Consider the following 144,179-nt stretch of genomic DNA (forward strand, 5'->3'; position numbering starts at 1 on the left):
ATTTAGACTAAATGATACCTGTAATCAAGACAATAACTTATATATCCAATCTACAGCTTTGCAAGAGTGCAAAAATGGCCATCGCATTATGTCAGTTAGAACACTTTTACAGCATATACAAGGTTCCAAAGTGGACTCCATAATAAAAATTTACATTTAGTTTGTTGGGAACATAATGGGCTGATCACAAGTCTCGCTATACTACAGCTCGTTCGTATGTTCGTCCATCCACCTCCTTCGCACAGCTATGCTGTCATCATCTTTCATGATTGGTAGCAGCGTATCTATAGTATAGGTGACGCGAACCTCGACCCCAAGCCATGTATCAAGCCAGCCTCTGAGGATTGTCATAAGATAATCCTGCATTTCCCCAGGGTCTTGATCTTCCATTTTCTTTACTATACATGCCATTCCTTGAGGATTCCATAAAGTTTTGTACTCGCTATCATCCACCATGATAGTGTTTGTTGGTGAATACTGAGGATAAGCCTCCCAAAACATGGTCAACTTCTTATAAAACATTGGTTTCTTGGTAATTCTCTGGAACTTAGTCTCCTTTGTGCAAAACTCTTGCGTAAGCACGCCTTTGAACCAGTGGACGCGAAAAGGCATAAAGCACCTCAAAATTCTATTTGCATTGACCTTGTTAGCACAAGTCCATATAAAGACATCAAAGCGTTCCAAGCACCAATGCACAAACCTCTCAGCATCATGCTTTTGCCCTAACAGTTTCCTGCCACCCATATCTGTCATCTCAAGCATATTCCAATAGGGGGGGTTTGTGCATATCTGCAGTCAACTGTTGTGAGTAGCACTCCATTGAGATCCAGAATTAAAGCTGGCCGTAATTGAAATGAAGGGCTGGTTGGATCCTCCCAGGCGCGATACATCTTTGCATTAGGATGTCTCACACTACCTGCTGCAATCGATTCGATATCATCTCTCAGTTCAGTTCTCTGATTACTCTCATGCTTTTCAAGTAATTCTGATGCTTTCTGATCAATAGCAATATGGGCACTTACATCACCCTCCACTGAAGCTGTGTCTTGTGCCTCATAATGCTCCTTGAACACAGTTCTTTGTTGCTGGGTCATTTCCTGAGCTCTGAGAGCTGTCCTTTTCAGTCCCACATTCACCTTTTACCTCACATTTCTCCTGAAATGCATCATAAAAACTAACAGCCTGTGCTTTAATCTGTCTTAGCATGTCAGCAGCATTGTTCACAGGAACACCACAATCTCGTGTTTTCCTTGCATTCTATACTATGGCTGCAAGGCATGATGTTTGGACAAAACACTAAAAACTGGCCTTTTCCCAGACATCATTATCCTCCTCTGTGACTTTATTACCATCCTACACTGTATCAACATCCTGCACTTTTTCACCATCCTGCACTTTATCACCACCATCCTGCACTTTTTCACCATCATCCTGCACACCATCCTGCTTTTTATCACCATCCTGCACTTTATCACCACCATCCTGCACTTTTTCACCATCATCCTGCACTTTATCACCACCATCCTGCTTTTTATCACCATCCTGCACTTTATCACCACCATGCTGCACTTTATCACCACCATCCTGCTTTTTATCACCATCTTGCACTTTATTTACACCATCATGCACTTTATCACTATCTTGTAGTGTATCACCATTTTGGCTCTTGTGAGGACATTACCAGATATTTCAGCTACTAGTCCATCCACACTGATAGTGTCTGCAATGATAAATTTCATACATTGGAAAAGAACTTAATGAAATACATAACAATGAGAGATATATAAGAAACAAAATAGTCGGACTCTTTTCATTCATTAAATAGAAAATGTCAACAATTTGGTTACAGAGCGAGAATGGCTATTGATGGGACAAACCCAAAAAAGGGGGTTGACACATGCATTCATGGGGAGAACTAGCAGAATTTAGGGTTGCAATCTTTTTCTGACTTTGGCAGTAGCACCTTTTCGTCCCGATCCTTCAGAGATATTGGCAGGTTCCTCCTTGTCCGGTTGATCATCTGCTATATTGGAAGCTTTATCTAGGTCCTTATTGCTTGAAGTTGAAGGATGCTGGCTAGAAGATCCTCCTGCGCATGGAAAACAATCATTAGCAAGTGAAAACATATTAGTCTACATTCAATTATAAAAGTGAACACAACCTTTCGTTTTCCTCTTTCTTCCCCTTTTCAACATTTTAAAGGCTTGTAGCAGTGAAGGACTCTCTTCTTGATGATTCTCCTTGTCCATGTCACTATCTACAGGACTTTCTACACCCAAGTCCACAAGTTCTCTCTCCTTGATAGTGTCATCCTTTGGATCAGGTTCCTTGTTTTTTCCACGAAAATCTGCCACGGTCTCAAGTTCCGTATCCAACTGTATATTTTCTACATTACAACCTGCTGTTGAAAAAACTTCATCCATTGGCTGAATATTTTTGGCATCCTCATTATCTGCAATAAATTCAATCATTAGAAAATATTTTCCCACCTTAGTAGACAGTAAACCATACCAAATTGAAAGTAAACCCTCACAACTTAACACAAGCTCTACCGATTCCAGCTACAAACGTTACATACTAGAAGCTATCATACTTACCTTCAAACCTTCCAGGAGGCCTTGGTAGCTTTCAACATGCCTTAACATCTTGGTATCCCTTGGTAGCTTTTAGCATGGAAAACTCAAGCATATCTTGGTAGCTTTTAGGCATCCCTTGGTAGCTACCAAGCTTCCAACGGTAGCTGTTAGGCTTCCTAAGGTAGCTACCAGGCTTCAAAGGGTAGCTATCAGGCTTTTAAGGATGAGAGGCTTCAAGGATAGTTACCAGGTACCTACCAGGCTTCCATGGGGAAGCTCTCAGGCTTCCATGGGGAAGCTCTGAGGCTTTTAAGGGTAGCTGAAAAGCTGGAAGGTAGCTACCAGGTAACTACCACGATTCCAAATGTAACTTTTAGGATATTAAGGGTAGTTAACAGGCTTTGAAGGTAGCTACCAAGCTTTCAAGGATTAACACCAGTCTTCAAAGAGTAGCTATCAAGCTTGAAAGGGTAGCTATCAGGCTTTTAAGGGTAGCTGACAGCCTTTCCACGTAGCTGACAGCCTTTCTAGGTAGCTCATAGCCTTTCCAGGTAGCTACCAGGAATCTAAGTAGCTCCCAAGCAGCATAAGATAGCTACCTTGCTACCAGAATCAGCCATCATGCTACAAATGACAACTCTAGGTGGTACCATTTATCCACATGCATCTTACCCTCACCCACCTTACAAAAAGGCACACAAAAAAAAAATCAGTAATGAAGATAAGGGTTAGAGAGCATAACGGTATGCTACGTACCGTGGGAAAAGCACGATTTGGCAGCAGTGTTTGGAAGCATGGAGGGTACTGTGCTTCGTGACTCCCTTGCATAACCGGGGCATCAATGTGGCCAAGCATCAGCAAAGACGTTGTAGCAGGCGAGATCATTTGCGTGCATCCTATAGCCATGCAAATCTCTTTGCTTGTAGCAAGGTGAGCAAAACAATAAATATGACAAGCATGACCACAAGGAAGTATAAACATGCAAAGACCATCTGCATCATACATGACCAATCCACAAGCAGAACAAATATTGTGCACATCCGATAAGCCCAGATCTGCATGTGGTAATTTAGGTGTTGGCAAGGATAGGAACACTTTGTTCCTTCTTGCCTGCATGTCTTTCACAAAATCCACCTGAGCACGCACATGCATCTCTATTTGTTTTGCATTTTCTAGAAACTCTTGACTTTCACAGCCCGTACTAGTAGGAGCATTACCCATAACAACTCCATCCACAGTTTGGATGGTCAGCGACAATCTGTCCACTTTCATCCTCAGCTCCTATAACTTCCCAGCATCTGCTGGGTTTTCAACCTTTTGCAACTCAGATTGTGCATCTTCCAAACTGTCTTTTCAAACTACTAACCAGGAGCTATGCCCCTTCATCTTGATGCATATCCGCTTTGTACTTCTCAACTTTTCTCGTAGCTTCGTTGAGCTCTGACAGGGCATGAGCATATTTCCTTTCAAGCACCTCAATTATTCCATCCAACACAGCAATTGCCTCTGAGTCCACATGCATATTTTGTACTGTTTTCGATTGCTCAAGAGGCTTCACCTGTTCAAACCTGGAGGTATGCGGTGCAGAGGAAGCATGGAAAATAGACTGTCGGTGCTTCTTTGCTTGTATCTTCTTTGCATCCATAGCCGCTATTATGCTCTCAGAAAATAAAGCCCAATCGACTGGCCCTTTTGTACACTCATGCAAAAAACCTCTTGCAAATGCCTTGGTCACCTCCATCCCATAGTTGCTGGGAGGTTCCTGATATACCGAAGTAAAAAGGGTGTAGAACCTGGGCCACAACTCTAGCTTCAAAGTCCTGCATTTTACTTTACTGCCCCTTCTTGGCACCTCATCAAAACATGATAGCCAATCTGCATCTGTAAAATTAGCCTCACCCAATGTTCACGCATCCACTCCAGAATCTGAAAGACCATAGACTTCATGTGCTTGGGCTTTGGTCATACAGAAAACTGACTTTCTTTCAAACTGGACATATGGAGGGTACCAACGCGATTTGCCCTGCAACATTCCATAGCACAACTAGAATCAGTCCAACACATTTTGCTAACATATTTTCATGTATGACCTGCTTGCTTTGGACATGCACCTTCCATATATATGCATGAGGCTACAAGTATGCTTATGTTAACAATGCTTGTGCGCATGTATAGAAAGTGTGGGAGTATCAAAGGTGTAGAAAATGTATTCTCCAGTGTGTTGTCAGCATGCAATATGCAATGTAGTGTTACTAAAACTCAATAAAGCACTATTGCCCACAACTTGAATTTTTCTAGGGATGTTTTGGTATGCAACACACTTATTACAATGCATGACAAGTGAGGAGTCATCATTGAAGCAAAAAAATTGTTTTGTAAGGTATTCAATAGGGACATTGTTTCATGGATGACATTGTGAGCACAATCACTCCATTACCCCCTGGAACAGCATGGTAATACCCTAGCATGTATGTGCAACATACCTCTAGAAAATTTCACACAAGCCAGGCACCTGAACAAAAATTGGCTGCACATGTGTAAAGATGCTCACCTCTGTGCTTGGAGTGGCATCTGAGCCCAGCTGCATGTTGAACTTCTTGCTTGGTGTAGTAGGTGATTTGGGTGAAAGAGGATAATGCCCCTTTCTTATAGCTCCTTTGGCCTTTGCTGCAGAGCTGAGGAAGGAGAGGAGGAAGCTAGCACCCTGTGAGATTTCCTGGTTGTCTGAGGATGGCTGTGGAGAAGATTCAAAGCCTGAAGAAGCAGGAGAAGAAGTGGGAGAGGAAGTTTTGCCTACAGCATTTCCCCTGTGTGTCCTACTATTGTCTGACCTCCCTCTCGACTGCTTTGTTGTTGCTCTCAAGCTTCTAGCATTTCCACGCTGGCATACTTCCCCCCCAGACGAGGGCCCCTGCTACTGCAACCAACGGGAACTCCTCAAATTTCCCACGCTGGCAGGCTTCCCCCCCAGACGAGGGCCCCTGCTGCTGCAACCGACGGACACTCCTCATGATGGTTGCGAGACATGTAAAGGTAGTGCCCCCACTCCTTTGAATAAAATAAAAAACTTATTAAAGTATTTTAAAATTCCCAACACTCCTATGGCTACCAACTGAGCTACCTCCCAGCTCCCAACCCTGAAATCTGGTAGGTAGTGTACCACCTATTAATGCATATACCCACATCACATCTTATCACATCCTATTTTCATCTTATCACATCCTATCACATCCCATACACATTTTATCACATCCATTCACATTCTATCACATCCCATACACATCTTATCACATCCATTCACATTCTATCACATCCCATACACATCTTATCTCATCCATTCACATGCTATTCCCATTTAATAGCTTTTTCTAGGTTGATCCCGATAATGGGACTTTTTCTAAATTTCTGCCAATTGCTTGGCCTAATTAAAGGTTCTTTTTCTCGCTGACTAGTTCCATATTCATTCTCAATTTCTCAAATAAATATATTCAATATTCCTCTTTTGGAATAGAAGAATTTATGGGATTTACATAAATCAATTCTACCCATATTTCCACTTTTGATAAATAATCATAAATTGAATTATACTAAAATTTCCTCTTCTTTCCATTTAATTTTTTTAGATCTCAAATACCATGGGAATTTATATGTTTGCATTTGATTAATTGCATTCCAATGTCATGGGTATTCCTCTTTTATCATCAATTATTTCTCATAAAATAATTTCATCTAAAATACTCATTAATTCCAATATGCTAGGAATTTCTCTTTTCCCATCTCAATGATGGAATTCCAAATGTCATAGGAATTCCTCTTTTAAAATTTAAATATTTCTCCTAGATAAAATAAATTTATCTAAATTTTATCTTTAAATTTAATTAAAATACTAAATAATTCCAATATGCTAGGAATTTCTCTTTTCCCATCTCAATGATGGAATTCCAAATGTCATAGGAATTCCTCTTTTAACATTTAAATATTTCTCATAGATAAAATAAATTTATCTAAATTTTATCTTTGAATTTAATTAAAATACTCATTAATTTCAATATGCTAGGAATTTCTCTTTTTCCATCTCAATGATGGAATACCAAATGTCATAGGAATTCCTCTTTTAACATTTAGAATGAATTACTAGAAATTTCTCTTTTGCTAATTACTATTTATGCATAAAAATCAAAATCAAAATTTCCATGGTTATAATGAGAATCATTCAATTCATCTAGGATGATTAATCCTAGAATATTATGAATGAAAATAATTTATTTATTAATTTTTTCAAAAATTTTACCATAGCTCCGCTGTTATTACTGATAATTCTCAAGTAATTTGAAAGCATAAAGTTAAGTAATATCCCTATGATTAAAATAACCATTAATTGGATCAATATCCATTTATGGGCTTGATTCTTAATCTTTTCATAAATTAAATAGCATAAAAGCATTAAAAAGCCACTTAATTGGCCTCAATTTGACAAGCATAGAAATTACTTTTAGATTAGAGAATTGCTTCATGAGAAGCTTCATTTGAATATAGAATAGGTCATAGGAATGAACATTCTTTGGGGGGGAGAGAGAGAGAGAGAGAGAGACATGCTTAAAAAAAACATTTAATTTAAGCATAAATGAAAATTTATGTGTTTTATCACTACAATTCATTAAAGACTTCAATTGTATTAAAAAGCCATTGAATTGAATGCTTCTCAAGCTTGAGAGGGGTTGAGAAGAGAGAAACATTTGGAGATTAAAGAAAAAAGACCATAAACCACATTTTACCTCCTAGATTGCTTGATTCTTTGATCAAAGTAGAGGCCCCCAACAAATCAATTGGTTTGGTATGTTGATGAAGACTCCAAGAAAGATTGAAGAGAGAGAGAAGCTCCAATCTCTTCAATTTGTAGAGGATAATAGAAAATGTCATTATTTCGGTATAATACTGGCATGGTATAGTTTTCATATTTTTTTACAAAGGTCTAAGGATCTATTTATAGGTGACGGAGGCCTCTAACCAAGTCTAACTAGTTTCTAGAATTTTATAGGTTCAGTTTGGCTGAATTTGGACAAGATTTGGACCTAGTTTGGCTCCCTTCTTTTGATTTGGTTTGATCCAGGAGAGAGGAGAGATAAAAATATCACAATATTTTTGAGTTTAAAACTCCACCACACATGTGAAATAGGTGCTTCCTTGAAGATCCCCCTTCTCCTTACCAAGGTGTCAAAATTGAATCATTATACCCAAAATATCTCATTTTTTAGTAATATTCATAGTTTTTTTTACTAATAAACGTTGTCCTTAGTTAACTCTTCATCTTATGTGAGTATTTACTCATTTTTGGGGGTTTTTCTTTTAATTCTTCAATTTATCTCCTCCCTACATTTGGATTAATCTTATTGGTCCATAGGAACCTTAACTGGACCATAATCTAATTTTTTTTAAAAATCTGGACCCTTAGGCTAAGGTCCTTTTTATCTATTTTCAATTAATTCCAATTGCACATTGGAAAGTTCTTTTTGAATTTTTGTTTCAGGAGAGGTGGTGAATACTTGAGGAGAAGATCAAATGCCTGGTGATATTCTTTGATGGTTTTGCTCCCCTGATTTAGCTCTAAGATTTCATTCATTTAGGTTTCTAAAAACCCGAGGGGACAAAATTTCTTCCTCAAATAGGTTTTAAGATCATTCCAAGATTGGGTATTTCTATCCAGATGGTTGGTGTCACAATGGTTTCACCACGCCACCTTGGCTGTTTCCACAATTTTCAGCCTGGCAAGAGCCATTTTGCTCCTCTCATTGTAGCCGGTGACATCAAAATTGTAAGATTCCTCTCTCCAGCTTTTGAGGTGTGCAGGTGTAAGAACCTCCCCTTCTGATCTTGTAATTATTCCCCTCTTTGAAATAAAAGAAAGATTTTGTTTTACCCTATTTTTACCTGGAGAGAGAAAATATCTAGAGAGAGATAATCTAAAATTGAGATTTTTTTGGATATAAAAATCCTCCTAGTGTCTAAAATGGTTGAGCAACTTATGTGGCCAGGTTCATTTGGGGAATGAACAAACCCTTAGACACACTGGTCAAGAAGTCCAAGCCAGTGTCCATGGTCGAAGCTATCAGGGTGGCGAAGGACTTCGCCAAAGCCTTCATCAGGAAAGTCCCGCCAAAGCCAGCTCCCTCATCCTTTAAGAGATTCCAGACACCGGGAAGTTCTTCCAACCTGCCACCTCCAAAGAGACACCAAGGTCCTAACTAAAATATGGTTCGGGAAATTTCAGGAATGAAGGAAGACCTTTCCGTCGAAGTACTTTCTCAAGAAATCCGGCTCTCTCAAGAATGCAAAGGGAAGAGCTTCGAAGTGAGAACAGGTGCTTCGAATGTCAGGGGTTTGGGCACTAGCTCAAGTATTACCCATCTCCTTCTGTGGGCCAAGGAAGCGAGGGTCCTAGAATTCAAAGGTAGACTCCTTCGTATCAGTCCACCAATTAGGGTCCCCCACGCCAAAATCAGGGCAACCCGAGAAGAGTGCCAGCTCAACCTACAGCCTCCATGCAAAGCAATCTCCGAACTCCCTCCCAAAATTGGGGGAACCAAAGAGAGAGTTCCACCTCATACTGCAGCAACTAGAGCTGTCACTATAGCTGATGAAGTGGAGGAAGAAAAAGGATAGATCTATGAGGCAATAGAGCATCAGGGTAATAACCATTTTTAGTCCTCCAGACTCCAGCAGAGTACCGGGGTAAGCAATTCAAGCTTTTGATTGATTCAGGTAGGCAGCACCACTCATTATTTTATTTCCCAAGGATGTCTGCGTAAATTAGTCCTCAATCAAAAATCAGGGAAACCTATGCAAGTGGAATCGGCTAGTGGAAACATTCTTTTCACACACCTTGAGACAGACCTTATTCAGTTTAGTCTAGTTGGGAACGTAACAGAGTGCCAGTTCAGAGTCCTAACCTTAGCAGTCTATGATGGAATCCTTGGATTGGATTGGCTCCATAAGAATCAAGCTGATATTCATTCTCACAAAGGAACCATCTCTTTCCTTGACCTTCACGGGAATAAAGTTCAAGTAACGGGAATTTTTGGATCACCAGTGCTGCAATTAGTCAAGGCTTCTAAAAGGGCTCAGAAAGAGGCAAGCTATTTATGTCATTAAGATGAATCTAGTAGACATAAAATGCAAGGCTAAAGAACTAGAGTGGTTAAGTGAGTATGCAGATGTGTTCCCTGAACGACTGAGATGCCTCCGTCTCACAAAGTAGATCATGAGATTGAGTTAACCCCTGGAGCTCAGCCAGTAGCCTAGTGTGCATACAAAATGCCATCCCTTGAAGCCATACAACTTAAGGAACAGTTAAGACAACTGTTAGAGTAGGGATTCGGTCAGACCCAGTGTCTCACCTTGGGGTGCGCCCATTCTCTTTCAAAAGAAGAAAGATGGAACGTTAGACTCTGTATTGACTACAGAGGATTGAATCAATTAACAATTAAAAGTAAGTATCATATCCCTAGGATTGATGAACTTCTGGATCGGTTAAGTGGGACCCAAATGTTCACAAAGATAGATCTCAAATCCAGGTACTACTAGATCAGAATCAAGGAACAAGACATCCCCAAGACAGCATTCAATACTCACTATGGGCATTATGAGTTCATAGTCACATGCCATTTGGATTGATTAATGCCCCAGCAACATTTAATCGTCTTATGCAAGATATTCTGAGAGAATACTTGGATGATTTTATTCTTGTCTTCTTTGATGATATCTTGGTATACTCAAAGAATGTTGCAGATCATGAAGATCATGTGCACAAGGTCCTGGAAATCTTAAGGAAACACCAACTCTTTGCAAAAAAGAGTAAGTGTTCTTTCTCTGTTGACTTGGTGGAATACTTGGGATTCATAGTGTCAAAAGATGGGATTTCTCCTGACCCTGCAAAGATCAAAGCAGTCATAGAATGGCCAGAACGCAAGACGATAAAAGACGTCAAAGGATTCCTAGGATTAACTGGATGGTATAGGATCTTTATACCTAGGTATGCTAAGATAGCATCCTTTTTAACTAACCTTCTCAAGAAGAGTACACTTTTTCACTGGACCACAATGTGTTAGAGTGCCTTTGATAAACTAAAGACAGCCTTAGTAACCAACCCTACCCTTAAGTTACGAGATTTTACCAAACCCTTTGAGGTAGTTACTAATGCCAGTGGGTTTACCTTAGGCGGTGCTCTTATGCAGGAAGGTCATGTAGTGACCCATGAATCCAGAAAACTTAGAACACATGAGAGAAATTATGTTGTCCAATGACTTGGAGTTACTCTCAGTAGTTTATGCTCTGAAGTTGTGGAGACATTATCTTTTGGGACAAAGGTTCACCTTGATGACAGATCATCAAAGTCTGAAAGTGGATCTTCACCCAAAGGGATCTCAAAATTCTGAGAGAAGCCCATGATAGCATGATAGCTTGACATCCAGGGTTTATAAAAACCTATATGTCTATGAAAAAAACTTCTTCTAGCGAGGACTCAAAAAGGATGTACTTGATCATGTGCAAAAATGTTTAATGTGTCAGAGAGTCAAGGCAGAGAGAGTCAAGATGCCAGGGAGACTGTAGCCTCTAGACATTCCTCAGATGAAGTGGGAGTGTATCAGTCAAGAATGCTGGGAAAATATTTTGACCATCTTGTGATTAAGGTCGTGGAGACCTACCTGATAAAGTTGTAACTGCTAACGGAGAGTCAATGGAGGACGTCTCGCGTAGCAAGGTCGGCCGAGGTCTTGACCAGTCTCAGTTCGATTTAAATGGTGAGCTTCCGGTACGGTGGATGAGGCCTATGAGTGAAGCGCTAGGTGACCTGCGAAGGATCCTAGAGGGTGCTAACCATATGGTGCTCGGGCTCTGGGTCGCTGAAGATACCCACACGTGCGTCGTGAAAGATATTGAAATAAGGAGTAAGAGATGTTTTCTAAAACCGAGCATGGATCTGGTTGATTGAACTTGCTGGTCCTCAACGGATGAGTCCATGGCTCTTTTATATGGATCTATTGGTTGATCTTGCTGATCTTCCATGGAGATTCCATTTTGTTATGTGAATATATTGCCGGTTACCCTGAGCTAGGAACTATCAAAAAGGCCCCCGGAGTGAACAGGTGGTGAGCGTTCTGGTTGCCAATGATGCCATAAGTACACCGATGAATGAATGATTGGAAATATGGATTCAAGTAGAGATTTTGAGGATTATGATCAATGACTTAATGATTTCATTAAAGGATTGTTTTAAAGTTAGCTGATGCGGAGAAAAAGGCAATTTCATATTGGGTGTGTAAGTGGTGTGACTAGTTTTATGTTTGCATGAACTTCCGGCTAGGGGGCTTGGGAACTCTTTTCCCTAGTACCCGGGACAAAACCTAAACAAATTCTAAATTGATGGATCCGTAAATTGAGGTTTCTGTTTAGTTCGATAGATGAAGTAAATCTCGGACAAAAATTGTTCTATGGAAAAAAGGATCAACGGCTGTGCCTCTTGATGAGGAAAAAAGCGTTGGTCTCTATGATCCAAGTGCAATCTGTCCCTTGAATCTGACTTTGGAACTTACGAGTTTGGTCAGATCAGTTCAGTTAAGTAAGGCTTTTGACTACGTTAGGGAAAAGTTATCCTGCTGGAATCGCCCGTGCTTTCTGGGCAAGAGAAGTTTTTCCGAGTTCGGTTTGGAAGAATCGAGGAATTTGTCACCTGTCCGGATATCCGTGGTGGGCGAGGCCCCGAGTGTGGGACCCTGCCCTGCGCAAGATGTGCTACTTCTGCTGCTAGCACCCCGAATCCGTTGCGCGGTGGGGACAGGGATCTCACAGTTGGTATCAGAGCTATTTGGCTAATGAGGATCAACCGACAAGCCAAATATGTCAAAAATTTATCAAGAGGCACTAAAAGGTTGTAATTATATGATAAAATTCATACAATTTGATATTCAAACTGAAATTCGTAAATTGGTAATTGGGACTTCAGACGGAAGACCGCAATTGGATGGAATCCTTGACTTGCTTGAGGCCTAGACATGATGGTATTTACCTTATAGTTCCAAGAACCATGACTACCCGTATATACCGAGGGTATAACTGCAGCTCTTTACTGGCTGTATATATGAGTAAATCTAAGACTTGAAATTATAAGCATTAATGCTATCCAGTTGATGAATTCGAATGTGGTTGATATGATTTTTAAATTCTGGTTGAGAACTGATGAGTTGATTTGGATTCTGATTGAAAAATGATGATCCCTGAAAATTGGTTGAAATGTAATAAGCTGAGCGAAACCACAATGAGGATGAATGGGACGAGTCCCTATGATAATGTTCGTAGCTGGAATGATGTTAATGACTTCAGCCAATCACTATGAGATTAGTGGATTGTGCTGGCAGATTGCTACTGTTAACTTTTGATCAGTGGATCAAGTTACGGGATGATAAATTAAAAATCTGAAAATTTGAAATCCCCATGGAGGACTGTTCAGATGGAAAAATTTAGTCTAATGGACCATTATTGCTATCTGATAATGCGTTCTATATGAGTATCTTTATCCCTTGATTCTGTGGGGAGCCGACCTATTTAGAGAACCCCGGAATCGGTTGAATCAAAAATCGGATTGAATCTTAAATAAAGAGACTTAACAAGAGTTTTCGTATTGATAGGAACATGGACCAAGGTCGTTGTGGTAGAAATGTTAACCCCCAACTCGATGAAGAAGAGATCAACTTGGATGTTCGTAAAACTCTTCATAGTTCGCAGCCTGGACCTTTCAAAGGTGAAGGGGAAAACTTGGGCGTGAGACTGTGGTGGAGAAGTGGATCAAATCAATGGAAGAATACTTCGATGTCACCGGGTATAATGAGACGAGCAAAATGGCTCTTGCAAGGCTAAAGATAGTGGAGACAGCTAGAGTGGCATGGAGAAACCACTGCGAGACAAACCGTCTCGACCGAAATACCCAAACTTGGACCGATCTCAAGGCTTACCTCAGAAAGAGGTTTTGTCCCCCAGGTTTTCTTGAAATTAAGATGAATGAGTTCTTGGAACTAAAGCAGGAAAGCCGGGTAATTGAAGAGTACCATCAGGCTTTTGCCCTTCTCCTTAAATATTCCCCACAATTGGATGAAGAGCAACTGATGGATTCATTCGGGGAATGAACGAGCCATTGGATACTTTAGTCAAGAATGCCAAACCTATTTCCATGGCCAAAGCAGTTCGGATGGCGAAGGATTTCGCCAAAGCCTTTGATGTCAAAGTATCGCCAAAGCCAGCACTATCACCTTTCAAAAGGTTTTTATTCCCCGAAGATGATTCCAACCTTCCTCTGCCTAAGAGATATCAGGGACAAAACCCGGATATGGGAAGTTCCAAAATGGAAGAAATGTCCTTTTCTCGAAACTCAATCCCCTGGATTTCAACTTCAGAAGTTCCACCCTTGAACAAGAGAGTGAAATGCTATAACTGTCAAGGATTTGGACATCACAGCATGGATTGCCCAACTCCTTTTGGATCGAGGTTTTCAGGGCAAGAATATCAGGGATCAAGATTCCAGACTCCAGCCCCTTCCGTCCAGAGTAATCACGGTTCTATCCGCCAAAATCAGGGAAGTCCCAGAGGTAGACCCTCTATCCAACCTGCAGTTTCAACCCAAAGTAATGCAAGACCTCCACCTCAGAATAGGGGAAGTCAAAGAGAGTTGTTCCCAAATCGGCTGTCCACTTCCAAAGAAGATGTGATGAGATGTAATGCGAATCAGATAGATGGGAATGGATGGATGGATGGATGTGATGAGAATGAGAGGTAAATAGATGAGATGAGATGTGATGTGAATCAGATAAATGTGAATGAATAGATGAGATGCAATGTCATGTGGATCAGGATGTAAATGAATGATATAGGATGTGAATGAATGTGATAGCATGTGAATCGGGATGTGAATGAATGATAAAGGATGTATGGATAATGTGGATTGACGTGTGGATTGATGTGGATGGATGTATGGAAGATGTGGATGGATGTGTGAATAATGTGGATTGATGTGAATGGATGTATGGTTGATGTGTGGGTAATGTGGATTGACGTGAATGGATGTATGGATGATGTGGATTGCTGTGTGGGTAATGTGGATTGACGTGAATGGATGTATGGATGATGTGGATTGATGTGTGGATGATGCAATTGGATGTGATTTGATGTGGGAAATGATGTGATGTGATAGGGATCGATGAAGAAAAAAAAATTATGGGAAGATGAGAAAAGATGGGGACTAATGTGAAAGGATATGGAGTGATGAGAAAAGATGGAAATATTGTTGGAACTGTATTTGTATGTGAAATTTGTTTTTAAATGACTGTTTTATGTCAAGAATGCTGGGGAAGCATTTTGACCGTCTTGTGGATGAGGTCGTGGAGACCTATCTGTTAAAGTTGCAACTACTGAGACGGAGAGTCAACGGAGGACGTCTCACTTAGCAAGGTCGACCGCAGTCTTGACCAGCCTCGGTTTGATTTAAATGGTGAGCTTCGAGTACAGTGGATGAGGGACCAAGGAAGCGGCCTATGAGTGAAGCGCTAGTAGGTGACCTGCGAAGGATCCTAGAGGGTGCTGACCATACGGTGCTTGGGCTCTGGGTCACCGAAGATACCCACACGTACGTCGGGGAGGATATTGGAACAAGGAGTAAGAGTTGTGTTCTGAATTCGGGCATGGATCTGGTTGATTGACCTTGCTGGTCCTCAACGGATGAGTCCATTTCTTTTTTTTTTTGGATCTGTTGGTTGATCTTGCTGATCTTCAACGAATACTCCATTTTTGTTAAAGTGAATACTTGCCGGTTACTATGAGCTAGGAACTATGAAAAGGCCCCTGAGTGGACAGGTGGTGAGCATTCTGGTTGCCCTTATAATAAGGCTTATAAGCCTCATATATTAATGCTTTACAGCCGTTGTTGCCGTGTAGAGGACGACCACTGGAACCCAGTGTAGTTGCGTTTAGATTCTCAATCAACTATTAGAGGCACAGTCCATTGAAGACAGCAAGAGAAACAATATGCAACAAGCAAGCAAGCGAACCTACTAAAGCACTTGGAGGAGGAGAGCTGCAAGAAACCAAAAGGCTACCATGTTTGATGCGAGCTGGCTCTGATACCAAGTTGAAAGGATGAGCAGAATGAAAAAAATAACAAGATAAGGTTACGTGGAGAGTGGGAGAGCCATGTAGCAAAAATTTTATGGATTGCTTAAGCTAAAAAAAGACTTACAAAAGTGCCTTTCTCCTCTCACACTATATGAGAGAGAGTCGATCCCTTTATAGATTCTAGGCTAGGGTTTGATGCACACAAACCTTATCTTAACATGAGATGGTTTGCTACACACACACACACACACCTTATCTCAATATGAGCATACAATAATTTCAACAACCTATGCATAGGCTTTATGCAATCCTAAACTAACCTAAACTCGGCACCCAAGGGTACAATAAACGTAGAGAAAAGCATAAATGATTAAAAGAAAAAGAGGGCTTACCTCTTTTTTTTGTCAAGTCAAAGGAAAGGATTAGTGAAAGACCTACAAAACATCTATGCATGCATTGGGAGCATTGATAGATCTATGCTAACCCTAAGGGCATAAAACCCTTTTTTAAAAACGTTAAAAGCTCTATGCATGCATTGGGAGCTCTATGCATCCATTGAGAGCTCTCAACATGCATAGAGACCCAAAAAAAAATCACAAAACTCTAAAAGAATAAAACCCTAAAAAGCTCTAAAAACATAATAGAAAAGCAGGAGCTCTTACCTCAAGAAGCTAGAGTTGTGGTTATTGACTTAAATAAGCCTACAAAATAGCAACAAAATAAAACGAAACATTAGAAAGTATACTTCATTTTAACATATGAGAAAGCAAGAGGAGAAGGAGAAGAGGAGAAAAACAAGGTCAATTTCTTTAACCTACCATAATGCATAAATGATTGAAAGTTTGTAGTTTATGCTGCCCTAACCCTAGCTTCTACATAAAAAAAATAATAGAGAGCTTTTATGGAGAGATCTCGATCAAAGCCCTCTATTAGCACTTCTCTGTAAAAAGAGAGGAGAAAGAGAAAGGAAAGAGAAGGCAAGGAAAAGAAAAGCTCACATAGAGAGCATGGTTGAAGCTTTTATTAGAAAATAGGAAAGGAATGAAGCTTTCCATGAAAGCTTGAGAGAAAAGAAGAAAGGAATGAAGAATAGGAGAGGGGGAGAGCTTTGATGGAGGGATAGATGAAAGGACTTGGGTGGGAGAAAGAGCTGTTGTGCAAACCCCATCATCCTAGCCATGTGCAACAAAGAAGGAGATAGATAGAAAGGAATCGCACAGTGGCAATTCAGGAAGGAGTACTAGTTTGTAGGTCGCTACTAAGCAACAAAATTTTGCTCCTAATTTCACTGCTGTAAATGCTGCATAGCAGCGAAACCCTGGGCATTTTTTCACCTGACAATTCTGGATAGCTCATGTATTTTAATACAAATACGCAATCACTTTTGGACTAATTTCATATGTCTAACAATGATCAAGGGCTAGATGTTGGGTGATTTCAAAGCATGGTTGAGAGAAAAAATATGTTGTATGTGTGATCGACGCAAGAGCCAATATATATAACAATGTCGTTTGAAAATCGCTTGTTTGAGCTGTGTGGACTTTTGGGGTAGCGTATAATGGGTCTACACTCTCACTCCCAATAGGTCAAGCCATTTGGATTGGTCCATAAGTGGTAGGTAGTCCCGTGCTAGCTGCAAAGGTAGGGGAAAATGTAAACTCACCATATGAGAAAGGATGTACTGTTGTGTGTACATAAGAGTATGGGACAGGTCCCTTCTCTCCCTCAATGTGAATTTCTTCTTCTCTTATTATTTTGCTAACTAGCGGTACAGATGCATACTCAGGGTTGATACATCCTGGAGTATACGTAAACTCTGAAAATCCACTGGTTGCACCAATACCCTAGGTGCCTTTGGATTGTGCCTCTTGCACAACTTCTTTACCTTTACTAGTTCCCAGTAATGATTCACCAAATCTTGTTTTCATTAGCATGGAGTCAAGTACAACTAAGAATTCACGAGCTTTAACTATAAGCTCAAACGTGACTTGCTCAATTTCAGGGTCTTCATCACAAGGAAGATACCTGTTTTCCCAGACATCTTTGTAAAAATAAAATCCCAAATTTGGATTTTCAATTATGAAAACTACAAGATTCAAGGGGTTTATATTGCAAGATTCTTCACTAGGTACTATATTAAAGACCCTATGGGCTTCATCCATATACACATGCTTGCTTAAGGAAGCCATGTAGTGTCTTTTCAACACTATCGTGTCCTCTAGGACTCTTGCCCATTCTTGTGGCATTGGTTCGCTCAGAGTTTCCCAAAAAAGAGCTCACTAGGGATGTCAAGGAAAGGATTCAAGCGTTCTTGCAACATTCCTTTTTTAGAAGTTTTGATTTCTTGGTTAGGAATGAGTTCCTAAAACCCAGAATCGTCGTCTCGCTCTGGAAAAGGAAAAGCTATCCGACTCACTAAAATCTCCCAAGGTTAATCTTGGTCCCAAGTTTCTTTTAATTGATCCTTTCTTACTCTGCTACCTGTCGTAGGAGCATGTGAAACTTTGTCCAATGCGCTTCTCAAAGAGTCAGAACACCCTACCACTTCTCAGGTGCATAGGTTAGTGCCTACTATGAGTCACAACTTAAATGGGCCTTTCATTAACAAATGATAATTTTCTTTCCTACCGATACAGGCAAAAATCAATCCTCATTGATTCCGTTTTTAGCTATTTCTTTGGTGTTTCTTGTCTCTCTTTTTTTGTGATTTAAATGATTCCTTCGTTATTTGAGTTGATTATTTTACCCTTAAGTAAGCTTAGATATGATGAGTTGGATAAAATCATGCATGGATTAAAGTCTAGAGCTTACTTGGAAAGCTCAATATCTCTTTACGTCTCGTAGAAGTGTCCCAAATGTCGGATGTACTTTGTCTCTCAAAGCTACTTCTCCACCGGCTCTTTTGTGTACGTGGTTTTTTGAGACTCTTGTTGAAGAAGCCTTCGCAACTTTGATTGTGTTGCATAGCACTTTGGAGATGATCCTTGTTAGTCCACAATAGATCCACCTTGCTCACCAAAAGATGAGACTTGCCTTGAATCTAATATCTTTACGAAGGAGAAGCGGAGTTTGAGGGGGTTTGTATGCCCTCAAACTAAATTCTTCCCTTGCAAAGATAATAGATTAGGGCACTTACCAACACTTATTATCGTCGTAGTGGTGGTAATTGAGTGTGCTTGCCAAGAATGTGAGAAGCTCTTCCACAAGCCCGAGATCGAACACTCGGTTGGAGAGATTTGAGCTCCTACAGAGGCAGCTTTTCTTCTCTCCGTAAAGCCTACAAAGTGATTAAAACCTCAAAAATTCAAGAGTGATAAAAAGTGGGTTTAAGGCTTGGAATGACTCAACTTAGGTATCCTAATCCCGAATCCAAGCTCAAATTTTGGATTAGAGTCCAATTACTTTAGCTATTCTTAGATTAAGTTTACTAATTGCTCTTTACAAGGTGATTAGTAAATATTTAACCTAATGCAAAAATGCTTGAAATGCATGCAATTCGAAATGCTTCTATTGTACTTAAATTGTAAAATAATTAACTAGTATTAGATTAATTAGTTAGTTTTTAAGCTAAACATCAAATTTTGGGTTAATAAGACTCTCTGTAAATGGGATTAAGTCCAAAAACGAAAATCAAATTTTTACCCAAATTTAATGCAAATACGAGATTAAAAGTTATTGTATTGATGAAATTGCTAAGCTAATCATTAATATAATAGTTAGGAAGTAATATTGCAGCCTAAAGCTTACTTTTGAAAAAATAAAGCCCTCTAGAATGGACCGGCAAGCCAAAAGGCATTTCTTTTCTTCTCTCTCTCTCTCTCTCTTTTATAACGATTCGTTCATCAAAAATATATTCCAATCAACATCACAAGTTCCTTCTCATCATGGCTTGAAATAGCTATGGTCAAGAGTGTGCCATTAATTAATCTCTAAATCTTCATTTAAAGCTATAAAATGGCCTCTACAACCATAGTGTTCACATCAATGAGATACAAAGGGGCTTGTCATTTGGATTATTTAGAGGCAAAAATGCTAAAGGCCAAGCTAGCCGCGATTCCTATGATATATATGTATATATATATATATATATATATATATATATATATATCTTAAAATATATCTTACAGCATATGAAAGTACAAACATGCAAGGCTCTAATTTTGAGTGTGCTCTCAAAATATTTAAAGGCCCATGACTACATGCGTAGAAAAGGCCAGCTCAACAAGAGCCGTGGTGGCTACCACCTCCGCCGGTTTGGACACGCTAAGCACCTCCTTCACCTTCTGCCCAACCGCCCACGCCTAATTGAGACTGCCCTGTGAGCCACACCTCCGCTCGGTTGGACACGCTAAGAACCTCCTCTTCCAAACGGCCAACCCCTTGCAACATCGCTACATTGTTGTTCACACAATGTAAAATAAATAGAAAATACCCGCAATTGAAGATTAAAGCAAGAGAGAAATGGAGGAAAAAAGGCGTCGAGACCTGGCTTGCTTCCCGAGCAGTGGCGCCAATGTTAAGGTTGCCTTAACTCACTCTCCAGAGAACACGACACTTTTGAAGGCTCAACAAAAGAGAGAGAGCGTAGGGCTCGCTTTCACAGGTCGAGGGGGATGATGCAACACCAGTCCATCTTGAGCTTCCCACGGGAGACTCTCCAACCCCTTAAGCAGAGGCCAATGCTTCCCTTCCTCCCAACGTTCGTCACCAACGCAGTTTATGTAACACCTCTTGGGACAACCCCTCTCATAGCTTGGTAGCTATGGTAATGCAAATCGATAACCTACAAGCGCACCCCTCCACAATCTCGCTCTCACACACTAGCAAAAGATAAGATAGCAAAGGCGCACAAGAGCTCTTGTTTTCGCACAAGGAAAATGTCCATTTTTCTTCATACATTTGTTATATATACAAAACCCTTTAAAAATGGCTAGGCACCCAAACTTAAAAGGCCGGGCAGCACCTAAACTTGAATGGCTAGGCACCCAAACTTGAGAGAGATTATGGACTAACCCTGCTAGCGCACATCAGCAGCGCTACCAGCCCAAAGTGGAGTGACCTTGCCTACTAGCACACAACTCTTGTTGCCATCTCTGGGCTACACATGCGGCTGTTTTGTACAATAAAGGCTAAGGCTTCTATACCTAATAATGTATATGTGAATTTGGGCCGACCTTACACTTGGCCGGACACCCCTTGTTTGTGCTGTGGGAAAAATATATAAAATGTTCATGAAAAGCTAAAAAAAACTGCGCATGTGATAATAAGTGGCCCCCTTGTAAAATAAAGACCTGATGATGACTGGTGACCACTTACTTTGATCTGCCCATCAACTTACTGCTTTAGACACCCCAATTTCCTTCAGTCAAACTCATTTGATACCTGTAATTGTCCACCCCAATCAACACAGACTTTTGACACCTCTGAACAACCACCTAGATAGCTGTGTGATGACCTCGGCTAACCAAAACATCACTCAACTGATGCTCAGCTAACTGCATGCTGACCTACTAATAGAACCCAAAATTTAATGTTGACCCTAGTCAGAAACACGTCCACTTAGCTCCCAGAATGCTTCCCCACGTCAGCAATCCTCAAATACATTCCTTGGATCTTCCCAGAACATGTCAACTACCCTTAGCTGACTCATTTCTAACATAGCTGCTGACAGTGCTGCTTCCGACTCAGTTGACTGTGCTGATTCAATTGGATCTGCACCTCCAAAAGCTCAGTCGTTCCTCCAAAAAGCCTTTCCTAACCCCACTTGACAGCCATAGGCCTTCAGGCACCTTTAAAATCAAGGGATTTCACATTACAAGCACTCTGCTCTGACAAAAGCTAACCCCACAGCTGACCTCGATTGACTGTGCTGACTACTCTGCTGACTCAGCTGACTACTCGATTGAGTGTGCTGACTACTCTGATTCAGACTCAGCTGACTACTAAGGCGACTGCTGACTCATGTCTATGAGCAGAATGTTAGACTTGACTTTAGATCTCTACCCTTCTATTCAAAAAGATTATATCTACCCCTCAGGCAAAGAGATGCTAGGTAGGGAGAGATCCTATCTCTTCCATTGGAAGGAAAATCTTTGAATCCACACACAAAAGTATATTTATGCCCAATATAGGGAGAAACATGTCCAAATGTGTGAGAAGTGGAGAACTTCATCGACCAAAGAAGATGCCCTAGTGAAATTCCGCAAGATAAGTGCATGGTGAACAACATGCAAGGCAACAGATAGGAACATCCCAAAGCTTATTAGCTGGCTTAGTTGGTGACACTATAAAGCTAGTCATTGGGGTCATTTTATTCTTCATGTATAGCAATGGTTTTTTTACCTCATGGTAGATAGAATTCCAAATGTTCATAGATGTTGCATGACATACCTTAATGTCGATGAACATGGTGGTGAACTTGTTGTTAATGCTCTTGTTATGAGGACCAATTTATCTGGCAAAGCATGCAAGCTGGAGCAGGAGAAGGGTATAAGTAAAAAATAGCTTCTACAATGCATGTTTGCTTGATCTTATCAATGCATACTTCCAGTGTGCTCCTCAACTCACTTTCATGGAGGGAAAATATGTGGGTAGTGGGCCAGATAGACATCAAGCCCTTCCCCACTGCTACATCAAGGGCAATAGATGCAGTCATGGGAACCCCAATGTTTACCGACATGATAAATTTCAAGGGTGAGAAGAGGACTATTCGAGCTAAACGTCCACTACACCAACTAGAGGAGGCTAATATTGGAAGCTCTAGCCCGTCGGCTATAATTTGTTTATGTGACCAATGCAGGTACTGTTGTGAGCATAAACTATCTTTTCTTGTTTAGAGTGTCAAAACTCTTATGCTCAAAGTAAAGAAAGTTATAAATGAAATGAGAGTCCCAAGCTTTCCCTCCTTGGATTCTCTGTCAGTAAATCATCTTCTTATTAGTATGTACAAGGGATCAATCTTGAGGTATCGTGGTGAGGACCTGTACATGTCAGTATATTGCTAGATGGCGAAGATGGGCACCCTCCAGGCTAGCTAGATATACCAGATTTGTCTACCGGTATAGTTGGCCATTAGCATCAGTCTGGATGTCCTTGTGCCGCATAACTCCCTTGGATTTTGTTGCTTCCATCTTTTGTAAGAATGGGTAATCATAAATGTTACAATGTGGAATTTTAGCAAGTCGACAAGCCATGGGTTTGCGGGTCGAGAGCTTCTCGCTAGATTTTCCCATAATGCCTCTGGTTATTGCAGTGGCCCGAATTCCACTAGCTCTAGCTTGTCCCCTACCAATGGATATGGAAAATATGTTCATTATAGGGTAGTTGCGTAGGCTTTGACTTCTAGTGGTGTTGTGGGATCAAAGGGTGTGATCTGTAAGGGCACATGAGATGTGGTTTAAGCAATATAATGATTAGCTATGAGCCACATTAGGACATCCAAGATTGGACCTTTGCTGTAGTCTATTGACTCTTCTTGACGATGCTGAGTAAAAGGTTCAGCTTTGAGCTAGTTGTTGAGTGGTTCCTTGGGGGTTGGTGGGTTAATCGGGAAATCAAAAGAGGTTGAAGGGAAGTCACTCTCTATTAGTGGTGGGTTAGTTTCCCTTTTATCATTATTATTATAGATTCTAGACAAGCATGATTTTATGGGGCTAACCATAAGGTAGGTGGGGTCCTCATCGTCTCTCCCTGCTTATTTTTATCCTCGCTCAGAATATGGTGGAGGATTTTTAGAGATGAAGAAATCATGAAGTCTGCATAAATCCTCTCCTTAGAAAATGTAGGGTATTCTATGTGCATTTGATCAAAAAATCATAAACATGAGTATTTATGAGTGTATTTATACAAATTATCTCAAAAAGTTTTAGAATACCATATGGATGATATGTATATGTACACAAATGATATCAAAAAGTTTTAGAATACCACATGGATGATAAATATGGCTATTATGCAAAAGTTATTCTTGATGAGTATCCCAAGCTTCCACCCACTCATGTGTTAGCATATTCTAGGTTTTTTTGTAATTTGGGGAGGGGGCTATACAAGAATCAATGTTAGTGGGTGCGTCCAAAGAGAGAGCCGAGGGCAGTGAGCAGATTCTAGAAATTACAAATTGAGCACATTGTGCATTATGGTCTTTGAGTAGAAAATGAGTGTAGGAAGACTCTTTGAGTGAGAAATTGAGAGAATCAAGACTAAGTGGCACCAAAAATATAGAATCAAATAATCGAATCCCGCAAACGTACAAGACTAAGTGGCAACCAATAAACACCAAAAAAATATATAATTAAATTTTGCAAAATACATAATCACATCTTACAAAGGTTCAAGAGTAAGTTGCAACCTAATGGCTATTAATCAGACGGTGCCGTGTGCTGTGTGCTACACTTCCTGTGGGTGACTTCTCACAGACTTGGTGAGCATGTCTTGGAGAATGTAATTAGGGATCTTTGCTTGAAGGATATGCATGTTATTGTTCACATCTTGCCCAAGCACCATCAGACGGTGCCGTATGCTACACTTCTTGTGGGTGACTTCTCTCATAGACTTGGTGAGCATGTCCTGGAGAATGTAATTAGGGATCTTTGCTTGAAGGATATGCATGTTATTGTTCACATCTTGCCCAAGCACCATCAAGAACACAAAGTATATATGCTTGTAAGCTAGGGATGGCTTCTTCTTTGCCACTCTTGTATTAATGTCTGCACATGAACATGATGGATGCTTCTGAATGGTGACCTCAAACTATGTAACCTCCTCATTTGTTGAATCCAAAGGTTGAAGATTAAACATCTCCTTCACCCCTTCCTTATACACACAACCCCTGACAATTTCTGCATTTATGTCCAATGCAGCAGTAATGTTATCATACACTGCCTTAGAAACACTAATGTGATAAGGGTACTTTTGCTTGACTACTATGCTTTCATCCCCCCCCCCCCCCCCCGCCGTGGGTCACATTCTTTCTACACAAGATTCTCTAGCGGGATATCAATTTCAAAACCTACCTTTATTAGATTGGATGCTTCCATGAGCTATAGTTTTGTGCCTTTTGCAATGGGTCAAACACCTCGAACATTGGCAAGAGGGTGCAAGACAGTCCTAGTTATTTTCCATGTATTCCTGACATCGATATTGCAAAAGTAACAATACTTTTCCTTCTTCCATGACAAAAATTGACAGTCACTCCAGAAGAAGCAAGGTGCAACATCTCCACCACACAGCTGTGGTTTGTATTTCTTACCTAATGCCTAGTGGTTACATTCAACCATGTTGCTACCCACATCTGGTATCTTGCGTAATGCCCAATGCGTAACGTGAACATCCTTCTCCACTGCCTCTAGTGCTTGATTACCCTCTTCATCCACTATCCTTGATGATCCAACCATTGCCCAATTGTATAAATACCAATTTCTCATAATGCAAAGACACAATCCCCCTTTGTGCCAATTGAGTCTTGTGCTTATCTCCTTGCTCTCTTGTGTGTCTATGGTGTGAGGGAGAGTAGATAGGGAGGAGGGAAATGCATTTCCCTCCTCTTTCACATTAATTAGAGAAATAAGAGGGAAATAAATTTCCTTTGTATCATGGGTTTGAAGAGATAATTACAAGATAAGAGGTTATTTAGCTCTCATAAGCCTAGAAAAAACATAAACATTGAGGATTTTTACTATTATAACATTTGAACTAAAAGTATTGAGAATGTGCCAAATGGAGGGAGAAAGGGAAGGACCCCCCCATTATAACATTTGAACTAAAAGTATTGAGAGTGTGCCAACTGGAGGGAGAGAGGGAAGGACCCCCCCTTGTTAATTTGAAAGGGACATGAAATCTCCCTTGTCATGGATTTCTAGATTTTCCTTACACCTTCTTATGACGATGACAAGAATCTCTAATAAGTCCACCATTTCTTGAATGCAAAGGATCATTTATTAAGTACCTTTTTCCACCTCATGGTACAATTTCAGCATAAAGGTATTTTTAAATGACAAGTCTCATTGTCCCTCATGTTACTTCTTACACCTCATGACATTTTTTTTAATGTGAGTCTTTTTAAGTACCAAGAACTCATTTCCTCTCGTGCTACTTCATGAGAAGTTTTTAAGTGCTAACAACTTATTACCTCTCGTGCTACTTCATGAGAAGTTTTTTTGCATAAGAAATTTCTAAAGTTGCATAGTACGCTACTTCTTACACCTTATGTGAAGACTTTTTCATAAGTCATTATTAAGTGCCAAGCACTCATTTCCCCTTATACTGCTTCTTACATCTTATGAAAAAACTTTTGCATAAGTTATTTTTAAGTGCCAAGACTCACCACTTCTCATGCTAAGTCTTACACCTTATCTCACAAGGTAAGGAATTTTTAAAAGAGGGACCATCCATTTTTTAGTGCCAAGATTCACTACTTCTCATGCTAAGTCTTACGCCACAAGGTTTTAAATGGTAAGAAATTTCTAAAAGAGAGAACATCCATTCTCGTTTGTACCAAGGATCCACTTTAAAAGTGGAGGAATCCTCCTTAGCCATGTAAAACTTATAGAAGGATGCTTCTTCAATAATGTATATGTTTAAGGCTAATGTGCGTGCTCATTGAACCTCATCACCAAGGTCCTCTTCTTAATCTTTAGCCTCTTCTTACTCATTGTAGTTATTCTTAGCCTCAAGTCATTGTTGAGGTGCCTTAAGGTTCTGTAGGGCCTGTAACCAGTTCTCACCACCCCAAGCTTCTAAGTACACCGGCCAATTGAGTACATGCCTCTTGTTAATTATCCCTTTATGGAAAGGATGTGTAGAGACTTTATATTTCCTATTCAATATGCAAGATTGTCTCCACACCATAAACACCAACTAAAAAGGTGTAAGACCAATGGCCACCTTATGGATGATTAGTCTTATAAGCTCACAATCTTTACGAGATGCTTCTTTACATCCACTAGCTTGGTCAAAGAGCTGCTTAACAAATCATTGATCTTCTCTCAACCAAACCATTACATTAAGGAGTACATGTACTAAGTTTAATTCTCAACCTACCTTGAGGGGATTCAAAGGAGAAGAATCTACAAAAAAACATACATACAACTTTGTTAGGTTTCTTGATAAGCTATTAGGATTTACTAAAAACCCACATAATGTCAAGTTTCTTAAAAACAGTAATACCGTTAAGAAATCTAAGAATGGCATTAAAAATATAAAAAAAGGTTTAACAAAAGATTAAAAATATGAAAGAAAAAGACAAAGACACTTATATTTTTTTAAAGAATAAGAAGTTGGATCTTTATCTATCGCCCTATTGCCTTACATGGCCACATAATTTAAGCTACATACTAGAGGGCAAGTTTGCCTAGGAAACAATAATTCAATTGAGCAGTGAAGGGAAGGTGTATGTATGTATGTATGTGTGTGTGTATGTATGTATGTATATATGTATGTATGTATGTATATATGCATGTATGCATGCGTGTGTGTGTTGTTCAAAAACTATAGGTGGCAAGCATCTCTATAAGTGTTGATTTGTAATGGTTTATGTGTGGCATTGGTACATGTGTTGTTAATTGATGCTACAACTAGCTTTTATCATTAGTAGTGCAAGCACATCCTGCTTAAAACAAAAATCTCATAGAAAACTTAATTCTCCTTGTTTTAGGAATATAGACAATGTTTGGGAAACATTTTTGTAAGAAGCATACCCATTTTTCATTCACTCTTAAGGTCTTTACAAATGGGCCAAGATGGATGGGTAGAATCCCCCACCCATGATGTGCCATTCCTGGCCCATTGTAGGATTTTGTTAGATAATGGAATCTTTTTGATAAGTGGGGATTGTTTGTTAAGGCACATAAGCAAGATGATAAAGGGGACATAAAAGGCGTATTTTCACCAAACTTTACCACGATTTTTTTGAATGGCAAGATTCTTAAAGAGAAATTTTTAATTGGTCATTTTCAATTTTCAACCAAACTAACACAAAGATTAGGTGAGCATTCAAGTATCCCTTCGTGGGACATTGAAGATGGATATCAAAATAAACCTCTCTTTAAATTAAAAGATAATCAGATTATTATTGTTCCAATATGTACCATTTTCCTAAACATTAAAGATAGATATTAAAATGAATAACTCTTTAAAATGAAAGGTAATTTATTGATCTTGCCTTATGCAAGATATTTTGAGGAAACGGGAAAAATTGCTCAAGCAAAGCTATTGCGGTTAAACAATGAAGCGATCCAAGGCTGGAGATTTATTTTGCAATTTTTGTTTTTGTTTTTCGTTTTTGGATTTGGTTTAGGTATACTTTATTGTTTGAGTAAGTACAAATATCGTTTACAATAAAAATGTCAATCATCAAGGCCCAAGGGATCCAAGAAAGGAGGTTTGTTTTCCTAGTTTGTTTTCCTAATAATTGGTTTTAAATTTTTTTAAGAGGCGGTGTAGAGATGTTTTAATTAGCATTTATTATTTGTGCAAGTACATTTATTGCTTATAATGAATAAACTAGGCACTCTTTTTTGCAAAGTTTTACAACATTGACAAGACCCATTGCCAAGTTACTATTGAAGTGACCACTTTGGGAGTAAGGCTTGGACTAAAGTGAGAGTGATAGCCTAGTAAGAAGCAAACAATCATTCTCTTTCTCTTTTTTACAACAAAAGGGAGAAAACAAACTCATTTATGGTACTGATACAAAGCTCACTTTTTGCCAACCAACATGGACAACAACCCACTTTCTCTTTTTTTACAACAAAAGGGGGAAAGAAAACTCATTTATGGTACTGATACAAAGCTCACTTTTTGCCAACCAACATGGACAACCCAATGACCCATCGCCAGCCCATTTACTCCACCTGCATTCTAACAGTGTAATTATTTCAATGCAGGTTACAAGACCATAGTGCTTTTGTCATGTCAGTACTTAAGTTGCACCACAGGAAAAAACGCCAGGTTTTCTCAGGTTTTTATTTTCTAGTATCTACAATAGGATTTCTGGGTGCTGTCTCAATCTTTGGGACCAGCTCTAAAAAAAAAATGCCCTAAAAAAAAAAAGGGGATGGTGGGCTGCTTCTTGGTGTGGGTTCTTCAAATGCTAGCTTTTATATCAAATCTTTTACTTGCCCTGTCCTTTTGGGGAACAACAAATAATGGGTTCAATGCATGTAGGACAGTCTTGGATTGTCATTCTGAGCATGCTGTGTGACATTAAGTACGATTTTCCTATTGCATTAGTAGTAAGCTTCTCTTAACCATTGCTCTGTCCACATGCTTTAGATGAAACAGATTTGTCTGAACTGTGGAGCAATGGGCTGATATGGAAATTATGGATTTAAGGGATGATTATATGCTAGGCAATCGGTGATTACACATTTGGCGACTGTCTAAATTTTGCATCAAGGGACTCGTATGGTTCTCAAGAAGCTTCCCAATCTCACATACAGGAAAAACATTTGGCATGGCTACCACACCCCCTAGCCCTGCTGGTGATATACTCCCCTTGAGAAGCTTCAACATGCTGTTTCAGCCTTCTCCCAGCATGTCCCCCAAATCCACCGCAAGCCCACTTCCTGATGTGGCTGATGCCCTTGCACAGTACCATAGTGAGATCCTGGGAGGGCCTCCTGTTTCCCTCACTTGGAAGGACTTGAAGGTGCTGGCTCCACACCCCAATGCCAATGCTGAGGTGCTGCTGGACAACATATCAGGATTTGCAGAGCCCTTCAGCTTGGTTGCAATTTTGGGTTCTTCCAAGTCAGGCAAATCAACTTTGCTGAAAGCACTTTCAGGTGCACTCCGCTGTGAGCAGTACATAATATGCAATACACACGCCCCATACACATACACATACATAGATACATGCTTGCATGAGTACAAACATAGGCACGCGCGCGCGTGCACACACACACACATGAATATACTTTGGTGGTAGCACTTCATAATATGCATGCATACATCTATAATGCGAAGGTACACACATACATACATACATACATACATACATGCATGCGTGCGTGCACACATACAAACATACGTACATACATACATACAAAACATGTATGCATGCATGCATACATACATACATACATACATACATGCATTCATATATAAATTTATACATGCATGCATATGGACATATACATAAATATGTATGCGCACAAATACATACATACAAATGTGCTTACACATATACACACATACATACATACATGCGTATGTAACTGCATGTATAAACACATACATACATTCAAATATGCATGCACTTGCATCTACACACATACGTATGGTAGATTTTGCATATATATATATATATATATATATATATATATATATATGTATGTATGTATGTATGTATGTATGTATGTGTGTGTGTGGGAGAGTTTCACAAAAAAAAAAGAGTGTGTAGGGGAGAGAGAGAGAGATCTAAACAAGGCTTTGCAGTGGCTTGTAGGAAGGCTTTCTCAAGATAAAATCCTAGAAGGAGAAATTTTATTGAATGGCAGAAGACAACAGCTTACATATGGCACTGCTGTAAGTTACTTGGGACCGCATCACCTCCCTCTTTTGGTAGTAAGGTGTTAAAGTCTTCTTTAAAAAACAAACAGCTGATTTATGGTATGTGTAATCTAATGCAAATGAAAGCTTTCCCAGCAGTGTCTTGGTTTTTGTTCTAAATCATAGCTGTGTATCTCTATAAAAGGTAACTCGATATAAGTACGGAGATGGACAAGGGATCGAGAATTGAGACTAGGGCTGCCCTTTTCATGCACATGACCATGGGCCCCATACAATCAAATCATTGATTTTATCACTCACCTTGTGCGATGGGGGTGGCCCAGGGGGGAGCTTATGCCCTGGGATCCATCAAGCTCACATGCATTTTAGAGCTTTCCTTCTTTAGTGATTCAGTTAACCCTGTTTCTCACACAATCAAAAGGAATGCTTTCTTTGGCTTATAAAATCGACTTTAAATCTTTATGTTTTCAGTGCTCTCAATACCCTAATTCCTGACACTAAAGAGGTCCAATATAGTCTTCTCTTTTTGTTGAGGTACTTTATGTGTAGTTTAAACTTCTGGTTGGTCAATCAAATGCAGGGAAAAATCTGAAGGACTGGTTCTCTTAATCTTTTAATATTTTTAAATCTTTGTTCTTATGTTTCTATTTGATACCAGGCATATTTGACTGCGGAGGACGTATTTCCTGAGATGCTGACAGTCCAGGAGAACATGTACGTTTCTGCGGTTTTAAAGCTTCCCCCCACAATGACTATGAAGCAAAAGATGGATCTTGTTCACCAAACCATTCTAGATTTGGGTCTTAACGATTGCGCATCCAGACAAGTTGGGCAGCGCTGCAACTCCAAAGGCTTGACCCAAGGGGAAAGAAGGCGCTTGATTCTTGCTATGGAGCTAGTAATGAGGCCCCGTCTGCTGTATTTGGATGAGGCAACTGATGGACTTGATGGGTACACCTGTTACTCTGCTGGATTTTCTCTGGCTTTAAAGCATTGTATCCTGAAGTTTTTTTACAGTAATATAGTGTATCTTAGTCAAAACTTAAAAAGACCTTTCTGCTTGTGTGACTATCAAAGGCTTTCATTGTCCAGTTCAGTCCACTCCTCCAACACTTGTATCAGAGCACTGAAGTCTTCAGCTAGACACCTGGTAAGGTGGTTCAAAGGTACAAATAGGGGTATGGCAAATATGGGACTACTGCTTATAGGTTGGCCTCGTTAGATTATATCACTTATTTAAACAGATCACGTAACAAATCAAAGCTTATCAACACTCTTGATCGAGTAAAAATAGATAGTTCTGCATAAACCTTGCTATGCACATTGCGTATGTACTCGGAGAGAGAGAAAGAAAGAAAGTTATATTGACGTCTACAAAAGGCCAAAATGACATATGAGACCAAAAGGTTACATCACGTCCATGAAATACAGCATCATGGGGGAGAGAGAGAGAGAGAGAGAGAGAGAGAGAGAGAGATTAAACGTCTTCAAAAGACCCAGCGAGTCTATGAGACCAAAAGTGATACAATAGTGCCCATGTAATCTCATTATGCAAAAGAAAAGACTAGAGCTATGAACTGGGAATGTCAAATCCGAGCCATATGATACAAAGTGGGACCATCATCATCATACAACCTACCGAGCTAACCAATCTAGAGTCACACCAGTGTGGGATCTAGCGGGGTGAGGCTGTGGGTATGTCATCCATGGCTGGTGGGGTGTCCTCTCGTGGTTGGAAGAACTGATTGATGTCTCCCATGGGGACTCGACTCCCTAACCATTGAGTCTCTGTGGTGATGAAGCTCTAGTAGGAAGAGGCCCAGACACTATCGATCTGGGTAATCCATGATCCTGGATAAGGGTCCAAACCCCTCTCTCAAGAGACAATGGAACCTCCCTCGAATCTCATAATATACGGTGCACCTGCATATAAAGTGCTCCTTTGACTCGACCTTGTGCTGGCACATAGTGCATATCCTCTCCTCACGAGGTATCTGCATGGTTCTTCCTGTCTCTATCCTTAAGTAGTGCGATGACACCTGCAATTGGCCCATTGCAATCCGCATGGCATGTGACATGTATATGTCAAGATATTTGGCCCTCAGTATGAAACCATCTTCTGTTAGCCTTATGAAAGTATCCATGTAGTAATGCCATTTGTGTGAGTGGCTCATGTGGTGATCTAGGTATCCTGTATGTATAGTCCTGATAAATCATATCTGATCACCCGGTTCTTGTCATCCTGAGAGAGCTTGATGAATTGGGAGTCCGGGTGATACTAGAGTGGGGGGAGGTGATCCATCTTGAGTCCCTGCCTCGTGAACTAGGTGCATACTCGGCTATACCATGACTTGTGTCCATCTGTTGTTAGCTGCTGGGAGTCCGGGTCATATTGGAGTGGGGGGAGGCGATCCATCCTGAGTCCTTCCCTTGTGAACCAGGTGCATACTCGGCTATACCATGACTTGTGTCCATCTGCTGCTAGCGGCTGGGAGGAGTGTAGGGTGAGCTTTGGGAGTCTCCATGGGGCCATGGCACTGGTCCTATGAATGTACATGGCTGTTTGGAAGAGTGCCTCTACTTACCATGGGTGTTGCAACAAACTTTGCCAGGATAATATCATGTGGGACCGATGGTTTGTTGCGTACATATGGGAGAGCATCATGACCTAAGACCTCTCTATCTTCGGCCATTTGGTCGCTGTAAGATTAGGTGCCCAAAACGGTGCTCCATACATCAATGCCGGAGTGACCAAGGTGTCAAATAGCCACATTTGGTCCTCGGCTCTTGGAAATGTGCTTGGAAGCATTGCCTCTCCATGAGAGCAAGAGAAGCATACCCTCGCATCAGTCTAGCCTCTGCAGCATGGCTCATCGAGAAGATCGGTCTTGTAAAAGTGACTCCCAGGTACACATATGAGTGTGCAATCTCCACTGGGCTGCCCATGTAGGTGAAACTCAATTGACATGTGAAAAGAGGGGATGTGTTGAAGGCCATTACGAGAGCTAAAAGAAAAAACAGCCACGTAAGTGCCAGTGGTTCATTGTTACAATGATACAATGTGGAGATTAGAGTGGGTCCTTGACATCTATGACTGTGGGGAGGCTCTCCGCGTCCATTGTGGTGGACCCCTGAAGTTGGCCGACTGCATCTGACATGCTGGTGCTGGCTGTTTGTGTTGCTTCAGGTCCACGACCCCCCTAGATGCTGGCCGACCCCACCTGCTGCTGGCCGACTGTGCATTTTAGCAAGTCGTGGGGATTATTCTTTTGTGTATATAGAGCACAGTTACACGCCTCTATCTCTCTCTCTCTTGTGCTGTTATTTTCTGCATTGCGTTTTGCTCGTGTTCCCAGATCTGGTCATCATCTCCGCTGCGTATTCTGACAACCACCCCCCATCACAAGCTTCCTTCATCCAAACCACAATGGAGGCCGCAGCCGACGACCACGAGAGAGCTCTACCCAAATGCAAGGACCAGACAACGCACACTAAGAGCTCATGTACCACCCCACCTCTTGGCATCTCCCTAGACAAAGTGATCCAGGTGCAGGGAGCTAGACACGGGTGTCCAGGGAGATGCTCCACTTGGCAGCTTCAAATCCGAGAGATCCTTCATATTCAGTATGATAATGTGAAGTACAATAGCCACATAATGAAGTTACCTAAAAGATGCGTTCACATGTCCGGCCATAAATTGTGCCGGGTGGACCAAAACACTTATAAACTGTTATAAGTGAAACTAAGCTAAACTGGGGGGAAAAAACCTCCACTAACTGAAGTAAAAAGTGCCCCAGTAATCTACTGGTGATCACTAGCACTCCTCTGGGTGCATACACAGCATAAAACCCAACACTCCCACCTTCACTGGAGGCACACTTGCCCTCATTGGTCTTCCGGGACCGTGCATCAACAGGCACGTCCGCACTAATGCCTGGTAAAGATTTCGATTCAGATCTCAGGAGAGAGGATCATCCCCTTTTAATGTACTCCTAATTAGTGCAAGCAGTAGGTACAAACAGGTACAGGTGGTACTGCAGGTACCACAGGTACAACAGGTACAGCATGTATTGCTGGTACAGATGTTGGTACAGCAGCAGGTACAGTAAGTACAACAGGACTGTTGGTTCAGATGCAGGTACAAGTACATTAAGTACAACAGGTTCTGCTGGTACAAATGCAAGTACAACAGGCGGATACAATTCTGCAGCAGGTACAACACTTGCAACAGGTAGGTACAATGCTGGTACAGTAAAACAGCAGGCGGGTACACTTCTGCAACAGGTATGGTACAACAGCAGCCGGATGCAAGGATAGCAAGCGGGTACAATTTTTGCAGCAAGTACAGTACTTGCAGGCGGGTGCAGCTACAGGTGTAGGCGGGTACAAACAGTATAAATGTAGACGAGTACAGCTGATAATAACAAGGTGGGTACTTTCCTTCAATTACACTCCCATTAACCCTCCACGTATGGGGGAAAAGAATTACCTCATGCAATAATAACTATAATGCTATTAATAATGTTGGGCACCCACATGAGAGCAAATGTCCAGCTAATATTAAAATGTGTGTGAACACACAACCTTATAATTATTAAGGTTGATAATACTTAAAGGATTTTACATTCATAGTTTCTTCTCTTATTGCTCCCTACCTAGCTTAAGGAAAGCTCGACTTGGGTGACACAAGCGGTGGTAGAGTGAGCCCCTAGTGGCTTCACATCAAGGAGTTAACCCTCATTAGGATTGGCCAAGTGCATGTTCTCGAACCGACCCTTGCATTGTCTCCTTTCTCTTCTCTTCTTCCTCTCTCGTGCAAGGAGTATGCTCATTTAGGTGAACATCCTTCTTTAGTGCTTGTATCGTTTTTCCATCCTGCTTTCCGTTGTTCCTTGAATTCTAGTATTAGTCCTTCCAACTTCTCTACCTACACCTAGAAAGTGGATTCATCATTTACTTTATCTTCAAGCTCCTTGGTGGTAGCCAACACATGCTCCTTTAGCCCATTCAGGGGTATGTTGTCCATGGCCATGCTGGTCCATGGCACTCTTTCTTTGCCGGTCCTTGCCAGTTCTTGCTGTGTCATTGCCTTCTTCCTTTCCGCTTTTGGATTCGCAAACTTCTTCTTCTTTTAGACCTCCAGCTCTTGCATCAGTTTTGTGTTTTTCCTTTGAAGTTCCTCCACCTCTTTGTTCCCACTTCCACTGCCACCTTCCGGTCCAATCTTGCTCCTATCCTGCCCTCTTGTCAAGTGTCGGGATTCGAGTCCTGTTCCGGAAATCCTAGCTTGTTGCTCTTCCCCACCATTTAGATTCCGGTCCTCCTTTCCAAGGGGGACTATTTGGCTGCAAATGGTGTGGGAGCCTCCATGAGAGCCTTGAATTTTTGCAAATACTCCTCCCACACCCCCTTAAGCTCGTTGATGGCATGCTCCTCCCATTCCTCCATCTTTTGAGCATCAAGCTTGAAGACTTCCGCACACTCGTCTGCAACCAGTACTGCCAGTCGTGCTTCGGCTTTTACTAATTCCATCTTGTCTCTATCTGCTCTTTTGAAGGCAAATGCATACTTATGTTAGTGCTACGTATGAATAGGATCACAAGGAGGATACAAAACCATGAACATATCATCATTTCCTAAGTCTTCAATACATACCATAGACATATGCTATATTTGTACAAGGATGAGATTTATGCAACTCTTCAATACATCAAAAACATACACATTTTTGCCAAAGATCGAACTTCTACTATCAAATACACAAAACAAAACCAACGAAGTGTTCTAAAGCCAAAAGCACATGCCTCGGCCTCTCCTGTACATGATTCTGGGGTTTGCCGATTTCTCCAAGCAACGTCCGTTCCTCTGTCTATCCCCAACCATACTTTCCTGACGTAAGAACACCCGTTCCTCCACAGGGGAACGGCCGTTCCCGTTCTAACCCACGATCGTATGTACGGTGAATATGGCCATACATACGATTGTAAAAACGCCTGTTCTTGTTCTCAACCCATGATCGTATGAACGACGACATACGGCCGTAACTCTCACTAAGCCACGCCGGTACCAACATCACGCGAACGCCCGTTCCTTTTTGAACGAGCAGTCTTTCCCAAGCTTCTAGAGGGCAAAAATTTTCTTGTCCAGAGTGTGACTCTACACTGTCACTCGACACATTTATGCACGTATGCTCAAGGAAATTGGTGTGAAACAATCTCTTGTTTGACGACGCTAAACTATCCTACGCGCAATCACTTGCTAGATCTGACCCTTCAGCCAACATAGCGTGGAGTCAAACGGTATTGATCTTTGATAGCGCCAGTGAAAGCGAAGAACATCCAAACATGAGACGAACCACTCCCGACTTAGCGATAGGAGGATTGGCTGCTCAGTGCATGGGTAGACGATTGACGAGCAACCCCCAAGATCCCTTGCACATTCACAAAGGAGTCTTGCCTCAAGACTGAAAAACTTTATCATGGGAAACACAATCAGAAGAGCCTCATCCTAGGGACACGGGCATGGATCATCAACCTGAAGGAATTGTCACAACTCCGCTAGATCCGAGACCTGAGGTAGGGCAAGGCCCAGACAGCCCCATCCAAATTGATCCAACGGTCTGGGGAGTCATGCTGATTGCTGTGGTGGCAAATTCATACCAGGATCGTAGGCCAACACCAAGCCTAGGTCAAGAACCTGTTCACCAAGGTCCAGAGACCTCTTACCGAAGAGAAAGAGCCCACACAAAACACTCCAACCAGCACACGGCTCACATGTACAGCCATTACCTGCCTCGCGGAGTGTATCTTGGATACTATACGGATCATTAGGAAGTGTACACTAGCCCACCATTAAGGCACGGTCCATATATGTGATACCATCCTCTAGGCCTAGCTCCCCCACCTATCAGACCCCAACTTGCACCAGCCCCGGCTATGGTAGGATTGACACTAGAAATGTTGAGGATAGCCATGGAAATAGGGAGGGGGATAGCTTCAGGGATCGTACCACCAGCACTCGTGCAGTCGGTGCAAGGGCCAAGACTAGAAAGGAATAAACCAGCCCACATCACTAACAGGTTCGGAGACTCCATACCTCATATGGAGATATTTAACTAGATTTGTGAGGCATTTGGCCACGTGGAAGATCAGGTTGGTTAAGGTGAGTGCCTTTGGCTTCCAAAGTAGAAGACAAGGCTACCTTTGATGCCTTGAAAGAGGCTTTCAAAGTAGAATATTCAAGACAAGGAACTCGATGGAGTCTGATTAAACAGTTGCATAATGTAAAACAGAGAGAGGGAGAATCTATCCGGGACTATATCAACCGGATGAGATATCTTCACTCTCGTTGTAACGATAGGGTCGAGTTCTTTGTCGAAAGACTAATCGGTCTATTCCTAGAGGGACTTGAAGATATAGCCATGCATAACTCCCTATTATGGTGCATACTCCTTTGAGCAATGCTGTAGAAGCGCTATGAATTTTGAAGACAATTTCAAGGGAACTCGTTCCCAAGAATTGCACAAGGGAACTTCTGAAGCTTCCTTCAAAACCACAAGTACGAAATCAGAAGGAAAGGGAAAAGAATCCTCTTCAAGACAATAGGTGGAGTAGCTAGCATTTGCATTAATGCAGCAAATGACCCAACAATGGAGAGTAGGCCAAAGCTGGGCAACCTCATCTTTACCCCAAGAGAGAACTAGTGTGGTGCCCAATTTGTCAAGCAAACCACATTGGTACTGAATGTCCACATTTGAGACCCAGATCCACTCTCTACTGCGCTTACTGCCAATGGTGGGGCAGTCATGAAACCTCAGATTGCTACCACCAAAGAGCCGCTCAAGTGGGGCCTCTACCACAGGCCTTGCCACCTAACCAAGGCAACCGTTGGCCTTGCCAGCCCTAGCACAACACAATGCACCTCAACTGTTGGCCTTGCGAGGAATCCTTAGGGTACCCGAAGCAAGTGGCTAATATGTGGTTATGATTGGGACATGGTAAGCCTTAGTGATATGGTATGGCAGTGATGGCACAGCCACGTCGACAGTTTCCAAAATGGAATCTGAGCATGGTGCAGCTGACTGAGATCAATATGGGAGGTAGATGCATGGGCTTCGGGCTGAGACTTGGCAAGTAAACGGCATGGTGGCTACGTGGCTAGACAAGCAGGAGCCGGCTGATGAGTTTGGGCTGTGCGTTGGCGGATATGGCAAGATCTGGTGGGTCTTTTCTTCGCAAGTATGGCGCTTTCCTGAAGCAGATCGAGGACAATAACAGCAGAGGCTGAGTGGTGCATGATGGCCAATTGGGCTTCATACCAAATGGGGCGCAGGTAATCGAATGAGGGGAGGCCACTATAAAATAGGCTGCTCATAGAAAATATGCTGCAGGAATGAAGTGAGAACTTCACATTGAGGCAAGCTCACATTGAGAGAGAGGCTTGAGTGCCTTGAGGAAGCTATTGAAGCTGCTGGAGCACCAAGACAGGGGTTTGTTGCAGTCATCCAGAGTTAGAGTCCACAAGAAGAGACCCAAACTGAGGAGTGGGGACTCCAGGCATTGAACAAAAGACTGTTGCTGCTGCTGCCCATATACCAAGCTTGTGAATTGATGGGAAGCCTTTGGAGCCTTGAGAAGATCAAGCTGTGAGAAGGAAGGTAGATGCCCTGCAGAGAAGAGGTGTTAATGAGCTGATGTATGGCCGTTTTGAAGACCCAAAACTAAGCATTGTGAGAGAAGAAGCAAAGAACTGTTGTGTTTCCTAATTACCCCAGGCATAACCATTGAACTGGCAACAAAAACAAGGATCACGGAGGATAATGGAAGCTCTAGATGTTCTACTTACACCTTTGGGAGTGAAAAAACCATGATTGTCTGATCCTAAGTCTTGCATGCATTTTCATGTGTTGTTACGTGATGTTGATGATGTTGATGTGTGAGATATTCACCTGCCTTTGAATCTCTGAGCATGGTTTTGATGCGGAGCTTGTAAATGACGAAGACATGGATTGAGAACTCTTTTTGTACCTGCCTAAAATAATACCCCTTATCATATCCAGTTGTACTCTCTTAAAGCACTACTTATTAGTTGTGAAAGAAAGGCTTGAGTTGCATATCTGGTGTTCTTGTATAGCTTCTCTTGTCACTTCTTATCTCATTGTATTCCAGTGTGGTTTGAAGACTGAAGGATCCTGTTCAATAAGTGTTCTTTTGAGATTCGTCTTTGGGTTGGTGTGGTGATTACGGTGCTGGGTTGGGTTGCTATAGAGGCTGGTGTTGTTTCTTGCTCTACCCAACACTGTTTTGGTGCCCCCACTGAGGAGAATGCTTCAGTTTTTGTGTGAAAAGGGGAGATGAGAAGCCTTGGTATGTGTTCGTAAGGTTTGGTGTAGTGTGTAGTTGTGTAATGGAAGCTTAAACTTGGTTGTAAGTTTCCAAGGTGGTAAGCCCAGGCTCGTGTCTTGTGCTGGTTGTAATCCCTTGGCAGTAATTGGTTGCAGAGTTGTTGAATTGTCAAAGATTGCTGATATGACTCAGGATTTCCCTGAGTTTAATGGGCTACCTAAAGAAGATGTGAATCGGTTCCTGGAAAAAATAGAGTTTTTAGCATTCTGGAAAGGTAAAGACGATCCTGGCATGCTCCTGAAGATCCTTCCTTTCTGTTTGCAAGGAGAGGCAAAGAGAGGTTTGAAGGTTATGTTGTGTCCTTGAAGATGGATGTTCCTCCAATGCAGTTGGAATATCATGGTACTAAGCTTGCCCTTGTGACTCAGTTCAGCAGGGTGAAAGCTCCTGAATTGGTATGGTAGGAGATTTTAGCTCTTCATCAAGGGGAGGACCAAGCTGTCAATGGCTATGTTGCAGATTTTCCAAAACTTTTGGAAGTCTCTAGGCAATGAGGCTCCCCCCACAATGTTGAAGAAGGAAAGATTTATTTCCGGTTTGAAGGCACCAGTGCAAGTCAAAGTGGAGCTAAAATGGCCCTGCACTTTTGAAGATGCTGTGAAGACTGCTAGAGAAAAGGAATGGAAGATGTTCAGGTTAGGCTTAATCGATGTGGCTTCCTTGAAGGAGAAACCCAGATCTCTAATGCCTGTTTATGCTATGATGTCATCAAATATGTATGGTATGCCATGTGAAGTCAATACTGTTCACGCTGATGAAGCCAAAAGTAGGGAGCAAGCTTATCCTTTGATGGAGCCCAAACAGGATGTTTTGGATGTTCTTGATGAAGGTGGACCAAGGAATGTCTCACCCAATGATGTACTGGCTGATGGTGCTTGTGTGTTTAATGATGTTCTTACATGTACTCCTTTGAAGTCTATTGCGCCTGTCACTGTAAATGATCACACAAGCCTTGAGAACGAAGAACCTTTTCTACTTCAGGAGGTATGTTTTGAAGAGCCTTTCCAAAAAGACCTTGAGGGAAGCCTTGGGGAAGAACCTGAATTTCAAGCCATTTACGAAGAAATTACCTTCCAAGAAGACAATGAAGAGGATTCCAATGTGTATAGCTCCGAGGAGGAGAAGCATATAGTCTCTTTCATCAAGAAAGAGGAGCAGGAGTCATGGATAGATGCAGTGCAAGGTGAGGTTTTAGGCAATTCATGGGATGAGTTTATGGAGTTGGCGTATGAGGCTGAAGAGGAGTTGTTGGGCGAGTATGATGAAGCTTCGATGAAGACCTCAGAAGACCTTAAAAGGAATGTGATTCCACAAGGACTGACGGAAGATGAAAAATTTTGATGACAATGTTTTTTCAATGCTTGCAAATGATGTTGATGAAGGATCCAATGTTTTGCCTATGGACCCTGATGCTTGTATAGACAATGAAGATGCCTTGTGTCATGGGAAATCTCAGGAACTGCGTGGTGCAATAGTGCCTAATCCAGAAGTGCAAAAATATGTGTTCAATATCCTTCATGAAGATGTGCCTTTGGACACTATGTGCCAAGATGTCAGCATAGATCTGATGGGGATGGAAGATGGTTATACATGGAGCTCTTTTGCAGAAGAAGGGAAAAATGATGTCAGGTTTTCCTGGCAATGGTATTATGTGCAAGTAAATACAGGTACTGAATTATATGGGGCCTTTGGTGGAACTCCGCAAGTAAATACAGGTACTGAAGTATATGGGGCCTTTGGTGAAACTCCAAATGCCACTACAGGTAACAGAACTTGGAAGGTTGTACACGTGGCCTTATGACTGAGGGAAGGAGATGAAGTTTGGAGCTTTGCAAAGACCCATGGTGTTTGATCCAGGGGATAGATCCATTCAGATGCAGGCGATAAGTTGGGGAACTACAAAGCAGAGGATGTATATGATGAATAAGACAAGGTCATGAAGACTGCTATACATAAATGTCTTAGCAGCCTAGGGGTGGGCAAAACATGTTAGGAGTTTTTGGTGAACCAAAAACCACATACAGGAGTGGCCAAGGCTATGTGTGTCAGGCCTTAGTATGCTCAGATGCTTGCGGTTTTTGTTTTTTGCTTGTGCATATTAGGTTTGCATCCCTGCCCATGATTGGTGAGGGTGCACTGGCATTATGGTTTCGCTGTGGTTGCATGAACTCATTATTGTATATTTATAGCATGGTGTTGGACGCATTGTGTGTGTGAGTAGCACAGCTCAGGAAATGATGATGTGCTTTGCCAAGAGCTCTCCATGATTGCTGTGCTTTGAGCTCAGTGGTAGTGGCACCTTGGTAACACTACTTGGAGATAGCAAACTCTGGCAATGGTTGCCCATGAAGACTGGGTGCAGGGGCTCAATGCCTTGGAAACTTGTCAATGAGGAGGCTATTTTGATCTTGACTGATGTGATGTGGAGTTGGAGATGGCCGAGCATAGGTAGCATGAAGGTATGGTCAGATTCTTTTAGGCTAGTGGTGGCATAGAAACAAGTGGCTAGTAGTGGTAGTGGGGAGGCCCTCTTAGCATGCGAATAGGCGCATGATATGAAACTTCAAAAATTTTAAAACTAAGGTTTTAAAACCTTAGTAGCCCATGGAATAAGGAAAGGCAGCGACAGCCCACATAGCCTCGTGTGAAGGAAATCGGCGGCGCCCATACTGATTGCAAATCTGGAAATTTCAAACAGAAATAGGATAGCATGTGGTAGTGCTGCATGGAGGTACTGCTGTAGCAGCCGATGGCGTGAAGGACGGCGGCTGTACTGAAGCCATACTTGGAAAAAACATGGGCAGATTATGGGTGGCATTTCTGCAGCTCATCGTTGAAAAATATGGCATGCTAACCACATGGCGTACTTGCTTCTTTTGCCTTGTACTTCTGATCATAACGTGAGCTTGCATTATAAAATGATGGGTCCGATTGAAGGAAAGAGAGGGTGGTGAAAAAAGGCCGTCACCTGTCGAAGTGAAGAGTGGAAGAGAGGAGGAGGTGGAGGCCCTTATGCCGCTGTACTGGAGCTAAAGAAGGAGTGAAGATCATCATCGAGTTGGCATCCGGTGTGAAAGCTGAAGCACTGCTGAATTTTCAGCTTCTCGGGCGATCATGGCAAGATATTTGAGAAGAGAACCCCTCATACTCTTGGCTCCCTCTTATAGCCATTCAACTCTGGAGTACTTGAGGCTCTTGGTGGAGGAGCAGTTGTTCTATTAGAAAAAGTATGGCCGTATCTTGAGTGGGGGTTTACTTGTAAATGTACGGCCGTTTACTTGTGAATGTTTACTTGTGAAGGAACGGACGTAGTCTGTGAAGGCACAGACGGATGCTCATCACACGCTGACTGGCAGGTGTCTTAACTGTGCGGAAATGGCATATCTTCTGACAGCCGCCTTCAAATATTCCCCTGATAGTTCAATTGTACCATTTTTATGCCCTTTTTAATGCACATTACTCACATTTATGAGCAGATTTGGAAAGATTCTCCCACAGGAAGTGAACGGGCATGGCTCAAGAAGGTACGGCCGTACCTTTGTGAAGTGAACGAGGTCGTTCACTTCTCAGAGATGCAACCCGAGACTGAACTATGCCTAGTTTTTTCTTGGTCTTTCCCTAATTTCTCCCCCTTAATGATGATTTTTTAGCGTTTTATTTTTATGGATGGCTTAGGCATAGTCCCAAGCTACCCAATGATGCATGGAATGCCTAATTAATCCTAATATCCTAAGATTAATGGTGGGATTAATCTAATATGCAATTTTTAACTGCTTGAAGAAAAAACCAAAATTAATGGAATTAAGAGAAAGGTTAGGGCACACACTTGTAGCTTCTCAAGACAAATTTTCGGATATACAAATGAGTACAGTAGAAGTTCCAATGTAATCCAACTCCCACTCGTGTGTGGATGGTAGCCAACTTAACGGCAGGCTACCACGGACATGTCCAATTGTAAGTGTTTCTGTTAGAAATATTGGCAATTCCAACTCGTTAAAACTTTTAAATAAGGAATATTTAATGAGCTTATTTTCAAGGTCTGTTAAGAAAATGTTCAATGCCTGGGAGGCTTTGCGCTTTTGTTGTAGCCTCCGGACCTCCCCATGCTCCCAATGCTCCATTGCATTTCATTGTATGAAGAAAAGCAAAATGACACAAATCAAACAAACATCCATAAGTAACTCCTACCGGTGGATTTGCATTCTATCTTGGCAAATCAAGACTAGCTCAGGAATAGAATGTGGAGGACCCTAAGCTAAGTACCCCGAGCATTTTTCTTTTTCTCTCTTCTTTTTTTTTTCTTTCTCTTTTCTTTTTCTTTTTGCGTTCTCCGTCCCTTCCTTTCCTCTCTTCTCCGCCATCTCTAGCCTGTCCTCGTCTCTTCGACAGCACCCTCAGGTTGTGGTTATTTCTTCATTGTCTCGGCAAGTTTCGACCTCTTCTTGTCTTCGTTCCCAGGAGGACTCCATGGCAGCCGCTCCCCATCCCGGTTGCCGGCCGAGCACCAAAGCTGAGCGTCGCCACCGTGTGCGCCAGGCTGGCAACATGCAGGAGGATTCGGTTCTGTCAGAGAACCGTTTCGAGCACTTATCATAGCACCCACCCGCAGACGGCAGGCCCCCTCCAGTCACAGAGAGGGTCCCCCCAGCCCCCCCCCGAGGTGGCGGCCGATTCCTCGTCTCGCGACTTCTCCTCTGGCCTTCAGTGCCCAGTGGGGTAGGTTGACACCACCCTCGCTTCGTCGAGCCTTCCCCCCAGCAACCTTCCTCTCCGATGGATACCTCTTAGCAGCATCCCTCTCCAGCCTCTCCGCCTTCCAACTCCCCCTCCCCCTCCCCCTCCCCCACCCTCTCCTCTGACTCTGCCCGCAGTCACTCCATTTTCCCCTTCCTCTTTCTCCGTGGCTACGATCCCTCCCCCCTCCACCTCTCCAGAGCATTCCCGTCGGCCCCCTGCAGCCCCTGACCTGGAGAGGAGACAGACGGCGAGTACCTTTTGCCGCCTGATTCATTGTTTCTCAGAGCCGGTGGAGATGACCATTGCGGCCTCACCAATGAGGGTTCTCCCACCAGAGTCCCGAGGCGGGCCCCCCCCAGGATCTTGGGGCAGCCTGTGGATTATAGTTTCTTTCGGTGTCTTCCGACGGAAGGGACAGACAGGTTCGAGGAGACCATAGCCCCTATTCGGGTATGTGTGGTCTTCCACCACTCTAGACCCTCTACGCCAGAGAATGGCACGATGATCTTCTCTTTCCCCTTGAGCGCAGCCCCCGAGACAGAGTGGGATCCAGAGTTGGTGGCCGCTACCATATAGGATCAGGCAGTTGAGCTATCGCATCATCTGCAAGATCTTTGGATCATCGATGACTTACTCATCTATGGCCTTTGGCCAGGATGGAGCTTGGTGGATCTGCCCATAGAGACCAGGGAGGGGAGATGGTGACCTCCAGCTTGGAGGTGCTGCTTTTTGTGTTCATGCATACCTTCCGCAGTACCTCTCCACCCTTCTTACAGATACCTCCATTGTGATCGATGGAGCACGGAGTATGCATACTCTCGCGCGCTCGGGCAGAGTGGCAGTACATGGAGGGTAGGATCCACGTCCACTTGACACAACTCCGCACTAGGACAGATTGTGACTATTCCCTTGCTAAGCCTACGCCCAAGACTCTTCGAGTGGAGGGCGGTTCCGGTAGTTCCGCCTCACACAGAGATTGATATGAGGATTGTCTCATGGAACGTTCAGGGCTTAGGGGGGGCCTCAGTGCTTTCAGAGACGAGGCCTCCTTAGAGGAGAGCTACATTGTGCTATGGTGGGGGGATGTATCGACATTCTTTTCCTTCAGGAGCACCATCTTACCGAGGGGCGTACCCGCCGCTGTGGGAAGATTCTACCAGGCAAGAGTCATACGTTTTGGTCTCCATCCTACGGCCCTTCAGGTAGGAGTGTGTCTCTTTGTTAGTGAGCAGCTTCTGACAGGGTCAGGAGTCATAGTTCGAGGACGTGCTCAGTGGGTTACCATTATGATTGGAGAGGATAGCATTGGCTTCCTCAACATTTATGCCCCGAATGCGGCTGTAGGTAGAGCTATCTTTTGGAGCAGTGTCCGACAGGCCCTTCCCCAGGTTGATTTTTGGTGCATGGGCGGTGACTTCAACATGATAGAGGCAGCAAAGGACAAACTTGGAGGTGGCACGGTCACTATCTCCGGGGTGGAGTACTTTGCATGGGAGGAGGAGATATTGATTCTTAGGGGACAAGACCCTTGGCATATTCCAGAGTTTGGGTGCAGCCGTGAGAGTCTTAGCTTTTCTCGATCGGATAGGCGGATCACTGGCCCCAACCTCTCTCTGTTGGACAGGTTTTATGTTGACGAGTGGGCTTGCAGCTGCTGTGGAGGCATGGTTGGTATTCTGGCAGGCACTACATTTTCAGATTATGCCCCAGTTATTCTATCCCTTGAGGACCCATGGAGGCATGACATACATGCGAGCTCCAGAATTCCAGACAGCCTCATTTAGAACCCTGAGATTTGTAGCTGGATTGAGCAGATATGGGCGGGTCTGGACTTTTCCTCAGGATCTACAGCGTGCACTTTTGATGAGGGCCTTGGGGAGGTCAGTATTTTTTTGCAAGAGGCGGCCCAGAGTAGATTGGAGGGATTTCGAGAGCAGGAGAGGAGTCCGAGGAGGGGCCTAGCCTCTTTACAGCGTCTTTAGGAGAGTTCCTCGGACAACCCGTGGATTGAGAGTCAGATCGCTGTTGCCTCCACGGAGATTCGGTCCATTAAGGAGAGGAGGGTGGAGTATAGATACCATGCCAAGGCCTCATTCTAGACTCAAGCCGGTGACAAAGTTACTGGAGACTTTTTTGAGATAGCCGGCCCTCACAGAAGGAGAGACGGTATTCGTAGGCTACGTGGCCAGGATGGAGTTATTGTTTCTGATTCCCCGTAGGTGAGAGCCATTGCCACGGATTTCTTCCGGTTTCTTCTCACTGGTACCCCATTATCCCCCCAGGTGATGGATGTGCGCGAGAGAGTCTGGAGGCACACGAGAGAGGTGGTTCCCCCCTCCCTTCGGTCTTTCTTATTGGCTCCTTTCACTGCAGAGGAGCTAGCGGAGGTGGTGAAGGCATTACCCAAGGGCAAATGCCCGGGGGTGGATGGGCTTCCTGCTTCTCTCTTTCTTCACCATTGGGACCTCATGGAAGGTGGCCTTCCCGTCGCCTTCAATGAGATTATGCTCACAGGTGCCATGCTAGAGAGGCTCACAAAGGGCTTGATACATTTGATTCCCAAGGAGGGTGGTGATAGATTGGAGATTTGGCAGTGGAGACCCATCACTCTTCTAGGGACGGCCTACAAAATTCTGGCCAAGGCCATCAACAGGCGACTTTAGCCTTCCCTTCCAGACTTGATCCATGACACTCAAATTGGTTTTCTTCAGGATCGAAGTATTGTGGACAACATCTTTACCTTTTGGGAGGTGAAAGCTTCGGCGAGGATGCGACAACAAGACCTCATTGTGCTACTCCTTGACTTTGAGAAAGCTTATGATAGGGTGGATTGGAGCTTTCTAGAGGGCACTATGAGCCGGATGGGATTCCCCATGGAGTGGATTCACGGAGTCTCAGGACTTTATTCAGCATCTCACAGCTAGGTTCTCATTCATGGAGCCCGAGGCGATAGATTCCCCCTTTCCCACTCGGTTCGATAGGGCTATCCTTTGGCACTGTACCTCTTTCTATTTTTGGCCGAGGCCATGAGTAGTTTTCTTTCCGCGCAAGAGACTGGACTTCAGGGATTGCGCCTTCCCCTCTGCACGCAGGAGGAGCTGCTAGACTCAGAGTTTGTAGACGACACAACAGCCTACCTTGCTGGAGATGTTGGGAATCTCCAGAGATTCGTGGAGGCGTTAGAGATTTTCTGTTGTGCATCAGGAGCAGAGGTCAACTGGCAGAAGTCGTGTGGTTTTTGGGAGGGCTCATCACCCACCTCGACTTGGCGACTAGTTGAGGCTTTCCAGTGGATCTTGAGGGGCACTCCAGTCCAATACCTCGGCTGCCAGGTTGGCATTGATATCTCTGCTGAGCAGCAGCTCACTCCGCTTCTTTAGAGTATTCGGAAGAAGCTTCTCTACTGGATCTCGGCGAGGCTATCCCTAGCAGGTTGAGTGGTGGTGGCGAACCAGGTACTGCTTGCCACCATGTGGTACATCACCTCGTGTTGGGCCTTTTATCGGGATTGTATTGGCTAGGTACAACGTTTGATCCGGAACTTCTTTTGGGCCGGAAGTGATGGGAGGCCAGCCAGGGCCAAGGTGGCATGGAGAGTGATCATTCAGCCACATAGCAGAGGGGGGCTAGGTCTCATTGATCCAGCTATACAGAGCCGTGTCCTGTTGGGTAAGTTGATTGTGAGAGGACTCCAACCCGGTGGTGAGCCTTGGAAGGATTTCCTCTTGGCCCGGATTTCAACTTGCACTCCGAGCCTTGGAGGTCCGTGGCCGCAGAGTACTAGATGGATCTTCACAAAGATGCGAGCCGTGGTTTTAGTCCTGCCTTTGAGAACAGATTCGCAGCCAGTCTACTTCGTGCTTGGGATCATCTTAGGCCAGCCCTCAAACAGATTGTTCCAGTGGCCTCAGAGGAGAAGCTTTGGCAGCCTTTGGTTTGGAACCCCCTGATCCGTTTACGTAGTGGCCACATGATAGGGGCCTGATCGCACATATCCTGGGGTGCCTTGAGCATGGGACCAGCCAGGTCTCTTGGAGATTGGGTTGCACATACGCAGTTACCTCAGGAGGAGCAGGAGAGAGGCCTGACAGGGATCCGAGGTAGAGATAGGCTCAGCATCGACATTGACTCAGCTATTCCTCCGGAGTGGCTGACTCCTATTCCAGACTCGACCCCCCCCCCCCCCCCCCCCCCCCCGATACGGCTAGGTGTGTTCACCAGACACGATATTCTTGTGGCGGTCTATGGAGCAGATGAGGACAGTTGTCTGCTCACTTTTTCTATTGCATTACATGGCAGATTAGAGAGATCAGAGCACCCCTTGGAGGATTTCAGAGGTTGCACCTTCAGAGGGTGAGGGTGGTTTTTGGGCACGTGCATGGCACATAGATCCAGCACTGGCCAAGGTGGCCAGGGAGAGATTTTGGCGGTTATGGATTTGGGAGTGCCAACCACTCACACGGTTGCAGTGGGACCTTGGAGAGTGGACATGGCATGATCCCACAGATCGGGTGGAGACTCTGGATGCCCCTTTCTTTGCATATATAGCGAGGCCGGCCGCAGGATCCAGATGTCGAAGATAGATGGCACACCGGCAATAGCAGCACATTGGCAGCCTCATGGCCTATCATAGTGCTTCCTTTCAGATTTCTGGAAGATGCTTTGGGACAGCTTTCGGCCGAGGAAGATCACTCTCTTCCTCTAGTTGATGGCACATAGGAGTCTGGCAGTGGGTACTTGGTTGGTAGTTGGAGGGCGGTCACCAGCTTGCCCGAGGTGTGGCCACCCCCAGGAGTCTCAGCGACATTGCCTTTGGGATTGCCCGAAGGCTCAGCAGATTTGGTAGCGGATTCTCCGCAGCTTTGCTATGGACAGGGCATCGACCCGGATTATCACTTGGGGTACTGTTGCTTGGGCCACCAAGGCTAGAGTAGTCAGGACTTATGAGGAGGATGGGGGAGGCCATGCCCTTCAGGTCTCCCACCATCGTATTGCAGTAGTACCAGTCACAGCCCCACCTGCAGGTGTTTGGCGTCCAGGCTCATGCTAGCGTTGGGAGATTTGCAATAGCATAGTAGCCTGGCACATCTGGTGTGCTAGATGTAGCGAGGCCATCGAGGGTACCCACATTCCGCCAGCTGAGACCATCAGGAGCATATGGCTTGATATCATTCACACCCTCCGTGGTCAGTGGGGGAAGTTGCAAGGAGGTTCTGACTGCATGCGGAAGCGACGGGAAGCCTTCTTCTTGAAACTTTGGAGGCCTAGCCCTTTCCTCACAGATAGAGGCGGTGACCCCATTTGGCACTATAGACCACCTGTGTGGTTGTTTCTATCAAAATATGCAGCGGAAATGATAACCAAATCTGAGACCACAAGAGCAAGTAGAGTGCAGAAAATAGACAGCACAAGAGAAGGAGAGAGATAGGCGTATAACTCTTCTCTATACACAAGATCTCGAGGAAAAACTGAATGAGTACAATGTGGGGCAATGGGGCCTATTTATATGGGCCCATCATGCAGTCGGCCAGCACTAGTGGCCCTCACGATTGGGCACATCTAGTCGGCCAGCAGAGAAAAATACCACGACCCCTCTTGATGAAGTCGGCCAACTCCTGGTACACATGAGTGCAGTTGGCCAGCATCAGAGGCTCCTGCCAGCCTGTGTGGCAGCTACCCACATCATGGAAAAAATGGAAAAAAATGGGAAAAAAATACGGGGAGTGAGGAAAAATGATAAAACACCTATACAGGGCGGGCACACCCACAACAGAGGCCCTGGTGTCTGATAAAGATAGGAGATGACTTCTAACACCCCCTCTCAGCTCCTGGGCGTGAAACCAACCACAGGGAGCTGGGGTGCCGCTTGAGCAAATCGTGAGATAGCGACTTCTTGAAGAGGTCCACCGTACTGTCCTCCGTCGAACAGAATTCTAGCAAGATGTCATCAACAACGATCTGTTCATGAACAAAGTGCCTCTGGATGACCATGGGTTCCTCCAGTGGAAGCCCAATCCTGCAATGCAACCTCTACAACCTCACCACCTCACAAGTAGCATCACAAGCAGTCCGGTACTTTGCCTTTGTCGTCGACAAGGCAAAAGATGACTGTCTCTTACTGCTCCTAGGCCTGAAGTAGATCTCCTCGTGTCCGGATCTCCTCCCCAAACTGAGTCACACCCACTGTGGAGTCAGACTCCATAATCAATCCCCCTCCTGTGTACAAGAGTCCATGATCCTTCGCATGCCGCAGAAACCACAGGATACGCAATCTTGCCTCCCAAAGAGTCATCTACAACCATGAGCTCAACAGCCTCATCAGGAAGCTCACGTCCAATCTGGTGTCTATCAACAAGATCAATAAACCATTCTGCTTCTGAGTCAAAGAGGCATCACGCTGCTCACAAGGATCAACACCTGTTACGGTGAAAAACCAAGTCCTGGAAACCTGCTGAAGACCATGCAAGGCCTTCTGAAACGTGTCAACCACCCCCTCTGAATCTGGAACCACAAAGCCTGGGGTATGCACCTCCTTGTGCAAGTAATCAACTGCCACCTGCCTGGCTTTCCAAAAGGTCCCCGTGGAACATCCTCATCTACAGAGGAGGTTCTTTGTCCCGAATACTACGAGACATCAGAGCATAAGTGACCTGCTCAGTTTCCTGTGAGTGACTGACGAACACAAGAACTACCAACATTAGTATTGGAGAGTTCCTGCCAACAGTTGCCATCTACTGGCAAGCTATCCACCATCTGGTCTCGGAAAGCTTGTACTTGTAGTGTATCCACACTTAAGTGGCCATTACTAGACTGCCACTCATCACAAACCTAAGGACCTGGGAGAGAGAGCGCTTGTAAACTCCATTCTGCACTCCGCCTTCCCAAACCACCTGGCCTGTTGCTTTGTCCCGGAGTGCAACAAAATGCTCATCAAACTCCACCCGTACGCCAGTCTTGCAAACCTAATGCACTGACAACAGATGAAAACCAAGTGACGGAACATACAACACCTGGGAGTAATGCTTCCCCCCTCTGCCCATTGGGAACTATCTCCAACCTGCCCTCACTGTGAACTGGGATAGTGGATGTATCCCTTGACTAGAATACCTGCAGAGATCCTGTAAATCGCCTTCCTCTTGTAACTTCTCTTCCCGAACAGTCCAAACAGACCACCAATCAGCAACGTAACTACCCCCTCTTGCTCAAAAAATTCCCAAGATCTATCAAGAGCCTAGGGCTCTGATACCATGTCAAAATATGCAGCGGAAATGATAACCAAATCTGAGACCACAAGAGCAAGTAGAGTGCAGAAAATAGACAGCACAAGAGAAGGAGAGAGATAGGCGTATAACTCTTCTCTATACACAAGATCCTGAGGAAAAACTGAATGAGTACAATGTGGGGCAACCTATTTATATGGCCCCATCATGCTGTCGGCCAGCACTAGTGGCCCTCACGACTAGGCACATCCAGTCGGCCAGCAGAGAAAAATACCACGACCCCTCTTGATGAAGTCGGCCAGCTCTTGGTACACATGAGTGCAGTCAGCCAGCATCAGAGGCTCCTGCCAGCCTATGGCAGCCACCCACATCATGGAAAAAATGGAAAAAAAATACGGGGAGCGAGGAAAAATGATAAAACACCTATACAGGGCGGGCACACCCACAACAGAGGCCCTGGTGTTTGATAAAGACAGGAGATGACTTCTAACAGTTTTCCCCCCCTCCCCCTGTATGAGATAGCCTTCTCCTCATAGAGCGGCCAGCCAGAGGAGAAGCATCTCTCCCCCTTATGATCACTTGTTTCTCGCCCTTATAGGCGAGCTTATATTTAGCCCTTCGTGGTTGTACTTAGCCCTTTGTGGCTGTTTTCTCTCTAACTAATTGAAGGATCTTTTTCCCGGAAGAAAAAAAAAGATGCTACCCCGAGCAGCGGTGCCAAAGATGTTCACCTAAATGAGCATACTCCTTGCATGAGAGAGGAAGAAGAGAAGAGAAAGGAGACAATGCAAGGGTCGATTCAAGAACATGCACTTAGCCAACCCTAATGAGGGTTAACTCCTCGATGTGAAGCCATTAGGGGCTCACTTCACCACCACTTGTGTCACCCAATTGGAGCTTTTCTTAATCTAGGTAGGGAGCATGAGAGAAGGAGCTATGGAGAGCTCTACTCCTATCTCAATGCCTTGGTGTGTGCAAGAGAAAGAAAGAGAGATCAAGAAGAAGGAGAAGAGGCAAGAAAGGGAGCATCACCTACAAGCACACACATACGACCAAGCAAGCAAGCATGTATACACACAAGCTCACCACCATAGACACGAGAGTAAAAAGGGAGAGAGAAGAAGACTCAATTGTGATAATGGGATTGTATATCCTTTTCATATTTCATAAGTCACTTAATATATATCAGCTCTCTTTTTATAATGGCTGGCCGCCTGTTTAACAATTGGGGGCCCAAAATTGGTTCTTCTAGCTCTATGTACACCTAGGCTTGTGCTCATGGTAGGCATTACACATGTCATAAGCTCGGTCATCCCATATCTTTTACATGAAGCGCTAATGTTAACCATTGTAGTTAGCAAAGGAGCTACAAGCAAGCATGACTCTAAGAAAGACGCGGAAGGGTTCCTAGATGATAGTGGAAGAGTTTTAACGTGGCACTGGCCACTGCCAAAGCGAAGCCAACAAAGAGAAATGAAACCTTATAGATAGTCAAGAAAATGGACAGTGAAGACATGGTAGCTAAAGACAAAATGAACTGGGTCAAGGGGGAGCAGGAAGTCAAGGAAGCACAGCAAGTAGAAATGAAGCAGATGTTGGCAGAGTTAAGAAATCTCAGTGGAACTGCACCAGCCTAGGAAGTGGACAAAATCAGAAGAGAGCTGGCTAGTGTACGGAGTGCAGCAGCACATGAAATGAAGCAGGAAAAAGCCTTACTAAGGCAAGCATGCCAGAATCTACAACATATAGCCACCCATGCAATGCATGATGGATGCACCGTCAGGTTGGGTGGATACAAACAAATTCATAAAAGAACATGCAACAGAGGAGAGGATCCTCCAGGCCCAGCCGCAGGAAGTAGCCAGACCAGGGCCGATGGAGTCCTTGACGAATCCTGTAGGTTCCAACAGACTGGCCTCACGCACATTCCCCGGCGAAGGCCCAATGACGAAGGCCGCAAACACTTGATCCAGAGCTGTGAAGGGGAGTGGCGGGATGTCATGACTCGCAGTCTAGTGTAAGGAGGCAGAAGCTCATGCAAAGGGTGACGATGCTAGTGCCCCTCACCAGGGGACCAGACTAGCAGAAAGGAATAATAGAGAGCCGATGGGACGCTGCCCCCAGGTCGAGGAATCCGGACGGCCGCCATAAAGATGGGCATGAAGTACGGGAATTAGGAGAGGAGCTTTTGGAGTTTACAGAGCCACATGCCTTTGCTGCCGAGATGGCTTTGTCTGCCATGAATAGGGCAAGACTGAGCTTTCCAAATGCTAAAGTGATTGAAGTGGAGCACAAGAGGCCGGAAGAGAAGGCAAGACTTGGGCACCTTGAGGCACTAATGCACCAGCTGTTACAGATAGGGTAGAAGCAAAGAGAGGGAGGATTGTACCAAGCAACATTGTATGTTTGCTAAATTGTTTGGCCTTGTGAGAAGAAAGTTTCCCTGTATGACGATAGCCAGCCGCTGGTGATGGAGTCAGGAATCTTATGTTGCCTAGTGAGAGTTGGAAGCTAGACTGAGTATTCTGGAGCACACAATTGTCTTTTACTTAATGGTTCGTTCTATTATGCTCATAATGTTCTATCTGTGTACTGTCAGGAGTGCTTCTATTCATATTGTGATGCGCCAACATGTCCACTTTAACACCGTTGAGTCTTTATTTTGCACTGTTTAGGCATGGAAATGAGCACTACAATTCACAAAAACGTGTCTTTCTTGCACAATTAATGGCTGTAGGCATTGCTAGCAGAACCCACGTATTGTCCACTTGGAAATGTTGATGCGCTGGTAACCATGGATTAGAGGTACTTGGATTGCTTTACGGATATGCTTGTGTGTGTAGATCTTTGGCGGACACTCAAGGAAGTGCGATTCTTGCTTTGGGGTGCACTGGGTGCCTGTCTGCTGCAGTATTGAAACTTCCTGCCCATCCTGGTGTAAATGGTCATAATAGTGACATGACATTGTCGTCCTAGAGTCCAGTCCTCAAAGAAAACAAAAGTAGGGGGGGGCAAGGCAGGACACCGGTAACTGTGTTGGCAGCTGTGCAGCAGTAATTTTTATTGTGACACTATTTGTCTCCATCAAGGGAGCCCTTGGGGTCTGATGGCCTGCACTTGTCCCATGGTTGCGGTGCGCGCGGGGGGGGGGGGGGGGGGGGGTGCAGGAGGTGTCTTTCTCGATGGGGGTTACGGTGGCTACTGAGATGGCCTTTGCTGCTGAGGACATTGGGTCCTAGGGTGTCCAATCTGGTGAAAAAGGCTCTACCATTCTTTAACTCTACCTGCAGTGGTCACACTGAATATAAAAAAGAAAAAAGAATGCCAATCTGTCCCATTGTACTGCTTTATGAAATAGCTTGTAATGCTTCTGGAGTCACACCTTCAGGAGTTTTTAAGGTCTCAACTTGTTTTTTAATTGTATTCATTATCAGGATGAGGGCTCAAAATTGGAATTGATTATTTTTCCTGTTAATTTTTGCAGCTCTGCAGCACTCTTGTACATGACAAAAGTGAAGCTATTGGCACGAGAAGGGAGGACTGTTATAGCTTGCTTCCGTGAACTCAACGAGAATATGTTCGAACTCTTTGATTATCTGCTGATCCTAGGCAGTGGGAGAACTGTATATTTTGGTGAGACGTGCTGTGCAGCAGAGGTGTGTGAACCAAGGTCCACATGCTAAATCTCTTACAAAGAAAAAAGGTGGATGCTGTAAATGAAAATTAACCATTGCCTTTTTTGCGCTGAAGACATTTTAGGTTATGTTAAAACAATAAAAAATGATAAGAGGAAAGCTACAGAGTGATAATATCTACCACAAGAATATCAAAAAGGTCACAACGGCAGAGGAGACACATTGATACCTAATGGCCAGATAGAGGGCCTCTCTTTCTTTTAGCTTGGCAGCTTTTTTCGCTACATGTTTCAGCTGCTACATGGATTCATTGTAACATTGTCATTTTTGTGAATATATATATATTTAGATAGATTGTTTTATCTTTATTCCATGACACAGTTACTTCAAGGATGTATTGGAACAGCTTTGGTCTCAAAGGCCCTTTGGTCTTAGACGCTATTATATCTATTATACGTGTGTTGGCCTTATGGCTACCTTCTACCTCTCTAGTCACATGATCATCTCATTGTATAGGTAGCTAGTTTGTTTTCTTTTCCATGAGCTAGTGATTTCATGGATTATTGTGACACCTTTTTTTTGGGTCCCATAAATCCTTTGAGCCTTACATGGCTGGTTTTCCTTTCAGCTCTAGTTGGGTTCTTTAAAACGTTTTTTCCATAGTTAAGTCACTTCATATACAGTGCGATTTTTTGATCATATCGACCCTCTGGTCTTTTGTGAACGTTAATAGAACTAACTTTCTCGTTGTGTGTGTGTGTGGAAACAAAACCTAAAGAAAATTTGGCATAGTAAATTGCCACTCAAATGTAGTTGTTTTTATGGCGATGCTTGTTGGGAGTGCTCCCAGTTGGAGAACTTCTTGAAAAAAGACGGACAGCTGCACCGAAATGTCCTTCTTGCCCTTGCATAAAGGAAACAATGATGCATCTTCTTTGGTCTTGTCCGTAGACCAAAAGTTGCCTTTGCCAAATTCTCATTTTCTTCGGCTCAGGTTTCCAGGGTATTCCTTCTCTAGTTTTTTTTGGATCTTTGGCAGATGGTCTTCCACAATGGATCATTCTCAACCCTTTCTAATCTGGACTAGATATTGGGATTTATGGACAATTTGGCATGCAAGAAATCAGTTGGTTTTTCATTTTGTAAGGATTGAATGCTATCCTTACTTTCGTCAATCCTTGCGTTAGTCTTGGTTTGATTCCATCCACCTGGATCAAATAGATGATGGCCAGTTGGCTTTGTTTTTTTGGTGCTTTTAGCTGCTGTGCCTGCTCTTTAAGAAGTCTGCCTCTTCTTTGTGAACTTCTTCCTTTGTATAGTGGAGCAACATAACATAGCCTTTTACAAAGAAAAAAAGTGTGCGTGAAGAGAAAATTGCCTCTCAAACGACGACTTTTCTTGTGGACGTGCATTGTGAGTGCATTCCAGGTTGGCACCTTATTAGCTAAGAGACACATTGCACTTGCCTCTTGTAAGAGGTGTTCTCATCGTTGAGACAATTATTCATTTGTTATGGGGATGCTCCTCTTCTCGTGCTCTCTTGGACAGACTGTCAGGGCACTTGGGATTGCGGTTTCCGAACAACAACTTCGGGAAATTCTTCTGGATGTTCGGCCGCCTTTCTTTGCCTTTGCTAGATTACATGGTTTTCCTTTCTTGGACCATGCTTGAAATGAGGTGATTTTCTGCCATGAGGAGATCATATGCTTTCCTTTTTTTAGGTCTCTTTACCTCTCACTCCAAGATTCTTTTGACCTTGGAGATCTTTCCTCTCAACACCTGGAAGTGTTTTTCCACCGTTTCTGATATTGGAGTAGTAGCTGTCCCAACTTGGGACATTCAAATGAAGCAGTGGTTTCACAATTTAAAAAAAAGGGTGTAGGACATGAACTGAATCTTGTTGTAGCTTATAATGATGGCGTGGAAGATTGCTTATTGTTCAATGTTTGCTAAATGGGTGGATTTGTGAGATTGGTGCATTTTATGCTCTCATGATCTGTGCCGAGAGAGCTCTTTTATGGGATAAAATTGCCACTTATCCTTGGTTGACAAATGCTTTTCTGTGTGGAGACTTCAACAACTCTCCTTCCCGAGATGATAAATCATAATACTCGTGGAACCACTCAATGATAGCTATGGAAATGGTTAGCTGGCAGAATGTAACTAGAAGCATGAACATTATGGATATATGGAAGGCTGTTTGTCCTCACAAAAAGGGCTGCACTTTTCATCATAATTTGTTTACAGGTTATAGAGTGAGACTAGAAAGATGGTATCTGTTACATGCTGGCCATGTTGATCCCCTTCCTTGCCAAATGTGGGTGGATCATACATTATAGCTTGCTGACCACACCTGTATGGCTGGGGTTGGATTTTGATCTCACACTTGATGATGTCCAGTTGCTTGTTAAGCGACTTTGTTTGGTAAATATTAGATATCTTTCTCATCAACAGTATGAAGATATGATTGCAAATGTTGATGTTCTTCAGGCTGAGATCTATGAAGACATAGATATTGCTTGGTATCATTTTGCACATCGCATGCAAACTGCCATCAAAGAATATGCAAAATGGTATATGGGCATAGAAAGACAACAGCTTCTTAAGGCCAAGTAAGACAAACATGTACTCTTTCTCATGAAGGAGAAGAGTGTTCAAAGCATGCTAAGCACATGATGGCAAACAATGACCAAAGGAAGTTGCATAAACGGCAAGTCAGGTCTAGACAAAAACCTCTTCTGGATAAGGGACATTCTTCGAAATCTTTCTTTAAAAGCTTGCATGCAGCTAGAGTTAAGCAAATGTATTACCAAAACACAAAAATCTAATGGTGAATGGACTCAAAACTTGTATTAATTGGAATTTGAATGCGTATCTCATTTTCGTCACGTTTTTGCTGCTCTGGATCAAATGTCTCATACTATGATGCAAGCCCCAACAAAATTGTTGTCTCATGTTCATGCGATTATGGATCACGAGAAAGCTGATCAATTGGAAATGCCTTTTACGGAATGTGAATTGAATAAGGTGGTTAAATCTTGGGAAGATGGAAATCCCGTGGTTGGGATGGTTTGATAGTAGATTTTTTTTTTTTGGCAATTTTGGGATCAACTTGCAGACTCTCTTTTACTCATTATGAATCAATCTTGGATAGAAAGGGGCGCTCGGGCATTCTTCAGACCTTGGCAGCATGGCTTTGACCCAGCAGCGGCCGAGCAAGGAGAGCGCCTATTTCATGTTACAGTTTGCTTCCCTGGACTCCGCTGTCAGTACCTTCCGCTCCTTTCTAGGCTAGGAGCATTGGTGGGCTTGGTGCTTGAGACTGGCCCCACAGCAACTTCAGTGGTGGCTAGAACAGCTGGGCTACCTTCAGTCAGAGTTTTGGTTCCTGACATCTCCTCCCTTCCGAAGGTCATTCAGCTACCTAGGATAGGGGGGGGGGGGATGGATTGATCAGAGAGTGCAGTTTTCGGGGCTCCCGAACCAGTGTTTTATCTGTAGGCAGGTCGGCCACATGGCCAAGGCCTGCCCTCGCAGGAGACCCCGACCTTCACCGCAGCAGCAGGCCCCCGATGGCCCGCCCACAGATGCGGCTGGGCAGGCAGCCTCCGGGACACCTGCTCAGCCCACAGAGACCTCGGAGTGGCAGCCTGACAGGGGCGCCGTCGAGGGAGACAGCCACAACAGCACGCCCAGAGACCGATGCAGCAGCAGCCACAGTCTCAGCATCATTGGGTTCCCGTGAGGAACAGCTTTGCTCCCCTCCAGGAGGAGACCCCAGCGTCGACTGAGGACCAGGAGATGCCAACACCCCCTCCTTCGCCCCCACCCCCCCCTCCCCCGTCCCCCCCTCCCGCCTCGCTTCCACCTTCGCCTCCTCCCGTTCCCGCTCCGGTTTTGGTAGCGGCTCCTTCTCCACCCCCTCCCCCCCCCCCCCCTCCTCCCCCCCCGCTCGCCTCAGCGCCCCGGGAGGCCCTGGCAATTCCCTGGCGGTCACCTGCAGTCCGGCGGACACTGAGCACCGACCTTGCTCGAGCACCGCAGAGTAGACTTACCATGCGGATTCGGGCTTCACGGATATCCTATATCCGCAGTCGGCTGAGTCGTCTCGACACTAGACAACGCTCGGAGGCTTTTGATTACTCCTTCACACGGCTTTTTGGAGCGGAGGGCCCCCATGAGCGAGCACCCATCAGAGTTCATGTAGTGATACCTCCGGCCCGAGGGGAGGAGGCACTTGATTCAGTGGTGGCCTTCTCATTCCCTCTCTGTGGCCCTAGCGTCCGGGAGTGGACTCTGGATCTCGCTCTTAGCATTTTGAAGACTCAGGCAGTTGAGTTTTCTCACCATGTGAGCGATCTGGAGGTGACAGACGTGATAGGCCGACTATGGGAGTTGGCTCATTTTTTCTTTGATACCGGGAGTGTGAATGCCTCCGGGATTCGACATTTGGTGGTTCGCATAGTGGCAGACTTAGCACGCGACCCTGGATATGTATGCATACACGAGGTTGCTCTGTCTGAGCGGGAGGCAGTCGCCATGGGACACAGCCACTGGCGCCTGATCCGAGATTCTTGCAGCACACCGGGTGGGCAGATTCGTAGCCGCTCGGATGGGGACTATTCTCCATCCAAGCCGCTTGCGAAGGCCCGCCGTACGGCTGAGACAGCCTCCACCTCAGCAGGTCATCCATGAGGATCATCTCATGGAATGTACAGGGCCTTGGCGGCGCACACTATATACGTTATCGTGGTTGCTTGATGGCGCATATGGGCATATGCTGCGTGCCTCTTGGCCTGGCTCTAGGGGGACCCTGGCGAGTACGAGTGGCATGATCCTTATGCATCCCCCGAGGCCACAGAGATCACCTTTTTCCAGTTCATTGTTCGGTTGGGGAGACATATTTTGACGGCGCGGAGGATGGTCTCTCTAGCTGCATCGGAGCATTGGCGGCTACAGGGACTCTCACAGGAGTTCCTGGAGGATTTTTGGACCAGGCTCTGGCCTAGTCGACAGGCACGCAGGATCTCGACTTTCCAGTGGCTGGTTGCCCACCACAGGGGCTCTGCAGTTGGCACCTGGCTTGTCTACAGTGGTCTTTCGGCGGCCTGCGTCCGATGCGGCCACCCTTTGGAGACACAGAGACATTGCCTATGGGACTGTCCTTAGGCGTAGCAGATTTGGCTGCGGATGCTGCGCATTCTGGCCCCGCCTCTCTCCAGAGGGCATGTATACGTGGGGTGCTGCTGCTTGGTCGACTTCGTCAGGGCCTGCTATGGGCTATGAGACGGAGCAGGACAACCAGGCCATCAGATTCATTAGGGGCCAGCCTTGCCTTGTTCCTTTACTGGATTTCTCGTCTGCCAGCTGGATACAGGAGAGGGATCTACGATGGGAGCTCCTCAGCAGCCTCACCATCTGGCTCACCTGGAGAGCCCGGTGTTTTAGGGCCTTTGAGGGCAGACTGGAGCCACCAGCAGAGACTGTCCGGGGGACCTCCAAGCTCAGTGGGAAGGCAGCAAAATTCCCATTTCACTTTGGCCACTTTCTTCACCCACCACGGGTCTCCTCCTGCCCACTTAGTTCACTGTTATATGCAATTGCTACCCATTCTATGCTCTTGTATATGGACAAGATGGTTGCAAATGGCAATCTCCATGGCCTAGCAATGTGTGGTGGCTCACAGTTTCTTGCACAAGCATATATCGATGACGACTCCTTTTTTCCTAAACATAGCCCTGCTAAAGTGAAAGCACTTTTGGATGCATTGTTTTTTTTTGGCTTGGCTGCAAGATTATGTTAACTTTGCAAAATCTTAACTGCTTCTGCTGAATGCATACTCTTGGCATGAGATATTGTGGCCAGGACAAATCTTATCATCAAATCAGATTATTAGACATCTGGGCTATCCCATAGGTTGGTTGGTTTCCCTTAAGGATAAGACATGCTGGGTTTACAGAAATTGAATCACAAATTGGATTATTGGAAGCTTTCCACAAGGCCTTTGCATGTTTGACTCCGGATTGTTCAATCCATTCTTATGAACTATGTTCAGTTCTACTTGCCTCTTTTAGTTTGGACCAAAAAAGATATTGACAATTTCATGTCAAGAGCTTTGGAATGTCTATGGAGAACTACAACTAATAAAATGGTGCTCAGGCTATTAAAATATGAACTTGTTTGTATGCCTAAGATGCACGGTGGTTTGAATATTCACAACACACATTATCATGCGTTGGCTAGAAAAGCCACTATGATTGCTGATTTTCCGACAAAAACAGCCACAGGCAATTATGCTAGCCACCTTATGTGCAAATATGCAAAACTTGGCATTTGCAATGGACATTGTTCTTGGACTTTTTGATGGTAAAATACCTAGTAGTCCATATTTCACCTGGCTTATTTAGGATTGGAAACAGATCCTCACACTTGCATTGGTCTGGCAAGAATGTGGCCATGCCTTTCCAACTGGCCTCATAGAGAAAATGGGTCCTGTGAAATTTACCTCAAGGTATATGTATGAAGAGACAATCTAAAACTAATAGCTCGTCTGTAGTATGAAGTCAAATTCTATTAAGGAATGTTTTCCTCCAATGCAATCGCTTAGATATCCACCAAAGTTGATAAGCATGCTGAGCAATCCATGGGGGAGAAATAATCAACTTATATGCTCTGGCTATAGCCAACTGATCAAATGAGAGAGGCTTATAGCCAGGCATGTGCCTATCTAATTTCCAATCCATCAACCTGTTTTGTGCATTAAGCGGCAGAACAAGTTGTATAGATTGCATTATCTGCAGAATCTCTTGCCATATTGGTCTGTGATGCATGCCCAAATCATATTGACGATTTGCTTGAGGAAAGCTGAGAACTTGTCCATTCACAGGTATCTGTCTATCTAATTTCCAATCCATCAACTTGTTTTGTGCATTAAGCGGCGGAACAGGTATAGACTGCATTATCTGCATAATCTCTTGCCATATTGGTCTCTGATGCATGCCCAAATCACATTGACGATTTGCTTGAGGAAAGCTGAGAACCTATCCATTCGCCTCTATAACATCATGTACATATCAAATACCTTTGGTGGATAGAAAATAAGCCATTCGAGGTTCCAATAATGCTAGTGGTTCCTCAAAGACTCTGCTCCAGTGTATACTTTCCAAAGCCAGAGAGTTTCCACAGGGTATGAATCCTTGGCTCACTTGGAGAGGTAGTGTTTCCAGGCTCACTTTTCAGAACCTCGGACCAAGGCATGGATTTTGGATACCTTGGTACACCTGTAAGCACTCTATGGGCCCCCCTTTTGGGGACCAGACCTGAGAGATGAGGGGTGGAAGAAGATAGAGAGGCTGCAGATCATGATGTTGTCCCTCAAGATTCGGAGCAAACAGTTGGTCTTACATGAGATTGTTTACCTTAGTGACATATGCCTGATTTCAGACGTTCACATTTATACATCGCTATACACACTAGAGGATGGCTGCCTCCTCTGATTAGGCTTGGAGTCCTGGTTGCTCGATGCAGTCAGACCAAGAGGGACATCGTCGATCATGGTATTCCCAGACTTCCCGACACGGGTTTCGGGTGGGGAAACTCCGTCCCTTTCAGCACAGCCTCACCTCCTTATCTTCCGCACTCTCTCGGCAGGAGATCAACCACCTCATCCAATAGCTCTCCACCCTAGCAGGACATGGCTGTCCTGCTGGGAGCTCCCCACGAAATTACAGTTTTATAGATAATATTTTTTGTATATCTTGGAGGGTGGTTTCATTGAGGGAGCCACATACTTACAGGGGCATATGTCTCATTTCATACGGTTTGCCATTGGTCAGCTGAGAGTTTCATCACACCGCTTACGGATTGATGCTGGCAGAGCAGCAGAGGGCATCCTGTGAGAGGCACGGACCTGCAGGATTTGCATGACTGAAGAGGTGGAGATATAGGAGCACTACTCGTTTTGATGCCTGCCCTAGTATGAGATGGGAGGGAGATTTCATTGCCTGTTCCGAGATAGTTTCAGGCCCCTCTCTCGTGTCATGGAGTACGAGGATTAGAGTTGTTTGGACATATATTTACTGGAGCCCTGAGACGTGGGGATTAAGGCATAAAAAAGAACGCCAAGAAACAAGAGGGGTACAATGCCTTCATCTTCAAAGCTCATAAGAAACAGCTACAAAGGACTCTGCAGACCTTCATCTTCAACCACAGCAAGACTCACTGAGAAAGGCCTTGGACTGGCCCAAGTTCCAACAGAGCTGCAGCAAGGAATCCTAGGGCACCAATCATCCTACAAGAGCCTCTGTCACTTCTATGCACTCTCTGCTCTGAAAAAGTCCAAACCTTCTCAAGCCAATTCCCGCGTATCGTCACAAAACTCCATGTCGCAACGACTTTCAAATCCCGGCAATGGTCTTGCTGCAAACTGGCCCACCATATACGCCTTGCAGATACGCTGTTGATGATCTCCCATCTCTGACCACTCCCGGGAGACCAGGGCTCTAACGATCTGTTGGGAGAGGATACACTATCAATCCTGCAGTAAGAGAGGCGGAGAGCCTACTCCTGCTGCCTCCTTGTAGGAGAGATTGGGGCCGGTTTGAGTCACCCAAGCTAGCAAGCTCACCCTTGAGCAATTGGGTTTGAGAAAGCCTCATGATCAGCTAACCAAAACAGAGAGACTGTCTGCATCCCATATTGTGAATGATCCCTATTGGGTGATATCTGAAGTGTCGCTAGCAGTGCCTTTGCCATTGTAGAAGTGTAAAATAAAGCCAATAACCTACTTGTATAGGCAAAACCATGCCAATAAGAGCAGTTATGTGCTAATTCTTAGCTTTTCTACTCTTTTTATAGCTTTTCTCTAACCTTAGTTAATTATTGTCACAACCTAACGCTCTAGGGCCAAGGGAGTTGTGGTCAGCGGTTAGGTGCAGTTACTGAAGACCGAGAAGTCTTAGGTTCAAGTCCCAGCTGGTGCTTCCCCCGATGGTGCCTCGCGTGGCTTGAGCACCCCAGGAAGAATCGCCTTTGGGCAGGACTTGCCTTGGGGCCGGCACATATGATGCACCTACAGGCAGAGAAAAAATTTACTACTAGAAGGATCTGCCACCCAGAGAAAAAAACCTAATCCTCTAGAATTAATCCAAAACCTAGAGTGTGGGCATATGTCCTTATGAAATCCGAATGTGCATCCCACTAACTGTAGTTAGCTATCAAGTCCAATTAGTCCATGGATGTAACATTGCTCTCCCTTTAAAATTATTATTGTCCTCATGAATAGCCCAAGAATTCTTCGTAGTTCAATCATATGCGTGCTCTAGAAAAAGACTTCTGTCTCATAAGATCCCAGATCTTTAGAAACACCAAACATACTCAATTACTACCCCAAAGCACTCATGCAACAAGACGGTCATCAGCTCAAAATAGAGTTATCGTTTGCTTGTCTTACACAACAAGTAGTCCTCTAAAGAAACCTGCCCAAGAAGTTACCTCTACTTATATATACATTCCTGGGGTGTTGTAACAAATTTATGACTAATGAAGTGTACCACATACATTGTTAATGTATTTCCCAATAGCACTACCCAAACTTATGGTTGTGAGCTCTTGTGGACAAACTAAGGTAGTTTTTAATTGGGTTCTGTGCTAGATTGCATTGATCTCAACATAATACCTACACAAATTTATCAGCCATAAAGCTAATTGATTGTATGATAAACTAGGTTCTGTACCTAGGGTGAGTCGCATCGGGTTCACGATATGCAAAGGATGTCTCCTTTTCAGCATATACTCACTACTAGTACATTATATTATCATCCACTTTAGTGTATCCACTCCAAATGGAAAAACCCAATTTCACTCATCATTTTCTCTTTCAAAGGATATATTCCAATTAGATTCTTATATCTTGACATCAATACCTGAGACTTTTTGCCTTGTATACAATCTCCATGGCAACCCAAAACGGGAAAAAAAACAATAAATGGAGATATTCTACTCGGAAATGTATCCACTCCAAGGTATAACATGTTTCACTCAAAAAAGCTTATATTAAAAAGTCTTGGACATTGATCTTAGGACTTTAACCATTGCCAACTTCCAATATACTCAAGGGATTTATCACACTACTAATACATGATATTTAGTTTATTCCAAGGATCACACTATTATCTTTGCAGTGCCTACATCCTTGACTCTATGCCTTTCAATAACACTTTTACCGTATTGCTCGAGAATTTGGAAGTCCAATCAAAGATTCTAAACGGATTTCTTTTCCCCTTTCAAAAGATAATAATGAGGATTTAAAATCAATATGTAGAGTCCAACATGGGTTAAAGAAGCTCTGAGTTGATGTCCTTCCCGGTGGATATTTGTAGGAGCGTTAGAGTTGGAGCTAGGTAGCAAGCTTTTCAAATCCCAGACACTGTTGAAACGGTCTAGAGCTTAATCAGAATCCTTTTTCACATCATCACTCTCTGGAGGATCACTCAACACCATAGCTGCAAGATTCCTTTCTGATGGAAGAATTAGAACGTATGACACCACAGCTCACCACCCAACGGTAGAACTGAACAAGCTCATCTCTGAGCAATCAGGGTAGAAGAATGCACACAATTGGCTTACTAGTCCAAGGATGTAACATTTGTGCATGCATGCACACATGCAGTGTTCGTGCATGTAGGCTTTGTCTTTGTGTATAAAATATGTCCTTCCTCATGATAGAAATCCTTTTTTTTTGGGGGGGGAGGGGGGGGGGGTGTTAACACACAGAGATAAGTTTCTATGCTTGTATCACTCTTGACATCTGAAACCGTGACCAAGTTTTGTTGCTAACAAATTCCCACCACAAGCATTTGGCCAATAAGTAAGATCCTCTGCCAGCACTACTAAGTGTCTTTGCCAGTTTAAAAGTGTGTAACCTAACCCTTTAGGATGAATCTGAACCCCCGAGTCTAGGTTTCCATGCTTAGGATACTGCTGCCTCTTAATGTGCATCTCTACTGACTTTAGGTACTCACAAACTCTGGGTAGTCCAAGGATGCAACGTCTGTGCATGCATGCACACGCACAGTGTGTGCGCACATGTGGGGTTTGTTTGCTTATGTAAAATGTCCTTCCTCATGGGGGTGTAACACATAAAGATAAGTCTCTATGCTTGTATCACTCTTGACATTTGAAACCGTGACTGACTTTTATCGCTAACAAATTCCCACCACAAGCATATGGCCAATAACTATGAATTTAATGTCTTGGATACAGGCTTTCATTCAGCGTCTCTGAATTTTATGAATGACTGATGAATCTGACCGTATTCTTTGTGCTTTAATGTTATTTGTGTATCTACAAATACAGCACTTCACAAGGAGTGGTTTGCACAGCCCAATGGAGCAGAACCCAATCAGTTACTTTTTGCAGTTACAGAGTGCAGATTATAAAGAAATAAATGCATCCATGCAACTTCTGCAGGTAAAGTAAACAACATATGTGTTGTAACTTCAACTCACTTTATGCAGCTATCATTGTGTAAAAGAAAGTGGGTTATGCCCTTGTTAACTCCTGCAGGACCTGGAGAAAGTTGATGGTTTGGGAGTCGAGGTTCCTGAAAACATTCAGAAAACTTTAGTGGCTGTGTATGAAAACTCGGACGTATGTACAAGAATGGGGGCAAAGATCAGCGAAATCTCCTCCAAGGTAAACTGTGTGAACTCATGAGAGGCTTGCATTTCTCCACTAGTAGGAACTAATACCTTGCCAAGGTGAATATTGTGATTTACAGTATCACAGTGCAACCATGGGTACATGACAATTGTGGTATGTGGCTTCTGTTATACAAGATCATACTAGGATACCTACACTATATGATGATCCTTGTTTTTTTTTTCGCAGAAAGGTGCAGTCTTGGTGCACTTAGGTAGCCATGCAACCTTCGCTACTCAGACAGCGTCACTGACATATCGTTTTTTCTTGAGGATAGCAAGGGACTTAGGCCACTATTGGACACGGTTGATGCTGTCCATACTGGCAATGCTTATGATTGGGACTATTTTCTTTAATATGGACCACTCGATAAACTCAATTCAGGTAGGTATAACTGCGTAATTCATTTTCTTAAAAAACTGAACACAACAATGTCATACTGCGAAGCCTGCCACTTGTGCCATGCAGCCAAGCTCCCAATCCATTGCAGACTCTTGCGATTTGAATGGTGGCTCTGGTAACAGATATAAGTGAATAATCTATACTGTGCTTTTCCCCCGTTGATGGCATGATCCATACAGGTCTCCTCATAAAAGATCCGAGGCCCGTCCTCCACGAGCCAGGCAATTGTTCTCTTGTTGAGATTAATTGCCTCTTTTCAGATATGGAACATGAGCAATGAGATCCAGTGCCATGCTTTATAGGCTTCTTAAATGCCATGCTGAATGGACTTTTTGGGGAAAAACTGCATCTGGGGCATCCAGGGGTAGATTGTGTTGCACTGTGAGCTAGCAGCTAAAAACATATCGTGACCTGCCAGCTTCTGCAGAGCTTTCATGTCTCCTTGAAAAGAAATCTGTGGAGCTGTGGAATGTGATGATGCGGGTGCCTTGACAATACCAAATTGGAGGATCTGAGTTGAACCAAGCATTTGTTTTTGGCAGCATAGTCACATTGGAGGGAAGTTCCTCTGAGTATCAGTCCATCTCTGGTTCCTTGGATCCCATTGTGAATCTCTAACAAGGATGATGGAATCATCTGCCATGAACCACAAACTGTGTGTGTATGCACATCACACTTGTGTGTGTGTGTGCATTTGGGGGGAGAGTCGTCAATGGGGATCGATCTACATATTTGTGCTCCCCATTTTGACCATTAATCTTGACAGTTAAATGCTCCACGTAAACAATGGGCTTCTGCAGGTCCTATTACCCCAATGATCAATCTCTACTCACCGTCACAGAGAAAATGAAATGTCTCCTTCTTTAGATAGGAGCTTGATGAAGATCCTTGAAAGTGAGGAATGATAAGACTCTGTGGTTATATGCAGTGGTTAAGATGGAATTTTCTCCTACATAGCTACTCCGATGCTACTCAAAGGCCTCACAAGGCCACCAAAAGAAGATGCTTACTGTACACATCAGAGGAGCACATAAGAGGATTCTATGGGTAGACACTATCCATACTCATCCCAAATGGACTTATCCCACTGAGTATAGCCAGGAAGAACTGCTTTAGTCCACAACTCAATCTGTGCCAAGATCTGATTATATAGACCAAAAAATCACAGGCTGGCATGCTGATGTCTGCATGTGTAAAAACCCATCTCAGGCTAGGCTTCCAGTCTCCACACCTCCTTCGAGTGCATTGCTTAAGCTGATGTGTGAGGAGGCTCTCCTACAGATCTCCATGTTCTTCTAGTTCTTCCAGCACGGTGGACTCCCTATTAACACTTGGAGGCAGACCTTTGGTGCAGATCCTAGATGCCCATAATACACCATGGCTTTAGAGTCCAACTCAGCATTTGATATGAGGTTGCAGAGAGGCCAGAAGATTTCACAACACATCGCACGCTTGGTTGGGAGGATTAGGAAAGGGACTTGCTACAGCACTTGGGGATCTTTGTCATGGCTTACACAGTCAGGTCCTCAGTTTCTGCACAAGGAAGCAGATTCAGACACGGCCATTTTGGTTTCACAGAGGGGGCCCTCAACCTATCACCCTCGAGGAAATACCAGCGTCTATGCATTGACCTCCTCATGAACCACGGTGGCTAGGAGAGCTTCCTTTGAGAGAGTGGGTCCATGCTCTTCTTTTCACATATACAGGCACAAGGCCGTCATGGCATTCCCACCCTCCAGACTGTTTATGACAGCCTCACTTCTTTTCTGCATGATTTTGTATGATAGGATCTTTCTTTTTTAATAATTTGGTTGTACTTTATAGAAGTTCATTTTCTTGCAAAGAAAGAAAAAGAGGAGGCTTTCTAAAGGCTCATCATTTGGGTGAAGACCATAGACTTCAAGTTTGGTCGCAAGAGTGCTCTGCTTTGCATTTGCAGGTCTATGGTTCTCAAGCTCTCATGTTTAGGAAGAATGAGTCTTCCAAAGCAACCTGGCTTTGGAATCACAAGTGTGGCATAAAGTAATTGCATATGGATTATCAAAGTTTCCCAACACATGACTGTGAGAAGCACCAGCAAGATGTGATGTACAAAGCTGTGGCAATTCACAACTAGTAGTCTAGAGGGTTTTTTTAAACGGGAAGAAGATCTTCTTTTACTGAGCAAAACAGCCATAATGGCTAAGTACAAACTCAGCTTCATAAAGGGGAGCAAGAATCAAGAGACTGAAAAGGGGGCAGGCCGCTCTGGGAGGAGAAGACTATCTCATACATTTTATTTTATTTTATTTTTTTTTTGGGGGGGGGGAGGGACAACCACACAGTTGATCTATAGTGCCAAGTGGGCTCACCACCACTATCAATAAGACAGGAACCGTGATGCCAAATCCTCAAGAAGGCCTTCCGGTGCTTCCACACACACTGTCAGGGTTACCCCGAAGCTTCCCCCACTGTCCGCGGAGGGTATGAATGATATCAAGCTAGATGCTCCGATGGTCTCCACTAGTGGGGTGAGGGTGCCCTTGATGGCCTCGCCTGTAGCAAGCTCTCCAAATGTGCCATGCAACAGTAGTGCTGCAAATCTCCCATCTTTGGTTGGAGCCCAGAGTCCAATGGTTGGTGGTTGGAGCTGGAACTGGCACTGCAGAAATACAGTGATGAGAGACCTACAGGGCAAGTCTCCCACCCTCCTCATATGACATAGTGGTCTCGGTCTCAGTGGCCCAAGCAACTGTGCCGCAAGTAACTGTGTGGGAGGGGGCCCTGTCCATAGTGAAAATGCGGAGAATCCGCTACCAAAGTCCACTGCAAGGAATCTAGGCTCCGACGGATGCTCCTCTCCTGCTCTCGGAATGCCAAGAGTCTTCTCCCCTCAAACCAGAATCAAGTCCTCCCAGGCCGAGTACTCCGTGCTTGAAACAGTAGCCATGCCACCATATGTACGAGGTGAGGGCATCCCTGCCGTCCAGGCTAGAACTGAAGCGGTGGTGGGAGGGGATTCCATCACTCTCTGGATAACACCACCTATCACCGGGAGGAGGGGAAGGTATTCCTTCCTGAGACCAGGAAAGTAGATTGTCACGGGAAAGCCTGAGACGCCAGCCCTAGAGGGTCGGACACTAGGTCGAAGCCGTGCTGCCACCTCGCAAAGATGGCCTAGGCCATGTGCAGTGCAACGGGGCTTAGCTGCATGACTCTGTTCCATGATGCAGGTGAATCAAACTCAGTGATCTTTCCAGGCTCGCCCGCTGATAAGGCTTGCTTGCAAAAGATCCCTGAGCTGTCCATGTGCCGGGCGGCTACCCACAAATAACACAGGACTCTCATCTGTTGGCACATGGAATGGCCTTAAAACCAATGCTTAGCCTTGTATTAAATGAAATTTCGAATCTTTCAAAGCACCTTTTTGTCAAAAGTTTCTGCAACGCTTGCATTTTGGATTATCATTAACTTGCTGTGATGAGATCATATCTTATAACTGTTTGCTGAAGCTTTATACTGCTTGCAGGAAAGGGCATCTTGCCTTTTTCTCGTGTTTGAAATTCTTGTATATATAACAGTTGGAGGAATTCCATTCTTCTATCGTGACACGGAGGTACATATATCCAACTTCTTTTGTTTGCTTGCTCTTCCCTCCTTATGCATGCAATGCTTTCCTACTTTGGTTCACTTGCTGCACCCAAGGATAAGTGAAAGTTTTCGCTTCATAATCAAGTATCAGCATTGTAAGAAAACTCATAGTGGTAGTGCTAGGTGTGAACATGGGCTTATAAGGGGCACTTTTTACCTTCTATATTGAAGGGTTTTCTTCCCGTGACCACCAAGTGGTGAAGGACACCCTATGGACAACATTTTATTTATTTTTACTTGTGTACACATAACCTCATCATTCTAATACATTCAGCATCATGTTGCTCATCCAGTTATGTCTAACCCAACCTTGTGAGGCCATACTTGGCCGCACAGTTGTGCCATGTCAGCATTCTGTATGACCACCGCTGTACTGTCGTGCCATGTCAGCTGCACCACCGTACAGATCACCATTGCCATAGTCTGTACAATACCAGTCCGTATGGTTGGCACTGCCATATGAGCACTACTGTACCTGCTGTTGAACCGGCACCTGCACTTGCAGCTGGACCCTTTGGATGGCCTATAACTACCCATACCTGCTGCACCAGTTGTACTTGCTGCACCTGCACATTTCAGCATTTGGGGTTTCTGCATAATCAAAGCAAACTAATCAGGTTGAGTAAGAGAGCTGTCAAGAAATCGCAGCTCATTCATGGTGATGTATGTGGTCCCATGCAGACACTTTCCTTGGGAAAGCATCTGTACTTTGTGACATTTATTGATGACTATTCCAAATTTGCATGGGTTTACCCCACTAAGGCAAAATATGAGGTCTTCATGTGCTTTCAGCATTATGTTGCCATGGCTGAAAATGAGACAGGATGTAAAGTGCAGACACTTCGTTCATATAGAGGGGGGGAGTATATGTGTGACGCCTTCAAGACATACTTGTCACAAAAGGGCATAAGGAATCAATGTACGGTGCCATGTACACCACAACAAAATGTTGTTGTAGAGAGAAAGAATAGATCCCTCATGGAGATGGCACAGTGTATGGTGAAGGATAAAGGATACCCCCCCAAGTTTTGGATGAAGGCAATTATTGTGCTGCTCATGTGTTGAACAGGAGCCCTACCAAAGTCATAAAGACTATTATGCCTTATAAGGCTTGGTATGACAGGAAATCCAAAGTGGACTCCTCTAGGGTGTTTGGTTGTCTTGCATATGCACATGTGCCTCAAGTGATGAGAGGCAAGTTTGATGATAAGGCCACAAAGTGCATATTTCTGGGTTACAGTAGTGAGACCAAAGGGTACCATCTCTACAGTTCTCCCTGTCAAAGGATTTGTTTTTCCCAATCTGGGTTACAGTAGTGAGACCAAAGGGTACCATCTCTACAGCTCTCCCTGTCAAAGGATTTGTTTTTCCCAAAGTGATGGGGCCGAAGGCAGAGGCTGACTAACTTTGCGAGAATTTTGTAGGCTCTGCCAAGGAGAGTGATGGGGCACCATTGTCATGCAACTCAAGCCTATCGCCGCCCCTCTATGGGGATCAAATGAATGAGACCTGCTAGCCTCTCAGGGAGGGTGCTGGTCCATATGGCCTCATTGAAAGCCGCCTGTAGGACAGCCTTCATGAGATCACAATGTCGCTGCCTGCCAAACTTTGGCAAGTGCTCTGACTCCTGACCCCTTGGTACAAAGAGCAGCTCCTCCCAAGCAGTGCCCCCTATCCCTGCTACTTTGTTGTCAGTGCTGCCACCACGACGACCCTCCAAAGCCTCTATCGTGTTGTAGTCCTTCCTCAACACACCAGTAATCTGCTTGGGGAAGGCCGTTGCGAGGAAAATCCTGAGCCCCTCCTAAATATGATGTATAGATAGAAGAAGTGTAAATATGATAGTGTATGGTGAGTCCAAGGTGGCTAAGATGGCGTGGCAGCCAAGAGAATTTGCGCAGGTGCGAGGACGAGAAAAGAAACAGCATGGGCGATTGTAAGAACTGGGCTGCACAACATTCTAGAGAAAAACAAGGCGGCGACAGGCTTATGAAGGGAATTTGGGAAGGTTTTCAAAAAAACCAAGGGAGAAGAGAAGAGCGGTGGCGAGAGAGACCACCAAAGAGAAGACTACAGTTGGGTGGACTCGTGCAGGTCTGCCTTCTTGTTTGAAGGCTGCACGCTGGAGATCCTGCAGATGCTGAAGGTCACAGAAAATAGTACAGTGTGAGAGATTTGATTGGATCAGAGCAGAGGAAGAGCTGAAGATCAGAAGATGGACTAGGAGGTGTGTCCCCTAGGTTCTATGTGTAGCTCCTCTGTTAGTGACTTGGTCCAGACCAGAATTCCTCAACTGTAGTTGCTGAGTGTCAGCTGGATGCTGATTTCTATGAAGATTCAAGTCATGGATGAAGATGTTGCAGTGAAGAGCTCTTGCTGAGGCCTATCAGTGGAGGCTCCCTAAAGTTTTCTGTGTTTTCTTCTTTTTCTCAAGGATGTTGAGACTGCTTGGTTTTTGTTTCAATGAAGAATGGAGTGTGTGGAGTTTGAAGTTGTGTGTGAATTGATGAGATTTTGTGCCATGATGCCTTACTTGTGTTGTTTTGATTGAGATTATGGACGAGGAACACTTGTGAGTACAAATCGAGAGTCAGACTGAGTCAGTTCGACATAATATCTTATTAGTTGTGTGTAGAAGATGAGAAATGGTCTTTCTGAGTTGAGAGGAACCTTTTTGGGATTTGGTTTGATAGTCAGAGGATTGTCAGTAGTCAGCAGTCAGGTTTGAGTTGTGGGTTGAGGATGTCTCAAAGTCAGTAGGCAGTCAGTTGCTGTCAGCTGAGGGTTTGTTGTGGTGGGTCTTGGTGAGTTATGAGGTGTCTGAGAGTATAGTGGTGTCAGAGGACACTGGGGTGAAGAGTTTTGAGTCAGCTGAATCAGCTGTCACCGAGGTCAGATCTGAGTCAGCAGGGTGTCAATAGAGAGTAGCTGATTGGTTCAGAGAGGTACTGAGGGTGAGATCTTGAGTCTAGAGGATGTTAGAGGAAGGTTGGAGATCCTGGAGGACGTTTATCTGACTGGGGACTAGAGGAGGATTTCGGAGTCAGTTGTTCAGCTATGTGCCCGGTGAGGTGTATTCAGGTCAGAGGAGGTTAGCTGTGTTGTGAGAAGTAAAGATTAGGGTTGTAGGAGGCTTGGGCTGACTTGGGAGGACATTTAGAGGAATCAATTGATTCAGTTTGTGGTGGATAAGGTGTCCAACTAAGTCAGAAGGCCAGTAAGGAGTCAGCCAAGGAGTGTAGGTGGGATTAGTGAAGCTCTGAAGCAAGCTTGTGAAGTTTGCTGACGTTGGAGGACATTCCGGGAGTCAGGCAGACAGGTTTCTGATTGGGATCAGCAATCGGCTTCCGAATCAGGTTACAATAAGAATCTGATCAGTTTTGTGTCAGTTGGAAGTTGTTTTGGTCAGCTGTGAGTCAGCTAAGGTCAGCTGAGGCTTATAGGTAGAAGGTTAGAGCTTTTGGAGGTGAGAGCTGACTTGAGAGGACAGCTGTGGGAGTCAGTTGGGTCAGATTGGAGAGTGCTGAGGTGTGTATTGGTGTCCGAAAGTGTCAGCTAGAGGGCTAAGGACAGATGTAGGTCTGATTGGTGCCCTTGGAGCTGGGATCTTGGTGTCCACCAGTTCTGATCCCTTTTCTTTTTCTTCTTGTGTGTTTGTTGGTGGTGTAGTAGAGGCCATCACCTAGCCACCACACACCGTGTCAAAAGTAAGCCGTGTGGAGTGCCATGTTGGGGGTGTAGATGTTGTGGAGACACACACGGTTCTCCCCACGAGAAAGAACAATCCATTGTGTGTGACTAGGGATGATAATGTCGGAATGAAGCACGTGGGAGAGGAGCTGGCGGTTGATGGAGATACACATCCCTCCCTGGTTTCCCAAAAGACAAAAATCTGGACATTAGAAAGCATGGCTATGACCACAGTGCTGCAGTCAAGTGATGCTCCTGAATCATGCGGATGTCAACCTTCCCCCCTACAAGGGCTCATTGGAGTTCCTCACCGTTGGATTTTGACGAGACAGGCTGCGTGGTGGGTCCTATGCCCGGCTGCCTAGCCACCCTGAGGAGGACCAGCTCCCCCAAAACATGCATGGAGTATACTGGTCTCCTCTACCTCCTCACCCCTTTATATGCACAAGGGAAACAACCACAGATAGAAGGATAAGCTGCCATGTGTCAGCCCACGAGGACGTGGGAGATTAATTCCAAGACCCCCTTTATCGAACTTTGACGACCATCAATATGGGGACATTGTGCCTATGCAGTCAGAACCAACATCTATTTTACAGAGCGATAATGCCCATGGCACCACCAGGCAAGGACTTAGGAGCTGCTGCCTGGTGTGATGAGCACAAGAACACACGAAGGTCCTACACCAACTAGACGAATGAGCCGCCAAGATCACACAGACACCAACACGTGCAGCCAAAGCCTTGGACAGAACCCACGAACGTGCTCTGATACCACTGTTGGATTTTGAGGAGATGGGCTGTGTTCCGGGGTCCCCATGCCTGCCTGCCTAGGCACCCTTAGGAGGACCAGGTCCCCCAAAACATGCACGGGGGATACTAGTCTCCTCTACCTCCTCACCCATTTATATGCGCAAGGGAGCGGCCACGACAGCGTATGGTATAGAAGGACAAACTGCCAGGTGTCAGCCCACGATGAGGGAGATTAATTCCAACACTCATGCACTACCATCTTGGGCTGAATGCAAACCCAAGGCCATTGACGTTCCAAGACGATCCGCATGGCTATGGGGAAAGGTTGCAGGCTCTTGATGATCTCTCTTGGGCGTGGGAGGATTTTGGGGCTGGTTTGGATGGGGAGTAATCATAGTTTGTCTTAGGTTGAAATCGCTCCAGGTGAGTTCAGATGTGGGTAGACATGAAGGTCCCCTTCGTTCTTGTGTTGGTGCGGGCCTTCTTGCCAGGGTGGATTGCATCACTGTGAATGTATTTGAAGACCCCCCTCTTGGCAGCAAAGCTGAGGTGGAAGAAGATGAACAGGTGGACCTGGGGGGCTGATGCCACGAAGGGCTCAAGCTTTATCTGAGATGTTGACAAAGCCATCTCAAGGTTCTATGGCCTACGGGATCCTGAGATCTCCCATGGAATGCGAGAAGTTGATGGCCTTACTTGTGAGGGTGCCCTACACCAAGTTACATTACCACTCCTCCTTGGGAACCACACCAGGGGGAGGAGAAAACTGTTAGAAGTCATCTCCTGTCTTTATGTTGACACCAGGGCCTTTGTCGTGGGTGTGCCTGTCCTTGTAGGTGTTTTCTCATTTTTCCTCACTCCCCGTATTTTTCCCCCATTTTTCTTTATTTTTCTTGGCATGGGTGGCTGCCCTGTGATGGCAGGAGGACCCAGTTGCTGGCCGACTGCATCAGCACGTTTGTGTTCACATCGTGGACCTTTTATTCTGGCCGACTGCTGTTTGCAGGTCGTGGGCTCCTCTGGTGTCCTGTCGGCTGTCCTAGAGCAGGCCGACTGCACTATGGGGGCCATATAAAATGGCCCCACACCCCTTGCCAGTTTTGTATCATTCCGGGATTCTTTTTGTGTATATAGAGCAGAGTTACACGCCTCTATCTCTCTCTCTCTTGTGCTGTTATTTTCTGCATTGTGTTTTGCTCGTGTTCCCAGATCTGGTCATCATCTCCGCTGTGTATTCTGACAAAAACAGCCATGCAAACAGTGAGAGGGTCGGGAGTGGCGAAGAACCATACAGACTCCCACCAGCTCCGCTAAAGAAGTGGCATCTAGTGGAAGGCATCTGAAGAAGGCGTCCACTGGATGTCCGATGTGAGGGGGAGCACCCTTGGATTCAGGGGAGAGGGTTGCAACGAGGCTGAGGAGGATCTAAGGTTGCACGCGGGTGGCTAGCACCCTGATGAGAAGGGGCGGGGGGGATAATGATGCTACTTGTGGAAGGGGAGTCACGGTGGATGAAGCTGCGGGAACAGGAGGGAGAGGAGAGGCTGGAAGTGATGGGGAGGGCTCCATAGGAGTTGCTTGTGAAGAAAAAGGGGCGGATGGGGGTGGGTGAGAATGGGCCTGCCCAGCTGCCTGTGGGACAGCCGCTGGGCCTGCTGTGAAGGGGAGGGCTCCAATTGGTGCTGCTTGCGAAGGAAGGAGGGGGTGTGGGGTGGTGTGTTTCCAGGATAGATGCTTGTAGTAATGGTTTGATGTTGGAACCGTTACCTCAGGAGTCGTGTCCATGGGGGTGTGGTCCCCACAGTGCCTACCATGATGATGGTGATGGCACCTGCAAGGGTTCCGCCACTACTGCCCGGTGGGCTCCTGCAGGACCTGCTAGGGTCCGTACTTTTCATTGCATAGGCATCCGGGGAGCGGCTGCAGGGGGTGAGGAGTGGGCGCCGATGAGGCTGTTGGTCGGCGCCGTGGGCCTTGCGAAGGGATCTCCACCATCCGGGACACTTAGCGGCTGGCCTGTTCTTGCCATAGTCACCAGCAACGGAAATGGAAACATTCCAGGAATGGAAACGGGGAAACGAGTTTTTAGGGGTGGAAACGGCCGTTTCTTGTGACAATATCACTTGGGAAATGTGAAACAGCCATGGAAACGGATGGGGTCCCCTGAAACGGAGAATTGTGTTTCTATGGACTAACATGAAGTATACACAATGCTGAATAGAGATACTGACAAACTGATCAATGAATGAATATGACTAAGGCCTAGACTCCTATTTATATAGTAGTGGATTGTTGGTGAGTTGGCTACCAACTCTACTAACCCTAATAGTAACATCCAACTAAGTGTTCACACAATAACCGAGTAACTCTATCCACACTTGGCTGCTCAATTTTTTTTTTCATGAAAAGATCCTTTCATTAGTTATAAAAAAGCCCAATGGACTACAAACCCTCTCCTGCTCATAAGAAGGCAGAGCAGAGACCAATCAAGGCAGCTAGGGAGACTCTCCCTAGGTGCAGAAAAGTACAAATAAACTGAGAGGCTATATCATACAATAGGAGGGGGGAAAATCCAAACAGGTGGCCTGTAGTGCCAGCGCGGGGTACCCGCGTGTAGAGTATAGAAAGGGCCGCTGCGTCAAGTGGTGTGGAAAGCCTGGCGTCGCAAGATCATTCGATCCGAGTCGCCCCGGGGATGCGGTCATACTGTCCTCGCAGGGTGTGCATCAACTCCTGCCAGATAGCCCGAACAGCCTCTGCTGGTGGCTCCAGTCTCCCTTCAAAAGCCCTGAAACAACGGGCTCTCCAGGTGAACCATATGGTGAGGTTGCTGAGGAGCTCCCATCGTAAATCCCTCTCCTGTGTCCAGCCGGCTGTCGAGAAATCCGGTGAAGGAACAAGGCGAGGCTGGCCCCCAATGAATCTGATGACCTGGCTCGCCTGCTCCGTCTCGTATCCCATAGCTAGCCCTGACGAAGTCGACCAAGCCGCGGCTCCCCATGTATACATTCCCTCTGGAGAGAGGGGGCCAAAAATGCACAAAATCCTCAGCCAAATCTGCTGCGCCTATGGACAGTCCCATAGGCAATGTCGCTGTCTCCAATGGGTGGCCGCATCGTTCGCAGGCCGGCGGAAGGCCACTGTAGACAAGCCAGGTGCCAACTGCAGAGCCCCCATGGGCAACTAGCCACTGGAAAGCCGAGATCCTGCGTGCCTATCTGCCAGCCCAGAGCCTGGTCCAAAAATCCTCGAGGAACTCCTGTGAGAGTCCCTGTAGCCGCCAATGCTCCAATGCAGCTGGAGAGACCATCCTCCTCGCAGTCAAAATATGCCTCCCCAACCGAACAGTGTACTGGAAAAAGGTGATCTCTGTGGCCTCGGGGGACGCATAGATTTAGCCTCTCCGCCTGGATCTCCTCCGGGAGACTGCAAAAGGCCTGCCAATCTCCAAAACTGCGTGCTGGGCTTGCTGCCAATGGTCTCCAGGCTAGACGAGGCCGAGAACCCAGCATATGACCCTGCTCTGTGCGTACCGTGGGGCTCCAGATGAGCGGCTGTCTGGCCCACTCCTCATCACAAGTGGGAGGTCTCTGAGAATGCCCCGGTCTCAGCAAATCCCAAGCTCGCAGGATGCACAAGCAAATCTGTCCTCCCATCCTCTACTGAGGCCTGTCCTCCTCATCTCTATGAAGATCCACCGTATCTTTGGTGCCCAAGTGCCCCTTGCTGGGGGAGCTGTAGCCCGCAGCCGCTGAAAAAGAAGCTCCTTCCAAGGCTCAGCGCGCCTGGAAGCAGCCCCCGAACAATAAGCTTCCCCAACAAGGCTCTATTTTGATCGAACTCTTCAATCCTCACTACGATTCTATTTTTCCGATTAGTCTTGCAGGTTAGCTAGACATACCATTTGGAAGGCTGCCACAAAATGAAGTGGCCCCAAATGCTGTCCAGCAGACCTGCGTTTTCAAAAGTGGAGGAATGATGCTTTCATTTTATCTTAGTCATTCATATGCTCTCTTTTCATGCTAAGTTAACCTCTCATCTATCTTCTTCAGTCTACACTCTATCTTTGTACGGGATTAGACACTGCCAAATATGGTAAGACCTTCCCATCTCTCTCATATTTGTCTATGCTTTCATGCTATCTACCACCATTGATCACCAATGATGTAGATCATGGGGTAATGTCATGTCTACATGGACTTATCTTTGTCCCTATCCAAGAGGCACCCCTGCATTACCCACTCTAGCAGGAGGATTGCCCTTGAGGAGGGATTATCTACAATCAGTCAGTCTCTTTGTCTATGTGTCTATCTTGTGTGATCTTACAGTCATATGTCTTTGACACTCTGTCTATCAGTCTATATGCCTCTCTTTTGTGGATTAGCTACCCACATTCTCTTGGCATTTTCTGTCAATGTCCCCATTTATCTTCTATTTGTCAGACTCTCTCATGTCTATCTGACAGTCTCTCTCTCTGTGGGACCACTCTACTGGCTGATTGTCTCTCTCTCTGTCTGTCTATGATCCACTCTTGTCCCTACCCTTGTGGACCCATATGAGTATTTCACTTGAGGAGGGGTGTCTTAGGATCTTGTCTTATGTTCTGTCTTTCAGTCTTAGTCATTTTATCTTGGCTTGTCTGTCTGTCTAGTCATCAGTCTCATCAGTCTCTTCATCTTGCCTTACTATCTATCTTTGTCATCTGTCATCTTGTCAGTCATGTCCTCCTAGTATCACTGAAGGAGGGTGTTGGAACTAAGTGCTCACTAGGAGTACTTTTAGTCTTGGTCATCTCAGTGTATGTGGCACTTAGGGATTTATCCCATATGCACTCATGCTCAGCTCTTGTACTTTCCCCCTATTCAAGGGGTCACATCAATGGAAGTATCTCAGTGTGTCTTTGTCTTCTCTCACTTCAGTTTCCAACTTTAGTCTAGCTCACCATGTTTCTAACACTGTCTTAGCCATACGGCAGGCCTTCGCAAGCGGCTTGGATGGAGAGTAATCCCCATCCGAGCGACTACGAATTTGCCCACCCAGTGTGCTGCAAGAGTCTCGGACCACGGGCCAATGGCTGTCCCATAGCGACTGCCTCACGCTTTGAGAAAGAATCCTCATGTATGCATACATAGCCAGGGTCTCGCGCTAGGTCTGCCACTATGCGAACCACCAAGTGTCGATTCCTGGAGGCATCCGCACTCTTGGTATCAAAGAAATGTGCCAACTCCCAGAGTCGGCCTACCATGTCTGTAATCTCCAAATCGCTCACATGGTGAGAAAACTCAACTGCATGCGTCTGCAAAATACTAATAGCAAGATCCAGAGTCCACTCCCAGTCGCTAGTGCCGCAAAGAGGGAAGGAGAAGGCCACCACTGAATCAAGTGCCTCCTCCCCTCGGGCCGCAAGTATCACCACATGAGCTCTGATAGGTGCTGGCTCATGGCGGCGCTCCGCTCCAAATAGGCGTGTAAAGGAGTAGTCGAAAGCCTTCGAGCGCTGTCTAGTGTCGAGACTTCTCAGCCGACTGCGGATAGAGGATATCCGTGAAGCACGAATCGGCATGGTAGGTCTCCTCTGCGGTACATGAGCAAGGTCGGTGCTCAGTGCCCGCCGGACTACAGGTGAGCGCCAGGGCGCTGCTAGTGCCTCCCGGGGAGCTGACGCGAGCGGAGGGGGAGGAGGGGGGGGGGAGAATGGGGTGGGGAAGGAGACGTTGAAAATGCGGGAGCGGGAACGGGAGGAGGTGAGGGTGGAAGCGAGGCGGGAGGGGGGGACGGGGGGGGGGGGGGGGGGGGGTGGAGGTGAAGGGGGGGGGGGGGGGGGCACTGGCATCTCCTGATTCTCAGTCTACGCTGGGGTCTCCTCGTGGAGGAGAGCAAAGCTGTTCCTCAGTGGAACCCAATGATGCTGAGGCTGTGTTTGCTACTGCGTCGGTCTCGGGGCATGCTGCTGTGGCTGTCAGAGGTCTCTGTGGACTGAGCAGGTCTCCCGGAGGCTGCCTGCCGAGCCGCATCTGTGGACGGGCCATCGGAGGTCTGCTGTTGCGGTGAAGGTCGGGGTCTCCTGCGAGGGCAGGCTTTGGCCAGGTGGCCGACCTGCCTGCATATAAAACACTAGTTCGGGAGCGCCGAAAACTCCACTCTCATCGATCCATCCCCTCCTCATCCTAGGTAACTGAATGACCTTCGGAAGGGAGGAGATGTCAGGAACCAAAACTCTGACCGAAGGCAGGCCCGCTGCTCTAGCCACCATTGAAGCTGCTGTGGGGCCAGTCTCAAGCACCGAGCCCACCAATGATCCTATCCTGGAGAGGAGCGGAAGGTGCTCGCGGCGAAGTCCAAGAAAACAAACTGTGACATGGAATAGGCGCTCTCCCTGTTCGGCCGCTGCTGCTGGGTCGAAACCATGCTGCCAATGTCTGAAGAAGGCCCGAGCGCCCCTAATGTCAAGGGGACTCATGGCTAGGACCTGGGCCACGCTCTGGGCTGTCTCAAACTCAATCTGGTAATGGCCGCGGCCCAGTAATTGAACGTCCAGGATCTTGCCCACACCTGCAAGAAGGCGGGCCTGGAGAAGATCCCGAATCTCCCCTCTGCTGGGGCAAGTGCCAACTATACGGCAGATGGTGGAATGTGCCTAGAGGCGTTCCACCTCTGCGGGGCGAGGCTCGCTTCCTCTTCTGGCAAAAGAGAAAGCCTGATGGGGGTATCCTCGGGGGCGGGCGAGGGGGCTGCGAAAGAGTCCCTCTGAGGTGGGGCGGGAGGGGGCTCCATCAGAGTCTGAAGCTGAGTCGAGGGCGAAGCGGGACGGGGGGAAGCGCGGAATGGGGAGGGAAAGACCGAAAGCAAGGGGGGGAGGGGCGGATGACAAAGGGGGGGGAGGCGAGGGGGAGCAGGAGCAGAAGGGCGCGAGAGGGGGGCGGGAAGGGCGCGAAGGGGGGGGGGGGGGGGGCGGTGGGGAAAGGGCGAGGGCAGGTGGGCAGGCGGGCGCGAAGGGGGGGCAGGAGTAGGCGGGCGCGAAAGGCGGGCAGGCGGGCAGGCGGGTGCGAAGGGGCAGGCGGGCACGAAAGGGGTAGGCGGGCACGAAAGGGGCAGGCGGGCGCGAAGGGGGGGGGCAGGAGCAGGCGGGCGCGAAGGGGGGGCAGGAGTAGGCGGGCGCGAAAGGCGGGCAGGCGGGCAGGCGGGCGCGAAGGGGCAGGCGGGCACGAAAGGGGCAGGCGGGCAGGGGGGGGGGAGGCGGACGCGAGAGGGGGGGCACGGGGCGGGACGCGGGACGCGGACGGGGGCGAAAGGGGGGGCAGACGGGTGCGGAAGGGGGCGGGGGGGCAGACGGGTGCGAAAGGGGGGGCAGGCAGGCACGAAAGGGGGGGCAGACGGGTGCGAAAGGGGGGCGGGCACGGTAGGGGGGGGGACGACGGCGTGAGCAGGCGGGACGAAGGCGCGAGCAGGGGGGAGGGCGAGAGCTTTAGCGAGCGTGAGCGATTACTTGGCTGCTCATTGGGTGCTTGAACAACATTATAATGATCTGGCACAATAGCCCTTACAAACACACGAATCTGGCCACATACTCAACCTCTGAGCTGGCCAATGAGTAGAAGCATGCCCATGTCACACTGGGGAGAGTGCACGTGACAGTGGTGGGCGGTTGTCCTAAAGAGCGCCCTAACACTGGAAGGAGAGCATGATACTCCTTGGGAAGGCCCAGGAAGTAGAGCGATACTGGGAAGCCTGAGATGCCAACAAAGGGGTTCGAGTCTGGGGAGAAGCTGTGTCTATTGGACGAGGTACACCTGGGAGCACCATACTGCTAGCCAGCTTGAGGCTAGGGCCCGCAAGGAGGACAAGTCGAACTCGAGATGGATGTAGCCGTTGCCGAGGAAGGGGATGTCCATGTAAGCACTTGCTCACTGACAAGTGCAACTTGCAAGAGGTCATGGATCTGTCCACAGGCAGGTCTGCCACAGATGAGGGAGGCCACTGTTGAGATGAGTAGCTGGAGGTCTCCTACAACTGATGGCGGCTAGCTAGAGGTGGATGGAGCTGCTGCCATGGAGTCCTCCAAGAGGGAAGATGCCAAATCAAACCAACATTTTCGAGAAAACATGGTGAACACAAGATGACCGAGGAATGACAGAGCGAAACATGGTGGGAGCAGGGAGAGGTGCACAAAAAGGGGGGATGAACAGGTGGACCTGGTGGGATGATGCCACGAAGGGATCAAGCTCTATCTGGGATGTTGACCAAGCCATCACAAGGTTCTATGGCCTACAGGATCCCGAGATTTCCCAAGGAACGTGAGAAGTTAATGGCCTTACTCGTGACGGTGCCCTCCACTGAGTTACATTACCGCTCCGGCTTGGGAAACACACTCAGGGGGGAGAGAAAGCGGCTATGCAATCGTTAGTGACAGGGGCAGGAGTGGTGAAGAACCACAGACTCAAAAAGGCGCCACCAGCTCTGCTAAAGAAGTGGCGTCTAGTGGGAGGCATCTGAAGAAGGCGTCCACTGGATGTCCGATGCAAGGGGGGAGCACCATCAGACTCAGGGGAGAGGGTTGCAAGTTATGAGTAGGGTGACAGTATCCACTGGGTTAGAGAAGTGCTGCGAGGATCAGATACGAGGCTGAAGGGGATCTGAGGTTGCAGGCAGGTGGCTAGCACCCTGTTCTCATGGTGATGGTCCTAATGATAGACAAATGTACAGGATCAAATTCAATGCTTCTATGAAAAGAAAACCATGTTCCCAGATGTTGGAGTCCCTGTTTGATGCCCTCTCTATGTTGATATGCACTTATTTCTGTATGTATGCTTCACAATGGTCACATTCAGTCCACAGAAATGCATCAAATCTGGTCATCGATTTTCTCACTGGGGATCATCTACCATTATGCAGATCTTTGTGAGGGAGAAGCTCAATGCCCATTACAGTATCGTGGCCTTCACACTTGGAAGCTTCCTCTCTTCTCTTCCTTTTCTTCTCCTGACTTCACTGGTTTCATCTTGCTTTGTTTATTTCCTGGTGGGGTTGCACTCAGGCTCAGCACATTTCTTCTACTTTTTTCTCAATCTCCTTATGAGTATGGTGGCAGCTGAAGGGTTGATGATGGCCATCTCAGCCGTTGTTCCAAGTTCATTCGTTGGCATGGTCGCTGGCTCATGTATTCAGGTGAGTCCATGTAATGTGACAGCTCCATGGTTCTTTGTTTAAAGCCAAGTAGGAAATTAATTCCATTGTACACATCAAACTCATCTTGCCCATGTGCTGCAGACCACCTTCATGCTCGTAGCCGGTTACATGTCACGTCCGAGTGATATCCCCCGTCCTATATGGACATACCCAATGTCGTATCTTTCATTCCACCGCTATGGAATATGGGTAATTTTTGCATGCCTTTTTTGGGCATGCTTCCATGCTTAAAAGAAACATATTGCTTCTCAATTGCCATTAATACATATTGTATTCTTTACCTGCAGGGGTTGTACCAAAATGAGTTTCTGGGTCTAGAATTTCGGCATTCTTCAAGCCGAATGAGTGGGCTGCAAGTGATCGAGAGTGTCTATCACATGCATGATCCTAGGAAGTGGATCAATATTCTAGTCTTGTTTCTTATGGCACTTTTTTATCGTGCGTTACACGTCATCTGCATCAGAGCAAAGGAGGAGTTGATAGCATTGTGTAGAACAAAGGTTAAAAGGATAAGTTTGCACCATGCTTGGGGTCTCATGGTATTGTTGGAGAAATTCAAATTACAGGCATGTGCGGCCATGCCATGAGGACATGCTACCAAAGTGGCTGTGGTGGGTGGAAAAGGGTTGACTGAAGGGAAGAGTGTGAGGCCTGGCATTAATTAAAAGCAACTGCCTCCAACTTAAGAGTTTTGCAACATGAAAACTTATCGGATACTCCACATAAGAAAAACCTCACAGCGCAAAGCAAGGTCTAGTGGTGTTCGCATGGTTGATGTTGAAACTTTATGAATCACATGGGTTCGGAGAGCATGAAGACCGCTTATGGTTCCGTCCTTCAAAGTGGCATGAGTACATGATCAACTGGCTACCAGAAGGCAGGCATATGATTATACCATCTAGATTTCTTTTTTGGACCAACACTCTGAAATGTAGGGCTCAGATGTATGAGAACTGGCTGCAGATTTTGGTGGAACCATTGGGACTGATAACAAAGGCATGCAATGACCTGAAGTGGTACGCCTTAGCTGATACACATCTTTGTATGACCAACATAGAGAGCTTTACTCCAGCTCTTAATAGCTTAAATTAACCTCAAGTGCACCCTTAAATAGACAAATGATCTGTACTCTTATGAGAAAGGTAGATGCATGGTGAATGGTTCATGTGTTTTTTTCAAGTCTTTGAGAGAAGTGAGGTCTCCAGTGGGTTGTGTACCTATTATTATTTTTTGTGCCATAGTGTTAGCATGTCTTGTGCTTGCAAATAGGGGTGTGGACACTCCTAAATAGAGGTTCAACGGCTTCCTCCGCTCTACTAATCAAATAAGGTAGGAGCTAGTTTTCTCTTTCAAGCATTTTAGTGGATCAATGGCATGGCAGCCAATATATTGCTTGTTCTTGTTTTTGTAGATATACAAATGTGCTGCCATGTTTAGCCTTTTTTGCCTTGCCCTTGTATCGGCTTTCTTTATTCCCTTGTTTTTTGGTTGATCTTCTTTCTTTTGCAAATAGGCCTACTTTGTGCATTTTGTGGTATTTACAACTATTCAATCCCATCCTCTCTCAAATGTGACACAATTTCCATTGCATAAAGAAGGCCTAGCTAGCTTTAAGTTACAAGACACAAGTACGTAGAGTAGATATCATAGATTTACTTTATGTCTTCTCTTGTAGGTTGGCTCTCTTTGACTTGCTTTTAGATACTTTTATTGGTCTTGATTTCCTTACATACTTTTATTGGTCTTGATTTCCTAGCTTTCATTAGTATACAAAGTATATACTACCATGTCCCTTGCTATGGGCTCTCAAATTAGAATGTTGATGAAGCGCTTTCGGTTCATCGGCAGCACAAGTGTGGATGCAACATCCGTTAGGAGCTCTCACCATCCCAATGACCAAAAGTAATGGAACCAAAAACCAAATCTAGACACACAATTGTCACACTTAACGTTAATGAAACCTTATTTAAATGTACAAAATGAAAATCAGCTCAATGAGCAATTCCTAATTTCTCAAAGCTTTTTTACATGCTTTAGTTAGAAAGAGGGATATCATACTCCATACACACAAGACAAGATCTCCCTAGCTCTTTTGGCCTCTATGCATGTAGACAGCTCACTAATCAAAGTGATACCAACCTCCCATCACTATCTTATAAGGTATCAATCCCTTTGAGAAATGTGCTGTTGCTCCATGGAAATCACATGAATGACGAGCACAAAAGAAAAGAATGCACACATGTGATTTGAATTGGCATAAGGAAATAAAAACTCTACTTTCACAGCCATTATATAGGTGTACAATCTCATCGAGTAGTCAACTACGTTACTACCTGTTCACAATCCCTCAAATGAGTCTAAGTAAAATAATTGTGTAAATATCAAATGTCCATTGTGTGGACTAATATGTAACAAATACAAATATACATGTGTCCATGGTGGTGGGCTTGGGTGGGAAGTAGCCATTGTTTCATCTATGGATGACACATCAAGAGTCAGATGGGATGGTGACATAGGAGAGTTGAGTTCTGTTGCAGAATGGTGCCTTGATTGTAGGCTCCAGATTTAGATTCCCACGGCCCCTAATCATTACAGATTGCCCTTGTTTGTAGAACCTCCATCTTTGAAATAGATGAGAAGATGGAACGATAAATCACAAGGGAACCTCAATGACAAAAAAATGATACCTAAAGTACATGAGGAGGGTGCAAAGAAAAAAAAAACAAAATGTGTTGGTAGTGTGTGTGTGATATCACCACAAAATGTGTAGTATCTGTATGTGATATCACTTGTTCCTCCTTAGAATGAAAGTACGTTAGCTATGTTTTATGTCTTTACATGCCAAAAACAAAAGTGAACATGGATATTAGTTCCCCTTCTACTTCCAAAAAATTGCATTTGGAATGAAATAAAATAAATATTATGGTAAATTAAGTATGTTTATAACTTATAATCCTTGATGCATGGCAGCCTTGCCCTTCAAGTCTGGCCATTCATGTGTAAGCTTGCTCTCAAACATGGCATTCACCCTTGCCCACAATGGGCCCTATTCTTCAGTGTCTTCTTCAATGAATTGAAGATAATCCTCTTGGAGTGAACTCTCCTTCTTCCCTCTTGCATGCTATTGTATTTTTTCTATCTTGATGGACGCTTGTTTGAATAGGTGTGATTGTTCCCTCTTCCATTAGCTTCTTATTGTCCTATATTTTGTGAACGAGAAGGACACCCACTTATTGCCTCCATCTAGGCATTAAGAGCTCTCTCTTCTCTCGTTTGTCAAGGAGCATTCTGGTGTGATAACAAAATGAGGACGTGACTGCAACAGACGAGCTAGTGTATTCATAATGGAAAGTTGCATTTGTAGCTCAAAGACGACACATGCTTTGGCAAGACTAAGCTAAGCTCTTGGACATATTTGGCACCATTGTCAGGGACTAGCTTAGGGCTTAGCTCTATTTTTTCATCCATTCCAAGAAATTTGGATTACCCAATATTGCTCGGTATTGATTAGAAGGTCACATTCCGAAAAACATATGGTTTTAGAGCTATCGGATGTGTTTGTTTGTTGATGTTGATTTTGATTTGAAGGTTATTTTATATAAGGGCATTCTATTTCATCTATTGGTAGGATAGAATCCGTATTCTTTGGTGATTTGCATATATGGTTTTAGAGCTATCGGATGTGTTTGTTTGTTGATGTTGATTTTGATTTGAAGGTTATTTTATATAAGGGAATTCTATTTCATCTATTGGTAGGATAGAATCCGTATTCTTTGGTGATTTGCATAAAATTGGAGTCCAAGAAGCTTAAATTTCACTGCTTTGATCCAAGGATTAACTTAGCAATTGTGATTAGGAGTGGAATCCACTCCGAAAATAAGTATTGAGCTCCGTTGTATTCATGCATTATTGAAATTGGTAGATTAGAAGCACGTTAAACCATCAAAAAAGAATTAAAAACATTTAATTAGCTGCATCATAATCATTAATTAGGATTATTATTATTAATCACACCTCTTTAAGTTCAAAAAATCATAAAAACCATAAAAACAAAAAGCAAAATGTGCTCTTGGGGAGGGGAAGTGATCCCAAAGTCTTGCACAAAAAGACTTGAGTTTGGACATGTAAGCTTGAAGAGGTGAGCCTCGATATATGAGTCATAAGCATAAACATGTGAGTCATAAGCCTAGACATGTAAGCCATGAGTCTGGAGACGTGAGCCGTGAGTCTCGACATATGAGCCGTGAGTATGGATACGTGATCGTGTAGATGTGAGCCTAGAGACGTGAGTCTAGAGGTAGGTATACATGGACACAGCTTTCAACCACCCTATCTTTAGGCATAGCTCTACTGAAAGGAGTAGGACCAGGACCAGGAACCTGAAGGTTTTTACCTATAGGATCAAACCATGTTAGACACCTTAATATCTCAAACATTTGGTGTCAATCCTAAGCTTGGTTTATCTCAAGAATACCATGACCAACAAGCTATCCAATCACCATAGTTATGAAAAATGGGGCATGTCTTTCTAACTGTACCACCAAGGATTGTTGAGTCAACATTCCTCCATTGGACTTGAGAAAAGAAACTCTAACATGACATATATTTTAAAAAAATAAAAATAAAAATTGTTGCGCAGTGTAATTATCCAAAATTTTAAAAATACAGACTTTACACATCTTTCTCCATCCTTGCATGTCTCTTTACTTATTTTTTCTCAAAACTACTAATGGATCCACTTACTCTAAACCACTAATTAAAAAAAGGTTTCAATTAAACATATTCTTCGAGTAAAAATAAATTTCCACTCTTACGAGTTCTTATGGCCCCTTGTTAACCACTTTGTAGGTTAATATGTTTTTGCTTGCTCGATCTCCTATAAGATACCTTTCCACCTTACCCACACAGACATACACTTAACTTTTATAAGACATCACTGAAACATATAAAGTGGCCTTATCATGCACTTAATGTCAAATAGAGAAAGTGTACAAACTTAGTGTACATAGTTGCTTAAGACTATACATAGTTGCTTAAGACTATTAATAGATGCCAAACCATTTTAAAGTTTGGCCGGTCTAGTGTGAAAACTGGTAAAAAAGAAGCAAGCTAGAACCATTTCCTTGCAATTGTTTTCTTGTAAACTCTCCTTCTTCTATCTTGCATGCTATTGTATTTTTTCTATCTTGATGGATGCTTGTTTGAATAGGTGTGATTGTTCCCTCTTCCATTAGCTTCTTATTGTCCCACCTTTTGTGAGAGAGAAGGACACCCACTTATTGCCTCCTCCATCTAGGCATTAAGAGCTCCCTCTTCACCCCTTTGTCAAGGAGCATTCTGGTGTGATAACATAATGAGGATGTGACTACAACCAGGCAAGCTAGTGTGTATCCATAATGGAAAGTTGCATTTGTAGCTCAAAGACGACACATGCTTTGGCAATACTAAGGTAAGCTCTTGAACATGTTTGGCACCATTGTCAAGGAATATCTTAGGGCTTAGCTCTATTTTTCATCCATTCCAAGCTATTTGGATTACCCAATATTGCTTAGTGTTGATTAGAAGGTTACATTCCAAAAAACATATGGTCTTAGAGCCATCAGATGTGTTTGTTGGTTGATGTTGATTTTGATTTGAAGTTTATTTTATATAAGGGCATTCTATTTCATCTATTAGTAGGATAAAATCCTTGTTCTTTGGTGATTTGCATAAAATTGGAGCCTAAGAGGCTTAACTTTCATTGCTTTGATCCAAGGATTAACTTAGAAATTGTTATTAGGAGTGGAATCCACTCTGAAAATATAATTATTGAGCTCTATCAATTTATTCATGCATTATTGAAATTGGTAGATTAGAAGCATGTTAAATCATCAAAAAAGAATTAAAAACACTTAGTTACATCACAATCATTAACTAGGATTAATATTATTAATCACACCTCTCATTAGGACATTTTGTTCAGGTCATTTATAGGGCCTTGTAAGAAAATTATCGATTCTTATTTTCTCTCTCTAGAAAAAATCTTTAAATGTTAAAATAAAGAGAATGTAAAAGTCATAAAAGTGTAGTCTCTGAGCCAGAGAGGTAAATCTTCTTCTAGGTAGCCGTCATAAAGTTCATTCGAACCTTCTTTGAAATGATATATTCGAAACTGCAAGAATAAAGTTAGTTCAGGAGGATGTTATTGCATGGAAGACAGTTTGGAGGGAATGAGAACCTTCATCTCCAATTTCAAAAGACAAATGCAAGCCTTCTCTCACCATAGCGAGTCATATTCTTTCACTCTGCCTCATATCTAACTTACTCATTTCTAGAACACTTTAATGGAGAACAACCATGTACACACTCATTCTATTGAAGAGTCTAATCATGAAAGCATTAAGAGAAAGTACCATTTGCACATTGATCTAGATAGTGAGTATGCACCCATTCAAAAACGCAAAAGTGGTCAACTATTGCCCTCATCAGATGTCAAAGATCATATGAGGTTCTCGGGGAAGCAACACATAGATCTTTGGTGTGATGGCTCCATCTATCTTATTGACCCCCATATTGCTTTACATCCTCCCTTTTCAAATCCCACAACTCTTTTGTGTTTTGCAAGTGATGGTGCCAAAGGCTTACTAGGATATTGCAAGTTAATTTCTTACATGCAAGAAAGAGAGGCATTATTCACAACATTTAGCAACTGAGATTCTTGGCTTGTCTGCTGAATGCAAGACACAGAAAGTTAGATTGGAAGAACAAGAGTGTAAAATCAACAAACTCAGAAGTGACCTCCGTAAATATAGAGAAAAAGACACAAGCATTGGACCGTGCATACAGAGAAGAAAGCTCAAAAATGTCGAGAACTTGAGGCCCGATTCTGAAGGCCTAAAGAAGAGAATCCAAGCCATAAGGTAAGATTGCACTCAATGCATTTCCATTTATGTCTTTTATGTTAGCAGTTAATATTATTTTATTTGTAGGGTTGCTTTGTGATTTACATGTTCTATATGTTAGTAATGAGTAGTGTTGTATTTGTAGGGTTGTCATACATTCTGATAAAGAGAATATCAATCCCAATCTTAATCCAGCAAAGAAAATGAAATCATTAGTAACATCAAGAATGGCAAGAGAAATGATAAAGGAGAATAAGTTCAAGGTGGTTCAACGAGATATAGTGGATGAATTTGTAACTAACAATATAGTTTCAGCTGTGGATATTCAATCCGTCATGGATTCAAGTGGAGTCAGTCGTAAGGGTTATAGCGCCATCCAGAAGTCAGTGTCATCAGTCCTTGAGGCCAAAGGCAATAAAGCAAAGCTACTTCCAACACCTACAAAAGTTTGGAGACATAGGGAGACAGGAGGTGTACTTCAATTTGTCATCAAGCTTGATGAGTGTGAGATTATCAAGGAAAAAAAGATGGAAAGGGTCACAATAAAACTTATGAATAGGGATCTTTCTAATTGCAGAAGGGATGATCCAAAGTATTTTAGTGTGCAGTCTAAGACAAACATCTGGTGGGTAGATTCATTTGAGGTCAAGAAAGAGGACCATGAATCCTTGTTTTGGATATTTCATCATACACATATCCCCAGTGTTATCAAATAACAGATGAATGCAACTAGGATGCTCCATGTAGAGAAAAGGGGGGACTTTCAAGTTTAATGGCATCTTGTGGGTGACTTGAAGACTCTCAAGTGCTTATTTAATTGTAGCAAAGGGCCTAATGCAAAGTCTCCATGCCTTTACTGCATGGACTCCGGAAGGGTGATGGACTCTAAGTGGTGGAGACGACCACTGAATGAATAGATAAATTTTGGATGAGAACTTTAAACCAGTGTTTGAGATTCATCTTTCCAATGTGCATATATGCACGCTTCATGCTTTTTGTCGTATCATAGAGAAACTAGTATATCTCTACATTGGCTTTTCTTGGAAGATCACAAATGTAGCAGAGAGGAAAGAAGCCATCCGTGCATTGGAGAAGGTGCTATTGGAAATTGGACTACATGGAGGTAATGTCTAGATTGTGAAGGACACTAAAAAATCATCTGATGAAAAGGAAGTTCCAATGAAGCCCTCTATTGGAGGTGTTAAGGCAAGAAGATTTCTTTCCAAGCCAAAGAATAATCAACAACACAAAGCCACAAAGTTAGGAAAGCAATACACAACAACCTATACAAGAAGAATCAAATACCAACAGTGAAAAAAGCTGCATAATGCAGTGAAAGACCATGAAGGTGCTTCAAGGAATGCCAAAGCAGATGTTTGGTGTTCAATTGATACTTTATTCCAAATGATACTTCAATTGATACTTTATTCCAAATGTGTAAGAAAGTCAACTACTCCCAGCAAGACAAAAAGAGCTTTCAAAAGTAACTTACAAGAATTCAAAAAAGCATTCAGAGATGCTTGGACTGACACCAACATTACACATTATATGGTATGTTTCTAGCTTACTCTTGTTTGGACCTAGCTCTTGATACAGCTTAGATTGTATGTTTTCTTATGCAGCATATTCTCTACAACCACATGCCTTACTTTATCAACAAGTATGGATATCCTAGCATTTGGAACACACAAGGGCTTGAGAAATCACAGTATATGGATTGAAATGCATATTTTAGGCACACACAACATGGTGGTGGAAAAAGTATGGCAAACAGCCTACAAGAAGTGTTCTAATGGTTCTTTAGAAGAATCCTGCAACACAACTACACAAAAAAGAAACCTTGAGGTCATCCAAACTGATGCAGACACTCAGAAATATGGAAAGGAAGAGATTGAAGCGTTCCGAAGCATTTAAAAACTCAGATGCCATACAAGCACAAAACAAATGGAGAGAACAAAAGATTTGTGTTAATCATCGTTGGATAGATAGATGTAATACATAAGTCTTTTACAATGTATCTTTCCATTCTAATGACTTTTGTAATTCCTATGGTTCTGGCTTTCGTTTATAACTTAGCAAACAATGTTTGCCATACTCTTCTAGTTCCTATGGGTTCTCTATGCCTAGAGACAATGCTACTGCAACATAGGTATGAAAGTAATCCCTTTGGGTGGCATAACCAGGGTAGCATCCAAAAATTTCTAAGGAAGTGGACCTCTATCAAAATAATCTTCTCATAACTTTTAGGAATAATTGTTCCACCTAGAAATAGGAACAATGTCCTGAATAAAAAATTTACAACTCTCCCTTCTTGGCTCATGGCATTGTGGTAGATTATCATCTTTGCCTTACACAATTTGGGTAGGTAGTGAGAGAGAGTTGCGTCTCCGGCCACAGTACTCCCTTTTATGCCGCTTTGCAAGAATTTATCATTGACTTCAAACGTACTTTGCAAAACAAAATAATTAAGGAAACATAAATCTACATCACTTCTTCACACACACACACACACACACACACGTAGAGAGAGAGAGAGAGAGAGAGAGAGAGAGAGAGAGAGAGAGAGAGAGAACCTACGTCTTGTCTCACAAACAGTTGGTCTTGCCAAAGGTTAATAGAACTTTTGCTATCTTCTCCTACTCTGTTCATCCACTCCTTTGTGGAGTCATTCATCTTATCATAGCCATATTTGGCCTGAAGTGCTCCATGAAGGTCCTATCGTCTGGCAGCGCAAAGCCATCATCTTTGAAATTCTATGCTTTGCTCAAACTTATGCTGAGACACTCTTTACTATTGTAATTCTCCTCCAATGCTTAGTCATCACTGTCATCTTCTGAGACAAAACCATTGCTCTCTTCTTGAAATTTGGCAATAGTACATAGAGCCCTAAGATTGAAAATATTCTGAATGTTAGATAAGAGTACATAACGTTTGTTATCCACAATGAATTCTGGAAGATTTGGCAAAAATAGACCACACTTGTCCACTTTATAGAGATCTACATCCGTAGGACTCTAAATGATGCACGTCTTAAGAGCAACAATATCCATAGACTTGGCCTCCTCTTCCTCCTGTTACTAACTATATCTCTTCCTCAACTTCTGCCTCTTGAGAGAAGGTAACTCATCTTCTTGGAGAATCTCATCTTCAATAGTACCTTCATAGAGCGATTCTTCACCCCTTTCACGAAGCTCTTTATAGAGGCAGTGCAAGTAGCAGAGGGATCCTAATAGCTCACAACAGCCTGCAGTAACTCATGTGCGTGGTACACCAAGTAGGCTTGTAGGAAGATGGGAGTTGCTGGTACTTCTTGTATAAAAAATTGTTTGCCTTCTTGCTTGGTGCAAAATCCAGCAAGTGCACATAAGCCTGATCCCTTAGCAGTAGCCTTTCTTTGGATATTGCTTTTTTGAAACCATCCCTCTGTCTTGACAAGTACTCTGCATGCTGGTACAAAATTGACTCTACTAGCAATGGCTTGTTAAACATCTCATCAATTAGGTGAAATTCATCAACATCTCCAACGTTACAAACAAAATCGAAAAGTCTGTCTCATCAATTAAGGCATGATAATAGCTCTCAACAATTTTCTCCTTCTTGTCCTTCATGTCTGTGCTAAAAACTTGCTTCTTCTTTTTCTTCTTCTTCTTCTTGTGCATCTGTGTCACCAGTTGGCCCTTTCTCCTCAGCCTCCGTTGAGAAATCGAAATCCCTCTTAATAAAGGGCCTCTGGCGAGTAGGTCATTTGTGGAAAGGGACACTAGATCGAGAACACCGACTTTCTCCTATTCATTTTCATCTGCCCCCATATCCTGGTCTTCTAAATAGGGTTCCTAATCATTATGCTGCTTAAAGGGAGGAACTCGATTCTCTCGGCTCTACAGTTGGAAATCCTTGCTCCTCTGTCTGTCCTCTCACAAGCTGTGGCTCCTCTATCTATGCCATAACCTCCTCAAGATCGTCAGTAGTAGTGAAGTCAATAGACCTTAAGATACATTGCCAACTTCAAGCACTCTAAGATACTAGAGAAAGGTGCTTTGGATGTTTACTTACACTCCTAACTGGGGATGTGATCTTGGTTTTGAATTAAGGCTCCACACAATTCTCTTATCAAATTCTATACATGCAAGGCTCCAATGGTTTCTGCAAAAGCAGAAATGTCTAAAACTAAGGCATCCCCTATCTATTAGATGCATATAACTAACAAGATAGAGAAGTAACATACCCTGATTCATATGGAATAATTATTATTGTAACCTTGAGCATGTGCAAATACATGAACCACTTTTGTATCTCTTGTTGGGAAGTGCTCTTTTTTCTTAGCAATGGTGCCAGCTGTGAGTTTAGAATAAACACCTGAGAATGGCTCTCTCGAGGAAGTTGGCACTTTATTAAACTACAAAAACAAGGGTAACTCATTGAGGAAAAAGGAAAAAACCTAAAGAGCAAAGGACCATATCATCACTAAAGGCAATTCGCATACTTACTTTAGGCACACATATAGGATAGTGTCTGAGATTTGTGATGTCCTATCCATCAAAGTCTTGAGATTTGTGATGTCCTATCCATCAAAGTCTTGAGATCCACCGGGTCAAGGGAGATTTGTCTCTCAACATCTTCCATTGCCACCACAAAGACAAACACACCCCTCTTAAAGCTCCTTAGCATCTCTAGGTTGGTTGCTTCCAACTATTCTGTTTCTTTGATGTGCTGTTCTTGCATATTTGTTGGGGGTCTATTCACTTGTTAATCCTTTTCTTTTCTGATCCTCTTCTCTTCCTCCCGTCTGGCCTCCTGTTCTGCCCTTGCTCTCGTGTTAACATCATGTGTAATCTCTACAATTTTTATTTTATCCCTTGGAGCTCTCACTAGTGGAATCATCAAGATATCTCTCATCTTTGGATCTATAAACTCTGCAAGGTGTAGAATCTTTTCATATCTCCATCTAAGCCTCTTCAGTGTGTCACTATCCTTGGGCATTATTGTCATCCTATGCGCGTGGGCACTCACAACACATAGGTCATTGAAGTACTCTAGGAGAAAATCTTCAGTAGCCTCCTGTATAGATAGAGCAAGGCTGTCCTCTTCCACCTTAGAGTTAGGTTCCACTCCTCACAAATGGACCTGCATAGCCTCTGAAAAGGAACTTTGGAACACACAACTCTACAGACTTTTCTGAACTTTTCTAATTTCCCTTAGAATGTAGAAGTTCTGGGAAAACCTTCTTGTTCTGGCTTGTTGTAGAATGTGGATAGGCTTTCCCTTTCTTGGCTTCTTCTGAGAGGCAGCCTTTGTTGCCAATCGAGGCCCCTTACCCTGTCTCCTTGCAATAGCTTTTGTCCTCGCCACCACCATCAGCTATGAATAAGCCTAGAAAAAAGAGACATAACTCTCTCTCTCTCTCTCTCTCTCTCTCTCTCTCCCCCCCTCTCCCCCCCTCAATGTGTGCCTCTTGGCATGCAATAGCTATTCCATTTAGCGTGCATTTGCATTATCGTGCCGCCAAACCGCACACACCACATATACTCTCTCTCTCTCTCTCTCTCTCTCTCTCTCTCTCTCTCTCTCTCCTGTGCACCGTTACAAATAGAATAAAAAATGTGTCATATTTAATATTTATAACTCACATGTGTGAATGGTCAACATCACACGTGTCAGTTTATTACTATCACACATGGACAAATGTCAGTCTCTCTCTCTCTCTCTCTCTCTCTCTCTCTCTCTCTCATGCGGACCCTTAAAATAGATTAGAAAATGTGTTATTTTTAATTTTGATAACTCACACGTGTGAATGGTCAACATTGCACGGACTCACACGTGTCAGTTATTTAAACCTCACACTATTATTAACGGTTCTCGTTTTAGAGAGAGAGAGAGAGAGAGAGAGAGAGAGAGAGAGAGAGAGAGAGAGAGAGAGAGAGAGAGAGAGAGAGAGCAAGCAAACTTACCTTTGCCACCACCATTGTTGCTTGCTTACGTCGGAGTGGATTCTCTAATGAGAGAGAGAGAGAGAGAGAGAGAGAGAGAGAGAGAGAGAGAGAGAGCAAGCAAACTTACCTGTTTGCCACCACCATTGTTGCTTGCTTATTATTTGTTATGCATGTATATAAAAAGGCTTCTTGCTGTTCTTGGTGCCCAATATGGAGACTATGAATTGTACACAAGTCAGAGATCAAGCAGGTTCAAGTGCCCAAGCAAGGAGATTCACACTCCTATGGTTGGAGAGTGATAATCCATGTAGAATATATTCTCCAGAGTCTCTTCTCCATGAATCCCTTCATGTCCAAGGTAAGTGGAAGAATCATTGGGTGGCCATTGATTTAGCTAGATTAGTTTGACATTGTGAATTTTGTGTATTCCAAACCGCCTTACAGAACTATGATAGTAACTATGTGGAGCATTATAAAGTGACCATAGTACGTTTAATACAGAATGCCATGGAGATGACTAAGAACAACCAGCCCCGATGCTATAGATGTTGAGATGCTTCTTCAGAATGAAGGGGAGGGGATCCAAAGACTTTTGAGTACATAGAGGCAAATGTTGAAGGAAAGATAGAGCCAAAGCCTGAAGATAAGACAAAGCCAAGGCGTCGATGACGAGGTGAACAATAAAGAACCCAAGGCTGATGAGGAAAAGTAAACTGAAGAGGCAGAGCCAAAGCCTGAAGTGAAGACAGAGGCAAAGCAAACTAAAGAGACAGAGCCAAGGATGAGGAGGTAAACAATGAAGAACCCAAGATTGTTGAGGTAAAGCAAGGTGAAGAGACAGAGCCAAAGCCTAAAGAAAAGACAGAGACAAAGCAAATTGAAGAGACAGAGCCAAGGCCTCTGATGAGGAGGTGAACAATGAAGAACCCAAGGCTGATGAGGATCCCAAGGCTAGTGAGGATCCCAAGCCTGTGCATGCTTATGTTTAATCCACTATGCTGATCTTAATCCACGATTCACCATGAATTCTAACATGATGACTTATTACAACGTCGACCAATTCATGAGTGATTGATCTCAAGAGCAAGAAGCTTCACAAACATTTCTACTGTTCTAGGCACTACATTGTTTGATGAGTGCTACCACAAGGCAGTAGACCTGTAAGACAGTCTACAAGAGAAGGATGTATATGTTGTCTACTTGATCCAAGAGATAGGAGGCACATCATCCAAAGCCTCAATGGCTAAGGATGCCCCCTCTAGCACTAGCTAGAGGCCTAGTTAAAGACATAATCATGGACAAGTTGGAAGAGAATCTGCTAAGGGTCCCTCACCCTAGCACCAGCTAGATTCCTAGTTAAAGATATGATCAAGGACAAGTTGGCAGAGAGTTTGCTAAGTGATTTAGGATAGCTATTGACAATGTGTGCATCCACCCTTATCACTTTAGGGATTATTCACATAGGGTTATATATGAGGAGGCACTAGGAGGAGTGATATGCCTATTGATGTACGAGAGGATGGTTGATTATTGTTTCAGTGATAGAGCAGCTTCATGTCTCTCTTGCTTGCACATTTCTTGAATGAGTATGTTTATGAGTACCTTAAACAGTTTGGCAATCCCTGCTTTATAATCGTACCCATGTCTTTGGGGAGGAAGAAGCGATGTCAAGATTTCTCATGGTATTTCTTTCTTACGCAATCTGAATATTGTTGGCCATGGCGAAGAGAGATTTATAGCTATCTTACCAGCCCACACCATGGAAAGTGTAGCACAAGTCGGCCATTATCATTATTCAGTTGATTGGGGTGGCTCTCGGTCTACAGTGTAGCTTTGCTAATTTATCATCAGAGGACTTATAGTCTGGCATGCACTCTGATTTGGCGGCTCCACACTTCATCCGACGGAGAAATCCAGCAGTGGATGTGTTGGCATCATCCAATAATAATCTGGCATGTTTAGCGTCAATCCAATTCTGAGGGCCTAGTCCAAACTGGAGAGGTCTGCAGGTCAAGCCGAGTCAAAGGTTCTTCCGCTCAATCATTTCATTAATGGTAAATCAAGACAAGGAATGATAAAATTCATTAATCCTTTCCAAGATGGGGAGGAGAGATAATTGATAATGCAAATTTGATGCATGATTATTTGGTTGCGATGTTGAGAAGTCTAGGAAACCAAGTGTTGTGCATTGCTTGGATCTTGGTATAGCACCAAGCTCTCCTTGATGTGTGCATGCTTAGTCTTCCATTAGCGTGGTGCGCTTTTTGCAAGGGCCTTAATTTCTCATCATTGTGTCATTACATAATGTGATGGGGGACAAGAAAAAGAAGTTTGAAATTTGTGTCTCATCATTGTGTCGTTACATAATGTGATGGGGGACAAGAAAAAGAAGTTTGAAATTTGCTTTGAGAGGGATCATAGAGCATTCGAGTGCACATTGTTGCATACACCATGTCTTAAAGTGGATAAGTGAAAATATTATTGCGTAGTGGGTTTAGTGGCAGAGTTTTATGGTATCATTGAATCCTTAAAGACATCATCCTCTTGGAGAAAGTTAGGAGAAAACTTTATGATTTTTTAGATACCCTAAATGATGCATATGATTATCGTGAGAGGGGTAGACGTAAGTCTTGTTCAAGTTTGAGGAGGATAGAAACATTGCAATTAGTAGTAGAGGAATTAGAGGAAGTTTATAAGAGTGATTAAGAGTCAGTATAATGATGATGAGAGTGATGATGATGAGAGTGATGATGACCTTGATAGCCATGATATTGGGATGTATATGGTGAGAATTAAGAGCACATGGGAGAGCCAGCAAGGCCGGAAGGTCTAGGAGGAGTTCTCAGTTGTCCCTAGCTTTGCATCAGGATGGATCTTAGGGTTTGGCAGATGGTCCGGATGATAGATATGCTGATGTGCATAGTTCCAACTCACATGTTTGTGAGTTGATGTCATATCACATCATGATTTCAAGAGCATTGATTATGTGGTACAGGATGGATGCCATGATGATATGGACTATGCTATCCATGATGATAGTGTGGATATGAAGATCCTTGATCCAGTTTCTAGTGATGAGGAGACTCTTATTGATCTCATTGGTGATGATCCAAAGGAGTTAACTTTGGCTAGTATAATTGTTATTGATTTAGATATGATAAGTATCTTATTGATATTGATGTAGATATGATAAGTATATTTCACTGATCCAATTCTTCATGCGGGTGTGGAGACTCACGTTGAGTCTACTACACATGATCCAGATTTGGAGGTTCCATTGATTTGAGTCTATTATGTGTGATGGTGATGCTCACTTTGATATGATCTTATTTGATGGTTCTCCATAGGTTCAAACAATGTTTATCTTCATGACGATCCTTTATGTAAGGATGGTTCACATCTGGATGTTTCTCTTGATATTATTATTGATGATGTGTATTCCATGCATGATGGGAGCCTTGTTGATGGATTTTTCCATATGATGGAGGGTTTATCCCATTCTTTAATGAGGCATGATGGGGCTGATTTTCCTATCCATGCAAAAGTGGGTCTACAGATATTCACAAGAGAGATATATTAAGCTTATTGCCTATGATGGGTAACAAGACATGTAGATCTTTATGGATATTTCCATATTCTCTTTCATATGATGGTTATTCACGTATATGCTTATGGATTATATGTTGCAGCACAAGAGTATGGATTTTACTATGCTATTGCTACACATATATTATACATTTATGGTTTTATGTGTTTATATTCTTTGATGCTGATGTTGGAGATGTATTTCTTGAGGGTACCCCTTGTGCTTGGCAGTGCATAGGGAGGATGGAGTAGATTTCTCTTATTCTTAGTAATGATATCACTTTGATTGGTGACACACATGTTCTTCATGAGGATATTTATGTGGATCATAGTCATGATGATCATGATAATTATTCTTTTGATGATGATATCTATTATGATGCGGTGTCCAAGTGAGAGTATTAGGATTCTCTAGATGATATTCTAGTGGAGGATCATACTCTTGATCGTGTACATTTGGTGGATCATTCAGATTTGATGATATTCTCTTTGGAGGATGATCTGACTATCCATGCCTTCTTGAAGTAGATGCTTAGATCCTATTTAGCATGGTTTTATGGTGATGATCTTTCACCATGTTCTTCATCGACTTATTCTTAAATTTGGTGGTATGCCTTTCTTCACATGTGTCGTAATTGTGCTGTGGCAGTTTTACATGGTACACTCCATGCTCTTGGAGTGTGGATCTTATGATTGATTCATGGTTCCATATATTCACATTGTATGATATAGCATGGTATTGCATTTACCTCATAGGATTTCATTTCCGGCATACATCTATCATCTATGTGGGTTTGATCTTCGGATTGGGAATCCGCCGTCCCATCGGGTGTGCCAAGTGTTGATGGTGTGTTCATGCACCCTTATCACTTTACAGCTTATTAAAATAGGGTGATATGAGGAGGCATTATGAGGATTCATATGCCTATTGATGTATGAGAGGATGGTTGATTATTGTTTCAGTTATAGAGCAGCGTTCATCTCTCTCTCTCTCTCTCTCTCTCTCTCTCTCTCTCTCTCTCTCTCGCACATTTCCTGTTTGAGTGCATTTATGAGTACCTTAAATAATAGAAGTGGCAAGGACAATCCTAAGGGAAACCTTAAGGCCAACCCTAACTAGCACCTCAAGAAGAACATCCACAACTATCCTCAAAAATTTTTGGTGCACAATTTTGCACCAAAATTATACAAGTGTTAAGTGTCCAATGTTGTGGCCTAGAAAACAACAATATTATGCTCTTTGCCAGTGCCACACGAAAACCATGACATAACTCATTGTTGGTACCATTGAAACATAGCACCTCAACCTATGCTTCCAACATCAAAGCAACCACCCATACCAAATGCTTCTTAATCAGTGTATAGTCCATCAAAACTCTATATTAAGATGGATGTATAGACCGCCACTACCAATGCCATACCCATCTCCGGTATTACCACCCCAACCATTCCCTCCTAAAAATTGAACTAGTGTAACAGTTACTATGCCAGTAGACTCTGAGAGTCTAATGGCATAATCAAAGAGTCTAGAACAGGAGAGCTATGAGTCATATGAGCAGTATGATTCATGTGGATATCTAGAGAAACCTCCAACCATAGACTATACCTCTTCGTTTGAGGCCATGGTGAAATAAAGAGTGAGATACCTCAACAATATGGAACATAGGCCACTGATGTAATGTTTTCATTATAAGAACCCACACCATGTTGTTGAGTGTCCTCATAGAACCATTGCACCCAACTCCATCCCTGAATCTAGTGCCAAACCCCAATGTCATTCCATATAGAGGCACATGTTAAAAGTGTGGATTAAAACATGACTTCAAGGATTTTCTCACCAACAAGTGTGGATTCAAACATTCCTTGAAGGATTGTCCCACCAACAGAGTGATAATCACCCGAGTAGGGGAGGAGCGTCATCTACTTTGACGAGCCTTAACTTGTTAAGCATACAAGGATGACTTAAGACGATTGCCAAAAGTAAACATCCAAGGCATCGAAGAAGCAGAAATATGAAGCTTTAATTTCAAGGCCACCATTAACCCAAGATCCAGAGGTGCAATCCCCAAAGGCTACAATAGCTCCTAAAAAGGCTAATGAACTAGAACTAGAAGTCTAAAAGAAGATGGCCTCAAATAGTATGCAGGAAATGTTCAATCAGTTTTCAAGGACAATAGTGTCATGACCATTGGACGATAGCTCAAGCTACCTACCTTGTAGACAAAAATCTCATTCAAACCATCTCTTTCCAAAGAGAAGAAACCCATTGACCTACTATGATAATATTATGAAGAAATGCAAAGAGTACCTCAACCCTGTGTACCTAATATTATGAAGAAATGCAAAGAGTACCTCAACCCTGTGTGTTGAAAGAGAAAATGAAACAAGCCCCAAGATCTTGTGAAGGTGTAGGCTGAGCGAGAGCGAGTAATTGAGAAAGTGGTGAAGTACAAACCACCGACCCTGCCTCAAAAGATCCAACTTGTTTGTCCTGTTTTGGTCTAGAGAGAGATAATGAAAATTTGAAATATTTTTAGATAAGTATTTTCATTCAGCCTATAGGAAGTGATCCCCTGAAATAGAATTTTAATCAGAAATTTCTAAGTTGCATTAAATTTGGATAGTGGTGGGTGAACCAAGGAGTCCCCTAGTTCAAAGTACTAAGCCTTATTAAATTATTTTGAATTTAAAAATGTGATTTCCTTATCCAAAAAGGTTGGAAAAATAAAATTTAAAAAATTTAGAATTATCCCCAAGAAAATAGTAAAGAAAGGCTCACATGAGGTGAAGATTCAATAATTATGAGTTTCACATATTTAAAGGAGACTTTTGGGAGGCCTTGTGACACCTCAGGGGGGTGGGAGGAGGCCATAAATGAGGCACCTACAAAAGGAATTTAGAAAAACTCTATACGAGAGAGTTGTAATATTTTGGAGTACGACAGCTTTGTCTCTTTACATTTTCCGTGATTTCATCGTTTAGAAACTAAAAAAGTAGCCCAAATATGGTCCATAATCTTTTTGGGGACTATTTTGGGAGATTTTTAGTGCTTTAAGGACTGTTTTTTGCCTTGATTTTTTGGTTACGTTTTGAGGCTGCCGGTTGGAGGCCAAAACGATGGATTTTGCTCTCGGATGCTCAAGACCAATTTCGAAAAGCTCGATGCCGGCTTTCTGATGAACACTACTACGCGTTCATCAGATTCACATTTTAGGAGATATGAGCTTCTAAACAAGATTGTTTTTCAGATTGACCCTCTTTCATGATATAAAATAGTAGGGTTTCATGACGTGAAATGGACTTCACGAAAAAAATTAAATTACTTTTTTTGGGGGCATGAAAAGCTAATCCGTGAAACACCCCTAATCCATGAAACACTAACTTTTGAAACATCATTTTTTTTGGGCGCAGGGGCTGTTTCACGCCGTGAAATCGTTTCATGATTTTTTTATTTATTCTGGTGCAGGGGCTGTTTTCATATGTCGTGAAATCCTTGTGCTTCATGCCGTGAAACAAATGTGTTTCACAAAATTTTTTTTGGAGTCTTGTGGGAAATTCAAATTTCCTTCTATGGAGGAAATATTTTTTAAATTTTAAATTGGAGAGATATGGGCATTTTTTCAAAAAGGCGTGGAAATAAAAAAGTCACACTTTTATGACACCCCCTTACATTCGGACAATTTGATAACTCATTAGCATCTTTTCATTCAATGCTCATTAGCCTCAATGAGTTATGAAAAAAGGTGCTTAAGAATTAATCAAAGATTAATCCTTTCACTAATCTTTTTTCCTTTTAGACTAACTAAGAGCTCTAATTAACCACTAATCAATTAACTCACACCATTGAGCTCATCATTGGATACAACATGAAATTGCTGAGCTATGTGCATCAACTAAGGTGTAAATCAATCTACAATTAGAGATTAATTAAACTCTTAATTTTGGTCTCTTCTCTTTATGCAAAATTAAGCAGAAGAGAGAAAAATTCCTCTAATTGATCATGAAATTGATGTAATTAGGTGTTTTGATGCATCTAGATGCTTTGAAAACACTAAAAAACACTACTTTCGACCTCTTACATGATCAAATTTGACCCCAAAAAATATATTTTCTAATCTTTTGGTCTCTTGAACTAGATTAATCATCCCCTAATGACAAAAACTAGTCAATTAAGAAAGAATGGTCGATTCTAAGAGTTTTTTAATATTTTTGAGATTTTTTTTAAATGATTAAGCTACTCCTAATACTTGTTAACACTCTAATGCATACAAATCCAACAAAAAATACACAAATTAAACAAAAATTAGTGAATCTAGCTCTATGTTTAACTCTAAAGAAAGCTAAAAACCACTAAAAAATTACATTCTATTGCGTTTTTTGATGCAATGGAAGCAAACAAAGCCTAATACACTCTTTGTGCTTTCCAAACAATGTAAGCAAGGGGAATGGAAGTAGTACCATTCTCCAGTAGAAATTCTAATGAGGGGGGAGAATGGCAATGGTGCCCATCTCCCTCTTATGGAGATATGGAGAATGACACCATTGTCATTCTCTCCATTGTCATAGATCAAGTAGGAAAGAGAATGACACCATTTCCATTGTACCTTAAATGTAAGGGAGTATGGTAATGGTGTCATTCTTTCCTTTAAGGTGATGGGATCCCTTGAGAATGGCACCACTTCCATTCTCCCTCTCAAATAAATCAATTTATTTATGAGGAGAATGGAAGTGGTGGCATTCTTTTAATTATAGATCAACCTTGAGGAGAATGGGAGTAGTGCCACTCTCCCTTGATTGTAAGGGAGAATGATAGTGGTGCCATTCTACTTTACATAGATCAAGCTGGTGGGAGAAATGCACCACTGCCATTAATTCTTGAATTTGATGGGAGCCCTTGAGAATGGCACCACTCAAATACATCAATTCAATTATGAGGAGAATGGAACTATTGCTATTCTACCCTCCAAACAATGTAAGCAAGGAGAATGGTAGCAATGCCATTTTTCGAGAGTAGAAAGACTAATGATAGGGGAGAATGGTAGTCGTGTTATTCTTGAAAGGCCCTAGCACTCTTCCTTGATTTCATTATAATATATTAGCAAGAATGGAAAAACTCTCATTCTCCGTCTCAAATTTGAGGGAGAATGATAGTGGTGGCATTCTTCTTTTCATATATCAAGCTTGTAGGAGAATGGCACCACTTCCATTCTTCCTTGAATATAAGGGAGAATGGCACTGGTGCCATTCTCCCCTTTAAGGTAATGAGAGACCTTAAGAATGGCACCACTGCGATTATTCCTTGAATGTAAGGGAGAATGGTAGTGGTGCCATTCTCCCCTTCAAGGTGATGGGAGGCCTTGATAATGGAACCGCTTGCATTCTTTCTCGAATACAAGGGAGAATGGTAGTGGTGCCATTCTCTCCTTCAAGGGTATGAGAGTCTCTGAGAATGGCACCACTGTCATTCTTTCTTGAATGTAAGGGATAATGGAAGTGGTGCCATTTCCCCCTTCAAGATTATGGGAGGCCTTGACAATGGCACCACTGCCATTATTCCTTGAATGTAAGGAAGAATGGCAGTGGTGCCATTCTCCCCTTCAAGGTGATGGGAGGCCTTAATAATGGAACCACTTGCATTCTTTCTCGAATACAAGGGAGAATGGTAGTGGTGCCATTCTCTCCTTCAAGGGTATGAGAGTCTCTGAGAATGGCACCACTGTCATTCTTTCTTGAATGTAAGGGATAATGGCAGTGGTGCCATTCCCCCCTTCAAGATTATGGGAGGCCTTGACAATGGCACCACTGCCATTCTTCCTTGAATGTAAGGGATAATAGCAGTGGTTCCCTTCCCCCCTTCAAGGTGATGGGATGCCTTGAGAATGGCAACACTACCATTCTTCCTTGAATGTAAGGGAGAATGGCAGTGGTTCCATTCTCCCCTCTTCAAGGTGATGGAAGGCTTTGAGAATGGCACCACTACCATTCTGCCTTGAATGGAAAGAAGAATGGTAGTGGTGCCATTATTCCTTCAATGCAAGGGAGAATGGCACCACTGCCATTCTTCCTTGAATGTAAGGGAGAATGGCAGTAGTGCCATTCTCCCCTTCAAGGTGATGGCAGGCCTTGAGAATGGCACCACTGCCATTCTTCCTTGAATGTAAGGGAGAATGGTAGTAGTGCCATTCTCCCCTTCAAGGTGATGGTGGCAGGCCTTGAGAATGGCACCACTGCCATTCTTCCTTGAACATAAATGAGAACATGACAGCTGTGGTGGTGACATTCTCCCCTTTAAGTATATATATATATATATATAAAATGTAAGATAGAATGGCAGTGGTGTCATTCTCCAGTTTAAGGTGATGTATGTATATATGAAATATATGTATCTATGTACATGTATACAAAGACATTTAAAGCCTTAGGCTACAATCTCACCAATGGGGTACCATGTGTGAACACACCATTAGGGAGGTTCAAGAGTTCTTAGGGCAAAGTCGTAGATGGGGTAGTGCTTGGAAAACACTCCTCCACCCGTGGGATAGGTAAGAGAAAGCCAAAACAATATAAAACTATGTCTAAAAGAAACTTTGAGATGAGGTCACCCATACGAGTAGTGTTCCCGATGATGCTGACTTAACTATGTGGTTTCTAAAACATTTTATACCCAAAGTTATCCATAGATTTCGGCACAAATTTAGTGTATGAGAGTGAGACATTTTTTGTCTTTTGGAAGACAACCCCTATTACTCTCACAAGGGAATTGTGGAGAGGAAATTGGCCTTGTCTCCACTAGGTCATTTTGAGGGAGTGTGTGTGTTGGAGCTATGTATAGCTCACCCTATCTTAACCTAGATCTCAAATTTTAATGGATAGGCATTGGTGCCATACTTGGGGGAGGAGATTCAAATTTAAATTCATATTCAAAACAACGAGGGAGAGTGGGGATAATTGGGATTAAAATTCAAATTCAAAATCACAGTATATAATTTATGTGTTCTTTTTGTAAATCGAGTTTTGGTATCTACTCTATCATTTTTAATGCAATTTAATATTGAAGGGTCTTTGACTCCTAAAAGTGGTATTAAAACCTTGACCAACACAAAATATGTGTACAAGCTTGAAGCAATTGAAGGTAAGTGGAAGAAATTAAAGAAATGTGAAGGCAAGTTGATTTAGTTGAAGATTTATTTCAGAGATTGAAGAATTACATGGCTTTTATGTCCATCGGGTAATAACCAGTGGGAAAAAGGAGGTGGAAAACTATTTGTGGTTTCACAAATCCTCTCAAAATCCCAAAATCACTTTTTTCATGCTTAATCCTCTTCAAAATCGGGCTTCATAGATGTTCTTGGCTAGGCTAACAGATTGCTAAACCATTCTTACAAAGCTCGATCTTCATCTCTTTCCCCTAATTAAGGGCTCCCGATGGTGGCTGCAAATAAGCTTACCTAAACCATAATTTTCTTTCTTGCTTCAAAGCATGGATTTTAAGCTTAAAAATTGCAAGCTTTTAAGCTCAGAAAAGGTTTACAAATCAACATAAAAGTATTGTATATGGAGTTTGGTGCAAGATCTAAATTCTATTTTTTTGATCTCTCCAAGGATTCAAAATAAGTCATTTTTTTCAAATACTTTTGATATTTTTCAGTAGTTTTTTGAGACCAAAATTAGCACTTTTGTCCATTTTCAAGTCCAAAAAGTCCTATAAATTACCTAGAAAATCTAAACAAACTACTGAAAAATTTCTTGAGGTTTTCAAAGCAATTTTCAAAATTCTTTGCTAGTTGCAAGTGTTGAATCAAGTTTCTTCAACTCAATCTAATGGATTCGTACCGTACTTTTAATCAAGCCACTTAATGACACCATAACAATGAAGTTGCTAATGTTTGAGATGGAGAAGTGTTCTACAATTTACCTTTAAAGACCGAATGCAACTCCTCAAATAATTAGTTCAAGAGATCAATAAAAAAACCTTGTCCTCGAGCAACACCTTATCAACAACAATGAAGTCTCTACTCTTGCTTTTGAAGATACACGCGTCTGCTAAGAACATCAAGATTACTTTCAATGCCCAAGAAACTAAAAAGGATAGTAAGAAAAGCCATTGTAATTTTTCTTTTATCGAATTTTATGAAAAAAAGGATGCTCATCTTGCGCTTTCATGGTTAAGTCAATTGGATGATTACTTCTCTAAAGAGACTTTTTTAGAACAAGATAAGATTGAATGTGATACCAAGCATATAGTTGATCATGCATCACTATGGTGGAATCTTCTCTCTGTAATAGCCTTGATAAGCCTACTACTTGTTTGAGAGGAATCCTATCATTAGGTGAAAGCCAACTTTTTACCATCACAGTTTGCCCTCAAAGCTCGTCATGCATAGGAAACTTTGTCTATGTCTTTGCCCATCAGATAATTCCTCAATACATAGAGAAGATTTGGAAAACTCTACTTCAGCTTTTCAGACGTGCCTGCTGAAGATACTATTCAATGTCACTAAGAATCTAGTCTTGAAGAAATTGTTCAAAGCAGAGGTAAACATGTTCAAGTTTGCTTGACTCAATGATGTTATTGCTTTAGAACATGATGTCCTTACAATGCTCCTATTGAATCATGTTCTTTTAATGGTCCTAATTTCAATAGAAAGCCTTGGGTAGCACCTAGTAATGCACGCACTAATGATGTTATTGCTTGACTCAATGATGTTATTGCTTTAGAACATGATGTCCTTACAATGCTCCTATTGAATCATGTTCTTTTAATGGTCCTAATTTCAATAGAAAGCCTTGGGTAGCACCTAGTAATGCTCCTATTGAATCATGTTCTTTTAATGGTCCTAATTTCAATAGAAAGCCTTGGGTAGCACCTAGTAATGCACGCACTAATCCTATTCAAAATGTAAATAATGTTAATGATCTAGGTAATTTACTTCAACCCAAGCCTATTAGCCACAACACTAATACTTTCAAAAAGCCTCACCCTACGTGCTACAAGTACAATCAACCAGGTCACTTTGGTGCTCGATGTTGGTCGAAGACCTCTAAACATCCAGTTGCACAAGCTTCACAACATCGAGGAGGTGCCTAACAAAGATGGTGACTATGCCCTAAATTGGTTCAAAGATATGCTACGCGACGATAGTAATCCCAACCAAAGCAATATGTCAAGGAACCCATTCATTACTTAAAATTAATGGTCATGATGATGTAGTATTGCATAATGATAAAGGTACCCACAAATTTATTTTTGAATGTGCTATTAAGAAATTATAATTAGAGACACATCCATCTCTTTATAAGATTAAGTTTACATTTCAAGGCACACACTATAATGGCACTAAAGAAATTAGATAGCTAGAAATTAGCATTGGTCACTATAAAGAAGAAAGAAATTTCTTGATTGCACCTTTGCATATTGGTGATATCATCTTAGATATGCCTTCATAAGTTTAATCCCAAAATTGTCTGATACACACATGATGTGGATCACAGATCATGATGAAACTTTAATTCTTCATAGCAATGTTACGTATAAACTCTATCCATTGTTATCATATGCTCAAGGAAATGTGCACTAAAGAAATGTGAGAAAGCTTACATGGATTATGTGAAGAAAATTGAAGTAACGACGAGCACAAATTATCACAGAGTCGATAAGCTTTTATAGATCAATTCAAAGATTCTTTTGCAGATGACCTATCCCTGGGGTACCTACATCTCGTCTAGAAGATCATACCATTAAGATTATCCCTATTAGTCAACCACCTCATAGAGCCACTTATAGACAAAATCAAATCCAACAAAATTCACTGGAAAATTGAAGAATTCCTAGACCGTGGCCTCATATGACCTAGTAGTTTTTCCTTTTGAGCCAGAGTACTTCTAGTCTAGAAAAAGAACAAAACATATTGCATGTGCATTGACTATAGAAAATTGAATAAGATAATTGTTAAAAATAGGTATCCTATTCCTCATGTTAATGATTTATTAAATAATCGCCGTGGTGCATGTGGGTGTGCTTAGTAAAATTGATTTGAAATCTAGATATCATCTGCATACTTTTGATGTTTATAATACTGGACTCCATACTCAAATAGGTCACTACTATGAATTTCTTATTATGCTTTTTGATCTTACCAATGCACCTACCACATTTAATAGAATGATGAATTGTATTTTCTTGAAACATCAACTTTTCATTAATTTTTTCTTTGATGATATTCTTGTTTTCTACCCAGAATACCAACAACATTTAACCTTTGTCTTCAATCTTGTGAAAGAAAACCAATTGTTTGCTAATTCTAAGAAAAGATCTTTCTTTCGAAAAGAAATAGAATGTAAATTTAGGTCACATTGTCTCAGCTATTAGGGTAGACCCCAAAAAAGTTCAAATTATTAAGACGGTCTACTCCTAAGAATGATAATGGGGTTCCTTCTTTTCTAGATCTTTGCAGTTACTATAGAAAATTTATTCATAATTTTTCTTTGATTGTTTTTGTTGGGGTAAGTACCAACAAAAATCTTTTGATATGCTCAAGCATATTTTGACATATGCCTGAGTACTTCAATTGCCAGATCTTCCTTGTAGTCAATAATACCAATGGATCAGGCAACACTGGTGTAGTCACTAATGCCAATGCATCAGGCAACATTAGTGTAGTCCTTATGCAAGATGGTCATCCTCTTGCATATGAGAGGCATGCTCAAATCCTTTGAAACTAAGTATAACACTTATGATAAATAAATTCTTACTATTATTCATGAGTGGAAAAATTATTTGATGGGTTTTGAGTTTTTGATTAAAATTGAGAAACAAAGTATATGACATCTACTTACCTAACCTTTGATTTTTGACAATGCCATCACATTCAATGGCACCATTTATTCAAAGTTTTCAGCCTCTCATTCAATGGAAACCATTTATTCAAAGTTTTCAGCCTCTCATTCTATATCAGCTAGACAAAGAAAATGTTATCACTAATGTATTAAGTAGACGCCCTTTCATTACTGGTATTTTTGTTGTTGATTTCTATACTTTTGATACTATTATGCGTTCTCTACATATGAACATGATTCCAATTTTTCTTATGCACAGTGGTTCACAACAATGAAAGCTAATCACTTGCATGTTGATAATTATTTATACAATGACAAATATCTTTTCTTTGAAAAGCATTTATGCATGAGTCTTCCATTTAGACAATTTATTTTAGAATAATTTCATAAAATTTATTGAGGTATATTACTACTTTAAAAGCAATAATATATGATTTTTATTGGCCTAATGTAAAGAATGATATTTCCAACTTTATTTCTGAATGTCTTGTTTATCGAAGAGTTTAGTAGCATCTTGGGAAACAACATAGCTTTCTTATGCCTCATTATCTATTCCTAGTGGCCCTTGGAAATATCTTACTATGGATTTTATTATTGGGAAACAACATAGCTTTCTTATGCCTCATTATCTATTCCTAGTGGCCCTTGGAAATATCTTACTATGGATTTTATTATTGGTTTACATGTTACTTTTACACAAAATGATATGGTTTGGATTGTTGTCAATAGATTTAGTAAGTAAGCAAATTTCGTTACATGTAAAAAGACATTGTCTTCTTCACAAGTTGCATATCTTTTCATTAAGCATGTTTTCACACATCGTGGTATGCCTAAAGTTATTATATTTGATCTAGATTCTAAAGTTATTATATTTGATCTTGATTGTCTACTTCACAAGTTGCACATCTTTTCATTAAGCATGTTTTTACATTTCATGGTATGCCTAAAGTTATTATATTTTTGATCTAGATTCTATATTTTCCAATCAATTTTGGATTGCTTTATTTCTATTCTTGGATCTAAAGTTGATTTCGCATCTTCTTTTCATCTGGAGAGCAATGGATAGACTCAAGAAACTAATACTACCATTCTAGACTTGCTAAGATTCTACAATATTTCTACACTAGGCACCAATGGGACAAACACCTTCATTTTCTATCGTTTGCTTACAATAATACACCACACTCTGCTATTGGAAAATATCCTTTTTGAAGTCATGCATGGCAAGAAATTATCGACACCTGCTTCTTGACTTTCACATATTGTACCTACAGTAGTACATGATTTTACACATGTATTCTTTGATAGGTGCATGAAGCTATCACTAAATTCCAAACACAATATGCAACCTAAGCTAATAAGAGATGTGATGCATTGAATTTTTAAGAAGGTGATTATATTTAGCTTTGCATAGAAAAAGAAGACTAAAAAGTGTAGAGAACAGTTAAATTAGCTCCTCAATTTTATGTCCCATTCAAGATTCTTTGGAAGCGTAATGTTAATGGTTTCTATTTGGATATTCTATCCCATTAATGTATTCATAACTCTTTTCACATTAGTCTATTGAGACCATTTAGAGGCACTCTTCCCACATATCCAGTTTATGATGACCTTCCATCGCTCAAAGAAGATTTTGAGATCATAGAACTTGAAATTATTTTAGACGATGAGTAGAGAAGAGGAAATATTTATCACATTTATTTAGTGACGTATAAAGGCCACTCCATTGAAAAATCTTAATGGCTCCATGATCATGCCCTCGCTCTGCCTATCCATCCTTGAGTGCATCTTATATTTATACTTGCTCATGATTATTTTAAATTTTGTGACAACTGAGGATAGTTCCTTCGTAATCTCGGGGCATGTTATAAGGAGTAAATTCATGAAATTCAATATTCCCATGTTTCTCATTATTTATGAATTCTCCTAGATGGGTTTAGATTAGGATGTCTTTCTAAATCCGGGTGATAGTAGCTTACTTTGTTCGTACTCTCTTAACCGTGTGTATACATGTGAAAGTATAGGATTTGGAAAGGCTATAGATGTTTTCTTGTTCTCTCATAAGATCAGAAAAACGTGTGTTTAACCCTCATGTTTTTGGAGCTTTTATCTCAAGTGGTCCTCCCTCTCCTGCTATTACAATGCATTGGGTTCAAGTATCATGGATATTGAAAATTGGTGAAGCCAAATTTCATGTGATTACTAAAGGCCTTGTTGTAGTTGCCTTGTAATGCTTAGTCCCTTGTAAAAACCTTGTTTTATTTTCCTTGTAATGCCTAGTCCCATAAGAAAAGAGTAATAAATGTAGAGGAGAGAAGAGAATAAAGAGAAATGCAATCAATGGGTGGCATTGCCTTCTTCTAAAACCTACACATATACATGTCTACACACATGAACATAGAGTTGCAAGTAGAAAGAACACTCAATCTATACATAAATGGGAAGATTATTACAATATGAGGAATTTTGACTCTTATAGTTTATAATTTGTTTTTCACCATGCTCGCTAAGAATAAGTGACTTGAGGGAACCCATTACCAGTTCTAAGATTTTTCACACATTACTCGTCTTATTCATCTCTCATTATGATATAAGCTTGAAATCCAAGGATGATTAGAAACTTTGACTATACAATGACAATATGATGAAGATATCTTTGGCAAATTTGTGTCGAAAATCTATTCTTGGTAGTTATAGACTCATGTTGTTCAAGTGCTCCACATTAATTAAATTGGTTAACATATCCCCCTTTTTAGTCTTCATCATGTTTGCAAGGTTGGGTAAAGAGTATAGTCCATTGGGTTGTAGCTTGCATGGTTTAGCATAGTCAACCATGCAAGCTAGCTTTGGCCAAGTAGTGGAAAGTGGGCTTGATGTCATCGATAAAGTTGAAGCATTGCTCTCGCACAAGATGGTTTCTTGTGGTGCTACATCATTTTTGGGTGTAGGTGCTTGTGACCTACCACTTTTATAAGGGGTTTTGATGGCTAGTGTACAACAGTTTTAGGATTAGTGGTGGGCGACTCTATTTTTTTCTTACCCATATCATTTTATCAGCAGGTTCTTGTATCTTTTTCTTCATTGGAAGAAGGTCCTTAATAGTGTTATTATCTTTATTATAGTTATCATACCATTTGGAGTTTTGGTGTGGCTTGTGATTTATTTTGTTGTTTTTGTAATCTACACCCATAGTGTTTCCATCTTGATATCCTTATGCATAAAAACTGATTTGTGGGTACCCATGTTGGTGGCTCTTAGGAGGTGGTTGTTGGATCCTTGTTGGTCTTTGCCTAATCCCTTGATTATTCATACAATCCCTTTTCAGTGTGACTCAATTTTCTCATAGAAAAAAACTCAAACCATTACTTATTGGATATGTCAACTCTAATAGGGCATCTAAGTAATTTAATGACTTATTGATGCACCTTAATCCACATAAAGTTATGCTTTAGACTCCACTAGTCTTCTTGGCCTCACATGTGTAAGAGAAGCGCTTTAGCTTTATATAAGCTGTGAGTAAGATGGATCATAGAATTATTGAACCATCCCTTACATGGTGTCGACATTAGTTTCTCTCCCCTCATTTGACCTCTTTAGACAAGCTTCCACTTGGAAATAAAGTTGATCATGCAAGATAAATCTGTCTTGATCATACCCAAAAGTGGATTCCATCTAGGCCCAAGGATTTTTCCTCTCATTTGACTTGCCACAAACTTCCGTTCAACCTCACAAAATGTTATGCCCAACACTATGTTGATGAATGAATGGAGAGTGAATAAGTGAAACATTTGGGAAAGGTTGATTCATTTGCGTCTTATGGTACGATTTGTTTTGCAGGTGTGTAACACTCTACTAAGGGAGGCCAAAAATTTTGAAAAGTTCTATATGGGATATATTTATATCTAGTTATGGTGTGTAGGTTGGCCCTTCACGTCGTGATTACTAGACTTTTAACAACTACTTCTACGATAGTCGGTGAGTCCGAACAAAATTATATTCCGAGAGATTGCATATAAAGTAATGTTGATAACCATAGGTAGACAATCTTTTGCCAAGAAAAGGAAATGTTAACAACCATAGGTAGACAGTCTTAAAAAAAAATAAACTCTCTTGGTGGTGCAAAGAATTCCAAAAAGTAATGTTGATAACCATAGGTAGCTTTTTGCCAACAAAAAAAAAACACACACACACACTTGGTGGTGCAAAGAATAACGAGGTTAAGGTGACGGAGGCAAAACAATACAACAATTCGAGGCAAACTTTGACTCGCGAAATGATGAAACAAGCGCTGCAGCAAAAACATTCACAGATGTAGATGATGGTGATGAAGGCCACACTGCAAACAAACAAAATGATGATGATGGTGGTCATGAAGGCCACGTTGTAAAAAGGGCCGAAAATAAAAATAGTAAGCGCAGATGACAACACTGCAGAAAAAGAATATGATGCAGACGGTGGTGATGAAGGCCATGCTGCAGTAATGTAAAAATATGATAATGAAACCGCCGAAGCGAAAGCAGAAGATGATGAACACGCTGAAGCAAAAGCAGGCGTTGATGGTCATACAAATGTTGAAGTAAAAAGGGTGCGCGGACGCAAAAGAAGGCCACGATGCAGCACATGCTGATGCCGATTCCGATGATGATGATGCCAATGTTGCTAATGTAGGCACTGATCAGAATGATGATTATGTAGATGGGGCTACCAAAGATGGTGAAAAAGATGTTGACAACGAGGGTGATATTTCCTTTTATGTCGGTCGTGCTGATCATGCTCATGCTCACAAGGATGATACAGATTTTTCTGATCATGCTCATGCTCATGCTCACAAGGATGATACAGATTTTTTCAACGACGAAGCCGGCACTGCTCGTGATGGTATTGGATCCGATGGTCCTTCCGATGAGGACGAAGATGCCTATGCTGATACTGATGTGGATGCAAACCGTGATAATGCTGCAAATCGTCCTTTTCAGCATGCCGTTTTACCCTACGGCCATGCCTAGCATGCAGCTACCATTGACGGTGATCAACCTCTGCAATTTGGTGCAATGGCCAATCCAAAAGAAGATTTTCTCGATGTAGCTCCTTGCAAGGGCGTGCATTCTCAAGTGCAAGAGACTCCATTTCTTTCTTTGACGGGGAAAGCTCCAGACATCTCAAGATCAAGAAATGAATCACTTGAAGCCGATGCTGTTCAAGACGAAGCCAAGAGCTTGTGTGAAGATGAAGTCATCACTGTGAAACTTTCTTGAGCACGAAACTATCTTTGATCCGGGATAGTTTGATCCGAGCTTCTCTCACACTTGCATGATGTATATTTATTGCATATAGATTAGGCTTACAACTAAAGTGTTGCCATCATCTTACAAACCTGGCACTAGATTAGGTTAAATTACACATACTCCTTGTGCCACCAATTGGCATTAAGGGGGTGTATTGGGACTAATGCCCAATTAGCCAGATAATGTGGCCACCTATAAGGATACAAAGAGGCACAACCTTTAGAATATACCCTTTGTGAGATACAAATGTAACCATTCGAATCATTAATGTAGAGCACTTATGTGCTTCCCTCTCTGTACTCTGATGTTGGAGAGAGGATAACCAGTACTCTACCTCTTTCTACAGTGCCCAGCCGTCTTTTTTTGTTGCTGAGGACGTCGTCGCCTGCTCCCTCTTTGAGTTCTTCCTAAACTGTCATCTATGGCAACTTTTAGCTCAAAGAAAGCTCTTCTCTGCGCCGCCCATAGAAGGTGCTGCCCGCCGTAATTACCAACGTTCTGCGGAGGGTGGCGTTTGTGCTTGGGAGTCTGCGGCTAACAGAACCAATAGGTGCATCTAGTGTACAGAATAGGCGGCCCCACGTGTCTATGGTGCTATCGTTGATTCTGTCTCTTTCTATCACCTAAGTGTGGTAGAAATGGCTAGTGGAATTGAGAGCCTTTTATGTGACTTGGGAGGAAGCTTTTTTGAAAGATCTACTCCAAACAAGAGTGTATTTCTACCAATCTTCTTCTAAAGAGACACAAACTCTCTACGGATTGCAAGGTGTAGAAACTTTGATAATGAGAGCACTAAGAATATCAAGGAGGACAAATCATAATGTAGCTTAAGAAACAATTAATCTCTCCAATGACTTGTGGCAAGTTTAATCACCATAATCACTTGTTAATGAGTCTAGCTCCTAGAAGGCTATGATACCAGCTTGAAATTGCTAAGATAGGGAGGCAATATGGTCATATTTGATTAAGAAGCCTTCATAGTGCATCTCCCTTGCATAAGGCTTTCCGACGTAGCTTCCTTTGTATACAAATCAAGGGGAGGAGTATAAATCAAAGGAGTTCTATGTATATATGGTTGAAAGAGACATAATACACAATGCCTTATACACCTGAACAAAATAATGTGGCTAACAGGAAGAACATATCTCTTATGGAGCTTTGATACACTCCTACCTTTGTTCACCATTAGGCAGCCATAAGTGGAGCAAATAAATTCTCAAAAAGATGATGCAAACAACCCATATTGGCTAAAAATCAGCTCGAATTTCAGCCTGAGATTAATTTGTTGATGAGGTAATTATGGATGATGCAAGATGAGGAAAGGACAAGCATACACAAGAGTTTGCTTAAATGGCCAATATAGACATTGCAAGATAAGCAAATTAGCTACTTCTTTACCTAGCACGACACATGAATGTTCTCATCATGTATCTTATTCTTTTTTGATCATGCTCTCGTTGCTAGTATATGCAATGAAGACAAACATGTTTCCTTTGAGGAAGCACTCAAAAATGATGACTAGATGTAGACTATGTAGGATGAGTATGAATTAATAACACTTAGTATTTAGCAGATTTTCCTTATGGTAAAAAGACCATTGGCACAAAGTGGTGACTTGCATGAGGAGGTTTATGTATCTTAGCCTCATGGTTTTATTGAGAAGGGATAAGAATCTAAAGTATGCAGGTTAAGAAAAGCTTTATATGTTCTCAATCAGGCTCCCAAAGAATGGTATGAGAAGATAGACACATACTCTTAGTTGGACTATTGCAAAAATCTTTTGCAACCAAGTATATGAGTAGGTCATCTTATATGTTGATGACATGTTGCTCACATGCCCTAATGAGGAGAAGATTTCCGTCTTCAAGGCTAAATTATGTGTATCATTTGAGATGACAAATTTGGGCTTGTTGCATTATTATTTGGGGCATAGAGTGTAATAATGGTACTATGATGTTATAGTCAAAGTACATACACAGGTTGCTTACATGATTTGATCTTGAAGACTATAAGCTTATTGCTACACCAATAGAGATAGGTGCTAGACTTAGTCTCGAAGATGCAGGTAAACCATTTGATGTATCACTTTATCACTAGGCTATTGGGTGCCTCATCTATGTATGTATACGAGACCAAATATTCAGTTTGGTTTATGTATAATCCTGGAAATAAGCATTAGCTAGCTGCAACAAGTGAGTATTCAAATACTTAGAGAGCACTCAGTCCCTTGGCTTATTCTATGCTAAGACAGATGATGTTCACTTGTATGCTTTCATTGACTTCGATTGGGCTAGATATTATGATATGCAAGTGTCCACTAGTGGCTTTTGCTTTCACCTTGGTGATTCATGTATATCATGGCTCAATAAGAAGTAATTGATAGTGGTCACTTTGAGTTGTGAAGCTAAGTATAGGGTAGCTTTTACAATGCCAACTGTGGAGGAGTGTGTACAGCACCTTTTGGTAGATCTTGGCCCCCACCTATATTTTTTTGTGTGAAAAGAATGATTATATTGTAAAGAAATCCTGATTACATTGCAGAGCAAAAACCAAAGCACCAGTCCATCTTATATACCCCAATCCAACGCTCTAATATATATATATATATATATATATATATATATATGTATTAGAGGGTTGGATTGGGGCATATATATAGATTGGTTCCAACCCTCTCTTTCTCTCTCTCTCTCTCTCTCTCTCTCTCTCTCTCTTTCTTTCTCTCTCTCACACACACACACATCCAAAATTAGAACCCATCTCTAATGTGATTAATCCAGTACCTTTCTAGCTAAAGTCCCCATTACCTCTCCAAACTCCACTGGTTTACATGTATTAGCCTTTTCTTAGCATATTCCCCTCTAGAAATTTATGTCCCGATCTCCAACACCCTCAAATAGTAATAGATTCTCGAAATCCAAACCTTTATTAGACAAGTGAACTTGATGAACCCAAAGAGATCACTGCTTCCCTTTGTGACCCCAACACTTTTCCCTGCTAAAAGCAATGAGACTAAGAGAGGCGAACCTCGAAAATATCCCCCTCCCCATCTAGCCACATTCACCCAGTGTAGGGTACCCCCAAAAGCCATGCTAGAGGTTCTCGCTCCTTGCCTTGCATCTTAGGGCAGACTCCTAAGGCTAAATTTCTTACCTAAATCTTATGCCCCATAGGCAATGTCTGACTAAACCCTCCATAAAAATGTTTTGGTGTGTTAAGGAAGCTTGGAGTCCCGAATTCTCTTGCATCTAGCCAGCATTTATCACCCCATTTGGCTCTCCATATCTTATAAATTCCAAGAAATTCTACTTTCCTTGCATTAGTAGCTCATAAATGTCCTTGGTTTTTCAACTCCCTAAGGGGACTCCATCAAGACAACCACAGTCCTTGATCCACCTGATCGTTTGAAAAGGTTGATAATGTGTTGATTTGCAAAGAAGTCAATGTAGCAAGCACTTGTCTTAAGAAATCCTTGTCAATACTAGATAATCCAAACATCATGGCTATCTGCATCCCTCTAGCCAAGCAAGGGACCATCCCAAAAGTCAACCACCTATTTGGTCCCCTAATTATTCAGTCTTCTAGCCCACTAGGCATTGAGGAGTGTGGGGGTTAAATAAGGAAGACCACACATTATACATTAGAAGGGAGTTACCTATATAAACCTCGGTGATCTCCTTGCCACTTGACAATTTTCATGTTCCCCTTTAAACCATTTACTAAAAACCTAGCAAAAGGCATGCCTTTGCAAACCACCATGGCATGGGAGAAAATCCTATCTTTCCATGCAAGCCCATGTCACTTGCCATGATACCTTAGATTCGTGAACTTGGTGAGTTCCTTGAGCATAACAGGCCATGGCTAAGACTGACGAAGAAAGCTCCCCAATAGCCTTGCCAACCTGGTTGTGCCATGTGTCTACATATCTAGAATACCTAGCTCACTACCCATGATAAGAAAGAGTACGGCCTCTTACCTTGTTTGTTCTTTTGTATAAAAATGCCTTTGCATATTCAAGGACTTTCCTCCAGTGTGACAAGCTTTCAGATGTGTAAAAATGCAACCCATCTAGCAAGACCTTCTTCACAATGGCAATTCAAGTTTTGAGACACTTGGGGTGCCCAATTGGTGGATATGATCGGGAAGGATTGTGTAGATTAGCTTATTCATAGAGTGGAAGGCAAGTTCAGAAAATGAGACAATGATATCCATAATGTATTAACCATTTTGTAATCTAGTTTGCATTTTTACTCCCTAGTCACCACACCATTAGCTCTAACTATAGTAATTAAGGGAACCATGAAAATCTTTGTCAAGATCCTCATGGATAAGGCCATCACAATAATAGTGTTTAAGATTGGCTAGATGATTTATATTGGGTAGCAACAACATGAGCAATTCAATTGGCCTTGTTTCCCCACAAAGGAGGAGATTCCATAGCTATGTAAAAACATGCCCTTCTTGAAATGTGAGGTAGATCTTCCATGAGAGAAATCAATCTTACACTCAATAGACTAATCATCATTGCTAAGCTTAGTGTGTCATAAACATGGAAAACAATCGTTTAGAATGTGAAATGAGAGTATAGTGTGGAAAACTGGCCGTCTAAGATGGGGAGGCCTAAAATTCATGGAGAGATTTCACTCTCCATAGCTCCATGATTGATTACTTGTTATTTCCCAACATGGTATTAGAGCCATGATTCCTAATGTTTTAAAAGTAGTAGCCAATGTATTCGATGGAGTTGAAGGATTTGGACACCTAGCCATGACCTCAAAAATATTCATATTGTATATAGATTTGGACAATTAACCAATTCTATATCAAGTGGTAAGTGAAAGAAGAAGATATTGATGATAGATTATAATATATATTCTACTAACTGAATCTGCACAATTGATCTAATTTAGAGGACTGAAGTAGTGTATTTTCCTATGTGTAGGGAAAATGGCATCTCAGTTTTCTCATGGAGAATGTGTCAAGTTGATCATGAATAATGTGATGGTTAAAATTAGATGTTCCACATCCTTTCATTTGGCCATCTTTGTCAACCTATTGACCCTTCCCTTTAAGAAGAGTTTTAGTCCACGAAAATGATCAAGCAAGCTATAAGTAAGTGTCTATGTGTAGACAATATGGTCATGTATGCGTGTAACTTCCCTAAGTACTCCGACAAGGAAAATAGGACACACATCCTGTAGTTTCCTTAAGTACTACAACTAAGGAAATATGCGGCACTCATGTTTCAATTAAAACCCTAAACTATAGTTGCCACTTGCAAAGATGTCAATAAAAGACAAAGTGCTACTAAGGCAACAAATAACATCATGCCTTTTTATATGCCAGAAGTTTTCAAATCCTCAAAAGAAATGATAGATACTACATGATTTCTCAATTTTCAAATTGAAGGTGGAAGCCAAGCTTGTGTATTTCTCATTAATCAGAAGATAGCTTAGGTTAATCTCCAGTCGTAAATACTTTCTCCTTTTCGGTGCAAATGAATTAAATTCCAACTTCTTTATTTAGCGTACCAAGGAGGTGAAGGCCTTTAATGTGGATCCGGGCCCTGGAGACTCCTCTCCATAATGAGCTTTGTCATGCTCACTTGATATAAAAACCTATAAAATAAGTATTTAGGGAGAACTATGTTTTGAATGATAATTATATATATATATTTAAAATAATGATAACTATATATTTCTTTATATTAACATGGATTTTTTATTTTATGGGGGGGGCTTAGTTCCTTGCAAACCTTTGCCCTATCATCACGATCAGAGTGGGAGAATGTAAAGGAGGGACAATTATTTTTCTTTGATTCTGGTTGTTTGCCAACCGAGCCAATGCTCTTGTAATGCCCTGCTCCTGGTGACATATTTCTTTGGCTCATTACACCATACTGCATGATACATAACATTAGAGGAATATTAGAGAATCGTGTGAGTGCTAGTATGAAAATAACCCAAAATCACAATATTATGTATAGTCCACATACAAATACTAATTTTTATAGTTTCTATACCCATATATATTTAAACTTAAGGAGCTTGATGAAAGAACAACAATAAAGAGTGCATCATCTCTTATTACCTTAAACCTTTTTTCACCACCAAAGGTAATCTTGGGAGCTGATTTGTTTGGTGCAGCCAATTGAGTTCCTAATGAGGATCTAATATCGCATACACATGGTCCCGGTGAGATTGTGTTCCATATTTATTCTGCATTAAATGAAACACACCATATACATGGATACTTTCGTGTAACTAATATTTCATAGTGTAATGATATAACCCATTTCCTACGAATGGTCTAAGTCATCATTAACTATCTAACATGTACAGTAACAATCTCGCTCATCCTTTTCCTAGGGTATGAGTCATACATTTGAGGTTCCATCAAACTTTTTGGAAAAAAGGATTACATTATTTGCAAAATGTAGGCCACTTTAAATTATGCTCTTTAATCTCTTCCCATTGACAACATTTCTCTCTCTCTCTCTCTCTCTCTCACACACACACACACACACACACACACACACACACACACACACACACCCTCCCTTAAACTACGTCATGTGTTTTAAGAACAAAATATTTAAGGATGAATGCAAAACTAGACTTACTTTATCAAATTCCGTGCTCAAATAAATCCTATTTTGTTGATCTCTTGTGGATTTGCTAAAATCAGCAAACCAAGGTGATTGTTGATAGGACAAAACCTGATGAAAAAACAATACATGGATAATAAGGATTGCATAGTTATTACTTTTATGGATCATCTTGACAAAAGCCAATCATAAATAACATTTCATCTCAAACTATTGTTGTTTTTTCTCTTGGTCTTGCCTATTATTACTTTCAACAAATCGTATTTAGAGTGAGAAAGCTCAATGAGGCAAAGGTGTAAATTAAATTATAAATATGAATAATTACTCATGGACAATAATACTGCTTTTAGGTTATTGAACAAAGAGAATATCCAAGATAGGAAACAAAAATAGAACCAACATTTATCTGCAACACAAGTATTGATGATAAAATGAAGTACTAGTACCAAAGCCTTGTCTTAGTTCGAAGGTTCAAGTGATATTGGGTTATTGGATTTTAAATTAAAAAAATGTGATAGTGAAAAGGCACTATTATCTCTTATAAAATTATATCAATTGCATAATGGGATATATTCTTCATCGTTTTACTTAATAACAAGAGTTGAATGCTAGGTGTGTTTCTCTAGAATGAGCAAAAACTTAGTGGGTGGTTTTTGTACCAATGCTAAGAAATCATGCTGGATCTTATCATCTTAAGATTTTAGGGACCTCTCGTAATCATGTTTAGCATATTAAAACCATCTTTGAGTGGTTAGTGTAAGAGTTAAAGGAGGGAATTAACATATCGATGACCCACATTAAAAACTATATTTAACATGGACCAAACTTGCAATCACAAAATCTAAAAGATTTAGTATACTCAATTCATTAGTTTATCCAACCAAAAAGATTATAAGTGGATAATAAGTACAATAATCGGAGCATCTAATTATGTGTAATGCTATCTTTTCATGACTAACGTATATAGTACTCAAAGTATTTTAATCCCTTTACTTCTATTTTAAAACTAGGCCACTACATTGATATGATGATGTATATGTGGAAAAAAACAAATAAGAACCATATTCACTTGGTACTCTACTTGGGGCGTTCACTATAAGTAAACCCTCTTTATCATGTGCATTCAATGCCTATTTTAAAAATCCCTTATATGTGAAATTTTTATGAATAAAACATACCCTTTTTCTATTCAACCTGTGAGAACCCCCTTTAAATGATACCCTTCTGTATGTACAAAATGTGTAAAAAAAGAATTTTTAAAATCCCTTTTGTTGAACGCACGTGCTACGTTTATATATTTATGAGTGACCCCCCCCAAGGTGCTCTACAAAAATCAAATTGGTAATGCAGTCATAAATTGTTTTAAAAAACATAATTCTCTAACCTGTGGTCCAAAGCTAGAGGGAAAATTGTATGTCCCAGGACGAGGAGTGCCTTCTCCATATCTATGCTGCAATGTTTGTGGCACCAAGTTTGCTTAAAAATGCTATAGGTTGTCTTTTAGGTGAAGTAATACATGAGGTGCAAAAATGAATTGATCTACAATTCAATTTAGATAGCTCATGCATGTGTATGAAATAGCTGATGACCATCATTTTAAGAAAACTTTAATAGAACATTTCAAATAGGATACACTACTTGAATAACATGCAAAGGCTTTTACTATCTCAAGGCATGCTTACCAACATACCCTCGAAAATCTATTTGCGGATCCAAAGGTGATAGTTGGAGATGATTCATTTTTGGAAATGAATTGCTTTCCCAAGGTTGATTTGAAGTCATATACAGGACCTACACAAACGCAATATACCCCAGCATAAGCTTCATGGACCATTAAACAGACTTGGTACTTGCATGTTTTCTTGGAGAATCAATAGGATTAGTGTAGCCCATCAATGTTCAAGAAACAATTCGTGAACAACTTATTAACAAGCTTCATCTTGTGAGTGGCTCATGCTATTCCAGTTTGTAACGACTGCACCAATTCCACAAATGTGTTATCATTCATCTTATTCACATAGTATATAGACCAACAATAATGCACACAACTATACATCAAGTCAACATCATCTAATCCTTATGTTAAGCCCTTTTGAAATACCAGACAGTTTCTAGAGATCTACATTTCTCACAAACAAGTATATCTAACCAGGATGAACACCACATCAATTGCCCCCTCTGATCCAATCAGTTTCCCAATTAACCAGTCCCCCCAAGAACCCCTTAGTCCTATCTTGTGCACCTTATTCTATTTATTAAGGTGTCCACAATTTCCTTTTTTTTATTTTTTTTGAAAAAAGAAAAACTACTATTTACTAGTTTTTTCTTTCCCTAAAACATGAAATAAGGTTAAAGTCTGTGAGTGAAGGGTTGCGGATATTATTTGTTCTTTTGAAAAAATTGCTCTATGATAGCAATTTTCTTTTAAAATAAATGATAAAAGCCCAAGGCTAAAATTTAACATTGAAGATTAAAGAGACATTGGCAACAACTGGACTCAAAGTGAAAAGTTGAAGCTAAGGTAAACTCGTAATTGAGAACATGGGATGAGAAGAGGGGGAGACTAGCATGGCATGTATGACTAGCTACAACAACACCCTTGTAAGAAAATTATCGATTCTTATTTTCTCTCTCTAGAAAAAATCTTTAAATGTTAAAATAAAGAGAATGTAAAAGTCATAAAAGTGTAGTCTCTGAGCCAGAGAGGTAAATCTTCTTCTAGGTAGCCGTCATAAAGTTCATTCGAACCTTCTTTGAAATGATATATTCGAAACTGCAAGAATAAAGTTAGTTCAGGAGGATGTTATTGCATGGAAGACAGTTTGGAGGGAATGAGAACCTTCATCTCCAATTTCAAAAGACAAATGCAAGCCTTCTCTCACCATAGCGAGTCATATTCTTTCACTCTGCCTCATATCTAACTTACTCATTTTCGAGTCAGATGCTCCTTATAGCTTGTGTTGTCGAGGTGAAGGTGCCATCATGGCTCTGTTGCATCAAGCTCTCCATATATGCCATGCGATTATATACTATGAATCTTGCATCTCTGGCTAGAACCTGAGATCCAACAACCAATAGTAGATAGAGTTGGAATTGACATAATGGAAATACGAAGGTGAGACCCAAAGGCCTAGTCTCCCATCTTCCTTCTCATACGACATGATGATCATGGTCTCAGTGGTGGCCGAAGAAACATTTTTCCATGTAACAGTACGGGCGAGAGTTCGATTATTATGAGACCAACATGAAACACTAAAAGATAAGACTAGGAAAGATTATTTATATGTAAAGGGTTGCATATAAATAAGGTTTAGGGGATTAGGAAATACCATTTTCACATTGATCTAGATAGTGAGTATGCACCCATTCAAAAATGCAAAAGTGGTCAACTATTGCCCTCATCAGATGTCAAAGATCATATGAGGTTGTCGGGGAAGCAACACATAGATCTTTGTTGGTGTGATGGCTCCATCTATCTTATTGACCCCCATATTGCTTTACATCCTCCCTTTTCAAATCCCACAACTCTTTTGTGTTTTGCAAGTGATGGTGCCAAAGGCTTACTAGGATATTGCAAGTTAATTTCTTACATGCAAGAAAGAGAGGCATTATTCACAACATTTAGCAACTGAGATTCTTGGCTTGTCTACTGAATGCAAGACACAGAAAGTTAGATTGGAAGAACAAGAGTGTAAAATCAACAAACTCAGAAGTGACCTCCGTAAATATAGAGAAAAAGACACAAGCATTGGACCGTGCATACAGAGAAGAAAGCTCAAAAATGTCGAGAACTTGAGGCCCGATTCTGAAGGCCTAAAGAAGAGAATCCAAGCCATAAGGTAAGATTGCACTCAATGCATTTCCATTTATGTCTTTTATGTTAGCAGTTAATATTATTTTATTTGTAGGGTTGCTTTGTGATTTACATGTTCTATATGTTAGTAATGAGTAGTGTTGTATTTGTAGGGTTGTCATACATCCTGATAAAGAGAATATCAATCCCAATCTTAATCCAGCAAAGAAAATGAAATCATTAGTAACATCAAGAATGGCAAGAGAAATGATAAAGGAGAATAAGTTCAAGGTGGTTCAACGAGATATAGTGGATGAATTTGTAACTAACAATATAGTTTCAGCTGTGGATATTCAATCCGTCATGGATTCAAGTGGAGTCAGTCGTAAGGGTTATAGCGCCATCCAGAAGTCAGTGTCATCAGTCCTTGAGGCCAAAGGCAATAAAGCAAAGCTACTTCCAACACCTACAAAAGTTTGGAGACATAGGGAGGAATTAAACACAGAACAGCTTCACTATGTTGGTCACTCATACCACATTGTAGGAGAGTTTAAGAGAAAAGGTGGCAGCATATTCTACAATGAACACAACAATATATTCATGGACTTGGAGCTCTTGCAAAAGAGAATGGCGGAGTTCCATGATATTACATTTGAGGAGACAGGAGGCGTACTTCAATTTGTCATCAAGCTTGATGAGTGCGAGATTATCAAGGAAAAAAAGATGGAAAGGGTCACAATAAAACTTATGAATAGGGATCTTTCTAATTGCAGAAGGGATGATCCAAAGTATTTTAGTGTGCAGTCTAAGACAAACATCTGGTGGGTAGATTCATTTGAGGTCAAGAAAGAGGACCATGAATCCTTGTTTTGGATATTTCATCATACACATATCCCCAGTGTTATCAAATAACAGATGAATGCAACCAGGATGCTCCATGTAGAGAAAAGGGGGGACTTTCAAGTTTAATGGCATCTTGTGGGTGACTTGAAGACTCTCAAGTGCTTATTTAATTGCAGCAAAGGGCCTAATGCAAAGTCTCCATGCCTTTACTGCATGGACTCCGGCGGAAGGGTGATGGACTCTAAGTGGTGGAGATGACCACTGAATGAATAGATAAATTTTGGATGAGAACTTTAAACCAGTGTTTGAGATTCATCTTTCCAATGTGCATATATGCACGCTTCATGCTTTTTGTCGTATCATAGAGAAACTAGTATATCTCTACATTGGCTTTTCTTGGAAGATCACGAATGTAGCAGAGAGGAAAGAAGCCATCCGTGCATTGGAGAAGGTGCTATTTGAAATTGGACTACATGGAGGTAATGTCTGGATTGTGAAGGACACTAAAAAATCATCTGATGAAAAGGAAGTTCCAATGAAGCCCTCTATTGGAGGTGTTAAGGCAAGAAGATTTCTTTCCAAGCCAAAGAATAATCAACAACACAAAGCCACAAAGTTAGGAAAGCAATACACAACAACCTATACAAGAAGAATCAAATACCAACAGTGAAAAAAGCTGCATAATGCAGTGAAAGACCATGAAGGTGCTTCAAGGAATGCCAAAGCAGATGTTTGGTGTTCAATTGATACTTTATTCCAAATGATACTTCAATTGATACTTTATTCCAAATGTGTAAGAAAGTCAACTACTCCCAGCAAGACAAAAAGAGCTTTCAAAAGTAACTTACAAGCATTCAAAAAAGCATTCAGAGATGCTTGGACTGACACCAACATTACACACTATATGGTATGTTTCTAGCTTACTCTTGTTTCCTAGCTCTTGATACAACTTAGATTGTATGTTTTCTTATGCAGCATATTCTCTACAACCACATGCCTTACTTTATCAACAAGTATGGATATCCTAGCATTTGGAACACACAAGGGCTTGAGAAATCACAGTATATGGATTGAAATGCATATTTTAGGCACACACAACATGGTGGTGGAAAAAGTATGGCAAACAGCCTACAAGAAGTGTTCTAATGGTTCTTTAGAAGAATCCTGCAACACAACTACACAAAAAAGAAACCTTGAGGTCATCCAAACTGATGCAGACACTCAGAAATATGGAAAGGAAGAGATTGAAGCGTTCCAAAGCATTTAAAAACTCAGATGCCATACAAGCACAAAACAAATGGAGAGAACAAAAGATTTTTGTTAATCATCGTTGGATAGATACATGTAACACATAAGTATTTTACAATGTATCTTTCCATTCTAATGACTTTTGTAATTCCTATGGTTCTGGCTTTCGTTTATAACTTAGCAAACAATGTTTGCCATACTCTTCTAGTTCCTATGGGTTCTCTATGCCTAGAGACAATACTACTGCAACATAGGTATGAAAGTAATCCCTTTGGGTGGCATAACCAGGGTAGCATCCAAAAATTTCTAAGGAAGTGGACCTCTATCAAAATAATCTTCTCATAACTTTTAGGAATAATTGTTCCACCTAGAAATAGGAATAATTGTTCCACCTAGAAATAGGAACAATGTCCTGAATAAAAAATTTACAACTCTCCCTTCTTGGCTCATGGCATTGTGGTAGATTATCATCTTTGCCTTACACAATTGGGTAGGTAGTGAGAGAGAGTTGCGTCTCCGGCCACAGTACTCCCTTTTATGCCGCTTTGCAAGAATTTATCATTGACTTCAAACGTACTTTGCAAAACAAAATAATTAAGGAAACATAAATCTACATCACTTCTTCACACACACACACACACACACACACACACACACACACACACGTAGAGAGAGAGAGAGAGAGAGAGAGAGAGAGAGAGAGAGAGAGAGAGAGAGAGAACCTACGTCTTACTTGTCTCACAAACAGTTGGTCTTGCCAAAGGTTAATAGAACTTTTGCTATCTTCTCCTACTCTGTTCATCCACTCCTTTGTGGAGTCATTCATCTTATCATAGCCATATTTGGCCTGAAGTTCTCCATGAAGGTCCTATCGTCTGGCAGCGCAAAGCCATCATCTTTGAAATTCTATGCTTTGCTCAAACATATGCTGAGACACTCTTTACTATTGTAATTCTCCTCCAATGCTTAGTCATCACTGTCATCTTCTGAGACAAAACCATTGCTCTCTTCTTGAAATTTGGCAATAGTACATAGAGCCCTAAGATTGAAAATATTCTGAATGTTAGATAAGAGTACATAACGTTTGTTATCCACAATGAATTCTAGAAGATTTGGCAAAAATAGACCACACTTGTTAGAGATCTACATCCGTAGGTCTCTAAATGATGCACGTCTTAAGAGCAACAATATCCATAGACTTGGCCTCCTCTTCCTCCTGTTACTACCTATATCTCTTCCTCAACTTCTGCCTCTTGAGAGAAGTTAACTCATCTTTTTGGAGAATCTCATCTTCAATAGTACCTTCATAGAGCGATTCTTCACCCCTTTCAGGAAGCTCTTTATAGAGGCAGTGCAAGTAGCAGAGGGATCCTAATAGCTCACAACAGCTTGCAGTAACTCATGTGCGTGGTACACCAAGTAGGCTTGTAGGAAGATGGGAGTTGCTGGTACTTCTTGTATAAAAAATTGTTTGCCTTCTTGCTTGGTGCAAAATCCAGCAAGTGCACATAAGCCTGATCCCTTAGCAGTAGCCTTTCTTTGGATATTGCTTTTTTGAAACCGTCCCTCTGTCTTGACAAGTACTCTGCATGCTGGTACAAAATTGACTCTACTAGCAATGGCTTGTTAAACATCTCATCAATTAGGTGAAATTCATCAACAGCTCCAACGTTACAAACAAAATCGAAAAGTCTGTCATCAATTAAGGCATGATAATAGCTCTCAACAATTTTCTCCTTCTTGTCCTTCATGTCTGTGCTAAAAACTTGCTTCTTCTTTTTCTTCTTCTTCTTCTTGTGCATCTGTGTCACCAGTTGGCCCTTTCTCCTCAGCCTCCGTTGAGAAATCAAAATCCCTCTTAATAAAGGGCCTCTGGGGAGTAGGTCATTTGTGGAAAGGGACACTAGATCGAGAACACCGACTTTCTCCTATTCATTTTCATCTGCCCCCATATCCTGGTCTTCAAAATAGGGTTCCTAATCATTATGCTGCTTAAATGGAGGAACTCGATTCTCTCGGCTCTACAGTTGGAAATCCTTGCTCCTCTGTCTGTCTTCTCACAAGCTGTGGCTCCTCTATCTATGCCATAACCTCCTCAAGATCGTCAGTAGTAGTGAAGTCAATAGACCTTAAGATACATTGCCAACTTCAAGCACTCTAAGATACTAGAGAAAGGTGCTTTGGATGTTTACTTACACTCCTAACTGGGGATGTGATCTTGGTTTTGAATTAAGGCTCCACACAATTCTCTTATCAAATTCTATACATGTAAGGCTCCAATGGTTTCTGCAAAAGAAGAAATGTCTAAAACTAAGGCATCCCCTATCTATTAGATGCATATAACTAACAAGATAGAGAAGTAACATACCCTGATTCATATGGAATAATTACTATTGTAACCTTGAGCATGTGCAAATACATGAACCACTTTTGTATCTCTTGTTGGGAAGTGCTCTTTTTTCTTAGCAATGGTGCCAGCTGTGAGTTTAGAATAAACACCTGAGAATGGCTCTCTCGAGGAAGTTGGCACTTTATTAAACTACAAAAACAAGGGTAACTCATTGAGGAAAAAGGAAAAAACCTAAAGAGCAAAGGACCATATCATCACTAAAGGCAATTCGCATACTTACTTTAGGCACACATATAGGATAGTGTCTGAGATTTGTGATGTCCTATCCATCAAAGTCTTGAGATCCACCGGGTCAAGGGAGATTTGTCTCTCAACATCTTCCATTGCCACCACAAAGACAAACACACCCCTCTTAAAGCTCCTTAGCATCTCTAGGTTGGTTGCTTCCAACTATTCTGTTTCTCTGATGTGCTGTTCTTGCATATTTGTTGGGGGTCTATTCACTTGTTAATCCTTTTCTTTTCTGATCCTCTTCTCTTCCTCCCGTCTGGCCTCCTGTTCTGCCCTTGCTCTCGTGTTAACATCATGTGTAATCTCTACAATTTTTATTTTATCCCTTGGAGCTCTCACTAGTGGAATCATCAAGATATCTCTCATCTTTGGATCTATAAACTCTGCAAGGTGTAGAATCTTTTCATATCTCCATCTAGGCCTCTTCAGTGTGTCACTGTCCTTGGGCATTATTGTCATCCTATGCGCGTGGGCACTCACAACACATAGGTCATTGAAGTACTCTAGGAGAAAATCTTTAGTAGCCTCCTGTATAGATAGAGCAAGGCTGTCCTCTTCCACCTTAGAGTTAGGTTCCACTCCTCACAAATGGACCTGCATAGCCTCTGAAAAGGGAACTTTGGAACACACAACTCTACACACTTTTCTGAGCTTTTCTAATTTCCCTTAGAATGTAGAAGTTCTGGGAAAACCTTCTTGTTCTGGCTTGTTGTAGAATGTGGATAGGCTTTCCCTTTCTTGGCTTCTTCTGAGAGGCAGCCTTTGTTGCCAATCGAGGCCCCTTACCCTGTCTCCTTGCAGTAGCTTTTGTCCTCGCCACCACCATCAGCTAATAAGCCTAGAAAAAAGAGACATAACTCTCTCTCTCTCTCTCTCTCTCTCTCTCTCTCTCTCCCCCCCCTCTCCCCCCCTCAATGTGTGCCTCTTGGCATGCAATAGCTATTCCATTTAGCGTGCATTTGCATTATCGTGCCGCCAGACCGCACGTACCACATATACTCTCTCTCTCTCTCTCTCTCTCTCTCTCTCTCTCTCTCTCTCTCTCTCTCTCTCCTGTGCACCGTTACAAATAGAATAAAAAATGTGTCATATTTAATATTTATAACTCACATGTGTGAATGGTCAACATCACACGTGTCAGTTTATTACTATCACACATGGACAAATGTCAGTCTCTCTCTCTCTCTCTCTCTCTCTCTCTCTCTCTCTCTCATGCGGACCCTTAAAATAGATTAGAAAATGTGTTATTTTTAATTTTGATAACTCACACGTGTGAATGGTCAACATTGCACGGACTCACACGTGTCAGTTATTTAAACCTCACACTATTATTAACGGTTCTCGTTTTAGAGAGAGAGAGAGAGAGAGAGAGAGAGAGAGAGAGAGAGAGAGAGAGAGAGAGAGAGAGAGAGAGAGAGAGAGAGAGAGAGAGAGAGAGAGAGAGAGAGCAAGCAAACTTACCTGTTGCCACCACCATTGTTGCTTGCTTACGTCGGAGTGGATTCTCTAATGAGAGAGAGAGAGAGAGAGAGAGAGAGAGAGAGAGAGAGAGAGAGCAAGCAAACTTACCTGTTGCCACCACCATTGTTGCTTGCTTATTATTTGTTATGCATGTATATAAAAAGGCTTCTTGCTGTTCTTGGTGCCCAATATGGAGACTATGAATTGTACACAAGTCAGAGATCAAGCAGGTTCAAGTGCCCAAGCAAGGAGATTCACACTCCTATGGTTGGAGAGTGATAATCCATGTAGAATATATTCTCCAGAGTCTCTTCTCCATGAATCCCTTCATGTCCAAGGTAAGTGGAAGAATCATCGGGTGGCCATTGATTTAGCTAGATTAGTTTGACATAGTGAATTTTGTGTATTCCAAACCGCCTTACAGAACTATGATAGTAACTATGTGGAGCATTATCCGCCGATGCTATAGATGTTGAGATGCTTCTTCAGGATGAAGGGGAGGGGATCCAAAGACTTTTGAGTACATAGAGGCAAATGTTGAAGGAAAGATAGAGCCAAAGCCTGAAGATAAGACAAAGCCAAGGCGTCGATGACGAGGTGAACAATAAAGAACCCAAGGCTGATGAGGAAAAGTAAACTGAAGAGGCAGAGCCAAAGCCTGAAGTGAAGACAGAGGCAAAGCAAACTAAAGAGACAGAGCCAAGGATGAGGAGGTGAACAATGAAGAACCCAAGATTGTTGAGGTAAAGCAAGGTGAAGAGACAGAGCCAAAGCCTAAAGAAAAGACAGAGAAAAGAAAATTGAAGAGACAGAGCCAAGGCCTCTGATGAGGAGGTGAACAATGAAGAACCCAAGGCTGATGAGGATCCCAAGGCTAGTGAGGATCCCAAGCTTGTGCATGCTTATGTTTAATCCACTATGCTGATCTTAATCCACGATTCACCATGAATTCTAACATGATGACTTATTACAACGTCGACCAATTCATGAGTGATCGATCTCAAGAGCAAGAAGCTTCACAAACATTTCTACTGTTCTAGGCACTACATCGTTTGATGAGTGCTACCACAAGGCAGTAGACCTGTAAGACAGCCTACAAGAGAAGGATGTATATGTTGTCTACTTGATCCAAGAGATAGGAGGCACATCATCCAAAGCCTCAATGGCTAAGGATGCCCCCTCCAGCACTAGCTAGAGGCCTAGTTAAAGACATAATCATGGACAAGTTGGAAGAGAATCTGCTAAGGGTCCCTCACCCTAGCACCAGCTAGATTCCTAGTTAAAGATATGATCAAGGACAAGTTGGCAGAGAGTTTGCTAAGTGATTTAGGATAGCTATTGACAATGTGTGCATCCACCCTTATCACTTTAGGGATTATTCACATAGGGTTATATATGAGGAGGCACTAGGAGGAGTGATATGCCTATTGATGTACGAGAGGATGGTTGATTATTGTTTCAGTGATAGAGCAGCTTCATGTCTCTCTCGCTTGCACATTTCTTGTATGAGTATGTTTATGAGTACCTTAAACACTTTGGCAATCCCTGCTTTATAATCGTACCCATGTCTTTGGGGAGGAAGAAGCGATGTCAAGATTTCTCATGGTATTTCTTTCTTACGCAATCTGAATATTGTTGGCCATGGCGAAGAGAGATTTACAGCTATCTTACCAGCCCACACCATGGAAAGTGTAGCACAAGTCGGCCATTATCATTATTCAGTTGATTGGGGTGGCTCTCGGTCTACAGTGTAGCTTTGCTAATTTATCATCAGAGGACTTATAGTCTGGCATGCACTCTGATTTGGCGGCTCCACACTTCATCCGACGGAGAAATCCAGCAGTGGATGTGTTGGCATCATCCAATAATAATCTGGCATGTTTAGCGTCAATCCAATTCTGAGGGCCTAGTCCAAACTGGAGAGGTCTGCAGGTCAAGCCGAGTCAAAGGTTCTTCCGCTCAATCATTTCATTAATGGTAAATCAAGACAAGGAATGATAAAATTCATTAATCCTTTCCAAGATGGGGAGGAGAGATAATTGATAATGCAAATTTGATGCATGATTATTTGGTTGCGATGTTGAGAAGTCTAGGAAACCAAGTGTTGTGCATTGCTTGGATCTTGGTATAGCACCAAGCTCTCCTTGATGTGTGCATGCTTAGTCTTCCATTAGCGTGGTGCGCTTTTTGCAAGGGCCTTAATTTCTCATCATTGTGTCATTACATAATGTGATGGGGGACAAGAAAAAGAAGTTTGAAATTTGTGTCTCATCATTGTGTCGTTACATAATGTGATGGGGGACAAGAAAAAGAAGTTTGAAATTTGCTTTGAGAGGGATCATAGAGCATTCGAGTGCACATTGTTGCATACACCGTCTTAAAGGGGATAAGTGAAAATATTATTGCGTAGTGGGTTTAGTGGGGCAGAGTTTTATGGTATCATTGAATCCTTAAAGACATCATCCTCTTGGAGAAAGTTAGGAGAAAACTTTATGATTTTTTAGATACCCTAAATGATGCATATGATTATCGTGAGAGGGGTAGACGTAAGTCTTGTTCAGGTTTGAGGAGGATAGAAACATTGCAATTAGTAGTAGAGGAATTAGAGGAAGTTTATAAGAGTGATTAAGAGTCAGTATAATGATGATGAGAGTGATGATGATGAGAGTGATGATGACCTTGATAGCCATGATATTGGGATGTATATGGTGAGAATTAAGAGCGCATGGGAGAGCCAGCAAGGCTGGAAGGTCTAGGAGGAGTTCTCAGTTGTCCCTAGCTTTGCATCAAGATGGATCTTAGGGTTTGGCAGATGGTCCGGATGATAGATATGCTGATGTGCATAGTTCCAACTCACATGTTTGTGAGTTGATGTCATATCACATCATGATTTCAAGAGCATTGATTATGTGGTACAGGATGGATGCCATGATGATATGGACTATGCTATCCATGATGATAGTGTGGATATGAAGATCCTTGATCCAGTTTCTAGTGATGAGGAGACTCTTATTGATCTCATTGGTGACAATCCAAAGGAGTTAACTTTGGCTAGTATAATTGTTATTGATTTAGATATGATAAGTATCTTATTGATATTGATGTAGATATGATAAGTATATTTCACTGATCCAATTCTTCATGCGGGTGTGGAGACTCACGTTGAGTCTACTACACATGATCCAGATTTGGAGGTTCCATTGATTTGAGTCTATTATGTGTGATGGTGATGCTCACTTTGATATGATCTTATTTGATGGTTCTCCATAGGTTCAAACAATGTTTATCTTCATGACGATCCTTTATGTAAGGATGGTTCACATCTGGATGTTTCTCTTGATATTATTATTGATGATGTGTATTCCATGCATGATGGGAGCCTTGTTGATGGATTTTTCCATATGATGGAGGGTTTATCCCATTCTTTAATGAGGCATGATGGGGCTGATTTTCCTATCCATGCAAAAGTGGGTCTACAGATATTCACAAGAGAGATATATTAAGCTTATTGCCTATGATGGGTAACAAGACATGTAGATCTTTATGGATATTTCCATATTCTCTTTCATATGATGGTTATTCACGTATATGCTTATGGATTATATGTTGCAGCACAAGAGTATGGATTTTACTATGCTATTGCTACACATATATTATACATTTATGGTTTTATGTGTTTATATTCTTTGATGCTGATGTTGGAGATGTATTTCTTGAGGGTACTCCTTGTGCTTGGCAGTGCATAGGGAGGATGGAGTAGATTTCTCTTATTCTTAGTAATGATATCACTTTGATTGGTGACACACATGTTCTTCATGAGGATATTTATGTGGATCATAGTCATGATGATAATTATTCTTTTGATGATGATATCTATTATGATGCGGTGTCCAAGTGAGAGTATTAGGATTCTCTAGATGATATTCTAGTGGAGGATCATACTCTTGATCGTGTACATTTGGTGGATCATTCAGATTTGATGATATTCTCTTTGGAGGATGATCTGACTATCCATGCCTTCTTGAAGTAGATGCTTAGATCCTATTTAGCATGGTTTTATGGTGATGATCTTTCACCATGTTCTTCATCGACTTATTCTTAAATTTGGTGGTATGCCTTTCTTCACATGTGTCGTAATTGTGCTGTGGCAGTTTTACATGGTACACTCCATGCTCTTGGAGTGTGGATCTTATGATTGATTCATGGTTCCATATATTCACATTGTATGATATAGCATGGTATTGCATTTACCTCATAGGATTTCATTTCCGGCATACATCTATCATCTATGTGGGTTTGATCTTCAGATTGGGAATCCATCCCATCGGGTGTGCCAAGTGTTGATGGTGTGTTCATGCACCCTTATCACTTTATAGCTTATTAAAATAGGGTGATATGAGGAGGCATTATGAGGATTCATATGCCTATTGATGTATGAGAGGATGGTTGATTATTGTTTCAGTTATAGAGCAGCGTTCATCTCTCTCTCTCTCTCTCTCTCTCTCTCTCTCTCTCTCTCTCTCTCTCTCTCTCTCTCGCACATTTCCTGTTTGAGTGCATTTATGAGTACCTTAAATAATAGAAGTGGCAAGGACAATCCTAAGGGCAACCTTAAGGCCAACCCTAACTAGCACCTCAAGAAGAACATCCACAACTATCCTCAAAAATTTTTGGTGCACAATTTTGCACCAAAATTATACAAGTGTTAAGTGTCCAATGTTGTGGCCTAGAAAACAACAATATTGTGCTCTTTGCCAGTGCCACATGAAAACCATGACATAACTCATTGTTGGTACCATTGAAACATAGCACCTCAACCTATGCTTCCAACATCAAAGCAACCACCCATACCAAATGCTTCTTAATCAGTGTATAGTCCATCAAAACTCTATATTAAGATGGATGTATAGACCGCCACTACCAATGCCATACCCATCTCCGGTATTACCACCCCAACCATTCCCTCCTAAAAATTGAACTAGTGTAACAGTTACTATGCCAGTAGACTCTGAGAGTCTAATGGCATAATCAAAGAGTCTAGAATAGGAGAGCTATGAGTCATATGAGCAGTATGATTCATGTGGATATCTAGAGAAACCTCCAACCATAGACTATACCTCTTCGTTTGAGGCCATGGTGAAATAAAGAGTGAGATACCTCAACAATATGGAACATAGGCCACTGATGTAATGTTTTCATTATAAGAACCCACACCATGTTGTTGAGTGTCCTCATAGAACCATTGCACCCAACTCCATCCCTGAATCTAGTGCCAAACCCCAATGTCATTCCATATAGAGGCACATGTTAAAAGTGTGGATTAAAACATGACTTCAAGGATTTTCTCACCAACAAGTGTGGATTCAAACATTCCTTGAAGGATTGTCCCACCAACAGAGTGATAATCACCCGAGTAGGGGAGGAGCGTCATCTACTTTGACGAGCCTTAACTTGTTAAGCATACAAGGATGACTTAAGACGATTGCCAAAAGTAAACATCCAAGGCATCGCGAAGAAGCAGAAATATGAAGCTTTAATTTCAAGGCCACCATTAACCCAAGATCCAGAGGTGCAATCCCCAAAGGCTACAATAGCTCCTAAAAAGGCTAATGAACTAGAACTAGAAGTCTAAAAGAAGATGGCCTCAAATAGTATGCAGGAAATGCAATGTTCAATCAGTTTTCAAGGACAATAGTGTCATGACCATTGGACGATAGCTCAAGCTACCTACCTTGTAGACAAAAATCTCATTCAAACCATCTCTTTCCAAAGAGAAGAAACCCATTGACCTACTATGATAATATTATGAAGAAATGCAAAGAGTACCTCAACCCTGTGTGTTGAAAGAGAAAATGAAACAAGCCCAAGATCTTGTGAAGGTGTAGGCTGAGCTAGAGCGAGTAATTGAGAAAGTGGTGAAGTACAAACGGGTTGTTGCAAGATCAGGGTGTCCAGTTTTATCCAGTTTATGCTGGACTGGGACAATGCTTGGACAGCAAATTTTGGGGGGCAAGTTACTTAAAAAGAGATCAAGCAAATAATAGAAAATACGCTTGCCCTTAAATTAACTCAATATAACTTAAATTAATATAAATTAGTCTAATTAATCAAAATTAATAAAAAGTATGATGAAATGATAACAAATGATCTTTCCATACTTAGAGTGATCCAATTTATTTTTCCATAGATGCACCATTACAAGTACACTAGTCCCTATAGGTTTTAGATGATTCACATCAAAAATGTAATTTTACTAATTAGATTATTAATATTTGCAGGCCTTCTGACAGTCTAGAAAAACTTTGAAAAAGAGATCATTAAAAATCTAACCATTGGATTTGCAATTTTTACTAACCACCACATTCTACTAATGTCTCAGTATCTACCCACTCTTTTGATCTACAAGATTGAGGATTTTAAGTGGTAGCTATTGTGGGTACAAAATGTGGCGTGTATTATAACACTTTAAAGTCCTTAAAATATTTAAAGAAAATAGACAAATATCTTAAACTTTTCTCAAAAAATCAAGTTAAGCTCCATATTATGTGAAGATCTAAGGTACAAAGTGGGAATCTCATATGAGTTTATATGCAAAAGATATTAGCATTTTATGGGATCAGTTTAAATCTGGGACAGGGTGTATACATTGACTTTGTACCTAAGAAAATGAGGACTTTTGACTATCTAATGCTTAATCAAATTATGCAACTATATTTCCAACTTTGAATATGATGTTCCAACAAAAGAACTTCAAACGAAATTCCTTCATTTACTAGGAGAGATTAGCCACTAAAGGTAAACAAATGCCTGTTTTTTTACTATTTTCAGGGTGCCTGAGTGGACAAAACTGGGCACCCTGATCTTGCAACCACCCAAACCACCGACTCAAAAGATCCAACTTGTTTGTCCTGTTTTGGTCTAGAGAGAGATAATGAAAATTTGAAATATTTTTAGATAAGTATTTTCATTCAGCCTATAGGAAGTGATCCCCTGAAATAGAATTTTAATCAGAAATTTCTAAGTTGCATTAAATTTGGATAGTGGTGGGTGAACCAAGGAGTCCCCTAGTTCAAAGTACTAAGCCTTATTAAATTATTTTGAATTTAAAAATGTGATTTCCTTATCCAAAAAGGTTGGAAAATAAAATTTAAAAAATTTAGAATTATCCACAAGAAAATAGTAAAGAAAGGCTCACATGAGGTGAAGATTCAATAATTATGAGTTTCACATATTTAAAGGAGATTTTGGGAGGCCTTGTGACACCTCAGGGGGGTGGGAGGAGGCCATTAATGAGGCACCTACAAAAGGAATTTAGAAAAACTCTATACGAGAGAGTTGTAATATTTTTGGAGTACTACAGCTTTGTCTCTTTACATTTTCCGTGATTTCATCGTTTAGAAACTAAAAAAGTAGCCCAAATATGGTCCGTAATCTTTTTGGGGACTATTTTGGGAGATTTTTAGTGCTTTAAGGACTGTTTTTTGCCTTGATTTTTTGGTTACGTTTTGAGGCTGCCGGTTGGAGGCCAAAACGATGGATTTTGCTCTCGGATGCTCAAGACCAATTTCGAAAAGCTCGATGCCGGCTTTCTGATGAACACTACTACGCGTTCATCAGATTCACATTTTAGGAGATACGAGCTTCTAAACAAGATTTTTTTTCAGATTGACCCTCTTTCATGATATAAAATAGTAGGGTTTCATGACGTGAAATGGACTTCACGCAAAAAATTAAATTACTTTTTTTGGGGGCATGAAATGCTAATCCGTGAAACACCCCTAATACATGAAACACTAACTTTTGAAACATCATTTTTTTTGGGCGCGGGGGCTGTTTCACGCCGTGAAATCGTTTCATGATTTATTTATTTATTCTGGTGCGGGGGCTGTTTTCATATGTCATGAAATCCTTGTGTTTCATGCCGTGAAACAAATGTCTTTCACAAAATTTTTTTTGGAGTCTTGTGGGAAATTCAAATTTCCTTCTATGGAGGAAATATTTTTTAAATTTTAAATTGGAGAGATATGGGCATTTTTTCAAAAAGGCGTGGAAATAAAAAAGTCACACTTTTATGACACCCCCTTACACTCGGACAATTTGATAACTCATTAGCATCTTTTCATTCAATGCTCATTAGCCTTAATGAGTTATGAAAAAAGGTGCTTAAGAATTAATCAAAGATTAATCCTTTCACTAATCTTTTTTCCTTTTAGACTAACTAAGAGCTCTAATTAACCACTAATCAATTAACTCACACCATTGAGCTCATCATTGGATACAACATGAAATTGCTGAGCTATGTGCATCAACTAAGGTGTAAATCAATCTATAATTAGAGATTAATTAAACTCTTAATTTTGGTCTCTTCTCTTTATGCAAAATTAAGCAGAAGAGAGAAAAATTCATCTAATTGATCATGAAATTGATGTAATTAGGTGTTTTGATGCATCTAGATGCTTTGAAAACACTAAAAAACACTACTTTCGACCTCTTACATGATCAAATTTGACCCCAAAAAATATATTTTCTAATCTTTTTGTCTCTTGAACTAGATTAATCATCCCCTAATGACAAAAACTAGTCAATTAAGGAAGAATGGTCGATTCTAAGAGTTTTTTAATATTTTTGAGAAATTTTTTAAATGATTAAGCTACTCCTAATACTTGTTAACACTCTAATGCATACAAATCCAACAAAAAATACACAAATCAAACAAAAATTAGTGAATCTAGCTCTATGTTTAACTCTAAAGAAAGCTAAAAACCACTAAAAAATTACATTCTATTGCGTTTTTTGATGCAATGGAAGCAAACAAAGCCTAATACACTCTTTGTGCTTTCCAAACAATGTAAGCAAGGGGAATGGAAGTAGTACCATTCTCCAATAGAAATTCTAATGAGGGGGGAGAATGGCAATGGTGCCCATCTCCCTCTTATGGAGATGTGGAGAATGACACAATTGTCATTCTCTCCATTGTCATAGATCAAGTAGGAAAGAGAATGACACCATTTCCATTGCACCTTGAATGTAAGGGAGTATGGTAATGGTGTCATTCTTTCCTTTAAGGTGATGGGATCCCTTGAGAATGGCACCACTTCCATTCTCCCTCTCAAATAAATCAATTTATTTATGAGGAGAATGGAAGTGGTGGCATTCTTTTAATTATAGATCAACCTTGAGGAGAATGGGAGTAGTGCCACTCTCCCTTGATTGTAAGGTAGAATGATAGTGGTGCCATTCTACTTTACATAGATCAAGTTGGTGGGAGAAATGCACCACTGCCATTAATTCTTGAATTTGATGGGAGCCCTTGAGAATGGCACCACTCAAATACATCAATTCAATTATGAGGAGAATGGAACTATTGCTATTCTACCCTCCAAACAATGTAAGCAAGGAGAATGGTAGCAATGCCATTTTCCGAGAGTAGAAAGACTAATGATGGGGGAGAATGGTAGTCGTGTTATTCTTCCTATATTTCTTGAAAGGCCCTAGCACTCTTCCTTGATTTCATTATAATATATTAGGAAGAATGGAAAAACTCTCATTCTCCCTCTCAAATTTGAGGGAGAATGATAGTGGTGGCATTCTTCTTTTCATATATCAAGCTTGTAGGAGAATGGCACCACTTCCATTCTTCCTTGAATATAAGGGAATGGCACTGGTGCCATTCTCCCCTTTAAGGTAATGGCACTGGTGCCATTCTCCCCTTTAAGGTAATGAGAGGCCTTAAGAATGGCACCACTGCGATTATTCCTTGAATATAAGGGAGAATGGCACTGGTGCCATTCTCCCCTTTAAGGTAATGAGAGGCCTTAAGAATGGCACCACTGCGATTATTCCTTGAATGTAAGGGAGAATGGCAGTGGTGCCATTCTCCCCTTCAAGGTGATGGGAGGCCTTGATAATGGAACCGCTTGCATTCTTTCTTGAATACAAGGGAGAATGGTAGTGGTGCCATTCTCTCCTTCAAGGGTATGAGAGTCTCTGAGAATGGCACCACTGTCATTCTTTCTTGAATGTAAGGGATAATGGAAGTGGTGCCATTTCCCCCTTCAAGATTATGGGAGGCCTTGACAATGGCACCACTGCCATTATTCCTTGAATGTAAGGGAGAATGGCAGTGGTGCCATTCTCCCCTTCAAGGTGATGGGAGGCCTTAATAATGGAACCACTTGCATTCTTTCTCGAATACAAGGGAGAATGGTAGTGGTGCCATTCTCTCCTTCAAGGGTATGAGAGTCTCTGAGAATGGCACGACTGTCATTCTTTCTTGAATGTAAGGGATAATGGCAGTGGTGCCATTCCCCCTTCAAGATTATGGGAGGCCTTGACAATGGCACCACTGCCATTCTTCCTTGAATGTAAGGGATAATAGCAGTGGTTCCCTTCCCCCCTTCAAGGTGATGGGATGCCTTGAGAATGGCAACACTACCATTCTTCCTTGAATGTAAGGGAGAATGGCAGTGGTTCC

The 144,179-nt window shown here is 42.2% G+C and overlaps 1 protein-coding gene and 2 pseudogenes across 4 annotated transcripts; 2 read left to right on the forward strand and 1 right to left on the reverse strand.

Moving 5' to 3' along the window:
• Positions 1-28,791: 28,791 nt before the first annotated feature.
• On the forward strand, positions 28,792-85,736 carry LOC147625912 (ABC transporter G family member 11-like). Of its 4 annotated transcripts, XM_086817448.1 has the most exons (12): positions 28,792-28,960; positions 29,061-29,512; positions 30,175-30,254; positions 30,898-31,190; positions 55,085-55,256; positions 66,591-66,704; positions 66,801-66,929; positions 67,125-67,319; positions 70,846-70,932; positions 84,302-84,574; positions 84,677-84,784; positions 84,883-85,736. In XM_086817448.1, the coding sequence occupies exons 2-12, from the start codon at positions 29,182-29,184 to the stop codon at positions 85,180-85,182; spliced, it is 2,082 nt and encodes a 693-aa protein (XP_086673574.1). In that variant the 5' UTR covers positions 28,792-28,960; positions 29,061-29,181; the 3' UTR covers positions 85,183-85,736. The 4 variants fall into 4 exon arrangements, with proteins under 4 accessions (XP_086673574.1, XP_086673573.1, XP_086673575.1 ...); XM_086817447.1 differs by having other exon boundaries at positions 28,792-29,512; XM_086817449.1 differs by having other exon boundaries at positions 28,792-29,512; positions 66,654-66,704.
• Positions 85,737-116,840: 31,104 nt separating this feature from the next.
• On the reverse strand, positions 116,841-125,553 carry LOC147625913 (uncharacterized; annotated as a pseudogene).
• Positions 125,554-128,112: 2,559 nt separating this feature from the next.
• On the forward strand, positions 128,113-129,025 carry LOC147625914 (uncharacterized; annotated as a pseudogene).
• The last annotated feature ends 15,154 nt before the right edge of the window (positions 129,026-144,179 follow it).

This window comes from Cibotium barometz, chromosome 23, assembly GCF_041138505.1.
Source record: "Cibotium barometz isolate CiBa-2024 chromosome 23, ASM4113850v1, whole genome shotgun sequence".
In the NCBI taxonomy this organism is placed as follows: domain Eukaryota; kingdom Viridiplantae; phylum Streptophyta; class Polypodiopsida; order Cyatheales; family Cibotiaceae; genus Cibotium; species Cibotium barometz.

Bases quoted from the DNA above. Each gene is read 5' to 3' on its own strand.
- LOC147625912 (XM_086817447.1), top strand. From the start codon at position 29,182: ATGGCTACCACACCCCCTAGCCCTGCTGGTGATATACTCCCCTTGAGA. The intron at 29,513-30,174 runs GTGCACTCCGCT...AGTGGCTTGTAG, and splicing joins TTTGCTGAAAGCACTTTCAG to GAAGGCTTTCTCAAGATAAA. The intron at 55,257-66,590 runs GTGTGTGAACCA...CTACAAATACAG, and splicing joins AGACGTGCTGTGCAGCAGAG to CACTTCACAAGGAGTGGTTT.